The sequence below is a fragment of the Chiloscyllium punctatum genome, chromosome 30 (assembly GCF_047496795.1).
Source record: "Chiloscyllium punctatum isolate Juve2018m chromosome 30, sChiPun1.3, whole genome shotgun sequence".
In the NCBI taxonomy this organism is placed as follows: Eukaryota; Metazoa; Chordata; class Chondrichthyes; order Orectolobiformes; family Hemiscylliidae; genus Chiloscyllium; species Chiloscyllium punctatum.
Genome location: NC_092768.1, coordinates 18,836,193 through 18,980,371, shown reverse-complemented (window position 1 = coordinate 18,980,371; position 144,179 = coordinate 18,836,193). Strand labels below are relative to the sequence as shown.

The following is a 144,179-nucleotide window of genomic DNA, read 5'->3' as shown; positions in this document are numbered from 1 at the left end:
GCTAGAAATTCTCCAATGTTTCATGCAGTCTTTCCAAGAAATCTTGTAAAAATGCTTAGACTGTGTGCAACACTGTCAAGCACAGACAGGCAGGCAATTGCAATCCACATCCATGAACACCAACTCACCACAAAATGCCATGACCAACTGTCCCAAGTGCCCATATGAACAGATGACAGGGACAACCTAAACAGAACTACAGCCAAAGAATTTCTCGAAGCAAAGCACTCATCCACGGACTCCATTAACAAACACACAGACCGTGACCCAATATACCGGCCACTACAACGAACAACCGGAACCAGCAACTGGAAGCAGCAGGAACAGAACCAAATAATTTCAAGAAGACACCTCACAGGAGGATCCAAAGCGCTGGATGTTCCAGAGTCAGGAGATGAAACATCTGCAAAGCAACTTCCCAGCTCGGTGAACAGACCCACAACTGTGGTCGGAAATGAAGATATTTGTTGCGATGGATGAAGAGGGATTGAAAAGAGAGGACTTGATATATTAATATAAGAACATCAGGAATAAGAGAAATAATAGGTCTTTCAGCCCCTCAGGTCTGCACCGCCATTCAACAGGATCATGGGTAACCTGCCCGAGGGCTCAGCTCCATTTTGATGGCAGCTCATCATAGCCATCAACTCTCAGATATTACAACATCTATCAACCTCCACTTTAAACCCTTTCAGTGATGGCACCTCCACAACTCTCAGTACTACATTAGTATTTGATGTCTCTTGTTCCAAATGCATTGTGTCAAACTGATATTCAGATTATTTCACTTTTTTCGCCCTTTCACTTCTCAACCAAGTTCTCTCTTTTCCATTTCACGTCTTTTCAGTTTGATTTCATAGCTTCATAATTCCATCTCCTTTGCCTTCACTTTCTGTGCTCTTTCTTTCTCATGTTCTGCTCCACCTTATCTTTTTTCTGCCTTCTCAATTTCTTCATTCTCTCCTTATGCTCAAGCTGCCTTCACTGGAACTGCATCTGCCCTGATTTCGCTCCCTGGAGAATTGGCTTCATGTATTTCCTCGAAAGCCAGGTGCTATGCTCATACATAGAGTCATAGAGTTGTGCAGCACGGAAACAGACCCTTCGGTCCAACTCTTCCATGTTGTCCAGATCTCCCAACCCAAACTAATCCGACCTGCCAACACCTGGTCCGTATCGATCCAAAGCCTTCCTATTGATATACCCATCCAGATGCCTTTTAAATGTTGCAATTGTAGTCGCCTCCACCACTTCCTCTGGCAGCTCATTCCAGACACATACCACTTTGTGTGAAAAGGTTGCGCCTTAGGTCTCTTTTATATCTTACCCCTCTCACCCTAAACCTACACCCTCTACTCCTGGACTCCTCAACCCCAGGGAAAAGACTGTCTATTTATCCTATCCAAACCCTTCATGATTTTATAAACTTCTATTAGGTCACCCCCTCAGCCTCCAATGTTCCATGGAAAACAGCCATAGCCTATCCAACAACTCCCTACAGCAATAATCCTCCAATTCTGGCAACATCTTTGTAAATCTTTACTGAGCCCTTTCAAGTTTCACAACATCTTTCTGACAGGAAGGAGACCAGAATTGCACGCAATATTCCAACAGTGGCCTCACCAATGTCCTGTACAGCTGCAACATGACCTCCCAACTCCTGTACTCAATACTCTGACCAATAAAGGAAAGCATACCAAACGCCTTCTTCACAATCCTACCTATGTGCGACTCCACTTTCAAGGAGCTGTGAACCAGCACTCCAAGGTGTCTTTGTTCAGTAACACTCCCCAGAACCTTACCATCAAGTGTATAAGTCCTGCTAAGATTTCTTTTCCCAAAATTTAGCACCTCGCATTTATCTGAATTGAAGACCATCTGCCACTTCTGAGCCCATTGGCCCATCTGGTCAAGATCCTGTTTTAATCGGAGGTAACCCTCTTCACTGTCCACTACACCTCCAATTTTGGTGTCATCTGCAAACTTACTAATTGTACCTCTTGTGCTCGCATTCAAATCATTTATGTAAATGACAAAAAGTAGAGGACCCAGCACAGATCCTTGTGGCACTCCACTGGTCACAGGCCTCCAGTCTGAAAAACAACCCTCCACCACCACCCTCTGTCTTCTACCTTTGAGCCAGTTGTGTATCCATATGGCCATTTCTCCATGTAATCAGAGAGATCTAACCTTGCTAACCAGTCTCCCATGGGGAACCTTGTCGAACGTCTCACTGAAGTCCACATAGATCACATCTACTGCTCTGCCCTCATCAATCCTCTTTGTTACTTCTCAAAAAACTCAATCAAGTTTGAGAGACATGATTTCCCATGCACAAAGCCATGTTGACTATCCCTATTCAGTCCTTGCCTTTCCAAATACATGTACATCCTGTCCCTCAGTATTTCCACCAACAACGTGCCCACCACCGACGTCAGGCTCATTGGTCTACAGTTCCCCGGCTTGTCCTTACCACCCTTCTTAAACAGTAGCACCACATTAGCCAACCTCCAGACTTCCGGCACTATTTTAAACTAATTGATACAAATGTCTCGCTAAGAGGCACACAAATCACTTCCCTCGCTTCCCACAGAGTTCGAGGGTACACCTGATCAGGTCCTGGGGATTTATCCACCTTTATGCATTTCATGTCATCCAACACGTCCTCCTTTGCAATATGGATGATTTTCAAGATATCGCCAGTTTTTCCCTACATTCTACATCTTCCATGTCCTTTTCCACAGTAAATACAGTTGGAAAATATTCTCTTAGTGTCTCCCCCATCTCCTGCGGCTCCACACAAAAGTCGCCTTGCTGATCTTTGAGGTGTCCTATTCTCTCCCTAGTTACCCTTTTGTCCTTCATGTATTTGTAAAAACCCTTTGGATTCTCCTCAACTCTATTTGCCAAAGCTATCTCATGTCCCCTTTTTGCCCCCCTGATTTCCCCCTTAAGTGTACTCCTACTGCATCTTTTTCCTCTCAGGATTCACTCGAATTATCCTGTCTATACCTCACATTTGCTTCCTTCTTTTTCTTCACCGAACCCTCAATTTCTTTCATCATCCAGCATTCCCTATACCTACCATCCTTTCCTTTCACCCTAACAGGAATATACTTTCTCTGGACTCTCATTATCTCATTTCTGAAGACTTCCCACTTTCTAACCATCCCATTGCCTGCAAACATATGCGCTCAATCAGCTTTTGAACGTTCTTGCCCAATACCATCAAAGTGGCCTTCCTCCAATTTAGAACTTCAACTTTTAGATCTGGTCTACCCTTTTCTATCACTATTTTAAAAGTAATAGAATTATGGTCACTGGCCCCAAAGTGCTCCCCGAATGACACCTCAGTCACCTGCCCTGCCTTATTTCTCAAGAGTAGATCAAGTTTTACACATTCTCTAGTAGGTACATCGAAATACTGAATCAGAACATTTTCTTCTACACACTTAAATTCCTCTCCATCTAAACCCTTAACGCTACAGCAGCCGCAGACTACATTTGGAAAGTTAAAATCCCCTACCATATTATTCTTACAGATAACTGAGATCTCCTGACAAATTTGTTTCTCAATTTCCACCTAACTATTGGAGGGTCTATAATGCAATCCCAATAACGTGATCCCATTTTGAAATTGCGAATTGTACTCTACGTCTCTCTATATTCTTCATGCAGATCGATTTTGTGTCTGAATGCTTCTGCAGTTTCCATTTGAATCTCTTATTGATGCATCTTTTCATGGCATTTAACATCACTATAATAATATTAAACCAACATCCTGCAGATTGTGGTGATTTAAAGTACAAAACAAAGTGCTGGAGAAAGCAAGGATAGTAGAGTCAGTGGACAGAGAAACAGAATTAACATTTCAGTCCAATCTGTCTCTCGTTCAGAACTCCACATTCAGTTTCTGTTTCTCTCTGCACTGACCCTACCAGTGTTTTCCCAGCATTTTCTACTTGTATTTATACAATTGTTGTCTCATATTCCTGTTGACCATCACCATGTTTTTTCACATCACTAATCACTGTCATAGATGCATACAGCAACTTGAACATGCCAGCCATCTTTCCCAAACTGAACAAGTCCTAGGAGCCTGCATTTAATCCATAACTCTCTGACCGTTTCCTATTCATGTCCCTGTCCAAATGCCTTTTAAATGTTGTCGTTGTATCATTTTGTCTGGCAACTCGTTCCATACACGACCCTCACTCTGTGTGAAAATGTTTCACCTCAGGTCCCTCTGCAATCTTTCCCTCTCACCTTAAACCTCTCTGTCTAGTTTTGAACTCCCCCACCCTAAGGGGAAAAAACTCTTTGCTGCTTATCCTATCCATGTCGCTCATGATTTATAAACCTCGATTAAGGTCACCCTTCAGCCTCCAAAACTCCAGTGAAAAACTGTCCAGCCTCTCTGTGTAACTCAAACCCTCCAGTCTGTGTGATATCCTTGTAGATTGTTACTGAACCCTCTCCAGTTAAATAATATCCACCCTTCAGCAGGGGGACGAGAATTGAACACATTGCTCCAGAAGTGTCCTCACCAACATCCTGTACAACCTCCTGAAACAGTCATGAAGAACATTTCAATCCGTTGTCATCTGGTGATATTTTCCTCCAAAGACCCTCCATGAAGACACGGTGCCCCCTCAATCCTGGGATTGTAACCCTTCACCTTGGGCAAGCTCAGAGACCTCTCCATTTCAGACCCAGGGGTGCGGGCTCAAGCTTTTTTTTTAATTTCAAAAATATACTTTATTCATAAAATGATTTGATGATTTGGTCATGATTTGGTCATGCCATACATATGTCCACATTTACAAACACAGATTTGAATTTATCATTGTCATATACAGGTCTGTGCATTTTTCAATCTTATACATGTATTTGGCTGAGGCATCAGCAGAGCCCAAAAAACGTCCGCATGGGCCCCCTGTTCTTCTTTAGGCAGGCCGATATTACACGGTGGTCTTTCCCCACCGCGCCTTGGCGGCAGCTGCCCCGAGCTTCAGCGCGTCCCTCAACACGTAGTCTTGGACCTTGGAATGTGCCAGTCTGCAACACTCGGTCGGGGTCAACCCCTTCAGCTGGAAGATCAACAGGTTTCGGACCGCCCAGAGAGCGTCCTTCACCGAGTTGATGATCCTCCAGGCGCAGTTAAGGTTCGTCTCGGTGTGAGTCCCGGGGAACAGGCCGTAGAGCACGGAGTCCCGCATCACGGCGCTGCTCGGGACGAACCTCGACAAGCACCACTGCATTCCTCTCCAGACTTCCTCTGCATAGGCACATTCCAGAAGGAGGTGTGTGACAGTCTCGTCCCCCCCGCAGCCGCTTCGAGGGCAGCGTGCGGTGCGGCAGAGAGTCCGGGCGTGCATGAAGGATCTCACAGGCAGAGCCCTTCTCACCACCAGCCAAGCCACGTCTTGGTGCTTGTTTGAAAGTTCTGGCGATGAGGTATTCTGCCAAATGGCTTTGACAGTCTGCTCAGGGAACCGCTCGACAGGATCCGCCCTCTCCTTATCCCAAAGGGTCTGAAGGACGCTACGTGCTGACCACTTCCTGATGGACTTGTGGTCAAAGGTGTTTTTCCTCATAAATTTCTCTACGAAGGACAGGTGATACGGAACGGTCCAACTACTTGGAGCGTTCCGCAGCAGCGAGGCCAGGCCCATCCTTCGCAACACCAGGGACAGGTAGAACCTCAGTACGTAGTGACACTTGGTGTTTGCGTACCGGCAGGCAGTACATGTCCACTTTTTTTTTATTATTTCAAAATATACTTTATTCATGTAAATAAATCTCTGGTACTTGTACAATTGTCCATGTTGTTCATAGTTATATACATTGCATGTCTTAACGTTACAAAGAACAAATTGAATTAATCGAATTCACAGTTATCCTATTAACAGTTACCTTTATTAACTGTCCAGTCTCTTGGTATTTGGCTGTGGTTTCAGCGGAACTCACCTAAAGAGTGGGTCCCCTGTTATATGAAAGCAAATGAAACTTCTTTAACCCCCAGTTTATGGGGTTACCATTGTCCATTTGACTGTCCTGTCTCTGGGGTGGCTGTCTACATCCCCATGGTAAGCACGAACTGCTGGACCTTCGCTGGGCTGAGGAAGCTATCCAGCTCCTCACTGGGGTAATTTACCCGCTCTGGTGTCATTGAGCCAAGGCAAGGGTCCTCACTGTCCAGTTCTGTGTCTGACAATGGGACTGTCAGAGGATCACAGCTCTCGGTTGCCTGTAGTTGTGGGGCAGTGGGTACCCCCGGTTCTCACTGGGTGGAGGGTGGATTTCGGGGGGTCCGTTGTTTCTTGGTTGGGAGGAAATGCCCTCCTCTTTACCGATGGCGCTCTGTCTCTTCTTCTGGTGGTGATGGCCTTCTTTGCGTCCATCTTCCCCGTCCGAAGAGCTGGCCGTCCCTCCCTCATGCAGCTGTCTTTTCCCCTTTTGCTGGGAGGCTTTGGGGGCTTGGCAAGATTTCCTCTTCCTGTTTTTAACAGGTATCCATTCCTCTGCCTGCTTGATTACCTCCTCCTCCTCAATTTCTTCCATCTGCCCGGCTAGAGCTAGGATCAGCTGCTGTGTCTCTCCGCTGGCTGCTGCCTCCTCCACTCCAGCCTGCTCTTCTTTCTGGGTGTCACCAGACTCCGTTTCCCTGCTGTCTGGGTGGACCTTACTGGTCTTTGGGGGTCCACGGTTCACATTGCCACCTCCAGCCATCTGTGCGTAAGTGGGGCCCCCACGTCTTGGGCAGGTCTTATACATGTGGCATGCCTCTCCGCACAGGTTGCAGCTCTTTTCTTCCTGACAGTCCTTAGTCAAGTGACCCTCCTGTTTGCAGTTCCTGCAGATGGTCACTTTGCAATCCGCCGCCACGTGTCCCGACTTTCCACAGGTTCGGCACATTTTCGGCTGCCCTGCATATGTCAGGTAGCCTCTGCTCCCTCCAATTGCGAAGCTCGAGGGTGGGTGGAGAATGTTCCCACTGACATCGTCCCTCAGAGTCACCCTGAACTGCTGCTTACTGGTCCAGATCCCAAAGGGGTCGATCACATCAGCGGCTTCTCCCTCAACTTGGACGTACCTTCCCAGGAAAGTCAGGACATCAGCCGCTGGAACGTAGGGGTTGTACATATGGATTGTAACAACCCGATTCCTCTGTGCAGGAAGCACACACAATGGGGTCGCCGACAAGATGGAAAACAGCGGCTCCCCTTCCTTCTCCTTGAAGACCTTCAGGAGCTGTTCTCACTGCTTCACGCTTCTGAAGATCACATCAAAGTAGCCTGCCCCAGGGAAATCCTGCAGGCAGTACACATCCGCTGCGGCGAACCCACAGCATCCCAACAGGACCTTCTTGATAAACAGGGTGCAGTCGAGCGGTGTACGATCCTCAATCTCCTGACTGTGTTTCGAACCCCCTGCCCAGGACTGCGGGCAGCTGTCGAGGCCATAGCTCTGAGGTTGGCTGGTCCCTGAATTGGCGTTAGGCCGAAGCCAGCATGAAGATCCACCAAGAGCAGGTCAGCACAACCAAACGATCCTCCAACGTCCAATTATGATCCAGTGATGGTCTCCAGCAGCTCCGAAGACCCGCAACACGATCCCCGTGGGACTTCCCCCGCCAGCACACGTCTGCTGCGTCAAACCTACAACACTCGAGCAGAATCTCTTCCTCTGGTCCTCCAGCAGCTTCCTTTCAGCCTCATCGCCCGCGTCTTGTTTCCAGCAGATGCCTGTTTCCCGCTTGGTCTGAGCTCACAGCCTTTCACCCCGGTGTGTGTGAGAGTGAGTGAGTGAGTGAGAGAGAAATATCCCAGAGGCAGCTCCGGCTCCAGATGCCCCACTTCCCAAACTCACTCGACCCTCCATCATGATGCCGCTCCATCGCTCCCTTAAATAAATGGGGAAGAGGAGATAGAGAGTGCAGAAAGATCCCAGTCTTTCCCTTCGCCCGCCCAGAGCCGCCATTATTGTCATCAGAACCGTTCCCGCCATCTCAACCGTCACCGCCGCCCGCGAGCGCACATTCAAATTTGAATCTAACCGTCGCGCCTGCGCGAGAGCCCGAGCCAGAGCCTGCGCCCGCCCCAAACGGCTGAAGCCGAACCGCCCGCGAGCTCCCCCTCTCGGCCCCGCCCTGCCTGTGAGGAGGGCAGATTGCTTTCCCTAAAGGGCATCACTGACACTAATGGGGGAGTGAGGGGGCTTTACAACATTGGGCCACTTTAATCCATTCCAGATTGAGATAACACATTTTAAGTACGAACAGGCACCATGACGGTTTGGACCCCATGTCCACCTGAGAATTAAAAACCGAAAGAACTGCAGATGCTGGAAATCAGAGACAAAAACAGAAATTGCTGGAAAATCTCAGAAGGTCTGGCAGCATCTGTGGAGAGAAATCAGAGTTAATGTGTCGGCTCCGGATGAGGAAGGAAATGAACCGCCTGGGTTCCTGAGAAATACCTTCGAGCCGTGTGCACTTTTACCACCGAGATCTGTCAAATCCGGGCCTGGTGCTGGGATTCCCTGGTGAAGCCTGAGGGCCATCCGGGGAACAGGAGCCTGGCCTGGCTCGGCTTGGTTCTGGATTCCCCTGTCCTGAAGGAAGGGGACACGCCTCATCCTCTTCTCCAGCTGAAAGCAATGGGCTTGAAAACCCCAGGCCCATGTGTCCCATTCTGAGCAAGGCCCAGGGACAGGGCACTCGGGGCCCAGGATGACTTAGGGAGGTCCGGGTTTGTCCAGCTCGGCTCACACAGCGGGATCCATTTATTTGTGAAAAGAACAGACAATGAAGGGAGAAAGAGCAGAGACTGGTGACGGGGGTCACTGGGGTGGACATTGGTCTGAGCCTCGAACTCCATCCTTGGGGATGAATTCTCTCTCATGTCCTGGTTGTGAGCCTCTCTGTTGCCTGACCAAGGTCGTGGGCTCAGGGACAGGAGAGCTGGAAAGTGGCTGAAGATGTTCCTGAAGGGACTGGATAAGGTGAGTGGAGCAGATTCACAAGTGAAGTCATGTTCTTTGGGAATAACATCGAATTGAAGCTGTGAGGTTTTTTAAGTGTTGGTGTGTATCTATCATGTAATAAGGGAAGATCTGTCTTTGTTGTTTAATCTGTCTGGTATTTCTTCCTGTGTTAAAATGGAACCAGTTGTGAGGTGGAGCAACCTCCTTGAATTCCTGCCTTGTCACTTTTCTGAGTAAAAAAGAGCAAGGGAGATCATTGACAACCTGAGAGAGGCCACTTCTGAGAGGAGACACTTCAAAGCGGCTCACCCTAGGCACTGACCACCCTCCCCGGAATGGGGCTTGAACCTTCCCACTTCGAGGGGAGAGAGCTCGACCCATGGAGGCCCCATCTCTCACTGCGCCTCAGGATGGGCACTTGGAATTCTCCAGCTATTAACAGGAACAGGATATTCCCGAGGTGCTGTTGCAGTGGGTCCCTTTCCCTCAAACCCAAAGCCACCTGAACCCACCTCTGCTGGTGGCAGAAAGCACACCGTATTCCCAGGAAGTCTCACTTTCCCTGTCTTCAGGTTCCTGGAAAACACGCAGGAATCATGGGAGAGAAAAGTTGAGCCCTCACAGGAAGCGAGAGTGGGTTCAGCTGCTCCCCTGAGCTCAGTGCAATGAACCTGATCAATATCTTCCCTGATGCTGAAGAGAAACTCAGAAAGGAAATGGTCAGCTCAATCCCGCCCGTCTGTTATTTGGATCTTGCTGTGCGCAGAATGGGCAGACTGTGGCGCCACCTCAGAGTGATATCAAGCAACATCTGAACCTCCCCCACGACAGATGAACAATTCAGAGACCTGACAGAGTGATCCAGCGGGAGAGATGCTGGGCTCAGGGTTGGAGACAGTGTTCCTGTCTGTATTCCCATGTGGAGCTCTCAGGTTGCAGAGGGACTGAGCAATCTCAGACTCTGGTGAAGGGCTTTTGCCTGGCACATCAATTCTTCTGTTCCTCAGATGTTGCCTGACCAGCTGTGCTTTTCCAGGCCTACACTCTCGACTCTGATCTCCAGTATCTGCAGTTCTCACTCTCGCCCAATCTCAGACTGTGATCACCTGCCAGCAGCTTCCTCTGATTTCTGTCTGCAGTTTCTCTCTCTCTCTCTCTCTCTCTGAGCCTCCCAAGCTGGCCCACGGTCAATACAACGGGAGGCTGTGGTTTCCCAGTTTCACCCTGAGACATCACTGCCTCACCTCGGTCTGCACAGGGGTGACAGGCAACTTGAGAAACTCAGCCTGAACAGCCCCATCCCAACCCAGTCTGAGGGAGGTTGCAGGAACACAGAGGGGAGGGAGAGACCCTGCAGTTTAGATTTTTTTTTAGATTACTTACAGTGTGGAAACAGGCCCTTTGGCCCAACAAGTCCACACCGACCCGCCGAAGCGCAACCCACCCATACCCCTACATCTACCCCTTACCTAACACTACAGGCAATTTAGCATGGCCAATCCACCCTGACCTGCACATCTTTGGACTGCACATCTTTATATACACCACTGTAAAAGTAGGGTTGTAGGTCAAACGAAGCAGACAACGCTGTTTAATGTGAAATAACAAAGCAGCAGTGAGAACAACAAAAGCAACAAAAGGGAACCAGCACTTTTCAGATAGAGTCTTATTCGTACGACATGGAAACAGACCCTTCGGTCCAACTCATCCACACCAAGCAGATGTCCTAAATTAATCTAGCCCCACTTGCCAGCACTTGCCACACATCCATATTCATTCTTCCTATTCACATATCCACCCAGATGCCCGTTAAATGTTGTAATTGTACAAGTCTCATCCACTTCCTCTGGCAGCTCAGTCCATACACTCACCACCCTCTGCATGAAAAAGAAAATTCCCCATGGATCCCTTTTGAATTTTTCCCCTCTCACCTTAAACCTCTGCCGTCTAGTTTTGGACACTCCAGCCCAGGGAAAAGACTTTGACTATTCACCCTATCCATGCCCTTCATAATTTTATGAAACTCTATAAAGTCCCCCTCAGGCTTCGACACTCCAGGGAAAACAGCCCTAGCATGTTCAGCATCTCCCTGTAGGCCAAACACTCCAACCCCAGCAACATCCTTGTAAATCTTTTCTGAACATTTTAAAGTTTCACATCATCCTTCCTATAGCAGGGAGACCAGAATTGAATGCAATATTCCAGTCGTGGCTGAACAGACTGTACAGACCCAACGTGATCTCCCAACTCCTTTACTCAATGCACTGACCAATAAGGGCAAGCGAATGGCTCAAACTCCGCTTTCTCAGTGAGAGCACTGTGTTTAGTTCTGTCTGTCCCTTTGATGAACCTGGTTAACTCTGGGAGGGAAAGTGTTTAAGAGGGGCATTGCAATGGCAGCCCACAAGGAGGGGCTTCTTAAACATTCATTCATGGGGATGTGGGCATCGCTGGCTAGGATCAGCTCTCCGGGTTCTCAAGTACACCCTCTTCGGGGTCTCCCTCCCCCCGGGTCCCCCTCCTGATCCTCCCCATTTTACATTACCACCCCTTCCTCCCCCAAAGGCTGAGCTCCCACAGGTGAGTGATGGAGGACATTAAGTCCCTTAAATGGTGACTGGGATCTTCTCAAGGTCATCCCCGGCTGGGGATGGGGTCCTTGCAGCCATCCTGGTTCCCCATTCCCCTCCCCCTCCTTCCTCTCCAAGGGTACTGAGGCCAATGGGATGCTCCACATGCTGACCACTCAGGGACCAAGCTTCCCAATTGGCCTCAGTGCCATTCCCGGGATTTCCCGAGAGATTCCTTTGCCCTGACTCCGAGCGGCAGCAATTTATAACGAGGAAAGCTCTGGTGTAAACGGGGCAATGTCAAAACATCAAATGACCTTCCTCTGAACAACAAGGAAGAGCTACATTTGTGTAGCGCCTCCACCAGCGGCAGGCTCAGTGACGTGTTTCCTTCCCTTCCCCCCCCGCTCTCTCACCTGCTCTGGCTCGGCTCCACATCGGAAGTAGATGATGAGCAGGGCTGTGGTGGGCACTGACAGCCCCAGGCTCAGGAAGACGGTGCCGAGTACAGGGACCAGGCGGCCACCAGCTCCGTCCGCTCCCTTCTCCGGGTCAGGCATGGGGCTGGGGGAGCTCTCCTGGGGGTTCCCATTGTCCATTTGACTGTCCTGTCTCTGGGGTGGCTGTCTACATCCCCAAGGTAAGCACGAACTGCTGGACCTTCGCTGGGCTGAGGTAGCTATCCAGCTCCTCACTGGGGTCATTTACCCGCTCTGGTGTCATTGAGCCAAGGCAAGGGTCCTCACTGTCCAGTTCTGTGTCTGACAATGGGACTGTCAGAGGATCACAGCTCTCGGTTGCCTGTAGTTGTGGGGCAGTGGGTACCCCCTGGTTCTCACTGGGTGGAGGGTGGACTTCGGGGGGTCCGTTGTTTCCTGGTTGGGAGGAAATGCCCTCCTCTTTACCGACGGTGCTCTGTCTCTTCTTCTGGTGGTGATGGCCTTCTGTGCGTCCATCTTCCCCCTCCGAAGAGCTGGCCGTTCCTCCCTTGTGCAGCTGTCTTTTCCCACTTTGCTGGGAGGCTTTGGGGGCCTGGCAAGATTTCCTCTTCCTGTTTTTAACAGGTATCCACTCCTCTGCCTGCTTGATTACCTCCTCCTCCATTTCTTCCATCTGTCCGGCTAGAGCTAGGATCAGCTGCTGTGTCTCCCCGCTGGCTGCCGCCTCCTCCACTCCAGCCTGTTCTTCTTTCGGGGTGTCACCAGACTCCGTTTCCCTGCTGTCCGGGTGGACCTTACTGGTTTTTGGGGGTCCACAGCTCACATTGCCACCTCCAGCCATCTGTGCGTAAGTGGGGCCCCCACGTCTTGGGCAGGTCTTCTACATGTGGCCCGCCTCTCCGCACAGGTTGCAGCTCTTTTCTTCCTGGCAGTCCATAGTCAAGTGACCCTCCTGTTTGCAGTTTCTGGGGGAGCTCTCCTCGGCTGTGGGTGTGGGGTGCACTGTCTGCTCTGAGTGTCTCACTCCCTCTGGTAGGAGCAGCCGAGCAGGGCTGGGGGCTGCCCTCTCTCCGTCTGTGTGTGTGTGTGTGTGTGTGTGTGTGTGAGTGACTGTGCTGTGATCTCTCTCTCTCTCACACACACTCACACACACCCCCACACCCAGACAGACACAGAGACTGTGAACTCCTGGAGCTCTCCGGCTCTCAGTCTGTTTCCTAATTCTCAGCTTTTACATCGCCGCCCACAGCTTCTCTCACCAATCAGCCTTTTCTGACTTTTCCTCCTGGGTTTCAGTTTCAGCCTCCCTCTTCCTTTAGCCTTTCCTTTCTTTCCCTGATACCCCTCTCTCTCTCTGACACTCCCCATTTCGCCCCCCCACTCTCGCCCCTGACAATCTGTGGGGTAAATCATTTGGCCCTTTCAGACCCAGGTAAGCCAGGCAGCTTTGTGTAAAACTTGCCCCCACATTTCCTCCTGTTAAATGTGTCCCTGAAACATGACCATCTCTGGTTATATGATAGTATGGAGGCCTTCAGCCCCCCGCACATGTTTTTTTTAACAATGATCAGTTCGGACGACATTCACCAGAGTTTCAAAGATCAAATGGGGATTTCATAGAAATAGAGTCATAGAGATGTCCAGCATGGAAACAGACCCTTCGGTCCAACCCGTCCATGCTGACCAGATATCCCAACCCAACCTAGTCCCACCTGCCAGCACTGGGCCCATATCCCTCCAAACCCTTCCTATTCATATATCCATCTCAATGCCTTTTAAATGTTGTAATTGTACCAGCCTCCATTACTTCCTCTGGCAGCTCATTCCACACAGTCACCGCCCTCTACTGTACATGAAAAAGTTACCTCTTAGATCCCTTTTAAATCTTACCCCTCTCACCTTAAACCTATGCCCTCTAGTTCTGGACTCCCCCAAAATGCCCCTGATAATTTTAGAACATAGAACATAGAACATAGAAGAATACAGCGCAGTACAGGCCCTTCGGCCCTCGATGTTGCGCCGATCAAAGCCCACCTAACCTACACTAACCCACTATCCTCCATATACCTATCCAATGCCCGTTTAAATGCCCATAAAGAGGGAGAGTCCACTACTGCTACTGGCAGGGCATTCCATGAACTTACGACTCGCTGAGTGAAGAACCTACCCCTAACATCAGTCCTATATCTACCCCACCTTAATTTAAAGCTATGCCCCCTTGTAATAGCTGACTCCATACGTGGAAAAAGGTTCTCACTGTCAACCCTATCTAACCCCCTAATCATCTTGTACACCTCTATCAAGTCACCCCTAAACCTTCTTTTCTCCAATGAAAACAACCCCAAGTGCCTCAGCCTTTCCTCATAGGATCTTCCTACCATACCAGGCAACATCCTGGTAAACTTCCTCTGCACCCGTTCCAGTGCCTCCACATCCTTCCTATAGTATGGCGACCAAAACTGCACACAATATTCCAGATGCGGCCGCACCAGAGTCTTATGCAACTGCAGCATGACCTCAGGACTCCGGAACTCAATTCCTCTACCAATAAAAGCCAGTACGCCATATGCCTTCTTCACTGCACTATTTACCTGGGTGGCAACTTTCAGAGATCTGTGTACATGGACACCAAGATCCCTCTGCTCTTCCACACTACCAAGTATCCGACCATTAGCCCAGTCCCCCATCTTTTTATTACTCTTACCAAAGTGAATCACCTCACACTTAGCTACATTGAACTCCATTTGCCACCTTTCTGCCCAGCTCTGCAGCTTCTCTATATCCCGCTGTAACCTGCCATATTCTTCCTCACTGTCTACAACTCCTCCAACTTTCGTATCATCCGCAAACTTGCTCACCCAACCTTCTAACCCTTCCTCCAGGTCATTTATAAAAATGACAAACAGCAATGGTCCCAAAACAGATCCTTGCGGAACACCGCTAGTGACGGCACTCCAAGATGAACCTTTGCCATCAACTACTACCCTCTGTCTTCTTCCAGCCAGCCAATTCCTAATCCAAACCTCCAACTCCCCCTCAATGCCATATCTCTGTATTTTCTGCAGTAGCCTACCATGGGGGACCTTATCAAACGCCTTACTAAAATCCATATACTCCACATCTACCGCTTTCCCCTCATCTACCTCCTTAGTCACCTTCTCAAAGAATTCAATAAGGTTTGTGAGGCACGACCTGCCCTTCACAAAACCATGCTGACTATCCTTGATCACATCATTCTTATCCAGATGTGCATAAATCCTATCCCTTACAATTCTCTCTAAGACTTTGCCCACAACAGAAGTGAGACTCACTGGCCTATAGTTACTAGGATTATCCCTACTCCCCTTCTTGAACAAGGGAACCACGTTTGCTAGCCTCCAGTCCTCTGGTACTACTCCTGTAGACAAAGAGGACACAAAAATCAAGGCCAATGGCTCTGCAATCTCCTCCCTTGCTTCCCAGAGAATCCTAGGATAAATGCCATCAGGCCCAGGGGACTTATCTATTTTCACCCTTTCCAGAATTTCCAACACCTCTTCCCAACATATCTCAAAGCCATCCATTCTACTTATTCGTGCCTCAGTATTCATATCGACAACAATGTCCTGTTCCTGAGTGAATACTGACGAAAAGTATTCATTCAGTGCCTCCCCAATCTCTTCAGCCTCCACACGCAACTTCCCATTACTATCCTTGATTGGACCTATTCCTTCCCTAGTCATTCTTTTATTCCTAACATACCTATAGAAAGCCTTAGGGTTTTCCCTAATCCTACCAACTAAGGACCTTTCATGTCCCCTCCTTGCTGCTCTTAGCTCTCTCTTCAGGTCCTTCCGGGCTACCTTATAACTCTTATAACACTCTTTTGTAGACCTTTATGAGGTCACCCCTCAGACTAGATGTTCCCAATGACCAGGGAGTCCAGGTCAAGGGCATTACAGTTTAAGGATACAGGGTAGGTCATTTAGAGTCAGAGAGTTATACAGATGTGCAGTACAGAAACAGACCTTTGGGTTTAACTCGTCCACGCTGGACAGATATCCTGAATTAATCTAGTCCCATTTGCCAGCACTTGGCCCATATCTCTCTCAACCCGTCCTATTCATATACCCATCTAGATGCCTTTTAAATGTTGTAATTGTACCAGCCTCCATTACTTCCTCTGGCAGCTCACTCCATACAGTCACCGCCCTCTACTGTACATGAAAACGTTACCTCTTAGATCCCTTTTAAATATTACCCCTCTCACCTTAAACCTATGCCCTCTAGTTCTGGACTCCCCCAACCTAGGGAAAAGACCTTGACTATTTACTCTATCCATACCCCTCATGATTTTATAAACCGTTATAAGGTCACCCCTCAGCCTCCGACGCTCCAGGGAAAACAGCCCTAGCCTATTTCGTGTCTCCCTGTTGCTCAAATCCTCCAACCTTGGCAACGTCCTTGTAAATCTTTTTTGAACCCTTTCAAGTTTAACAACATCCTCCCAATAGGAGGGAGACCAGAACTGCATACAGTATTCCAAAAGTGACCTCACCTATGACCTGTCCAGCCTCAACATGACCTCCTAACTCCATTACTCAATGCACTATCCAATAAAGGAAAGCATACCAAATGCCTTCTTCGCTAAATATCTACCTGCAACTCCATGTTCAACAACTGTAAACCTGCACTCCAAGGTCCCTTCCCCCAAGTGTATAACTCCTTCCCTGATTTGCCTTTCCAAAATGCAGCTCCTCACATTTGTCTAAATTAAACTCCATCTGCCACTCCACAGTCAATTGAACCATCTGATCAAGATCCCATTGTACTCTGAGGCAACATTTGTCACTGTCCATTACACCTCCCATTTTGGGGTCATCTGCAAACTTACTAACATTCCTCCTATGTTCACATCCAAATCATTTACATAAATGATGAAAACCAGTGGACCCAGCACTGATCCTTGTGGCACAGCACTGGTCACATGCCTCGAGTCTGAAAAACAACCGTCTCCAATCACCCTCTGTTTTCTACCTTTTAGCCAGGTCAAAATCCATATAGCTAGTTCTCCCTGTATGCCATGTGATCTCACCTTGCTAACCAGTCAACCATGAGAAATCTTGATGAACGCCTTCCTGAAGTCCATCTCGATCATGTCCACTGCTCTGCCCTCATCAATCCTCTTCGTTACTTCTTCAAAAACTCAAACAAGTTAATGAGACATGATTTCCGATGCTCAAAGCAATGTTGACTATCCCTAATCAATCCTTGTCTTTCCAAATACAAATGAATCCTGTCATAGAGATGTATAGCATGGAAACAGACCCTTCGGTCCAACCTGTCCATGCCGACCAGATATCCCAACCCAATCTAGTCTCACCTGCCAGCACCCGGCCCATATCCTTCCAGAACCTTCCTATTCACACACCCATCCAGATGCCTTTTAAATGCTGTAATTGTACCAGCCTCCACCACATCCTCTGGCAGCTCATTCCACACACATATCATCCTCTGTGTGAAAAAGTTGCCCATTACATCCCTTTTATATTTTTCCCCTCTCACCCTAAACCTATGCTGTCTAATTCTGGACTCTCCCACCCCAGTGAAAAGACTTTGTCTATTTATCCTATCCATTGCCCCTCATGATTTAGTAAACCTCTATAAGGTCACCCCTCAGCCTCCAACGATCCAGAGAAAAGAGCCCTAGCCTGTTCACCTCTCCCTCTTGCCCAAAACTCCAATCCTGGCAACATCCTTGTAAATCTCTTCTGAACCCTTTCAAGTTTCACAACATCTTTCTGACAGGAAGGAGACTCGAATTGCACACAATATTCCAACAATGGCCAAATCAATGTCCTGTACAGCCGCAACATGACCTCCGAACTTCTGTACTCAATGTTCTGACCAATAAAGGCCCTCAGGAATTCCCCCAATAACTTGCTCAGCACTGACATCGGGTTCATTGGTCTGTATTTCCCTGGCTTTTCCTTAACACCATTCTTAAACAGTGACACCATGTTCGCCAACCTCCAGTCCTCCGGCGCCTCACTTGTGGCTATTGCTGATCCAAATATCTCAGCAAGAGGCCCAGCAATCACTTGCCTAGCTTCCCACAGAGTTCTCAGTTACACCTGATTAGGTCCCAGGGATTTATCCACCTTCATGCATTTTAAGACATCCCACACTTCCTCCTCCGTAATATGGACATTTTTCAAGATGTCACCATCTATTTCACCATATTCTATATCTTCCATGTTCTTCTCCGCAGTAAACACTGATGCAAACTTTTCATTTATTATAACCCCCAACTCCAGAGGTTCCATACATAGGCTGCCTGACTGATCTTTTAGGGCCTTATTCTCCTGAGTTACCCTTTTGTCCTTATTGTATTTGTAAAATCCCTTTGGATTCTCCTTAACCCTAGTTACAAAGTTATCTCATGTCCTGCTTTTGGCCTCCTGATTTCCTTCTTAAGTATACTCCGACCGACTTATAATCGACTAAGAATTCACTCAATCTCTGCTGTCTTTACCTGACATATGTTTCCTTCTTATTCTTAACCAAAACCTCAATTTCTCGAGTCATCCAGCATTCCCTACCAGCCTGTCTGGAACATACTTTCTCTGGATTCTCATATCTCATTTTTGAAGGCTTCCCATTTTCCAGCCGTCCCTTTATCGTGAACATCTGCTCCCAATCAACTTTTGAAAGGTCTTGCCTAATACCATCAAAATTGGCCTTCCTGCAATTTAGAACTTTAACTTTTAGATCGAGTCTACTCTTTTCCATCACTATTTTAAAACAAATAGAATTATGGTCGCTGGCCCCAAAGTGCTCCACCACTGACACCTCAGTCACTTGCCCTGCCTTATTTCCCAGGAGTGGGTCAAGTTTTGCACCTTCTCTGGTAGGTACATCCACATACTGAATCAGAACATTTTCTCGTATACACTGAGGACTGAGGAGAGGGGAAATGCCTTCACACAGAGAATGGGGAGGCTGTGGAATTCACTACCATTGGAAGTGGCTGAGGCCAAAACATTGCAGGAGAATTAGCCATTTGGATACAAAATGGATTGAAGGTAGAAGACAAGGAGAGGCAGTGTGATGGAGTTTAATTTATATAAATGCGAGGTGCTGCAATTTGGGAGAGAAATCAGAGCAGGATTGATATACTTCATGGTAAGGTCCTGAGAAGTGTTGCTGAACAAAGAGACCTTAGAGTGTAGGCTCATAGCTCCTTGAAAGTAGAGTCGCAGGTGTATAGGATAGTGAAGAAGGCAGTTAGTTTGCTTTCATTTGTTGGTCAGAGCATTGAGTATAGGAGTTGGGAGGTCATGTTGCTGCTGTTAAGGACGTTGGTTCAGCCATTTTGGAATATTGCATGCAATTCTGGTCTCCTTCCTATTGAAGGATGTTTTGAAACTTGAAAGGGTTCAGAAAAGATTTGTAAGGATATTGCCATGGTTGGGAGGTTTGAGCTCTAGGGAGAGGCTGAATAAACTGGGGCTGTTTTTCCTGGAGCGTCGGAGTCTGAGGGGTGATGTTACAGAGGTTTACAAAATCATGAGGGGCATGGATAGGATAAATAGACAGACTGTTTTCTCTTTATTGGGGGAGTCCAGAACTAGAGGGAGGAGGTTTAGAGGGAGTGGGGAAAGATATAAAAGGGACATAAGGGGCAATATTTTTACACAGAGGGTTTTTTTTTAGATTAGATTAGATTACTTACTGTGTGGAAACAGGCCCTTCAGCCCAACAAGTCCACACCACCCCGCCGAAGCGCAACCCACCCATACCCCTACATCTACCCCATACCTAACACTATGGGCAATTTAGCATGGCCAATTCACCTAACCTGCACATCTTTGGACTGTTGGAGGAAACCGGAGCACCCGGAGGAAACCCACGCAGACACGGGGAGAACGTGCAAACTCCACACAGTCAGTCACCTGTGGCGGGAATTGAACCCAGGTCTCTGGCGCTGTGAGACAGCAATGCTAACCACTGTGCCACCGTGCCGCCCACGTGATATGTGTATAGAATGAGCTGCCAGAGGAAGCAGTGGAGGCTAGTGCAATTCGAACATTTAAAAGGCATCTGGATGGATATATGAATAGGAAGGGTTTAGAGGGATAAGGGCCAAGTGCTGGCAAATGGGTCAGATTAGGTTCGGATATCCGGTTGAGTTGGACTGAAGGGTCTGTTTCTGTGCTGTACATCTCTCTGACTCTGTGATTCTAAGGAGTTAGATATAATTCTTAGGGCTCATGGGATAATAAGACCTTAAGGTATAGGAGCAGAATTAGGCCATTCAACCCATTGTCTCTGCTCCACCATTCGATCACAGCTGATACATTTCTGAGCTGGAAAAAGTGTTGCTGGAAAAGCGCAGCAGGTCAGGCAGCATCCAAGGAGCAGGAGAATCGACGTTTCGGGCATAAGCCCTTCAGGAAGCAATCCCTTCCTGAAGAAGGGCTTATGCCTGAAACGTCGATTCTCCTGCTCCTTGGATGCTGTCTGACCTGCTGCGCTTTTCCAGCAACACTTTTTTCAGCTCTGATCTCCAGCATCTGCAGTCCTCACTTTCTCCTGATACATTTCTGAACCTCATTCTCCTGCTTTCTCCCGTAACCTTTGATCCCCATTACTAATCAAGAATTTATCTCCCTCAATGACTTGGTCCCCACAGCCTTCTGAGGCAATGAGTTCCCCAGAGGCACCACTCTGTGGTTGAAGAAATTCCCCCTAATCAGTGCTAAAGGGTCATCTCTTGGTGCTGTGCCCTTGAGTCCTAGTCTCTCCTGCTCAGAGATACATCTTCACTGAGATCAGTTCAGAATCTTAAACTGCATGTGGATCAAAGGGTATGGGGAGGATCTGGGAACAGGAGACTGAGTTGGATGAGCAGCCATGATCATATTGAATGGTGGAGCAGGCTGAAAGGGCCAAATGGCCTACTCCTATTTTGTTTCTGTTTCTCTTAAGATCATGACTGTTCTGATTCTATCCTCTCATCCATCCTGTCTACCCACGATAACCTTCCACTCCCTCGCTGAACAAGAATCAATCAGCCTTTGCCTTCACACGATTGAAGGGCTCTGCTTCCAGCTGTTTTTTCAAGGAGAGATTTCCAAAGGTTCACATCCCTCTGAGAGGAAACATTTCATCTCAACTCTGATTCAAATGGATGACTCTGATTTTTATTGAGTGACTCCTAGTTCTAGATTCTCCCACAAGTGGAAACATCAATCCCACACCCAACCTTTGAAGGTGCTTCAGGATCTTTCAATCAACTCATCTCTTTTCTTCTACCCTCCCGTGGATACAAACCTAGTCTGCTCAATGTTTCTTCAGACGATAATCCACTCATTCCAGCTATTAGTCTGGTAGACCTTCTGTGAACCATTCCAATGCATTTACATCCTTCAGCACAGGGATCAATACTGTAGACGATACTCCAGATGTAGCCTCATAAACACGCTCTACAAGGTAGCCCTACTCTTAAACCCCAAAACTGACCCTAACAACAAAGGCTAAAATTCTGCTCCTTGCTGAAGCTGGATGCTAACTCTCTCCAATTCATGCACATGTCCTCTCAGACTCCTCAATGCTGTACTTTATTGGAGCCTCGGCCTATTTAAACAACAGTCTGCTTTCTGATTCTGCCCCAGCCAGGCCCTGAGTTGTCCTGCACTCACTGGTCCCTGTCATTCCAGCATTTCGATCAAACTCATTCCCTCTCACTGCTGTAGTTGAGCAAAGACTTGATCACCTGTTCATATCCAATGGATCAATACATTCATTGATCAAGTAGCAGATAGGACCATTCAGCCCATCAAGTCTGACCTCCACTTTCATATCAAATCATAGACTATTTCGGTCCAGAAAGAGGCTATTTGACCCATCATGTCTGTCCTGGCCCCTGAAAGAGTGACCCAGCTTGTCCCATTCTTGATCTTGTCTCTAAATCCATCCCTTTAAGCTCGATTTCCAGATTTCATGAAACCTCCTATTGATTCTGCCTTCACCACTCCCTGAAGCAGCACATTCCAAATCCGAACAACTCTCTGGGGAAAGAAGTTTCCCCCATCTCACTCCAAACTTTCTTGATGACAATCTTGAAATTGTGGGGCTCTACTTACTGACACACCAACGAGTGAAAACAGATTATCTGTCTTCCCCCTGTCAAAATTGCTGATAATTTTGAACATCTGAATGAGGTCCTCTCTTAATCTTCACTGTTCCAAAAAGAAGGAGCCCAATCTCTCTTATCTTTCCTCATGTCTAAAATCCCTCATGCCTGGTATCATTCTCATAAATCTCCTTTGCACTCCCTCCAAGGTTTTAACAGCCTTCCCGAAGTAAGGTGTCCAGAAGTGAATTGAACACAATACCCCAACGTGGTTTGACCAATGTTTTGTAGAGGTGTAGCATCACATCCTTGCTTCAATACTCCATGCCTGTGTCTATAAACCCAAGAATCCCATAATAATAATATGGGTTCTTAAGAACTGTTTCGACTTGCCTGGCCACCTTCAGAGAACCATGTACGTAAACCCCTCAGTCCCCTGCTCCTGTACTCCCCTCAGAGTTGTACCATTAAGCCTGTATTGTCTCTCCATGTTTCTTCGACCAAAATACATGACCTCACATTTCCCTGCATTGGAATTCACCGCCCGCGAGCGCCCCCTCTCGGCCCCGCCCTGCCTGTGAGGGGGGCAGATTGCTTTCCCTAAAGGGCAGCACTGACACTAATTGGGGGGGCGGGGGATAGTGAGGGGGCTTTCCAACATTGGGCCACTTTAATGGGAATCACTTTCCATTCCAGACTGAGACATTGCATTGAGGTTCTAACAGGGACCGTGATGGATTGGGACCCGTGTCCATCCGGGAATTCTTGGTCTAGTGAGGTTCCCACTGCACCGCCATCTCCCCATGACAGGGGCACAGGAACAGGAATAGGCCATTCGGCCCCTTGGGTCTGTTCTACCATTCAATGAGATCATGGCTGAGCTTGTCCCAGGTCCATGTTCCTGACTTTAGCCCGAATCCTGTAACATCTTTGACCCAAAAACTGCATCTCTTTCAGATTTAAAATGAACAATTTATCCAACAGGAGGAGATCACGTGGCTTTAGGTGTTGGGGCGGGGCGAGATAATACATTGTGATAGACAGGATGGAGCAGTTGGGAAGGACAAACTTTACGGACCAGCAGCTGTTTCCTGTCCTGTTCCAGACTCAGATGGACTTTCATAAAAACCGAAAGAACTGGGAATGGTGGAAATCGGAACTAAAACAGAAAGTGTTGGAAAATGCTCAGTAGGTCTGACAGCATCCGGGAAATTCTCCAGTCTCCTCCCACAATCCAAAGAGATGCCGCCAGATCTGCTGCGCTTTTCCAGCAATTTCTGTTCTCATCGAGTTTGTCTGATGTCCTTTTGGGGTAACAGTGCAGATACTAAACTTCTCTGCCACGATGCAGGGTCAATGTGCCAAAAGGTTCGACCTCAAGAGGACAGCAAGAGGGAAACCTGCAGGAAAAAACTCAGGAGAAAGACAACTACTTTCAGATGGTCCATTGTTTGGGAATATCGCTCGGATTCGCGGGAGGAGCCTGCACACTGCAGTGGGAATGGTGCGAGAGACCAACAGTTGGGTTAATCCCACAATCCAATGGGGGAGGCTGCACTGGAACGGATCCTTCCACCACATCACAAATCCTCCCCTTTCTGGTTGTTACTTTTCTCACCTTTCCCCGTCTGTGTCATATTTCAAATCAGATCTATTTTTCACCTTTTCACAATTTGGCAAAAGGCCACAGATCTGCAAAGTTATCTCTGTTCAAAGATGCTACTTGATCTGCTGAGCAATTGTAAACCTTTTCTGATTTTATTTCGATGTTGAGTATCTGCAATATTTTACTTTTGGGCTATGATCACTCATGAATGATACTTGCCTGCAGTACCGGTGACTGCCAGCTGATGGCAATCCTACACCACCAATGTCATCGCGTTTCGAAATTACAGTGATGTCTGTGACCTGCACCTTCGTCCTTGAGGATTTCCTGCACTGTGTCTGTGATGTCTTTAACCCTGGCACCAGGAAGGCAACACACCATCCTTAAGTCCTGCCTGCTGCCACAAAAACCCCAGTCAGTTCCTCTCACTATGGAGTCCCCTCTGACCACGGATCTGTGCGATATCTGACTCTTCCACTCTGCCTCCACGCCAACTTTTGATTGACAGATCTTTTCCCTCGGGTGGGTGAGTCCAGAACTAGAGGGCACACGTTCAGGGTGAGAAGTGAAAGATCTGAAAGGGAACTAAGGGACAACTTTTTCACGCAGAGTGTGGTACGTGTATGGAATGAGCTGCCAGAGGAAGTGGTGGAGGCTGGTACAATTACAGCATTGAAAAGGAACCTGGATGGGTATATGAATAGTAAAGGTTTGGAGGGATATGGCCAAGTGCTGGCTAATGGGCGAGATTAGGTTAGGATATCTGGTCGGCATGGATGGGTTTGACTGAAGGGTCTGTTTCCATGCTGTATATCTCCATGACTCTATGACCAGAGCTTTATAGAGCCTCAGAAGTACATCTCTGCTTTTATATTCAAGTCCTAGTTGATTAATGAGGGAAGGGACATAGATGTCATGTACATGTACTTTGGTAAGGCATTTGATAGGGTCCCCTATGGTAAACTGATGGAGAAGGTGAAGTCGCAAGGGGTCCAGGCTGTTCTAGCTAGATGGATAGAGAACAGGTTGGGCAACAGCAGACAGAGAGTATTAGTGGAGGGGAGCTTCTCAAAACGGAGACCGGTGACCAATGGTGTCCCACAGGGGTCCGTGCTGGGATCACTGTTACTTGTGATGTACATAAATCATTTGCAGGAACGTGTGGGTTGCGTCATGGGAAAGTTTGCAGATGAAACTAAGATTGGTGGAGTAGCAGATAGTGAAGGGGTCTGTCAGAGAATACCGCAGAATACAGATAGATTGGTGAGTTGGGCAGAGAAATGGCAGATGGTGTTCACTCCGGACAAATGCGAGGTGATGGATCTTGGAAGATCAAATTCCAGAGTGAACTATGGAATAAATGGAAAAGTCCTGGGGAAAATTGATGGACAGAGAGATCTTGGTGTTCAGGTGCATTGTTCCCTGAAGGTGGCAACGTACATCAGTAGAGTGGTCAAAAAGGCATACGGCATGCTTTCCTTCATCAGACGGGGTATTGAGTACAAGAGTTGGCAGGTCATGTTACAGTTGTTTCAGACTTTGGTTCAGCCACATGAGGAATTCTACATTCTGGTCCCAACATTCCCGAAAGAATGTGGACCATGGCTAACTATGAAGAGAGGTTTAAATGGATTAGGATTATTTTCATTGAAAAGATGGAGGTTGAGGAGGGTCCTGATTGAGGCCTAAAAAACATGAGAAGTAGACACAGGATGGACAGCAAGAAGCTTTTCCCCAGAGCGGAGGATTCAATCACTAGGGGTCACATGTTCAAAGTGAGAGGGGCAACGTTTAGGGGAGATATGTGGAAAGTTCATCAGGCAGAAGGTTGGGGGTTCCTGGAACACATTATTAGTGGAGGTGGTAGGGGCTAGAAAAACAACGTCATTGAAGATGTATCCAGGTCGATACATGTATGGGGAGGGAACACAACAACACAGAGCTTTTGAAAATAGGTGGCAGGTTTAGACAGAGAAGCTGAATCGACAGAGGCTTAGAGAGCTGAAGGTCCTGTTCGTGTAAATTTCTTTGTTATTTGTTTGTCTCAAAGTAAATGCCGACATTGCATTTGCCTTCAAAACTACTGACTCAACCTACAAGTTTGACCTTGAGAGAATGCTGGACTAGAACTCCCAAGTCTCTTTGCACTTCAGGTTTTCAAATGTTCTCCCCATTTAGAAATAGTCTATGCTTAAACTCTTCTTTGGGAGCAGGAAGAACAGCCTGAACTTCAGTTTGACCCGCTATGATCGGTGTAATAGAGACCTCTTTATCATATTCTGTAAATGCAATCTTGTGGGTGGCACGGTGGTGCAGTAGTTAGCACTGCTGCCTCACAGCGCCAGAGACCCCGGTTCAGTTCCTGCCTCATGTGACTGTCTGTGTGGAGTTTGCACATTCTCCCCGTGTCTGCGTGGGTTTCCTCCGGGTGCTCCAGTTTCCTCCCACAGTCCAAAGATGTGCAGGTTAGGTGAATTGGCCATGCTAGATTGCCCCCAGTATTAGGTGAAGGGGTAAATGTAGGGGAATGGGTCTGGGTGGGTTGCTCTTCAGAGGGTCAGTGTGGACTTGTTGGGCCGAAGGGCCTGTGTTAATACTGTAAATAATTTAATCTAAGAGATGCCTTTTGTTTGTTGATTAGAGTAAAACTCCAATATGTAATAGTTTCTTTGATCTGCTCCTGTACCCTGCACTTGTGAGAAAACACATCTCTGGAAAGACATTTCTATGAATAAAGTATAAATTTTAAAACTAAAAGAAATCTTGTGCTCTCAAAGCAGATTGCGAACCTCCCACAACCCCGAGGGCAGTCCCATAACACAGCAATACCAAAGCCCCACAAAGATCAGGTCAGATGGAGAGACACCACCAAGGACATTGCTCCCAGGACAGGAACAATGGAAGCCCCTTACTGTTTCAGAAGAGACATTCTCACCAACCTGCAAAGAGCTGGAATCTCCTGATCCCATTGATACTGTCAGGATGTTGCATTGTATCGAGATTCAGGACATTCATCCGATAACTGTTTTTCAATTATCATCATTGTAACTAGATTACTCCATTTCCAGATGCATTGTATCTTTCCCCATTTTCATTCATCTTTTTGTACAAGATTCCTATAAAACCTGGCTTCATCCTCAGCTCGAGAAAGGGAACCCTTGATCTCCCTGTACAGACTGTCAGTTCTGTGTCAGACTCGTCAGTTTCTCTTCCAACGATATCGCTTGTAATAAACAGCTTGTCAGTTTCACCCGATCTGGTTTGTGTGCTCTCTGCCTTATTGGGCTAATTTCTCCCACAGGGTCGGTATGGCCTTGTTGGGGCCGAAAGGCCTGTTTCCACACTCTAGGGAATCTAATCTAATCAGATATCTATCTTGTGTTTCAACGATCATAAGCACATCTCATTGATAAAACACGTTCTGTTATTAGTGTAAGTAAGCAAGTCCCGTAAATCAAAGCCATGTGGAAATGTTTACATTGGAATCACAGGCGACTGTTTTTCAAAGCAACAAAGGGTGTCGAAAACGTGGAATGTTCAGCCAGAGAAGATGGTGCTCTCAGTTTAAGCTCACATCCAAACAATGTTGAGAAATCTTTGCTTGTACCTGGCACCTTTAATCTTAATCACTTGGACTAAATAGCTTGTCAGTTTCACCCGATCTGGTTGTGTGCTATCTGCTTTATTGGGTAATTTCTCTGCAGTTCCGTGCTCAGCAGCCTGAAGGAAGAAGATGGCTCGATAACGTCATCTCAGGCTGACGTCATGAGGATCAGTAAATCCTTCTATGCCAGTCTGTATGACGCGAAGCCGACCGACAGCGCGGCCTCCCAGTCGTTCCTGCCCTCTATCACAGAGGTCTTAGACGACAGAAGACAGGACAGGCTGGACCAGCCACTATCTCGGGACGAGCTGACCAAAGCCCTTGAGTCCTTCGAAAAGATTAAAACTCCCGGAACTGACGGCTTACAGATCGAGCTCTATCCCGCTCTGTGAGACTTGATCGGCCAGGACCTGCTGGAGGTGTATGTCAGTATGCTTCAGGCAGGTACCATGAGTGAATCCATGAGGAAAGGCATCATCACCCTCATCTACAAGCGGAAGGGAGAGAGGGAGGAACTCAAAAATTGGAGACCTATTTCACTATTGAATGTGGATTACAAAGTTCTGTCAAAGGTCATCGCCAACCGGGTCAGGTCTGCCCTAGGGTCGGTGATTCACTCTGACCAAACCTGTGATGTACTGGGTAGGAAGATCGCTGAGGGTCTCGCACTCCTCAGGGATACGATCGCCTACGTGCAGGACAGAGGGTTAGACATCTGCCTGATCAGCCTGGACCAGGAGAAAGCCTTTTACAGGATATCACACAGGTATATGAGAGATGTTCTCTCAAAAATGGGCTTTGGGGAGGGAATCTGCAATTGGATCAGACTGCTCTACACCAACATTGTCAGCGCAGTCTCAATCAATGGGTGGGAATCAGATAGCTTCCCAGTCAGATCTGGAGTCAGGCAGTGCTGCCCTCTCTCTCCTGCCTTGTTTGTGTGCTGCATAGAGCCATTTGCCGAGTCCATCAGGAAGGATGCGAGCCTGAGAGGGGTGAGTATTCCTGGCAACGGGGGCCTGCAGGTTAAGGCCTCCCTGTACATGGAAGAAGTCGCCGTTTTCTGCTCGGATCCGCTGTCCGTGCGCAGGCTCATGTGCATATGTGACCAGTTTGACCGGGCCTCGGGGGCCAAGGTAAACTGAGGCAAGAGCGAGGCCATGCTCTTTGGGAACTGGACCGACCAATCCTCGATCCCCTTCATCATCAGGGCCGACCGCCTGAAGGTGCTGGGTATTTGGTTCGGAGTGGCTGGGGCGTGCGCCAAGTCTTGGGAGGAGCGTATCAGCAAAGTGAGGCAGAAACTGGGCAGATGGAAGCTACGATCGATCTCCATCACGGGAACAAAACCAGGTTATCAGGTGGGAGGCACTGTCATTGCTGTTATACGTGGCACAGGTCTGGTCTATTCCCAGAACCTGTGCCACTGCAGTCACCCGGGCCATCTTCCAGTTTATATGGAGATCAAAGATGGACTGGGTCTGAAGGGACTCGCTGTATAAAGATCTGGGCAACGGGGAAAAAAATACACCCAATTCCATCCTGACCCTGATGACCACCTTTGTGTGTGGCTGCATCAAGCTGTGCATGGATCCCCAGTACGCAAACACCAAGTGTCACTAAGTACTGAAGTTCTACCTGTCCCCGGTGTTGTGTAGGATGGGCCTGGCCTCGCTGCCGCGGAACGCTCCGAGTAGTTGGACCGTTCCGTATCACCTGTCCATCGTGGAGAAATTTATGAAGAAAAACACCTTTGACCACAAGTCCATCAGGAAGTGGTCAGCACGTAGTGTCCTTGATACCCTTCGGGAAAAGGAGAGGGCGGATCCTGTCGAGCGGTTCCCTGAGCAGACTGTCAAAGCCATTTGGCAGAATGCCTCATCGCCAGAACTTTCCAACAAGCACCAAGACGTGGCTTGGCTGGTGGTGAGATCCTTTATGCATGCCCGGACTCTCTGCCGCACCGCACGCTGCCCTCAAAGTGGCTGCGGGGGGGACGAGACTGTCACACACCTCCTTCTGGAATGTGCCTATGCAGAGGAAGTCTGGAGAGGAATGCAGTGGTGCTTGTCGAGGTTCGTCCCGAGCAGCGCCGTGACGCGGGACTCCGTGCTCTACGGCCTGTTCCCCGGGACTCACACCGAGACGAACATTAACTGTGCCTGGAGGATCATCAACTTGGTGAAGGACGCTCTCTGGGCGGTCTGAAACCTGTTGATCTTCCAGCTGAAGGAGTTGACCCCGACCGAGTGTTGCAGACTGGCACATTCCAAGGTCCAGGACTACGTGTTGAGGGACACGCTGAAGTTTGGGGCAGCTGCAGCCAAGGCGCGGTGGGGAAAGACCACCATGTACCATCTGCCTGCCTAAAGAAGAACAGGGGGCCCATGCAGTCATTGGGCTCTGCTGGTGCCTCAGCTAAATATGTAATGGCACAGAGCTGTATATATGAATGATTACTCTGTCTCTGTCTACCAAGAAATGGAATATTTAAGGATGTATGGCAGGACTAATTGTACAGATTATCAAAATATTTTATGAATACAGTATATTTTTGAAATTAAAAAAAAGTTTGTCGATATTAGTCGACAGCTCCTTTGTCTCTGAACAGGGGAAGCGAACCTGACATTTTAAATATAGCCCAATTCGAAGCTGGCGGCCAGCCCTGTCCCAGCCAGTCAGACCAGAGAAAGGCTGGATTGGAAAGCCCTGCTAGATTATGTTCAGGCTCTTAGCAGGAGCATTAGTGTTCCACACACCCAGGTCAGAGGTTGGAGCAAAACCTTGCCAGGGTGGGATGGATCTTTGAGAATGCTGGCGGCCTTTCCTTGACAGCGGGTCTGGTAGATGGATTCTACAGATGGGAGGTTGGCCTTTGTGATTGTCCGGCGGAGTTCACCACACTCTGTAACTGTCTCCGATCTTGAATGGTACATGCCATACCAGGTGGTGATACATTCAGACAGAATGCTCTCGATGGTGCACCAATAAAAGATGGCAAGGGTATTTTCCGTCATGCCCAATTCCCTCAGCTGCCTGAGAAAGAAGAGACATTGTTGGGCCTTTGTAACCAGTGCATTCATATGAAGTGTCCAAGAAAACTTGTTGTGGATGACCACTCCCAGGAGCTTGACACTCTCCACTCGTACCACCTCTGTGCTGATAATGTGTAGGGGGGGGAGGCATGAGTAACATCCCACCGAAAGTCAATAATGAGTTCCTTGGTTTTGCCGGCATTGAGAGCTAGGTTGTTCTCAGGGCACCATTTTTCAAGGTCTTCCACCTCCCCATCTGTGACCAATTTTGTCGCCAACTGAGATTCAATCGACTGTGGTGATGTGATCAGCAAATATGTAAATGGCATTACTCTGGTATTTGGCGATGCAGCCATGGGTATACAGTGAGTACAGTAGGGGACTGAGTACGCACCCCTGGGGGGATCCAGTGTTGAATGTTGGTGAAGATGAAATATTGTCCCCAGTCTTCACTGATTGTGGCCTGTGGATCAGGAAACTGAGGATCCAGTTGCAGAGAGTGGGGCTCAGTCTGAGATCACTAAGTTTAGTAATCAGTCTCGAGGGAATAATAGTGTTGAAGGCTGAACTGTAGTCAATGAGCAGGACTCTTACATAGCTGTTCTTGGTGTCAAGATGTTCTAGGGAGGAGTGAAGGGCAAGTGATGTGGCACCTGACGTGGATCTGTTGGTCCAATAGGCAAATCAGAATGGGTCAAAGAGTGGTGGGGAGGCTGGTGTTGACTAATGCAATGACCAGCCTTTCAAAGCATTTCCTGACCACCAATGTTCGGGCCACAGGGCAGTAGTCATTGAGACATGCTGCACGAGCCTTCTTAGGCACAGGGATGATGTTGGCCCTCTTGAAGCAGGCAGTGAGAGCGGCTGGCTGCAGGGAGAGCTGGAAGATGTCGGCCTGGTACTCCATCTGGTCCCATCGCTCTCTTTGGATTCACATGAAGGAAAACTGATCTGACCTCTGATGCGGTGAATATTGGGATAGGTTCATTAGGACTGGTCGGAATAGGTGTTACCTCTCCACCAAAATTCTGCTCAAAGCGAGCATAGATGGTGTTGAGACGATCTGGGAGGGATATGTCATCGTCTGCTATCTTGTCCCTTTTTAAAGAAAATACAGCTCTTTTGGGATTCTGAAAACAGCATTGGCCAATTGAATGGCCTGCTGGGAAAACTGGATAACTGAGGTTGGATCAGGCCAGACCAACAGGTATGCACACCTGTTACCATGATTGATGACATGGAATAGGTTTTAATAGGACAGTGGGAACTGTGGTATGAAGGCAGGAAGCTTGCAGCATTCACTTGGATCAAGTCAGACAGATATACAGGCCATTCAACTTGATTGATTGTATCGGTGTTGACAGGACAATGCTGCAAGGTTTCGGGTGGAACAGTAGATCTGAGTTTCAGTCGAACTGCTATTGGGACAGTTCGACTCCTCGGGTCCGCTCAGTCAATAGGGAAATTACAATATCCAATGCTGTCTTTTGTAACAGTCTTCCCGAGATAGAATGTCAATTAACATCAAGTAACTAATTCATGCTAATTACATTCTTACACCAAACAGCACTTGGAGGTGACCCAGATAACTAGTTCAAAGCCCAGTCTTGATGAAGGGTTAGACCCAAAACATTGTCTTCTCCACCTCCTGATGCTGCCTGGCTTGCTGTGTTCTTCCAGCCTCCTGTCAACTAAAGCAACTCCGATCAGACGGGTTCCCTCACACACTCCAGAGAGAACATTAGCACCAAGAATCAGAAACCTTGGGAGCAGGAAGAACAGCCTGATCTTCAGTTTGTCCCACTATAATCGGGGTAGTATAAACCTCTTTATCACCCTCTGAAAATGCAATCTTTCACAAATAAGAGATGCCTTGTCCGATGCTGGATTTGAACCTGGGTCTCTGGTGCTGTGAGGCAGCTGTGCTAACCACTGAGCCACCATATATATGTAAAGACATTTTAATGAACAAAGGATAATTTTAAAAATTAAAAATTATCTTGCGTTCTCAAAGACAGAGGGCACAGGCATTAAAGAACTGTAAAGTTGCTCTGGAAATGAGAAGGACAGGTGGGTTTTATAGAGGCCCTACATGGGAGTAGCACGGCGGCTCAGTGGTTAGCACCGCTGCCTCACAGCACCACGGCCACAGGTTTGATTCCAGCCTCGGGCGACTGTGTGTGGTTTGCACATTCTCCCCCCGTGAGTGTGGGTTTCCTCCCACAGTCCAAAGGTGTGCAGGTTAAGTGAGTTAGCCGTGCTAAAATCGCCTGAAGTATTGGGTGCATCAGAGGGGAAATGGTTCTGGGTTGATTACTCTTCCAAGGGTTTGTGTGGACTTGTTGGGCTGAAGGGCCTGTTTCCACACTGTCGGGAATCTACTCTTGTACTTCAACCATAATAACCACGTGTCATTATTAGTATCAGTAAGCAAGCAAATCAAAGACACATATGAAAATAATATTTACATTTGAATCACAGGAGACTGTTTTTCGAAACAACAGAGGGTGTTGAAAACGTGGAATGTACATCCAGAAAAGGTGGTGCTCTCAGTTTAATGTCACATCCAAAGAGCGTTGAGAAATATTTACTTGTTCCTGTCACCTTTAATTTTAACGGTGACGTCTCCTGAAGGAATTGATTTGCATGGTGGAACACAGAGGGGGGAAGATTGCAAAGCTGCAGTTTCACAAAAGAAGATTTGTTCAATTTGTAGGGATTAGGAAAAAGCGATTTCAAAATATCCTTTAAGTTTCACCAGCAAAGCTTAAAAATTGCTTTTATTCGCGTTCACCTCACATTGTAAACAGTGTTTGGTAACAGAGAGCTTCAAGAACATGAGCGATTTCTGGCGATTTGTTTTGGTGAAAGAAGAGTCAGTCTGAAGTGGGCGGGGAAGGGGCGGAGCGTCTTTGTTTCAGGACGAAATGCAAATTAGCGCAGCTTCTCAGGGCGCCCCGTGAGTGTCATATTCAGTGAAACATGAGCCTTTCCGGATGTTCCGTGATCCAGGTCAGAAATTGCGCTGTTTCACAGACAGGGAACCAAAGAGAGGTGTATTTCCGATTTTCGAACACGCAGTTAGTATGAGTGTGAGAGGTATGGGCTGTTGTTGGGTTTGAGCGAGTGAGAATATTGAGCATACTTACCTGGCAGGGGAGATACCATGATCACCAAGGTGGTTCTCCCAGGACTCACACCGAGACGAACATTAACTGCGCCTGGAGGATCATCAACTCGGTGAAGGACGCTCTCTGGGCGGTCCGAAACCTGTTGATCTTCCAGCTGAAGGAGTTGACCCCGACCGAGTGTTGCAGACTGGCACATTCCAAGGTCCAAGACTACGTGTTGAGGGACGCGCTGAAGCTTGGGGCAGCTGCCGCCAAGGCGCGGTGGGGAAAGACCACCGTGTAAGATCGGCCTGCCGAAAGAAGAACAGGGGGCCCATACAGACGTTTTTTTTTGGGCTCTGCTGATGCCTCAGCCAAATATATGTATATATACAAGATTGAAAAAATGCACAGGATTGTAAAGGACAAGAATAAAGTCGAATCTGTGTTTGTAAATATGGACATATGTATGGCATGATCCAATGTACAGACCATCAAATCATTTATGAATAAAGTATATTTTTGAAATAAAAAAAAAAGGTTCTCCCAGGACGAGGCTATCCCATTGCACTTCGGGTGTGCTGACGCCTGCGATGTCCCCAAATGCGGGATACTCGACTGCAAAATTTGTGGTAGTGGGGGACTGCGTTCGCGCTCTCCCCTGATTTACAAACAAAAAGCAGATCTATCAGTAGATGAGGCTCACTTGTGCTTCATACGGCTCCCTATATCCCGCGTGTTGCGGCCTTGCAGCAGCGGACGTGTACTGCCTGCAGGATTTCCCTGAGGCAGGCTACTTCGATGTGACCTTCAGAAGCGTGAAGCAGTGCGAACAGCTCCTGAAGGTCTTCAAGGAGAAGGAAGGGGAGCCGCTGTTTTCCATCTTGTCAGCGACCCCATTGTGTGTGCTTCCTGCACAGAGGAATCGGGTTGTTACAATCCATATGTACAACCCCTACGTTCCAGCAGCTGATGTCCTGACCTTCCTGGGAAGGTACGTCCAAGTTGAGGGAGAAGCCAAGCGGCAGGTCAGGGTAACTCTGAGGGCCGATGACAGTGGGAACATCCTCCACCCACCCTCGAGCTTCGCAATCGGAGGGAGCAGAGGCTACCTGACATATGCAGGGCAGCCCAAAGTGTGCCGAACCTGCGGGAAGTCGGGACACGTGGCGGTGGATTGCAAAGTGACCATCTGCAGGAACTGCAAACAGGAGGGTCGCTTGACTAAGGACTGTCGGGAAGAAAAGAGCTGCAACCTGTGCGGAGAGGCGGGCCACATGTACAAGGCCTTCACAAGACGAGGAGCCGCCACCTACGCACAGATGGCCGGAGGTGGCAACACGAGCCGCGGACCGACAAAGTCCAACGAGGTACCGCGAATCAGCAAAGGAACGGTGTCTGGAGGAACCCAGAAGGAAGGGAAGGTTGTAGAGGAGCAGGCGGCAGACAGCGGGGAGATGCAGCAGCTGACCCAAGCTCCTGCAAGACAGACGGAGGAAATGGAAGAGGAGGGATCAAAGGAGGCAGAGCAGTGGATTATCGTCAAAAACAGGAAGAGGAAACCTCTCAAGGGCCCCAAAGCCACCAAGCGAAAGGGGAAGAGACACCTAAAAGATGAGGATACAGGCAGCTCCTCTGAGGGTGAGGACGGGCGCAAGAAGGGTCGCCACCAGAGGAAGAGGCAGAGCGCCGTGGGGAGAAAGGAGGGCAGCACCGCCCAAGAAGGAAAAGACGATCCCTCTGAGGGGATGGGTGAAGGCCTCCCCCTACCCGGTGAGAACCAACGGGTACCCACCGGCCCACAGCTCCAGGTAACTGGGAGCAGCGTCCCAGTGACAGCCCTGCTGTCAGATGGAGAACGGGGCGATGAGGACCCTGGGTCCGACACGATGACACCAGGGCGGGGAAATGACTCCAGCGTGGAGCCGGACAACTACCTCAGCCCTGGGAAGGTCCAGCAGTTTGCTGTCACCACGGGGATGCACGCAGCTACCCCACTGGAGCAAGACCAGAAGAAAATGGACACTGGTAACCCCGTAAACGGTTAAAATGGGGTTTAAAATTGCCAGCATAAATGTGCGTAGCATTAAAGCGGCTACGCGATGTGTTTCAATGCTGGCCTTCCTGGCCGACGTCAAAGCCGATGTCCTGTTTCTGCAGGAGTGTGGGATACCGCACCTCAGCAGTTACAGGAGATGGTCGAGCTTGTGGGCCCACGGGCCGTCATTGTGGTCGGGGGGCAACGATAGCCGCGCCTCCGGCCTGGGTATCCTGTTGCGGGGAGGCAACTTCACCATCTCCGAGGTTAAGGAGGTGGTGGGCGGGCGCCTCCTCGTCGCGGATGTTAAATACAGAAACGCTCCCGTGAGACTAATCAACGTGTACGCCCCAGTGGGTAAGAGTGAACGGTTGGCCGTCCTGCAACAGCTTCCACTGCTGCTGGCTACGTCCAGGCCGGTCATTCTGGCCGGAGACTTCAACTGCATCATTGATGCAGATGGACGATCCGGCGGGGGGGACAGTAAACCGGACGCTACGTCTAGGGCCCTGATGGAAACGGTCAAAGACGCCAAGCTGCACGACGTCTTCAGCACCCCTGTAGATGGAGCGCAGCGTAGATACACCTGGTCACGGGCAGACGGGTCTATCCGCTCAAGGATAGATTACCTGTTTGTGTCCCGAACGCTCTCGGTCAGATCCACCGACGTCAAGCCGGTGTTCTTCTCTGACCACTGCCTCCTGCTGGCCGACTGTCACCTACAGGACGAACAGCGGGCGGGCAAGGGAACGTGGAAACTGAACACTAAGCTGTTGACCCCGGGAAACATCGAAGAGCTCAAGAGGGATTACGCAGGTTGGAGAACCGTGAAGCCCCTCTTTGAGTCTCCAGCGGACTGGTGGGAAACGGTAAAAGGGAACATCAAGAGGTTCTTTATCCTCAAAGGTGTCCAGGAGGCGAGAGAGAGGCGGGGAAAACTGTCCCAGCTCCAGGAAAGTATGCAGAACCTGCTCCTGCTGCAGACGATGGGGGTCGATGTCACGGAGGACCTCAAGGAGGTGAAGGGCCAGCAAGCCTCGCTCTTCGCCTCGGAGACCTCCAGGATAATCTTCCGGTCCAGGGTCCGCTCGGTGGAGCAGGACGAGACGTGCTCACGTTTCTTCTTCCAGAAGGTGCACAAAGAGAGCTCCGTGCTCAGCAGCCTGAAGAAAGAAGATGGCTCGGTAACGTCATCTCAGGCTGACGTCATGAGGATCAGCAAATCCTTCTACGCCAGCCTGTATGACTCGAAGCCAACCGACAGCGCGGCCTCCCAGTCGTTCCTGTCCTCTATCACGGAGGTCCTAGATGATGTAACACGAGAGAGGCTGGACCAGGCGTTATCTCTGGATGAACTGACCAAGGCCCTCGAGTCCTTCGAAAAGAATAAAACTCCCGGAAGCGACGGCTTACCGGTCGAGGTTTATTCCGCTCTTTGGGACTTGATCGGCCAGGACCTGCTGGAGGTGTATGTCAGTATGCTCCGGGCAGGTACCATGAGTGAATCCATGAGGAAAGGCATCATCACCCTCGTCTACAAGCAGAAGGGGGGGAGGGAGGAAATCAGAAATTGGAGACCGATCTCACTGTTAAATGCAGACTACAAAATCTTGTCAAAAGTCATCGCCAACCGGGTCAGGTCTGCTCTGGGATCGGTGATCCACCCGGACCAAACCTGTGCTGTACCGGGCAGGAAGATCTCTGAGAGTCTCGCGCTCCTCAGGGATACGATCGCCTACGTGCAGGACAGGGGGGTGGACACCTGCCTCATCAGCCTGGACCAGGAGAAAGCCTTTGACAGGATATCGCATACATATATGAGGGATGTCCTCTCCAAAATGGGCTTTGGGGAGGGAATCGGAAATTGGATCAGACTGCTCTACACCAACATTGTCAGTGCAGTCTCAATCAATGGGTGGGAATCAGATAGCTTCCCTGTAAGATCTGGAGTCAGGCAGGGATGCCCCCTCTCACCCGCCTTGTTTGTGTGTTGCATAGAGCCATTTGCCGAATCCATCAGGAAGGATGCGAGCCTGAGAGGGGTGACTATTCCTGGCAGCGGGGGCCTGCAGGTTAAGGCCTCCCTGTACATGGATGACGTCGCTGTTTTCTGCTCGGATCCGCTGTCCGTGCACAGACTCGTGTGCATCTGCGACCAGTTCGAACGGGCCTCGGGGGCCAAAGTAAACCGATGCAAGAGCGAGGCCATGCTCTTCGGGAACTGGGCCGACCAATCCTCTATCCCCTTCACCGTCAGGACTGACCACCTGAAGGTGCTGGGTATTTGGTTCGGGGGGGCTGGGGCATGCGTCAAGACCTGGGAGGAGCGGATCAGGAAGATGAGACAGAAACTAGGCAGATGGGGGCAACGGTCGCTCTCCATCGCGGGAAAAAACCTGGTCATCAGGTGTGAGGTACTCTCAATATTGCTATATGTGGCACAGGTCTGGCCTATCCCCAGGACCTGTGCCGCCGCAGTCACCCGGGCCATCTTCCAATTCATTTGGAGATCAAAGATGGACCGGGTCCGAAGAGACTCTATGTACAAAGACCGGTGCAATGGGGGAAAAAACACGCCCAATGCCACCCTCACCCTGATGGCCACCTTTGTGTGTGGCTGCATCAAGCTGTGCGTGGATCCCCGGTACGCAAACACCAAGTGTCACTACGTACTGAGGTTCTACCTGTCCCCGGTGTTGCGAAGGATGGGCCTGGCCTCGCTGCCGCGGAATGCTCCGAGTAGTTGGACCGTTCCGTATCACCTGTCCTTCGTGGAGAAATTTATGAGGAAAAACACCTTTGACCACAAGTCCATCAGGAAGTGGTCAGCACGTAGCGTCCTTGAGACCCTTCGGGAAAAGGAGAGGGCGGATCCTGTCGAGTGGTTCCCTGAGCAGACTGTCAAAGCCATTTGGCAGAATGCCTCATCGCCAGAACTTTCCAACAAGCACCAAGACATGGCTTGGCTGGTGGTGAGAAGGGCTCTGCCTGTGAGATCCTTTATGCATGCCCGGACTCTCAGCCGCACCGCACGCTGCCCTCGAAGTGGCTGCGGGGGGGACGAGACTGTCACACACCTCCTTCTGGAATGTGCCTATGCAGAGGAAGTCTGGAGAGGAATGCAGTGGTGCTTGTCGAGGTTCGTCCCGAGCAGTGCCGTGACGCGGGACTCCGTGCTCTACTGCCTGTTCCCCGGGACTCACACCGAGACGAACATTAACTGCGCCTGGAGGATCATCAACTCGGTGAAGGACGCTCTCTGGGCGGTCCGAAACCTGTTGATCTTCCAGCTGAAGGAGTTGACCCCGACCGAGTGTTGCAGACTGGCACATTCCAAGGTCCAAGACTACGTGTTGAGGGACGCGCTGAAGCTTGGGGCAGCTGCCGCCAAGGCGCGATGGGGAAAGACCACCGTGTAAGATCGGCCTGCCTAAAGAAGAACAGGGGGCCCATGCGGACGTTTTTTTGGGCTCTGCTGATGCCTCAGCCAAATATATGTATATGTACAAGATTGAAAAATGCACAGGAGTGTAAAGGACAAGGATAAAGTCGAATCTGTGTTTGTAAATGTGGACATATGTATGGCATGATCAAATGTACAGACCATCAAATCATTTTCTGAATAAAGTATATTTTTGAAATTAAAAAAAAGTTCTCCCAGGACGAGGCTATCCCATTGCACTTCGGATGTGCTGACGCCTGCGATGTCCCCAAATGCGGGATACTCGACTGCAAAATTTGTGGTAGTGGGGGACTGCGTTCACGCTCTCCCCTGATTTACAAACAAAAAACAGATCTATCAGTAGATGAGGCTCACTTGTGCTTCATACAGCTCCCTATGTCCCCCGCACCGATGTTCAATTCAGTTTCACCCAAATCGACAGATAATGCCGTACGTCTTATTTTATCCGCTGTGTTCAAAGTTTTTCATAAGAGCACCAACCCTTCACATAACCAAATCTGCGTCCGCATTTGCTCCATTTCCCTCTATTTACTGCCTATTCCAGTATTGCTCAAAGTGCCTCTTTCAACAATTTATTCGACAGATTATATTCAGCTCTGTCCACTGATTCTTCACCACCTGCTCCAGGTAAAAGGAGACGGTGGATGCTGTCATCTAATCATACAACTTTACAGTATGGTGGCAGCCTGTTCGGCCCAAATTGGCCATGCTGCACACGCTTATTCAGTCATACAGATGTACAGCATGGAAACAGACCTTTGGGTCCAACTCGTCCATGCCAACCTGATACTCCATCCTAATCTAGTCCTACTTGCCAGCACCCGGCCCATATCTCTCAATCCTTCCTATTCAAATACACATCCAAATGCCTTTTAAGTGTTGCAATTGTACCAGCCTCCACCACTTCCCCTGGCAGCTCATTCCATACACGTACCATCCTCTAAGTCAAAACTTTACCCCTTAGGTCGCTTTTATATTTTTGACCCTCTCACCCTAAACTATGTCCCCAGGTCTATTTATCCTATCCACTCCCCTCATGATTTTATAAACCTCTTTAAAGTCACCCCTCAGCCTCCGAGGCTTCAGGGAAAACAGCCCCAACCTGTTCAGTCTCTCCCTATAGCTCAAATCCTCCAACACTGGCAACATCCTTGTAAATCTTTTCTGAAACCTTGTAAATCTTTTCTGAACCCTTTCAGGTTTCACAACATCTTTCCGATAGGAAGGAGACCAGAATTGCACGCAATATTCCAACAGTGACCTAACCAATGTCCTGTACAGCCGCAGCATGACCTCCCAACTCCTGTACTCAATACTCTGACCAATAAAAGAAAGCATACCAAATGCCTTCTTCACTATCCTATCTGCCTGCGACTCCTCTTTGAAGGAGCTATGAACCTGCACCCCAAGGTCTCTTTGTTCAGCAACACTCCCTAGGACCTTACCATTAAGTGTATAAGTCCTGCTAGGATTTGCTTTCAAAATGCAGCACCTCGCATTTATCTGAGTTAAACTCCATCTGCCACTTCAGCCCATTGACCCATCTGATCAAGATCCTGTTGTAATCTGAGGTAACCTTCTTTGCTGTCCACTACATCTCCAATTTTGGTGTCATAAGCAAACTTACTAACTATATCTCTCATGCTCACATTCAAATCATTTATGTAAATGAAAAAAAGTAGAGGACCTAGCACTGATCCTTGTAGCAGTCCGCTGGTCACAGGCCTCCAGTCTGAAAAACAACTTCCCACCACCACCCTCTTCTTCTACTTTAGAACCAGTTCTGTCCCAAATTCCTAGTTCTCCCTTTATTCTGTGACCCTTGACCTTGCTAATCAGTCTCCCTTGGGGAACCTTGTCAAACGCCTCACTGAAGTCCATATAGATCACATCTACCACTATGCCCTCATCAATCCTCTTTGTTACTTCTTCAAAAAACTCAATCATGTTTGTGAGACATGATTTCCCACACACAAATCCATGTTGACTATCCCTAATCAGTCCTTGCCTTTCGAAATATATGTCCATCCTGTCCCTCAGAATTCCCTCCAACAACATGCCCACCACCGATGTCAGGCTCACTGGTCTATCGTTCCCTGGCTTGTCCTTACTACCCTTCTAAAAGAGTGACACTACGTTAGCCAACCTCCAGTCTTCCAGCATCTCACCTGTGACTATCAATGATACAAATATCTCAGTAAGAGGCCCAGCAATCACTTCCCTAGCTTCCTGCAGAGTTGTAGGGTACACCCTTGGTTGAAGATGTATCCAGGTAGATACATGAATGGGAAGGGAACAAAACGATACAGTGCTTTTGAAAATAGGTGGCAGGTTTAGACAGAGAAGCTGAATTGGGTATTGGGTAATTTCTCTGACAGTTTCTCGATATTAGTCGACGGCTGCTTTTTCTCTGAATAGGGCAATCAAACCTGACATTTTAAATATAACCCAATTCGAACCTGGTGGCCAGCCCTGCCCCAGCCAGTCAGACCAGAGAAAGGCTGGATTGGGAGATGCCAGTGTTGGACTGGGGTGTGCAAAGTTAAAAACCACACAACACCAGGTTAGAGTCTAACAGGTGTTTGCAAAGTTTGTGAAGGTTTGTAGCTCAGCTTGAGGTTTAGGATGTAGGTTTGCTCACTGAGCTGTAGTGTTGATATCCAGACGTTTCATTACCTGGCTAGGTAACATCATCAGTGGCGACCTCCAAGTGAAGCGAAGCTGTTGTCTCCTGCTTTCTATATATATCTTTCTCCTGGATGGGGTTCCTGGGGTTTGTGGTGATGTCATTTCCTGTTCGTTTTCTGAGGGGTTGATAGATGGTATCTAGATCTGTGTGCTTGTTTATGGCGTTGTGGTTGGAATGCCAGGCCTCTAGGAATTCTCTGGCATGTCTTTGCTTAGTCTGTCCCAGGATAGATGTGTTGTCCCAGTCAAAATGGTGTTTTTTTTCATCCGTGTGTAGAGCTACGAGGGAGAGAGGGTCGTGTCTTTTTGTGGCTAGCTGGTGTTCGTGTATCCTGGTGGCGAACTTTCTTCCTGTTTGTCCTACGTAGTGTTTGTGGCAGTCCTTGCATGGAATTTTGTAGATGACGTTGGTTTTGTCCATGGGATGTACTGGGTCTTTTAAAATTCTGATTTCTGTATGTAAATCTTTACGTATGTATGGCATGACCAACTGTACAAACCATCAAATTATTTTATGAATAAATTATATTTTTGAAATTAAAAAAATCCTTTCTGACATAAATGTCTCAATAGAATTTTACACTTGATCAATTGGCATTTCAAAGTAGTGATTGTGGGGTGTTGGCTAAACTGAAGACAGCATCTGAAGGGACAGGATTTGTCTGGGAACTGGGGTGAGATGGCGATGTTGCTCAGCTTGAGAGAAGTATTACATTGGTTTGTGTCACTGGAAAGTAAGTGACAGAGTGAGAAGCGGCTGAGTGGGAACTGCCCAGATTGCCACATTCAGATCAAACAATGTTGAGAAAAAGGGCTTTGAGGTTTGTATCTTGACCAAACTTTACTCCACCCCAGCTGGGACTTGAACCCACAATCCTGGTTTTGGGAGGCCAATGACTTTTCCATTGGAACACTGGGGCTGTCCAAAATTTGGGGGTGTGTGGTGATTGTAACTTGACCTTTTACCTCTAGGTAATTACTGCCAAATTTGATGCTATTTTGTGGGACGGCCCTTTCATTTCAAATACAATCTGATGAAGAGTCATCTAGACTTGAAACATTTGCTCGCTGTCTCTCCATAGATGCTGCCTGACCTGCTGTGATCTCCTAATTATATCAATTCGAGGAATGAAAAGACAGATTGAAGTTTGCTTTTTTGTGTATCAGTAATTAATATTGCAAAGTATTGATTATATGTGAGGAATAATCATCTTTCTAGAAGTTTCCTTGGTTGTCCTGACAGTCAGTTTCAGTCATTTCTCCAACCATGATTCCTGGCCACCACCTTGGTCTTGCTGTCTCACCCGACCTTAGTCCTCTCATCCTCATCCTTCCATCACAAAGAAGGCCAGCTCTTATCACTAACCCTAATCTACATCCCACATTCACATTCCAGGTCTGTGGCCTTCTGTATTCCTCCATGGGGAAAAAGAACTATTCCCCAATTCACTGATAACCACACACTCAAAACAAAAAACGTTATCCAGGCCTTTGACCCTCCATTCACCACAACATTTCTGCAGTGACTGATTTACTCAACCCCACCATCACCTCCACTTGTGATCCCCAACAGACCCACTCCCCTCTCGAGCTGCTCAAGCCGATTTCAATGTCCTCCAATGAGAAGGAAAAAATACAGTTTGGTTTATTATACAAAACCTTCATTTCTTCTGGTTAAAACCGACATCATTCTATGCTTCTGTCTGAGTTACAGACCACCTCATTAAAACCAAAATAAGACAAAAGATGTTTTATCAAGCCAGGTTACTCGGAAAGATGGTTTTGCAGTTAATGTCGTTTGTATACATTTCAGCAAGGCCTTTGACACGGTCCCCTGTTGGAAACTGATAAAGTTGGTGAAAGCTCATAGGATCCAGAATTACTTGACAAGCTGGATCCAAAATTGGCTTAATGGCAGGTGGTAGAGGGTGGTTGTGGAAGGCTATTTGTGTGACTGTTCAGTGGCATACGACAGGGATCACTATGGGTCTCTTATTGTTTGTGTTTATTTATAAATAACATAAATAAGAAGGTGGGGGGATGATAAGTAAGGTTTTGGATGACACGTAGATTGGCTAGGTGGTTCATGGTGAAGAGGATATTGTTGATATATACTTCCAGGCAGATCTGTGACCGATGGAATTTGACCCTGATAAGTGTGAGGAAATACACTTTGGAAGAAGTAAGGAGACAAGGAAGGACTCAATGAATGGCAGGACATTAAGAAGCTCAGAAGAACAGAGGGATAGTGGGTGCTTGCCTACAGATTCCAGAAGGTGGTTAAACAGGTTAATAGGTAGTTAGGAAAGCATACAGGACACTGACCTTTATCAGTTGAGAATGTTGTGCAGGCCAGGCAGCATCCAAGGTGCAGGAAAATCAATGTTTCGGACAAAAGCCCTTCATCAGGAATGAGGCTGGGAGCCTACGGGGTGGAGAGATAAATGGGAGGGACGTGGGGCTGGGGCAAAGGTAGCTCAGAATACAATAGGTAGATGGAGGTGGGGGGTAAAGGTAACAGGTGGGAAGGAAGATGGACAGGTAGGACAGGTCATGAGGGCAGTGCTGAGCTGGAAAGTTGGAACTGGGATAAGGTTGGGGAATGGGGGGGAAATGAGGAAACTGGTGAAATCCACATTGGAGTGTCTCGAGGCAGAAGATGAGGTGTTCTTCCTCCAGACACTGGGTGGTAAAGGAATGGAAATGGAGGAGGCCCTGCATGTCCTCGGCGGAGTGGCAGTTGAAGTGTTTGGCCATAGGCTGATGGGGTTGGTTGGTGGGGGTGTCCCGGAGAAGTTCCCTGAAGCACTCAGCAAGTGGGCATCTCGTCTCCCCAATTTAGAGGAGACCCACTTCAACCTCTCATCCTCACAACACGCAGCCCTCCACTCCCTCTGCTCCGACCCTAACCTCACCATCAAACCAGCCGACAAGGAGGGTACAGTGGTAGTTTGGCGCACTGACTTATACACCAATGAGTCCATGAAAAGATGAGCCATGATCTTATTGAATGGTGGAGCAGGCTCCAAGGGCCGGACGACCTACTCCTGCTCCTGGTTCTCATGTTCTTATGTTCCCAGATCATTAGCCTGTCCCTCTGGATTATGAGGCTATCAGTCACAGATAGAGGTGTTTGGACAGATGAGCCAAACATTTGGTCAAAGAGACAGGATTGTCTTAAAGGAGGAAAGCTGGATGAGATGATGAAATGTGCCGGCCGGGAATTGGGCCCAGGCAGCTGAAGGTGTTTTCACTATTTTCATCCCCAAAAAGAACAAACATTCTAAGGAGAGCACAAGCCAACCGTGGCTGACAAGGGGAGTCAGGAACAGCATAAAAGCAAAAGTAAAATCAGACAATGTGATGAGGGTGTGTGGGACGCCAGAGATTTGGGAACACTTTAATAATCAATCGAGGATAATTCAAAAGAAATAAAGGGTGAGGAGATGAAATATGAGTGCAAGCAAACTCATATATAAAAAGGAGACCTTGTAGGGGTTTATAAAATCATGAGGGGCATGGATAGGGTAAATAGGCAAGGTCTTTTCCCTGGGGTCAGGGAGTCCAGAACTCGAGGGACATAGGTCTGTTTCCTTTCTGTACATCTCTCAGACTCTATGGATGTCAGTTAACACAAACTTCCTGAATTCAGGTGGCAACTTGATAAGTTTGAATTTAAAAATAAAATTGTCATTGTCAGTAGATACGGGGGTCCACCAGCCATGTTTCCCTTCAAGTGACTCACCATCCTGACTTGGAAATATATCACTGTTCCTTCACTGTTGCTGGATCAAAATCCTGGGAAATCCCTCTCTGATGGACTGCAGTGGTTCAAGAAAGCAGCTCAGTACCACCTTCTGGAGGGGCACCTAGGGACAGGCAATAAATACTGGCTCAGCCAACGATGCACCTGTCTGATGAATGGATACACAAAAAAGCTGCAACAAATATCTAATTCAAATGGTTTAAAGTTAAACTTGTGTAAAGCATAGACATTTTATTTGAATCTCCTGCCTCCGCTTAAGCTGCAATGAACATGTTGTTAACAAATACATTCACATCCTCATAATAAATCCAGGTGATTTCATCTCACACACAGTCATTCAAGAAATAAAACCAGAGAATACTAGAAATACTGGGGGAATGTGTTTGGCCATGAGTCACAGATTGTAGTTGGATACAATTCTTCTGCTGCTGGTGACCCACACCACCTCACGGATTCCAAGCTCTTGAGTTGTTTGATCTTTTGGAAATCTGTCCCATGCAGCATGGTGTCTGTGCTATCCAACACAAAACTGGGTATTGTCTTGAAGACAAGATTTTCTCCCAAAAGAGCTGTGTTCTGGTCCCTTCTTCAGAAACTACCGTGGTCAGGTGTATTTCTAACAGGTAGATCAGTGGCGGTGAGATTAACAATGATTTTGCTCTTGTTGGTTCCTTCACCAACTGTGACAGACCCAGTCAGGATTTTGAGATTCAGTTGGTAATGGTGCTACCAGCCAACTCTTGGTGATGGGCCATGAAGTCCCAAACCCAGAATACCTGCACTGGCTTTTCCACCCTCAGTTGTTTCTTTGCCCATATTGAACCATTTCATGTGAAACATCATGGGATCCCAATGCAATGGTGAGATCTCCAGGGCAACTCATTCCTGACTGCGTACCACTGCACTGCCATCTCTGATGGTCTGTCTTTTTGAATGGTGAGCAGTTTTGTGCCCCAATTCTGAAGAAGCATGTACTGGCTTTGGGGAGGTTACACAGGAGGTTAACAAGAATGGTCTTGGGAATGAAGAACTCACCATTTGAGGAATAGTTTGTGTCTCTGGGTCTGTCCTTGATGAAGTATAACAGAAGAACTATGAAGTGCTTCAAGAGGTTAGTCATAGCACACACTAACACCAGCCTCCCAGGTTAGATCGACGATAGTCCATCTACCCTTACAACAGGTCCACAACAGACACCATCTCACTTGCGTACTCTCATTCCCTGGAACACCTGGGGAACAAAGATGTCAATGTCAGACTCCTACTTATTGGTCACAGCTCTGCCTTTGACACCATAATTCCAACCAAACTCATCACCAAAGTCTGAGGCCTAGCACTCTGCTTCCCCCTCTGGATCCACTCTGTGACTGGATCCTCAACTTCCTGACCCACAGACTGCAGTAGTGATAGGCTATAACACCTCCTGCACTATAATCCTCAACACTGGGGCCCTGCTAGGCTGCTCACTCAGCCCTTGCTGTACGCCTTATACACTCACGGCTCTGTGCCCAAATTCCACTCCACCTCCATTTACAAACTTGCTGATGACCCCATTATAGCGGGTGAGATCTCAAACAACGAAAATTTAGAGTGTTGGAAAGAGATGGAGTGCTTAGTGGGATGGTCTCGAGACAACAATCTCTTCATCAATGCCCACAAAACGAAGGAGTTCGTGATCGACTTCAGGAAGTGGAGTGGAGGACACGCCCCTGTCTGGATCAATGATGCGGAGGTGGGGATGGTGGAGAGCATCCAGTTCCTCAGAGTAACAATCACCACCAATCTGTCCTGGTCCATCCATGTTGATGCGACAGTCAGGAAATCACCACAATGTTACTATTCCCTTAGAAGACTGAGGAAAATCAGCATGTCCAAATGACTCTTACCAATTTTACAGATGTACCATAGACAGCATACTAGCTGGATGTATCACAGTACGGCATAGTAACTGCTCTGTCCAAGACCACAAGAAACTATAGAGAATCATGGACACAGCCCAGTCCATCACACAGTTCCATTCATTGACTCCATCTACACTTCCCGCTGTCTTGGGAAAGCAGCCAATATAATCAAAGACTCTTCCCAACCCGAATGTACTCTCTTCCAGCCTCTTCCATCAGGCAGAAGATATAAAACCTTGTAAACACAGACCAACAGATTCAAGAACAGCTTCTTCACTGATGTTATCATACTTCCGGATGGACATCTCAAGTGTTTCAGTTTATCTCTCTCTGCACCTCCAAAACTGTTCAATTCCCCTGATCATAGAATTCCCTACAGTGTGGTGACAGACTGTTTGGTCCGACAAATCCACACCGAGCTTCTGAAGAGTAACCCACCCAGACCCAATTCCCTACCCTGTTACTCGACATTTACTCCTGACTAATGCACATGGTCAACACATCCCTGAACGCTATGGGCCATTTAGCAAGACCAGTTCACCAGGCGTGTACATCTGTGGACTGTGGGAGGAAGCCACAAAGACACGGGAGAATGTACACACTCCACACAGACAGATGCCCGAGGCTAGAATCAAACATGGGTCCCTGGCACTGTGAGGCAGTAGTGCTAACCCCTGAGCCACCGTGCCACCTGTAATATTGTACAGTATGGTCGGCCTGACTAGCAAAGAAAACAACACTTTTCACTTTATCTCAGGACACGTGATAATAATAAATCAAATCAAAAAGAAAAGAGGGGGATCTCAGAATATTGAGAGTCCTGGACAGATTGGACATGGAGAAGATGCTTCCACCAGTCAGAGAGACTAGGCCCCAAAAGCATAACCTCAGAGGGAAAGAGATCATCCTTTCGAACTGATATGAGGAGGAATTTCTTCAGATAGAGTGTGGTTAATCTGTGGAACACCTTGCACAGCAGGGTCCACAGCAGTGGAGGCCAAGTCATTGAGTGTGTTTTAAACAGAGATAGGTCGGTTCATAATTAATCAAAGGTTAGTGGGTGAAGGCAGTCGCACGGGGCTGATAGACATAACAGTCATGATCGAGTGATGGAGCAAACTCGATGGGCTGAGTGGCCTAATTCTGCTCCTATCTTACAGTCCTATGGTCTCTAACATACTTGAATTGTTCAGTTTGCCTTTTTCCACTGAGCCTGATCACTTTGAGAAGTGGACTTTCTGTTCCATTGCTGAACCTGTTCACATTTTGTTCATCACCTCACCCACAAACTATCATTATCTGTCATCTCGAATTCCCCAACTTGTAAAAACGTGCTCCACAAGAACAGTCACAGGACTGAGCATGACTGACATTACTTAGAGCTGATACTTTCAAACAAAACCAGTCTGCCATGTCTTTACATTGAAGGATGCAGGAAGCAGAAGGAGCAAGTTACTTGTGGGAAAACTCTCAGGGTGGGGGAGTGGTCCTCCTGCACAATCACAGTTTTACATCTGTAGTTAAACCTACAAAGAAATTGTTATGAGAAAATTCAAGGTTATAATTATAATTCAATACTTTGTAGGCTCATTTTGGGGGAAAAATGAACGTTTTAACATTAAAATACTACAAAATCCCAATAAACAAAAATATCTAACTCAAAATCTATAAACTCAAACTTTTGCAGAGCACAGACATTTCATTTGAATCTCCTGCCTCCACTAAAGCTGCAATGAACATGTTGTTAACAAATACATTCAGCAAGGAGCAAGTTACTTGTGGAAAACTCTCAGGGCGGGGGAGTGGTCCTCCTGCACAATCGCTGTTTTACATCTGTTTTTAAATCAACAAATCTTTGCAAGAAAATTCAAGTTTATTGTTATACTTAGATACTTTGTAGGTTCAGCTTGGGGTAAAATGTGCATTTGAACATTAAAACACTACAAAACTTCAATAAACAAAAACATCTAACTCAACATGTACAAAGTCAAACTTTTGCAGAGTACAGACATTTGATTTGAATCTCCTGCCTCCTCTTAAGCTGCAATGAACATGTTGTTAACAAATACATTCACATCCTTATAACAAATCCAGGTGATTTCATCACTCACAGTCATTCAAGAAATAAAACCAGAAAATTCGGGAAATATGAGGGGATTGTGTTTGGCCATGAGGTCACAGATTGGAGCTGGATATAATTCTGCTGCTGCTGATGGCCCACAGCACCTCAGGGATTCCCTGTTCTGAGTTCTTTGATCTTTTGGAAAGCGATCCCATTCAGCACGGTGATAGTGCTGCGCAAAACAACAGGGGGGATTGTCAATGTGATGACTGGCTTTTCTCTCCAAAAGAGCTGTGTTCTGGTTCCTTCTTCTGATACTACCATGGTCAGATGTATTTCTGACGGCTGGGTCAGTGGCGATGAGGTTCACTATCTGTTTTGCTCTTGCTGGTTCCTTCACCATCTGTCACTGACCAAGTCAAACTGTTTGATCCTTTAGGACTGAGCCAGTTCAATGGATAATGGTGCTCCCAGCCAGCTCTTGGTGATGGACATTGAAGTCCAGACTTAGAATACCTTCTGTACATTTTCTACCCTCAGTGATTGTTCCAGTTAACTCTTTGGCCAGATTGAACCTGTACCTATGAGACATGGGTAACTCATTCCTGCCTCTATACCACTGCACTGTAACCTCTGGTGATGTGTCCTGTTGAATGAGGAGGTTGCTGTCTTGGACAGAGGATTAACAGGCTGTTGGTTGATGACTCCATGGAATAGCTCTCCCAATTCTGGCACAAGCCCCGAGTCATTAGTAAGGAATGTTTCGCTTGTGTGTGCCAGCGTCATTTCCAGAGGCTGGATTAATGCCAGTGGTCCATCTGATCTAATTCTTTGTTGGTCTTTTCTGCAGTGGGAGGGTTGAGGGATGTCTGACACATTCGCCAGAATAAGATGTGCAGCTCAGGTGCACTGGCCTTGCTAAATTGCCTGTGGTGTTAGGTGCATGAGTCAGGGATAAACATAGGGTAGGGGAATGGGTCTGGGTGGGTCAGTGTTAACCTGTCGGGCTGAAAGGCCCATTTCCATGCTGTTGGGAATCTGTAATCTAATCTAATCTAATCTGATCCTTGGCCTGGGCTCACAGATTACACTTTCAGTGGCATCAACACTAACTTCCCCTTTGATAACTGGTTACTTTTCAAACTGCTGGGAGGTAGACATTGGTGTTTATTAATGATCGATGCTCAAATGTGTGTGTTTTTGATTTGTATAATTGGTTTTGGATCATGGAATGGGAATGTGGCGGGAGTGGTTCTTATGGAGCAGTGAGCCTGGAGTCGGTGGTGGGCAAGTTGTTGGAGGGAATCCTGAGGGACAGGGTGTGCATGTATTTGGAAAGGCAAGGACTGATTAGGGATAGTCAACATAGCTTTGTGCATGGGAAATCATGTCTCACAAACTTGATTGAGTTTTTTGAAGCAGTTTTAAAGAGGATTGATGAGGGCAGAGCAGTAGATGTGATCTATATGGACTTCAGTTAGGCATTCGACAAGGTTCCCCATTGGAGACTGATGAGCAAGGTTAGATCTCACGGAATACAGGGAGAACTAGCCAGTTGGATACAGAACTGGCGCAAAGGCAGAAGACACAAGCTGCTGGTGGAGGGTTGTTTTTGAGCCTGGAGGCCTGTGGCCAGTGGAGTGCCACAAGGATCGGTGCTGGGTCCACTACTTTTCAACATTTATATAAATGGATGTGAGCACAAGAGATACAGTTGGTAAGTTTGCAGATGACACCAAAATTAAAGGTGTAGTGGACAGTGTCGAATGTTACCTCAGAGTACCACGGGAACTTGATCAGATCAAACAATGGACTGAGGAGTGGCAGGTGGAGTTCAATTCAGATAAATGTGAGGTGCTGGACTTTGGGGAAGCAGATCTTCTCAGGACTTATGCACTTTATGGTAAGGTCCTAGGGAGTGTTGCTGAACAAAGAGACCTTGGTGTGCAGGTTCATAGCTCCTTGAAAGAGGAGTCACAGGTAGATAGGATAGTGAAGAAGGCATTTGGTATCCTTTCTTTTATTGGTCAGAGTATTGAGTACAGGAGTTGGGAGGTCATGTTGTGGCTGTACGGGACATTGGTTAGGCCATTGTTGGAATATTGTATGCAATTCTGATCTCCTTCCTATCGGAAAGACGTTGTGAAACTTGAAAGGGTTCAGAAAAGATTTACAAGGATGTTGCCAGGGTTGGAGGGTTTGAGCTATAGGGAGAGGCTCAACAGACTGGGGCTGTTTTCCCTGGAGCATCAGAGGTAAAGAGGTGAAACTAATAAAATTTTAACAGGACTGGACAGGATAAATACAGGAAGGATGATGATCAAGAATGCAGCACCTGAGTCACAGTCAGAATACAGAGAAGGTTTACCAGGATGTTGCCTGGTGTGCAGGATTGTAGATCGTGAATGGCACAGATGGAATGGAAAATATGAGTTTTTTTCCATAGTGGAGGGGTCCTTTACAAGAAGCAAAATCACTTTGATTGTTTATAATAAATGTTAAGTCCTGCTACCTGATGAAGGAATAGCGCTCTGAAAGCTTGTACTTCCAAATAAACCTGTTGGACTATCACAAACAAGACAACAGCAAAACAGACAGAATTTCGGTAATTCTCACACTCAAAGACTTCAGCTTCCGGTCTGGTCACCCTGTCCCTTCTTGTCTGTGTTTATGCTTGATGGTACATTTTTATTATTTTCTCAGGGTTTGGGGAACAAAATTCCTCTTTTTTTTCACTCAAGGAAACCTTATCATTTGGCTCCATCAGTTTGATCTCATTCATTACATTTGAATTGAAGTGTGTAGTGTGAACCAAAAGAGGAAATGAAGATCTAGGTTTGTGTGAAGATTTGTAGCTCGGATGCCAGTTCCCGTAGTTGTGGGTATGTTCACCGAGCTGGGAAGTTGGTTTACAGACGTTACCTCCCCCGTCCAGGGGACATCTTCAGGGTTTGGGATTCTCCAGTGAGACGCTGTGGTACTGTCTCTTCTGGAATGTATTTGGTTCCGTTCCTGCTGCTTCCAGTTGCTGGTTCCGGATGTTCATTGTGGTGGCCGGTGTATTGGGTCAGGGTCAGTGTGTTTGTTAATGGAGTCCGTGGATGAGTGCCATGCTTCTAGAGATTCTCTGGCTGTCCTCTGTTTAGCTTGTCCTCTGATTGTTGTAATGTCCCAATCAAAGGTGGTTGAGGGTAAAGTATTAAATGTTTTCATGAAGGCTTTAGACATCGGTCTTGGGCTAAAGGGATCAAGGGGGATGTGGGAGAAAGTGAGAACAAGGGACTGCATTGAATGATCACCATGGTTCAGTTGAATGGTGGAGAAATTTCAAAAGATCAAATGGCCTACTATAGTTCCTATTTTCCATGTCTATGAGATAGCGTAATGCTTTGATATGTTTTAGGGAAAGATTAACATTCCATTACACAAAACTGAAAGATGGTATGGTGTTCAGAACATGCAGCCTGTGTAGATTGACTGCCATTGCAGGTGTAGGTACATGAAGCAATCAGAAATAAATGTATTGCTGTTATACCTCATCTTATGAATGGGAGTTTCCAATGAAGGGTCACCTGTGGGCCCCCAGAAGCATTTCTTTCATTGCCATGTCACGACGTGCACTGTGAAGTGACAATAGTCAGAGTAAGGCATCTTGGAGTCACGGTTCATATTCAATGAGGTGAGCTATGCAGAACTGTGAGAAAACTCACTGAATGATCCCATCCATGGAACTTCCCAAAATTGACACTTGTCTGATATTTGATAACATTCACTTGATGGATCTTCACATTGCAACACACGCTGAACTATATTTCAACACCAATGTTTTTTGCTAAAAAAAAATCACAACACCAGATTCATTTGGAAGTTCAACAGGTTTATTTGGAAGTACAAGCTTTCAGAACACTGCTTCTTCGTCAGGTTGCTCGGGGTGGCGGGTCGGGGGCGGGGCGGGGGGGCGTAGGATCGCAGAATTTATAGCTAAAGATTTTTTTTGCAGTACAGCAGAGAGAAGGAAGCTGGAATTATCAGAAAGATCATAAGAACTAGGAACAGGAATAGGCCATTCAGGCCCTTGAGCCTGTTCCACCATTTGATGAGGTCAGTTATGGTCCGATCTCAGCCTCAACTGCACTTCCTGCCTGCTCCTTCTAACCCTTTCACCGATCAATTAGAAACCTATCTCCACCTTAAGTTTACTCAATGTCCCAGCATGCACTATACTCTGGGATAGTGAATTACACATATTCACGACCCTTTGAAAGAAATAATCTTTCCTCTTTTCTATTTAAAAACTACAATACCTTTTCCTAACAACTATGATCTCATTCCGGGAAGTATCCTCTAGACATTTAATTTCACAATCCCCTGCATCATCTTATATACTCACTGAGATCTCCCCTCACTTAACTCCAGTGCCACTGTATTCATCCTCAAGGATATGGGAACTAAAATTGTACACAATCCTCAGGGTGTGGTCTTATTAATGCCTTGTACAATTGTAGCAACACTCACCTCCTTTCATACCCTATTCGTTTAGTAATAAATGTCAGGATTCCATTTGCTTTCCTGGTTACCTGCTGCAGCTACATTTGACTTTTCTGCGATTCACACCCAAGGATATCCAGATCCCTCTGCACTGAAGCACTCAGATGTTTCTCTCCATTTCAATAAAATGTTGCTTTTCTTTTCCTCTGTGCAAAATGGATAACCTCACACATATTCACCTTTCATCTATCAAATCCTGCCCATTCACCTCATCTATCCATATGCATTTTTATATTTCTTATTTATTCATTGCAATATATTTTATCACCTCTTTTAACATCATCTGTAAATTTGTCCATAATTCCTTCTATCCTTCCATCCAAGTCATTCATAACGATTGGAAATATTTGGGGTTTGTGACATGTTATCAGTTACATTTTGACAAACAGAAAATGGCCCAATTTGCCCAACTCTTGGTTTTCTGTTTGTCAGCCAATCCTCGATCCAAGCTCAAATTCCCACCAACACAATGTGCTATTACCTTGTGAAGTGAAAGAGCGGTGGAGTGTATTATTTCCCCCTCCAAATCTATTTTGATCTAATCCCTGCCCTTCACTTCATATTTGATCACGCAGCATTGCCCTGAGGAAGGGCATCGCTCGTCACTGGCCACTCAGGTGCTTCCTTTCTTCCTGGTGGTGGAATATAAATAAAGATTTACACACATTTTTCTGTGAAAAACAACAAGAAGTGAAAGAGCTAAAGGATTCTCTCTGTCAAAGTCAATGTCAGTGCCCAGTGAAAAAGCACCTTGGAAAAAAACAACCAAGAACTCCGGGATATCTTCAAACCTCTCTACTGCTAAACAAACAAGACAACAGCAAAACAGACAGGATTTAGATAATTCTCACAACTCAAGGAATTTAAACTTCAGCTTCCCCTGTGGATCAGACACCCTGTCCCTTCTGGTCTGTATTTATACTTGTTGGTACTTTTTTTATTTTCTCAGGGTTATTGGGAACAAAACTCCTCTTTTTTCAAAGTGTGGGAGAAGATTTGTAGCTCGGGTGCTCGTTGTTATGGTTCTGTTCGCCGAGCTGGGAATTTGTCTTGCAAACGTTTCGTCCCCTGTCTAGGTAACATCCTCAGTGCTTGGGAGCCTCCTGTGAAGCGCTTTTGTGCTGTTTCTTCCGGCATTTATAGTGGCCTGTCTCTGCCGCTTCCGGTTGTCAGTTCGATCTGTCCGCTATAGTGGCCGGTATATTGGGTCCAGGTCGATGTGTTTGTTGATCGAGTTTGTGGAAGAATGGCACTCTTCCACAGACTCTATCAACAAACACAACGACCTGGACCCAATATACCGGCCACGACAGCGGACAGCTCGAACTGACAACCGGAAGCGGCAGAGACAGGCCACTATAAATGCTGGAAGAAACAGCACAGAAGCGCTTCACAGGAGGCTCCCAGGCACTGAGTATGTCACCTAGACAGGGGACGAAACATTTGCAAGACAAATTCCCAGCTCGGCGAACAGATCCTCTTTTTTCACTCAAGAAATCCTTATCATTTGGCTCCATCAGTTTGATCTCATTCATTACATTTGAATTGAAGTGTGAACCAGAACAGGAAATGAAGATCAAGGTTTGTGTGAAGATTTGTAGCTTGGGTGCCAGTTTCCATGGTTGTGGGTATGTTCACCAAGCTGGGAAGTTGATTTGCAGACATTTTGTCTTCTGTCCAGGTGAAGTCTTCAGTGCTTTGGATTCCCCTGTGAAGTGCTGCTATACTGTTTTCTGGAATTTATTTGGTTCGACTCCTGTTGCTGGTTCCTGTTGTTCATTGTAGTGCCCAGTATATTGGTTGGTGGTCGATGTGCTTGTTGATGGGAGTCCATGAATGAGGGCCATGCTGCTAAAAATTCTCCAATGTTTCATGCAATCTTTCCAAGAAATCTTGTAAAAATGCTAAGACTGTATGTAACACTGTCGAGCACAAACAGACAGACAATTGCAATCCACATCCATGAACACCAACTCACCACAAAACGCCATGACCAACTGTCCCAAGTGCCCATATGAACAGGTGACAGGGACAACCTAAACAGGGGTACAGCCAAAGAATTTCTCGAAGCAAAGCACTCATCCACGGACTTCATTAACAAACACACAGACCGTGACCCAATATACCGGCCACTACAACGAACAACCGGAACCAGCGACTGGAAGCAGCAGGAACAGAACCAAATAATTTCCAGAAGACACCTCACAGGAGGATCCAAAGCGCTGGATGTCCCAGAGTCAGGAGATGAAACATCTGCAAAACAACTTCCCAGCTCGGTGAACACACCCACAACTGTGGTAGGAAATGAAGATATTTGTTGCGATGGATGAAGAGGGATTGAAAAGAGAGGACTTGATATATTAATATAAGAACATAAGGAATAAGAGAAATAATAGGTCTTTCAGCCCCTCAGGTCTGCACTGCCATTCAACAGGATCATGGGAAACCTGCCCCAGGGCTCAGCTCCATTTTGATGGCAGCTCATCATAGCCATCAACTCTCAGATATTACAACATCTATCAACCTCCACTTTAAACCCTTTCAGTGATGGCACCTCCACAACTCTCAGTACTACATTAGTACTTGATGTCTCTTGTTCCAAATGCATTGTGTTAAACTGATATTCAGATTATTTCACTTTTTTCTCCCTTTCACTTCTCAACCAAGTTCTCTCTTTTCCATTTCATGTCTTTTCAGTTTGATTTAATAGCTTCATAATTCCATCTCCTTTGGCTTCATGTATTTCCTCGAAAGCCAGATGCTATGCTCATACATAGAGTCATAGTGTTGTGCAGCACGGAAACAGACCCTTCGGTCCAACTCTTCCATGTTGTCCAGATCTCCCAACCCAAACTAATCCGACCTGCCAACACCTGGTCCGTATCGATCCAAACCCTTCCTATTGATATACCCATCCAGATGCCCTTTAAATGTTGCAATTGTAGTCGCCTCCACCACTTCCTCTGACAGCTCATTCCAGACACATACCACTTTGTGTGAAAAAGTTGCGCCTTAGGTCTCTTTTATATCTTACCCCTCTCACCCTAAACCGACACCCTCGACTCCTGGACTCCTCAACCCCAGGGAAAAGACTGTCTATTTATCCTATCCAAACCCTTCATGATTTTATAAACTTCTATAAGGTCACCCCTCAGCCTCCAATGTTCCAGGGAAAACAGCCATAGCCTATCCAACAACTCCCTACAGCTAAAATCCTCCAACTCTGGCAACATCTTTGTAAATCTTTACTGAGCCCTTTCAAGTTTCACAACATGTTTCTGACAGGAAGGAGACCAGAATTGCACGCAATATTCCAACAGTGGCCTCACCAATGTCCTGTACAGCTGTAACATGACCTCCCAACTCCTGTACTCAATACTCTGACCAATAAAGGAAAGCATACCAAACGCCTTTTTCACAATCCTACCGATGTGCGACTCCACTTTCAAGGAGCTGTGAACCAGCACTCCAAGATGTCTTTGTTCAGTAACACTCCCCAGAACTTTACCATTAAGTGTATAAGTCCTGCTAAGATTTGTTTTCCCAAACTTTAGCACCTGGCATTTATCTGAATGAAAGACCATCTGCCACTTCTGAGCCCATTGGCCCATCTGGTCAAGATCCTGTTTTAATCGGAGGTAACCCTCTTCACTGTCCACTACACCTCCAATTTTGGTGTCATCTGCAAACTTCCTAACTGTTCCTCTTGTGCTCGAATTCAAATCATTTATGTAAATGACAAAAAGTAGAGGACCCAGCACAGATCCTTGTGGCACTCCACTGGTCACAGGCCTCCAGTCTGAAAAATAACCCTCCACCACCACCCTCTGTCTTCTACCTTTGAGTCAGTTCTGTAACCAAATGGCCATTTCTCCATGTAATCCGAGAGACCTAACCTTGCTAACAGTCTCCCATGGGGAACCTTGTCGAACGTCTCACTGAAGTCCACATAGATCACATCTACTGCTCTGCCCTCATCAATCCTCTTTGTGACTTCTCAAAAAACTCAATCAAGTTTGAGAGACATGATTTCCCATGCACAAAGCCATGTTGACTATCCCTATTCAGTCCTTGCCTTTCCAAATACATGTACATCCTGTCCCTCAGTATTTCCTCCAACAACGTGCCCACCACCGACGTCAGGCTCACTGGTCTACAGTTCCCCGGCTTTTCCTTACCACCCTTCTTAAACAGTAGCACCACATTAGCCAACCTCCAGACTTCCGGCACTATTTTAAACTAATTGATACAAATGTCTCGCAAAGAGGCACACAAATCACTTCCCTCACTTCCCACAGAGTTCAAGGGTACACCTGATCAGGTCCTGGGGATTTATCCACCTTTATGCGTTTCATGTCATCCAACATGTCTTCCTTTGCAATATGGATGATTTTCAAGATATCGCCAGTTTTTCCCTCCATTCTATATCTTCCATGTCCTTTTCCACAGTAAATACAGTTGGAAAATATTCTTAGTGTCTCCCCCATCTCCTGCGGCTCCACACAAAAGTCGCCTTGCTGATCTTTGAGGTGTCCTATTCTCTCCCTAGTTACCCTTTTGTCCTTCATGTATTTGTAAAAACCCTTTGGATTCTCCTCAACTCTATTTGCCAAAGCTATCTCATGTCCCCTTTTTGCCCCCCTGATTTCCCCCTTAAGTGTACGCCTACTGCATTTTTTTCCTCTCAGGATTCACTCGAATTATCCTGTCTATACCTGACATTTGCTTCCTTCTTTTTCTGCACCGAACCCTCAATTTCTTTAATCATCCAGCATTCCCTATACCTAACATCCTTTCCTTTCACCCTAACAGGAATATACTTTCTCTGGACTCTCATTATCTCATTTCTGAAGACTTCCCACTTTCTAACTATCCCATTGCCTGCAAACATATGCGCCCAATCAGCTTTTGAATGTTCTTGCCCAATACCATCAAAATGGCCTTCCTCCAATTTCGAACTTCAACTTTTAGATCTGGTCTACCCTTTTCTATCACTATTTTAAAACTAATAGAATTATGGTCACTGGCCCCAAAGTGCTCCCCGAATGACACCTCAGTCACCTGCCCTGCCTTATTTCTCAAGAGTAGATCAAGTTTTACACCTTCTCTAGTAGGTACATCGATATACTGAATCAGAACATTTTCTTGTACACACTTAAATTCCTCTCCATCTAAACCCTTAACGCTATAGCAGCCCCAGACTACGTTTGGAAAGTTAAAATCCCCTACCATAACCACCCTATTATTCTTACAGATAACTGAGATCTCCTGACAAATTTGTTTCTCAATTTCCACCTAACTATTAGAGGTTCTATAATGCAATCCCAATAACGTGATCCCATTTTGAAATTGCGAATTGTACTCTACGTCCCTCTATATTCTTCATGCAGATCGATTTTGTGTCTGAATGCTTCTGCAGTTTCCATTTGAATCTCTTATTGATGCATCTTTTCATTGCATTTAACATTACTATAATAATATTAAACCAACATCGTGCAGATTGTGGTGATTTAAAGTACAAAACAAAGCGCTGGAGAAAGCAAGTATAGTAGAGTCAGTGGACAGAGAAACAGAATTAACATTTCAGTCCAATCTGTCTCTCGTTCAGAACTCCACATTCAGTTTCTGTTTCTCTCTGCACTGACCCTACCAGTGTTTTCCCATCATTCTCTACTTGTATTTATACAATTGTTGTCTCATATTCCTGTTTACCATCACCATGTTTTTTCACATCACTAATCACTGTCATAGACGCATACAGCAACTTGAACATGCCAGCCATCTTTCCCAAACTGAACAAGTCCTAGGAGCCTGCATTTACTCCATAACCCTCTGACTGTTTCCTATTCATGCCCCTGTCAAATGCCCTTTAAATGTTGTCGTTGTATCATTTTGTCTGGCAGCTCGTTCCATACACGACCCTCACTCTGTGTGAAAATGTTTCACCTCAGGTCCCTCTCCAATCTTTCCCTCTCTCCTTAAACCTCTCTGTCTAGTTTTGAACTCCCCCACCCTAAGGGGAAAAAAAATCTTTGCTGCTCATCCTATCCATGTCCCTCATGATCTATAAACCTCGATAAAGGTCACCCTTCAGCCTCCAAAACTCCAGTGAAAAACCTGTCCAGCCTCTCTGTGTAACTCAAACCCTCCAGTCTGTGTGATATCCTTGTAGATTGTTTCTGAACCCTCTCCAGTTTAATAATATCCATCCTACAGCAGGGGGACGAGAATTGAACACATTGCTCCAGAAGTGTCCTCACCAACATCCTGTACAACCTCCTGAAACAGTCATGAAGAACATTTCAATCCGTTGTCATCTGGTGATATTTTCCTCCCAAGACCCTCCATGAAGACACGGTGCCCCCTCAATCCTGGGATTGTAACCCTTCACCTTGGGCAAGCTCAGAGACCTCTCCATTTCAGACCCAGGGGCTCGGGCTCCAGCAGCTTCCTTTCAGCCTCATCGCCCACGTCTTGTTTCCAGCAGATGCCTGTTTCCCGCTTGGTCTGAGCTCACAGCCTTTCACCCCGGTGTGTGAGAGTGAGAGTGAGTGAGAGAGAAATATCCCAGAGGCAGCTCCGGCTCCAGATGCCCCACTTCCCAAACTCACTCGACCCTCCATCATGATGCCGCTCCGTCCCTCCCTTAAATAAATGGGGAAGAGGAGATAGAGAGTGCAGAAAGATCCCAGGCTTTCCCTTCGCCCGCCCAGAGCCGCCATTATTGTCATCAGAACCGTTCCCGCCATCTCAACCGTCACCGCCGCCCGCGAGCGCACATTCAAATTTGAATCTAACCGTCGCGCCTGCGCGAGAGCCCGAGCCAGAGCCTGCGCCCGCCCCAAACGGCTGGAGCAAACCCGGGCCTGGTGCTGGGATTCCCTGGTGAAGTCTGAGGGCCATCCGGGGAACAGGAGCCTGGCCTGGCTCGGCTTGGTTCTGGATTCCCCTGTCCTGAAGGAAGGGGACACGCCTCATCCTCTTCTCCAGCTGAAAGCATTGGGCTTGAAAACCCCAGGCCCATGTGTCCCATTCTGAGCAAGGCCCAGGGACAGGGCACTCAGGGCCCAGGATGACTTAGGGAGGTCCGGGTTTGTCCAGCTCGACTCACACAGCGGGATCCATTTATTTGTGAAAAGAACAGACATTGAAGGGAGAAAGAGCAGAGACTGGTGACGGGGGGTCACTGGGGTGGACATTGGTCTGAGCCTCGAACTCCATCCTTGGGGATGAATTCTCTCTCATGTCCTGGTTGTGAGCCTGTCTGTTGTCTGACCAAGGTCGTGGGCTCAAGGACAGGAGAGCTGGAAAGTGGCTGAAGATGTTCCTGAAGGGACTGGATAAGGTGAGTGGAGCAGATTCACAAGTGGAGTCATGTTCTTTGGGAATAACATCGAATTGAAGCTGTGAGGTTTTTTAAGTGTTGGTGTGTATCTATCATGTAATAAGGGAAGATCTGTCTTTGTTGTTTAATCTGTCTGGTATTTCTTCCTGTGTTAAAATGGAACCAGTTGTGAGGTGGAGCAATCTCCTTGAATTCCTGCCTTGTCACTTTTCTGAGTAAAAAAGAGCAAGGGAGATCATTGACAACCTGAGAGAGGCCACTTCTGAGAGAAGACACTTCAAAGCGGCTCACCCTGGGCACTGACCACCCTCCCCGGAATGGGGCTTGAACCCACCACCTTCCCACTTCGAGGGGAGAGAGCACGACCCATGGAGGCCCCATCTCTCACTGCACCTCAGGATGGGCACTTGGAATTCTCCAGCTATTAACAGAATATTCCCGAGGTGCTGTTGCAGTGGGACCCTTTCCCTCAAACCCAAAGCCACCTGAATCCACCTCTGCTGGTGACAGAAAGCACAGCGTATTCCCAGGAAGTCTCACTTTCCCTGTCTGCAGGTTCCTGGAAAACACGCAGGAATCATGGGAGAGAAAAGCTGAGTCCTCACAGTAAGCGAGAGTGGGTTCAGCTGCTCCCCTGAGCTCAGTGCAATGAACCTGATCAATATCTTCCCCGATGCTAAAGAGAAACTCAGAAAGGAAATGGTCAGCTCACTCCCGCCCTCCTGTTATTTGGATCTTGCTGTGCGCAGAATGGGCAGACTGTGGCGCCACCTCAGAGTGATATCAAGCAACATCTGAACCTCCCCCACGACAGATGAACAATTCAGAGAACTGACAGAGTGATCCAGCGGGAGAGATGCTGGGCTCAGGGTTGGAGACAGTGTTCCTGTCTGTATTCCCATGTGGAGCTCTCAGATTGCAGAGGGACTGAGCAATCTCAGACTCTGGTGAAGGGCTTTTGCCTGGCACATCAATTCTTCTGTTCCTCAGATGTTGCCTGACCAGCTGTGCTTTTCCAGGCCTACACTCTCGACTCTGATCTCCAGCATCTGCAGTTCTCACTCTCGCCCAATCTCAGACTGTGATCACCTGCCAGCAGCTTCCTCTGATTTCTGTCTGCAGTCTCTCTCTCTCTCTGAGCCTCCCAAGCTGGCCCACGGTCAATACAACGGGAGGCTGTGGTTTCCCAGTTTCACCCTGAGACATCACTGCCTCACCTCGGTCTGCACAGAGGTGACAGGCAGCTTGAGAAACTCAGCCTGAACAGCCCATCCCAACCCAGTCTGAGGGAGGTTGCAGGAACACAGAGGGGAGGGAGAGACCCTGCAGTTTATATACACCACTGTAAAAGTAGGGTTGTAGGTCAAACGAAGCAGACAACGCTGTTTAATGTGAAATAACAAAGCAGCAGTGAGAACAACAAAAGCAACAAAAGGGAACCAGCACTTTTCAGATAGAGTCTTATTCGTACGACATGGAAACAGACCCTTCGGTCCAACTCATCCACACCAAGCAGATGTCCTAAATTAATCTAGCCCCACTTGCCAGCACTTGCCACACATCCATATTCATTCTTCCTATTCACATATCCACCCAGATGCCTGTTAAATGTTGTAATTGTTCAAGTCTCATCCACTTCCTCTGGCAGCTCAGTCCATACACTCACCACCCTCTGCATGAAAAAGGAAATTCCCCATGGATCCCTTTTGAATTTTTCCCCTCTCACCTTAAATCTCTGCCATCTAGTTTTGGACACTCCAGCCCAGGGAAAAGACTTTGACTATTCACCCTATCCATGCCCTTCATAATTTTATGAAACTCTATAAAGTCCCCCTCAGGCTTCGACACTCCAGGGAAAACAGCCCTAGCATGTTCAGCATCTCCCTGTAGGCCAAACACTCCAACCCCAGCAACATCCTTGTAAATCTTTTCTGAACATTTTAAAGTTTCACATCATCCTTCCTATAGCAGGGAGACCAGAATTGAATGCAATATTCCAGTCGTGGCTGAACAGACTGTACAGACCCAACGTGATCTCCCAACTCCTTTACTCAATGCACTGACCAATAAAGGCAAGCGAATGGCTCAAACTCCGCTTTCTCAGTGAGAGCACTGTGTTTAGTTCTGTCTGTCCCTTTGATGAACCTGGTTAACTCTGGGAGGGAAAGTGTTTAAGAGGGGCATTGCAATGGCAGCCCACAAGGAGGGGCTTCTTAAACATTCATTCATGGGGATGTGGGCATCGCTGGCTAGGATCAGCTCTCCGGGTTCTCAAGTACACCCTCTTCGGGGTCTCCCTCCCCCCGGGTCCCCCTCCTGATCCTCCCCATTTTACATTACCACCCCCTCCTCCCCCAAAGGCTGAGCTCCCACAGGTGAGCGATGGAGGACATTAAGTCCCTTAAGTGGTGACTGGGATCTTCTCAAGGTCATCCCCGGCTGGTGATGGGGTCCTTGCAGCCATCCTGGTACCCCATCCCCCTCCCCCTCCTTCCTCTCCAAGGGTACTGAGGCCAATGGGATGCTCCACATGCTGACCACTCAGGGACCAAGCTTCCCAATTGGCCTCAGTGCCATTCCCGGGATTTCCCGAGAGATTCCTTTGCCCTGACTCCGAGCGGCAGCAATTTATAACGAGGAAAGCTCTGGTGTAAACGGGGCAATGTCAAACATCAAATGACCTTCCTCTAAACAACAAGGAAGAGCTACATTTGTGTAGCGCCTCCACCAGCGCCAGGCTCGGTGACGTGTTTCCCTCCCTTCCCTTCCCGCTCTCTCACCTGCTCGGGCTGCTCTGGCTCGGCTCCACATCGGATGTAGATGATGAGCAGGGCTGTGGTGGGCACTGACAGCCCCAGGCTCAGGTAGACGGTGCCGAGCACAGGGACCAGGCGGCCGCCAGCTCTGTCTGCTCCCTTCTCCGAGTCAGGCATGGGGCTGAGGGAGCTCTCCTTGGGGTTCCCATTGTCCACTTGACTGTCCTGTCTCTGGGGTGGCTGTCTACTTTGGTTCAGCCACATGAGGAATTCTACATTCTGGTCCCAACATTCCCGAAAGAATGTGGACCATGGCTAACTATGAAGAGAGGTTTAAATAGATTAGGATTATTTTCATTGAAAAGATGGAGGTTGAGGAGGGCCCTGATTGAGGCCTAAAAAACATGAGAAGTAGACACAGGATGGACAGCAAGAAGCTTTTCCCCAGAGCGGAGGATTCAATCACTAGGGGTCACATGTTCAAAGTGAGAGGGGCAACGTTTAGGGGAGATATGTGGAAAGTTCATCAGGCAGAAGATTGTGGGTGCCTGGAACACATTGTTAGTGGAGGTGGTAGGGGCTAGAAAAACAACGTCATTGAAGATGCATCCAGGTCGATACATGTATGGGGAGGGAACAAAACAACACAGAGCTTTTGAAAATAGGTGGCAGGTTTAGACAGAGAAGCTGAATCGACAGAGGCTTAGAGAGCTGAAGGGCCTGTTCGTGTAAATTTCTTTGTTATTTGTTTGTCTCAAAGTAAATGCCGACATTGCATTTGCCTTCAAAACTACTGACTCAACCTACAAGTTTGACCTTGAGAGAATGCTGGACTAGAACTCCCAAGTCTCTTTGCACTTCAGGTTTTCAAATGTTCTCCCCATTTAGAAATAGTCTATGCTTCAACTCTTCTTTGGGAGCAGGAAGAACAGCCTGAACTTCAGTTTGACCCGCTATGATCGGTGTAATAGAGACCTCTTTATCATATTCTGTAAATGCAATCTTGTGGGTGACACGGTGGTGCAGTAGTTAGCACTGCTGCCTCACAGCGCCAGAGATCCCGGTTCAGTTCCTGCCTCATGTGACTGTCTGTGTGGAGTTTTCACATTCTCCCCGTGTCTGCGTGGGTTTCCTCCGGGTGCTCCGGTTTCCTCCCACAGTCCAAAGATGTGCAGGTTAGGTGAATTGGCCATGCTAGATTGCCCCCAGTGTTAGGTGAAGGGGTAAATGTAGGGGAATGGGTCTGGGTGGGTTGCTCTTCAGAGGGTCGGTGTGGACTTGTTGGGCCGAAGGGCCTGTGTTAATACTGTAAATAATTTAATCTAAGAGATGCCTTTTGTTTGTTGATTAGAGTAAAACTCCAATATGTAATAGTTTCTTTGATCTGCTCCTGTACCCTGCACTTGTGAGAAAACACATCTCTGGAAAGACATTTTTATGAATAAAGTATAAATTTTAAAACTAAAAGAAATCTTGTGCTCTCAAAGCAGATTGCGAACCTCCCACAACCCCGAGGGCAGTCTCATAACACAGCAATACCAAAGCCCCACAAAGATCAGGTCAGATGGAGAGACACCACCAAGGACATTGCTCCCAGGACAGGAACAATGGAAGCCCCTTACTGTTTCAGAAGAGACATTCTCACCAACCTGCAAAGAGCTGGAATCTCCTGATCCCATTGATACTGTCAGGATGTTGCATTGTATCGAGATTCAGGACATTCATCCGATAACTGTTTTTCAATTATCATCATTGTAACTAGATTACTCCATTTCCAGATGCATTGTATCTTTCCCCATTTTCATTCATCTTTTTGTACAAGATTCCTATAAAACCTGGCTTCATCCTCAGCTCGAGAAAGGGAACCCTTGATCTCCCTGTACAGACTGTCAGTTCTGTGTCAGACTCGTCAGTTTCTCTTCCAACGATATCGCTTGTAATAAACAGCTTGTCAGTTTCACCCGATCTGGTTTGTGTGCTCTCTGCCTTATTGGGCTAATTTCTCCCACAGGGTCAGTATGGCCATGTTGGGGCCGAAAGGCCTGTTTCCACACTCTAGGGAATCTAATCTAATCAGATATCTATCTTGTGTTTCAACGATCATAAGCACATCTCATTGATAAAACACGTTCTGTTATTAGTGTAAGTAAGCAAGTCCCGTAAATCAAAGCCATGTGGAAATGTTTACATTGGAATCACAGGCGACTGTTTTTCAAAGCAACAAAGGGTGTCGAAAACGTGGAATGTTCAGCCAGAGAAGATGGTGCTCTCAGTTTAAGCTCACATCCAAACAATGTTGAGAAATCTTTGCTTGTACCTGGCACCTTTAATCTTAATCACTTGGACTAAATAGCTTGTCAGTTTCACCCGATCTGGTTGTGTGCTGTCTGCTTTATTGGGTAATTTCTCTGCAGTGCTCAGCAGCCTGAAGGAAGAAGATGGCTCGATAACGTCATCTCAGGCTGACGTCATGAGGATCAGTAAATCCTTCTATGCCAGTCTGTATGACGCGAAGCCGACCGACAGCGCGGCCTCCCAGTCGTTCCTGCCCTCTATCACAGAGGTCTTAGACGACAGAAGACAGGACAGGCTGGACCAGCCACTATCTCTGGACGAGCTGACCAAAGCCCTTGAGTCCTTCGAAAAGATTAAAACTCCCGGAACTGACGGCTTACAGATCGAGCTCTATCCCGCTCTGTGAGACTTGATCGGCCAGGACCTGCTGGAGGTGTATGTCAGTATGCTTCAGGCAGGTACCATGAGTGAATCCATGAGGAAAGGCATCATCACCCTCGTCTACAAGCGGAAGGGAGAGAGGGAGGAACTCAAAAATTGGAGACCTATTTCACTGTTGAATGTGGGTTACAAAGTTCTGTCAAAGGTCATCGCCAACCGGGTCAGGTCTGCCCTAGGGTCGGTGATTCACTCTGACCAAACCTGTGATGTACTGGGTAGGAAGATCGCTGAGGGTCTCGCACTCCTCAGGGATACGATCGCGTACGTGCAGGACAGAGGGTTAGACATCTGCCTGATCAGCCTGGACCAGGAGAAAGCCTTTTACAGGATATCACACAGGTATATGAGAGATGTTCTCTCAAAAATGGGCTTTGGGGAGGGAATCTGCAATTGGATCAGACTGCTCTACACCAACATTGTCAGCGCAGTATCAATCAATGGGTGGGAATCAGATAGCTTCCCAGTCAGATCTGGAGTCAGGCAGGGCTGCCCTCTCTCTCCTGCCTTGTTTGTGTGCTGCATAGAGCCATTTGCCGAGTCCATCAGGAAGGATGCGAGCCTGAGAGGGGTGACTATTCCTGGCAACGGGGGCCTGCAGGTTAAGGCCTCCCTGTACATGGAAGAAGTCGCCGTTTTCTGCTCGGATCCGCTGTCCGTGCGCAGGCTCATGTGCATATGTGACCAGTTTGACCGGGCCTCGGGGGCCAAGGTAAACTGAGGCAAGAGCGAGGCCATGCTCTTTGGGAACTGGACCGACCAATCCTCGATCCCCTTCATCATCAGGGCCGACCGCCTGAAGGTGCTGGGTATTTGGTTCGGAGTGGCTGGGGCGTGCGCCAAGTCTTGGGAGGAGCGTATCAGCAAAGTGAGGCAGAAACTGGGCAGATGGAAGCTACGATCGCTCTCCATCACGGGAACAAAACCAGGTTATCAGGTGGGAGGCACTGTCATTGCTGTTATACGTGGCACAGGTCTGGTCTATTCCCAGAACCTGTGCCACTGCAGTCACCCGGGCCATCTTCCAGTTTATATGGAGATCAAAGATGGACTGGGTCTGAAGGGACTCGCTGTATAAAGATCTGGGCAACGGGGAAAAAAATACACCCAATTCCATCCTGACCCTGATGACCACCTTTGTGTGTGGCTGCATCAAGCTGTGCGTGGATCCCCGGTACGCAAACACCAAGTGTCACTATGTACTGAAGTTCTACCTGTCCCCGGTGTTGTGTAGGATGGGCCTGGCCTCGCTGCCGCGGAACGCTCCGAGTAGTTGGACCGTTCCGTATCACCTGTCCATCGCGGAGAAATTTATGAAGAAAAACACCTTTGACCACAAGTCCATCAGGAAGTGGTCAGCACGTAGTGTCCTTGAGACCCTTCGGGAAAAGGAGAGGGCGGATCCCGTCGAGCGGTTCCCTGAGCAGACTGTCAAAGCCATTTGGCAGAATGCCTCATCGCCAGAACTTTCCAACAAGCACCAAGACGTGGCTTGGCTGGTGGTGAGAAGGGCTCTGCCTGTGAGATCCTTTATGCACGCCCGGACTCTCTGCCGCACCGCACGCTGGCCTCGAAGCGGCTGCGGGGGGGACGAGACTGTCACACACCTCCTTCTGGAATGTGCCTATGCAGAGGAAGTCTGGAGAGGAATGCAGTGGTGCTTGTCGAGGTTCGTCCCGAGCAGCGCCGTGACGCGGGACTCCGTGCTCTACGGCCTGTTCCCCGGGACTCACACCGAGACGAACATTAACTGTGCCTGGAGGATCATCAACTTGGTGAAGGACGCTCTCTGGGCGGTCTGAAACCTGTTGATCTTCCAGCTGAAGGAGTTGACCCCGACTGAGTGTTGCAGACTGGCACATTCCAAGGTCCAGGACTACGTGTTGAGGGACACGCTGAAGTTTGGGGCAGCTGCAGCCAAGGCGCGGTGGGGAAAGACCACCATGTACCATCTGCCTGCCTAAAGAAGAACAGGGGGCCCATGCAGTCATTGGGCTCTGCTGGTGCCTCAGCTAAATATGTAATGGCACAGAGCTGTATATATGAATGATTACTCTGTCTCTGTCTACCAAGAAATGGAATATTTAAGGATGTATGGCAGGACTAATTGTACAGATTATCAAAATATTTTATGAATACAGTATATTTTTGAAATTAAAAAAAAGTTTGTCGATATTAGTCGACAGCTCCTTTGTCTCTGAACAGGGGAAGCGAACCTGACATTTTAAATATAGCCCAATTCGAAGCTGGCGGCCAGCCCTGTCCCAGCCAGTCAGACCAGAGAAAGGCTGGATTGGAAAGCCCTGCTAGATTATGTTCAGGCTCTTAGCAGGAGCATTAGTGTTCCACACACCCAGGTCAGAGGTTGGAGCAAAACCTTGCCAGGGTGGGATGGATCTTTGAGAATGCTGGCGGCCTTTCCTTGACAGCGGGTCTGGTAGATGGATTCTACAGATGGGAGGTTGGCCTTTGTGATTGTCCGGCGGAGTTCACCACACTCTGTAACTGTCTCCGATCTTGAATGGTACATGCCATACCAGGTGGTGATACATTCAGACAGAATGCTCTCGATGGTGCACCAATAAAAGATGGCAAGAGTATTTTCCGTCATGCCCAATTCCCTCAGCTGCCTGAGAAAGAAGAGACATTGTTGGGCCTTTGTAACCAGTGCATTCATATGAAGTGTCCAAGAAAACTTGTTGTGGATGACCACTCCCAGGAGCTTGACACTCTCCACTCGTACCACCTCTGTGCTGATAATGTGTAGGGGGGGGAGGCATGAGTAACATCCCACCGAAAGTCAATAATGAGTTCCTTGGTTTTGCCGGCATTGAGAGCTAGGTTGTTCTCAGGGCACCATTTTTCAAGGTCTTCCACCTCCCCATCTGTGACCAATTTTGTCGCCAACTGAGATTCAATCGACTGTGGTGATGTGATCAGCAAATATGTAAATGGCATTACTCTGGTATTTGGCGATGCAGCCATGGGTATACAGTGAGTACAGTAGGGGACTGAGTACGCACCCCTGGGGGGATCCAGTGTTGAATGTTGGTGAAGATGAAATATTGTCCCCAGTCTTCACTGATTGTGGCCTGTGGATCAGGAAACTGAGGATCCAGTTGCAGAGAGTGGGGCTCAGTCTGAGATCACTAAGTTTAGTAATCAGTCTCGAGGGAATAATATTGTTGAAGGCTGAACTGTAGTCAATGAGCAGGACTCTTACATAGCTGTTCTTGGTGTCAAGATGTTCTAGGGAGGAGTGAAGGGCAAGTGATGTGGCATCTGACATGGATCTGTTGGTCCAATAGGCAAATCAGAGTGGGTCAAAGAGTAGTGGGGAGGCTGGTGTTGACTAATGCAATGACCAGCCTTTCAAAGCATTTCCTGACCGCCAATGTTCGGGCCACAGGGCAGTAGTCATTGAGACATGCTGCACGAGCCTTCTTAGGCACAGGGATGATGTTGGCCCTCTTGAAGCAGGCAGTGAGAGTGGCTGGCTGCAGGGAGAGCTGGAAGATGTCGGCCTGGTACTCCATCTGGTCCCATCGCTCTCTTTGGATTCACACGAAGGAAAACTGATCTGACCTCTGATGCGGTGACTGTTGGGATAGGTTCATTAGGACTGGTCGGAATAGGTGTTACCTCTCCACCGAAATTCTGCTCAAAGCGAGCATAGATGGTGTTGAGACGATCTGGGAGGGATATGTCATCGTCTGCTATCTTGTCCCTTTTTAAAGAAAATACAGCTCTTTTGGGATTCTGAAAACAGCATTGGCCAGTTGAATGGCCTGCTGGGAAAACTGGATAACTGAGGTTGGATCAGGCCAGACCAACAGGTATGCACACCTGTTACCATGATTGATGATATGGAATAGGTTTTAATAGGACAGTGGGAACTGTGGTATGAAGGCAGGAAGCTTGCAGCATTCACTTGGATCAAGTCAGACAGATACACAGGCCATTCAACTTGATTGATTGGATCGGTGTTGACAGGACAATGCTGCAAGGTTTCGGGTGGAACAGTAGATCTGAGTTTCAGTCGAACTGCTATTGAGACAGTTCGGCTCCTCGGGTCCGCTCAGTCAGGAGGGAAATTACAATATCCAATGCTGTCTTTTGTAACAGTCTTCCCGAGATAGAATGTCAATTAACATCAAGTAACTAATTTATGCTAATTACATTCTTACACCAAACAGATAACTAGTTCAAAGCCCAGTCTTGATGAAGGGTTAGACCCAAAACATTGTCTTCTCCACCTCCTGATGCTGCGTGGCTTGCTGTGTTCTTCCAGCCTCCTGTGAAATAAAACAACTCCGATCAGAGGGGTTCCCTCACACACTCCAGAGAGAACATTAGCACCAAGAATCAGAAACCTTGGGAGCAGGAAGAACAGCCTGATCTTCAGTTTGTCCCACTATAATCAGGGTAGTATAAACCTCTTTATCACCCTCTGAAAATGCAATCTTTCACAAATAAGAGATGCCTTGTCCGATGCTGGATTTGAACCAGGGTCTCTGGTGCTGTGAGGCAGCCGTGCTAACCACTGAGCCACCATATATATGTAAAGACATTTTAATGAACAAAGGATAATTTTAAAAATTAAAAATTATCTTGCGTTCTCAAAGACAGAGGGCACAGGCATTAAAGAACTGTAAAGTTGCTCTGGAAATGAGAAGGACAGGTGGGTTTTATAGAGGCCCTACATGGGAGTAGCACGGCGGCTCAGTGGTTAGCACCGCTGCCTCACAGCACCAGGGCCACAGGTTTGATTCCAGCCTCGGGCGACTGTGCGTAGTTTGCACATTCTCCCCATGTCTGTGTGGGTTTCCTCCCACAGTCCAAAGGTGTGCAGGTTAAGTGAGTTAGCCGTGCTAAAATCGCCTGAAGTGTTGGGTGCATCAGAGGGGAAATGGTTCTGGGTTGATTACTGTTCCAAGGGTTTGTGTGGACTTGTTGGGCTGAAGGGCCTGTTTCCACACTGTAGGGAATCTAATCTTGTACTTCAACCATAATAACCATGTGTCATTATTAGTATCAGTAAGCAAGCAAATCAAAGACAGATATGAAAATAATATTTACATTTGAATCACAGGAGACTGTTTTTCGAAACAACAGAGGGTGTTGAAAACGTGGAATGTACATCCAGAAAAGGTGGTGCTCTCAGTTTAATGTCACATCCAAAGAGCGTTGAGAAATATTTACTTGTTCCTGTCACCTTTAATTTTAACGGTGACGTCTCCTGAAGGAATTGATTTGCATGGTGGAACACAGAGGGGGGAAGATTGCAAAGCTGCAGTTTCACAAAAGAAGATTTGTTCAATTTGTAGGGATTAGGAAAAAGCGATTTCAAAATATCCTTTAAGTTTCACCAGCAAAGCTTAAAAATTGCTTTTATTCGCGTTCACCTCACATTGTAAACAGTGTTTGGTAACAGAGAGCTTCAAGTACATGAGCGATTTCTGGCGACTTGTTTTGGTGAAAGAGGCGTCAGTCTGAAGTGGGCGGGGAAGGGGCGGAGCGTCTTTGTTTCAGGACGAAATGCAAATTAGCGCAGCTTCTCAGGGCGCCCCGTGAGTGTCATATTCAGTGAAACATGAGCCTTTCCGGATGTTCCGTGATCCAGGTCAGAAATTGCGCTGTTTCACAGACAGGGAACCAAAGAGAGGTGTATTTCCGATTTTCGAACACGCAGTTAGTATGAGTGTGAGAGGTATGGGCTGTTGTTGGGTTTGAGCGAGTGAGAATATTGAGCATACTTACCTGGCAGGGGAGATACCATGATCACCAAGGTGGTTCTCCCAGGACGAGGCTATCCCATTGCACTTCGGGTGTGGTGACGCCTGCGATGTCCCCAAATGCGGGATACTCGACTGCAAAATTTGTGGTAGTGGGGGACTGCGTTCGCGCTCTCCCCTGATTTACAAACAAAAAGCAGATCTATCAGTAGATGAGGCTCACTTGTGCTTCATACGGCTCCCTGTATCCCGCGTGTTGCGGCCTTGCAGCAGCGGACGTGTACTGCCTGCAGGATTTCCCTGAGGCAGGCTACTTCGATGTGACCTTCAGAAGCGTGAAGCAGTGAGAACAGCTCCTGAAGGTCTTCAAGGAGAAGGAAGGGGAGCCGCTGTTTTCCAACTTGTCGGCGACCCCATTGTGTGTGCTTCCTGCACAGAGGAATCGGGTTGTTATAATCCATATGTACAACCCCTACGTTCCAGCAGCTGATGTCCTGACCTTCCTGGGAAGGTACGTCCAAGTTGAGGGAGAAGCCAAGCGGCAGGTCAGGGTAACTCTGAGGGCCGATGACAGTGGGAACATCCTCCACCCACCCTCGAGCTTCGCAATCGGAGGGAGCAGAGGCTACCTGACATATGCAGGGCAGCCCAAAGTGTGCCGAACCTGCGGGAAGTCGGGACACGTGGCGGTGGATTGCAAAGTGACCATCTGCAGGAACTGCAAACAGGAGGGTCACTTGACAAAGGACTGTCGGGAGGAAAAGAGCTGCAACCTGTGCGGAGAGGCGGGCCACATGTACAAGGCCTGCCCAAGACGAGGAGCCGCCACCTACGCACAGATGGCCGGAGGTGGCAACACGAGCCGCGGACCAACAAAGTCTAACGAGGTACCGCGAATCAGCAAAGGAACGGTACCTGGAGGCACCCAGAAGGAAGGGAAAGTTGTAGAGGAGCAGGCAGCAGACAGCGGGGAGATGCAGCAGCCGACCCAAGCTCCTGCAAGACAGACGGAGGAAATGGAAGAGGAGGGATCAAAGGAGGCAGAGCAGTGGATTATCGTTAAAAACAGGAAAAGGAAACCTCTTGAGGGCCCCAAAGCCACCAAGCGAAGGGGGAAGAGACACCTCCAAGAGGAGGATACAGGCAGCTCCTCCGAGGGTGAGGACGGGCGCAAGAAGGGTCGCCTCCGGAGGAAGAGGCAGAGCGCCGTGGGGAGAAAGGAGGGCAACACCGCCCAAGAAGGAAAAGACGATCCCTCTGAGGGGATGGGTGAAGGCCTCCCCCTACCCGGTGAGAACCAAGGGGTACCCACCGGCCCACAGCTCCAGGGAACTGGGAGCAGCGTCCCAGTGACAGCCCTGCTGTCAGATAGAGAACGGGGCGATGAGGACCCTGGGTCCGACACGATGACACCAGAGCGGGGAAATGACTCCAGCGTGGAGCCGGACAACTACCTCAGCCCTGGGAAGGTCCAGCAGTTTGCTGTCACCACGGGGATGCACGCAGCTACCCCACTGGAGCAAGACCAGAAGAAAATGGACACTGGTAACCCCGCAAACTGTTAAAATGGGGTTTAAAATTGCCAGCGTAAATGTACGTAGCATTAAAGCGGCTACGCGATGTGTTTCAACGCTGGCCTTCCTGGCCAACGTCAAAGCCGATATCCTGTTTCTGCAGGAGTGTGGGATACCGCACCTCAGCAGTTACAGGAGATGGTCGAGCTTGTGGGCCCACGGGCCGTCAGTGTGGTCGGGGGGCAACGATAGCCGCGCCTCCGGCCTGGGTATCCTGTTGCGGGGAGGCAACTTCACCATCTCCGAGGTTAAGGAGGTGGTGGGCGGGCGCCTCCTCGTCGTGGATGTTAAATACAGAAACGCTCCCGTGAGACTAATCAACGTGTACGCCCCAGTGGGTAAGAGTGAACGGTTGGCCGTCCTGCAACAGCTTCCACTGCTGCTGGCTACGTCCAGGCCGGTCATTCTGGCCGGAGACTTCAACTGCATCATTGATGCAGATGGACGATCCGGCGGGGGGGACAGTAAACCGGACGCTACGTCCAGGGCCCTGATGGAAACGGTCAAAGACGCCAAGCTACACGACGTCTTCAGCGCCCCTGCAGACGGAGCGCAGCGTAGATACACCTGGTCACGGGCAGACGGGTCTATCCGCTCAAGGATAGATTACCTGTTTGTGTCCCGAACGCTCTCGGTCAGATCCACCGACGTCAAGCCGGTGTTCTTCTCTGACCACTGCCTCCTGCTGGCCGACTGTCACCTACAGGACGAACAGCGGGCGGGCAAGGGAACGTGGAAACTGAACACTAAGCTGTTGACCCCGGGAAACATCGAAGAGCTCAAGAGGGATTACGCAGGTTGGAGAACCGTGAAGCCCCTCTTTGAGTCTCCAGCGGACTGGTGGGAAACGGTAAAAGGGAACATCAAGAGGTTCTTTATCCTCAAAGGTGTCCAGGAGGCGAGAGAGAGGCGGGGAAAACTGTCCCAGCTCCAGGAAAGTATGCAGAACCTGCTCCTTCTGCAGACGATGGGGGTGGATGTCACGGAGGACCTCAAGGAGGTGAAGGGCCAGCAAGCCTCGCTCTTTGCCTCGGAGGCCTCCAGGATAATCTTCCGGTCCAGGGTCCGCTCGGTGGAGCAGGACGAGACGTGCTCACGTTTCTTCTTCCAGAAGGTGCACAAAGAGAGCTCCGTGCTCAGCAGCCTGAAGAAAGAAGATGGCTCGGTAACGTCATCTCAGGCTGACGTCATGAGGATCAGCAAATCCTTCTACGCCAGCCTGTATGACTCGAAGCCGACCGACAGCGCGGCCTCCCAGTCGTTCCTGTCCTCTATCACGGAGGTCCTAGATGACGGAACACGAGAGAGGCTGGACCAGCCGCTATCTCTGGATGAACTGACCAAGGCCCTCGAGTCCTTCGAAAAGAATAAAACTCCCGGAAGCGACGGCTTACCGGTCGAGGTTTATTCCGCTCTTTGGGACTTGATCGGCCAGGACCTGCTGGAGGTGTATGTCAGTATGCTCCGGGCAGGTACCATGAGTGAATCCATGAGGAAAGGCATCATCACCCTCGTCTACAAGCGGAAGGGGGAGAGGGAGGAAATTAGAAATTGGAGACCGATCTCACTGTTAAATGCAGACTACAAAATCCTGTCAAAGGTCATCGCCAACCGGGTCAGGTCTGCTCTGGGATCGGTGATCCACCCGGACCAAACCTGTGCTGTACCGGGCAGGAAGATCTCTGAGAGTCTCGCACTCCTCAGGGATACGATCGCCTACGTGCAGGACAGGGGGGTGGACACCTGCCTCATCAGCCTGGACCAGGAGAAAGCCTTTGACAGGATATCGCATACATATGAGGGATGTCCTCTCCAAAATGGGCTTTGGGGAGGGAATCGGAAATTGGATCAGACTGCTCTACACCAACATTGTCAGTGCAGTCTCAATCAATGGGTGGGAATCAGATAGCTTCCCTGTAAGATCTGGAGTCAGGCAGGGATGCCCCCTCTCACCCGCCTTGTTTGTGTGTTGCATAGAGCCATTTGCCGAATCCATCAGGAAGGATGCGAGCCTGAGAGGGGTGACTATTCCTGGCAGCGGGGGGCTGCAGGTTAAGGCCTCCCTGTACATGGATGACGTCGCTGTTTTCTGCTCGGATCCGCTGTCCGTGCACAGACTCGTGTGCATCTGCGACCAGTTCGAACGGGCCTCGGGGGCCAAGGTAAACCGAGGCAAGAGCGAGGCCATGCTCTTCGGGAACTGGGCCGACCAATCCTCTATCCCCTTCACCGTCAGGACTGACCACCTGAAGGTGCTGGGTATTTGGTTCGGGGGGGCTGGGGCGTGCGCCAAGACCTGGGAGGAGCGGATCAGAAAGATGAGACAGAAACTAGGCAGATGGGGGCAACGGTCGCTCTCCATCGCGGGAAAAAACCTGGTCATCAGGTGTGAGGTCCTCTCAGTATTGCTATATGTGGCACAGGTCTGGCCTATCCCCAGGACCTGTGCCGCCGCAGTCACCCGGGCCATCTTCCAATTCATTTGGAGATCAAAGATGGACCGGGTCCGAAGAGACTCAATGTACAAAGACCGGTGCAATGGGGGAAAAAACACGCCCAATGCCACCCTCACCCTGATGGCCACCTTTGTGTGTGGCTGCATCAAGCTGTGCGTGGATCCCCGGTACGCAAACACCAAGTGTCACTACGTACTGAGGTTCTACCTGTCCCCGGTGTTGCGAAGGATGGGCCTGGCCTCGCTGCCGCGGAACGCTCCGAGTAGTTGGACCGTTCCGTATCACCTGTCCTTCGTGGAGAAATTTATGAGGAAAAACACCTTTGACCACAAGTCCATCAGGAAGTGGTCAGCACGTGGCGTCCTTGAGACCCTTCGGGAACAGGAGAGGGCGGATCCTGTCGAGCGGTTCCCTGAGCAGACTGTCAAAGCCATTTGGCAGAATGCCTCATCGCCAGAACTTTCCAACAAGCACCAAGACGTGGCTTGGCTGGTGGTGAGAAGGGCTCTGCCTGTGAGATCCTTTATGCACGCCCGGACTCTCTGCCGCACCGCACGCTGCCCTCGAAGTGGCTGCGGGGGGGACGAGACTGTCACACACCTCCTTCTGGAATGTGCCTATGCAGAGGAAGTCTGGAGAGGAATGCAGTGGTGCTTGTTGAGGTTCGTCCCGAGCAGCGCCGTGACGCGGGACTCCGTGCTCTACGGCCTGTTCCCCGGGACTCACACCGAGACGAACATTAACTGCGCCTGGAGGATCATCAACTCGGTGAAGGACGCTCTCTGGGCGGTCCGAAACCTGTTGATCTTCCAGCTGAAGGAGTTGACCCCGACCGAGTGTTGCAGACTGGCACATTCCAAGGTCCAAGACTATGTGCTGAGGGACGCGCTGAAGCTTGGGGCAGCTGCCGCCAAGGCGCGGTGGGGAAAGACCACCGTGTAAGATCGGCCTGCCTAAAGAAGAACAGGGGGCCCATACAGACGTTTTTTTGGGCTCTGCTGATGCCTCAGCCAAATATATGTATATATACAAGATCGAAAAAATGCACAGGATTGTAAAGGACAAGGATAAAGTCGAATCTGTGTTTGTAAATATGGACATATGTATGGCATGATCCAATGTACAGACCATCAAATCATTTATGAATAAAGTATATTTTTGAAATAAAAAAAAGGTTCTCCCAGGACGAGGCTATCCCATTGCACTTCGGATGTGCTGACGCCTGCGATGTCCCCAAATGCGGGATACTCGACTGCAAAATTTGTGTTAGTGGGGGACTGCGTTCGCGCTCTCCCCTGATTTACAAACAAAAAGCAGATCTATCAGTAGATGAGGCTCGCTTGCGCTTCATACGTCTCCCTATGTCCCCCGCACCGATGTTCAATTCAGTTTCACCCAAATTGACAGATAATGCCGTACGTCTTATTTTATCCGCTGTGTTCAAAGTTTTTCATAAGAGGACCAAGCCCTTCACATAACCAAATCTGCGTCCGCATTTGCTCCATTTCCCTCTATTTACTGCCTATTCCAGTATTGCTCAAAGTGCCTCTTTCAACAATTTATTCAACAGATTATATTCAGCTCTGTCCACTGATTCTTCACCACCTGCTCCAGGCCAAAGGAGACGGTGGATGCTGTCATCTAATCATACAACTTTACAGAATGGTGGCAGCCTGTTCGGCCCAAATTGGCCATGCTGCACACGCTTATTCAGTCATACAGATGGACAGCATGGAAACAGACCTTTGGGTCCAACTCGTCCATGCCAACCTGATACTCCATCCTAATCGAGTCCTACTTGCCAGCACCCGGCCCATATCTCTCAATCCTTCCTATTCATATACACATCCAAATGCCTTTTAAGTGTTGCAATTGTACCAGCCTCCACCACTTCCCCTGGCAGCTCATTCCATTTACGTACCATCCTCTAAGTCAAAACTTTGCCCCTGAGGTTGCTTTTATATCTTTGACCTTCTCACCCTAAACTATGTCCCCAGGGAAAGGAGTTGGCCTATTTATCCTATCGACTCCCCTCATGATTTTATAAACCTCTTTAAATTCACCCCCTCAGCCTCCGACGCTTCAGGGAAAACAGCCCCAACCTGTTCAGTCTCTCCCTATAGTTCAAATCCTCCAACACTGGCAACATCCTTGTAAATCTTTTCTGAATCCTTGTAAATCTTTTCTGAACCCTTTCAGGTTTCACAACATCTTTCCGATAGGAAGGAGACCAGAATTGCACGCAATATTCCAACAGTGACCTAACCAATGTCCTGTACAGCCGCATCATGACCTCCCAACTCCTGTATTCAATACTCTGACCAATAAAGGGAAGCATACCAAATGCCTTCTTCACTATCCTATCTGCCTGCGACTCCTCTTTGAAGGAGCTATGAACCTGCACCCCAAGGTCTCTTTGTTCAGCAACACTCCCTAGGACCTTACCATTAAGTGTATAAGTCCTGCTAAGATTTGCTTTCAAAATGCAGCACCTCGCATTTATCTGAGTTAAACTCCATCTGCCGCTTCAGCCCATTGACCCATCTGATCAAGATCCTGTTGTAGTCTGAGGTAACCTTCTTTGCTGTCCACTACACCTCCAATTTTGGTGTCATAAGCAAACTTACTAACTATATCTCTCATGCTCACATTCAAATCATTTATGTAAATGAAAAAAAGTAGAGGACCCAGCACTGATCCTTGTAGCAGTCGACTGGTCACAGGCCTCCAGTCTGAAAAACAACTTCCCACCACCACCCTCTATCTTCGACTTTAGAACCAGTTCTGTCCCAAATTCCTAGTTCTCCCTTTATTCTGTGACCCTTGACCTTGCTAATCAGTCTCCCTTGGGGAACCTTGTCAAACGCCTCACTGAAGTCCATATAGATCACATCTACCACTATGCCCTCATCAATCCTCTTTGTTACTTCTTCAAAAAACTCAATCATGTTTGTGAGACATGATTTCCCACACGCAAATCCATGTTGACTATCCCTAATCAGTCCTTGCCTTTCCAAATATATGTACATCCTGTCCCTCAGAATTCCCTCCAACAACATGCCCACTACCGACATCAGGCTCACTGGTCTATCGTTCCCTAGCTTGTCCTTACTACCCTTCTTAAAGAGTGACACTACGTTAGCCAACCTCCAGTCTTCCAGCATCTCACCTGTGACTATCAATGATACAAATATCTCAGTAAGAGGCCCAGCAATCACTTCCCTAGCTTCCTGCAGAGTTGTAGGGTACACCCTAGGTTGAAGATGTATCCAGGTAGATACATGAATGGGAAGGGAACAAAATGACACAGTGCTTTTGAAAATAGGTGGCAGGTTTAGACAGAGAAGCTGAATTGGGTATTGGGTAATTTCTCTGACAGTTTCTCGATATTAGTCGACGGTTCCTTTTTCTCTGAATAGGGTAATCGAACCTGACATTTTAAATATTACCCAATTCGAACCTGGCGGCCAGCCCTGCCCCAGCCAGTCAGACCAGAGAAAGGCTGGATTGGGAGATGCCAGTGTTGGACTGGGGTGTGCAATGTTAGAAACCACACAACAGCAGGTTAGAGTCTAACAGGTGTTTGCAAAGTTTGTGAAGGTTTGTAGCTCAGGTTGAGGTTTAGGGTGTAGGTTTGCTCACTGAGCTGTAGGTTTGATATCCAGACGTTTCATTACCTGGCTCAGTAACATCATCAGTAGCGACCTCCAAGTGAAGCGAAGCTGTTGTCTCCTACTTTCTATTTATATCTTTCTCCTGGATGGGGTTCCTGGGGTTTGTGGTGATGTCATTTGCTGTTCGTTTTCTGAGGGGTTGATAGATGGTATCTAGATCTATGTGCTTGTTTATGGCGTTGTGGTTGGAATGCCAGGCCTCTAGGAATTCTCTGGCATGTCTTTGCTTAGTCTGTCCCAGGATTGATGTGTTGTCCCAGTTGAAATGGTGTTTTTTTTCATCCGTGTGTACAGCTACGAGGGAGAGAGGGTCGTGTCTTTTTGTGGCTAGCTGGTGTTCGTGTATCCTGGTGGTTAACTTTCTTCCTGTTTGTCCGACGTAGTGTTTGTGGCAGTCCTTGCATGGAATTTTGTCGATGACGTTGGTTTTGTCCATGGGATATACTGGGTCTTTCAAAATTCTGATTTCTGTATGTAAATCTTTACATATGTATGGCATGACCAACTGTACAAACCATCAAATTATTTTATGAATGAATTATATTTTTGAAATTAAAAAAATCCTTTCTGACATAAATCTCTCAATAGAATTTTACACTTGATCAATTGGCATTTCAAAGTAGTGATTGTGGGGTGTTGGCTAAACTGAAGACAGCATCTGAAGGGACAGGATTTGTCTGGGAACTGGGGTGAGATGGCGATGTTGCTCAGCTTGAGAGAAGTATTACATTGGTTTGTGTCACTGGAAAGTAAGTGACAGAGTGAGAAGCGGCTGAGTGGGAACTGCCCAGATTGCCACATTCAGATCAAACAATGTTGAGAGAAAGGGCTTTGAGGTTTGTATCTTGACCAAACTTTGTTCCACCCCAGCTGGGACTTGAACCCACAATCCTGGTTTTGGGAGGCCAGTGACTTATCCATTGGGACACTGGGGCTGTCCAAAATTTGGGGGTGTGTGGTGATTGTAACTTGACCTTTTACCTCGAGGTAATTACTGCCAAATTTGATGCTTTTTTGTGGGCCGGCCCTTTCTTTTCAAATACAATCTGATGAAGAGTCATCTAGACTTGAAACATTTGCTCGCTGTCTCTCCATAGATGCTGCCTGACCTGCTGTGATCTCCTCATTATATCAATTTGAGGAATGAAAAGACAGATTGAAGTTTGCTTTATTGTGTATCAGTAATTAATATTGCAAAGTATTGATTATATGTGAGGAATAATCATCTTTCTAGAAGTTTCCTTGGTTGTCCTGACTGTCAGTTTCAGTCATTTCTCCAACCATGATTCCTGGCCACCACCTTGGTCTTGCTGTCTCACCCGACCTTAGTCCTCTCATCCTCATCCTTCCATCACAAAGAAGGCCAGCTCTTATCACTAACCCTAATCTACATCCCACATTCACATTCCAGGTCTGCGGCCTTCTGTATCCCTCCTTGGGGAAAAAGAACTATTCCCCAATTCACTGATAACCACACACTCAAAACAAAAAACGTTATCCAGGCCTTTGACCCTCCATTCACCACAACATTTCTGCAGTGACTGATTTACTCAACCCCACCATCACCTCCACTTGTGATCCCCAACAGACCCACTCCCCTCTCGAGCTGCTCAAGCCTATTTCAATGTCCTCCAATGAGAAGGAAAAAATACAGTAAGGTTTATTATACAAAACCTTCATTTCTTCTGGTTAAAACCGACATCATTCTATGCTTCTGTCTGAGTTACAGACCACCTCATTAAAACCAAAATAAGACAAAAGATGTTTTATCAAGCCAGGTTACTCGTATAGATGGTTTTGCAGTTAATGTCGTTTGTATACATTTCAGCAAGGCCTTTGACACGGTCCCCTGTTGGAAACTGATAAAGTTGGTGAAAGCTCATAGGATCCAGAATTACTTGACAAGCTGGATCCAAAATTGGCTTAATGGCAGGCGGCAGAGAGTGGTTGTGGAAGGCTATTTGTGTGACTGTTCAGTGGCATACGACAGGGATCACTATGGGTCTCTTATTGTTTGTGTTTATTTATAAATAACATAAATAAAAAGGTGGGGGGATGGTAAGTAAGGTTTTGGATGACACGTAGATTGGCTAGGTGGTTCATGGTGAAGAGGATATTGTTGATATATACTTCCAGGCAGATCTGTGACCGATGGAATTTGACCCTGATAAGTGTGAGGTAATACACTTTGGAAGAAGGAAGGAGACAAGGGAGGACTCAATGAATGGCAGGACATTAAGAAGCTCAGAAGAACAGAGGGATAGTGGGTGCTTGCCTACAGATTCCAGAGGGTGGTTAAACAGGTTAATAGGTAGTTAGGAAAGCATACAGGACACTGACCTTTATCAGTTGAGAGTGTGGTGCAGGCCAGGCAGCATCCAAGGAGCAGGAAAATCAATGTTTCGGGCAAAAGCCCTTCATCAGGAATGAGGCTGGGAGCCTACGGGGTGGAGAGATAAATGGGAGGGAGGTGGGGCTGGGGCAAAGGTAGCTGAGAATACAATAGGTAGATGGAGGTGGGGTGTAAAGGAAACAGGTGGGAAGGAAGGTGGACAGGTAGGACAGGTCATGAGGGCAGTGCTGAGCTGGAAAGTTGGAACTGGGATAAGGTTGGGGAGTGGGGGGGAAATGAGGAAACTGGTGAAATCCACATTGGAGTGTCTCGAGGCAGAAGATGAGGTGTTCTTCCTCCAGACACCGGGTGGTAAAGGAATGGCAATGGAGGAGGCCCTGCATGTCCTCGGCGGAGTGGGAGTTGAAGTGTTTGGCCATAGTCTGATGTGGTTGGTTGGTGCGGGGGTCCCCGGAGAAGTTCCCTGAAGCACTCAGCAAGTGGGCATCCCGTCTCCCCAATTTAGAGGAGACCCACTTCAACCTCTCATTCTCACAACACGCAGCCCTCCACTCCCTCTGCTCCGACCCTAACCTCACCATCAAACCAGCCGACAAGGAGGGTACAGTGATAGTTTGGCACACTGACTTATACACCAATGAGTCCATGAAAAGATGAGCCATGATCTTATTGAATGGTGGAGCAGGCTCCAAGGGCCGGACGACCTACTCCTGCTCCTGGTTCTCATGTTCTCATGTTCCCAGATCATTAGCCTGTCCCTCTGGATTATGAGGCTATCAGTCACAGATAGAGGTGTTTGGACAGATGAGCCAAACATTTGGTCAAAGAGACAGGATTGTCTTAAAGGAGGAAAGCTGGATGAGATGATGAAATGTGCCGGCCGGGAATTGGGCCCAGGCAGCTGAAGGTGTTTTCACTATTTTCATCCCCAAGAAGAACAAACATTCTAAGGAGAGCACTAGCCAACCGTGGCTGACAAGGGGAGTCAGGAACAGCATAAAAGCAAAAGTAAAATCAGACAATGTGATGAGGGTGTGTGGGACGCCAGAGATTTGGGAACACTTTAATAATCAATCGAGGATAATTCAAAAGAAATAAAGGGTGAGGAGATGAAATATGAGTGCAAGCAAACTCATATATAAAAAGGAGACCTTGTAGGGGTTTATAAAATCATGAGGGGCATGGATAGGGTAAATAGGCAAGGTCTTTTCCCTGGGGTCAGGGAGTCCAGAACTCGAGGGACATAGGTCTGTTTCCTTTCTGTACATCTCTCAGACTCTATGGATGTCAGTTAACACAAACTTCCTGAATTCAGGTGGCAACTTGATAAGTTTGAATTTAAAAATAAAATTGTCATTGTCAGTAGATACGGGGGTCCACCAGCCTTGTTTCCCTTCAAGTGACTCACCATCCCGACTTGGAAATATATCACTGTTCCTTCACTGTTGCTGGATCAAAATCCTGGGAAATCCCTCTCTGATGGACTGCAGTGGTTCAAGAAAGCAGCTCAGTACCACCTTCTGGAGGGGCACCGAGGGACGGGCAATAAATACTGGCTCAGCCAACGATGCACCTGTCTGATGAATGGATACACAAAAAAGCTGCAACAAATATCTAATTCAAATTGTTTAAAGTTAAACTTGTGTAAAGCATAGACATTTTAATTGAATCTCCTGCCTCCGCTTAAGCTGCAATGAACATGTTGTTCAAAGCTCTGAGTTGTTTGATCTTTTGGACATCTATCCCATGCAGCATGGTGTATGTGCTATCCAACACAAAACTGGGTATTGTCTTGAAGACAAGATTTTCTCTCCAAAAGAGCTGTGTTCTGGTCCCTTCTTCAGAAACTACCGTGGTCAGGTGTATTTCTAACAGGTAGATCAGTGGCGGTGAGGTTAACAATGATTTTGCTCTTGTTGGTTCCTTCACCAACTGTGACAGACCCAGTCAGGATTTTGATCATAGCCATTAACTCCCAGATAGTTCAACATCTATCAACCTCCGCTTTAAATCCTGTCAGTTTTGGCACCCCCACAACTCTCAATACTACAGGATGCCTCTAGTTCCAAATGGATTATGTTAAACTAATGTTCACATTATTTCACTTCTTTCTTACTTTCACTTCTAAATCTATTTTTCTCTTTTCCATATCCTGTTGCTTCAGTTCTATTTCAAAGCTTCCTATATCCATCTCCTTTATCTTAACTTTCTCTGCTCTTTCTTTCTCATTTTCTGCTCCACTTGATCTTTTTCTGCCTTCTCTAGTTTCTTCATTCTCTCTTTATGCTCCAGCTGCCTTCACTGGAGCTGCATCTGCCCTGATTTCACTGTTTCACTCCCTGGAGAATCGGCTTCTTGCATTTCCTCTAAACCTAAGGCTTGTGCCTTCTTAGCTCTGCCAGCGAACCCTGCCTCTGGATTGCCCACAAAATCAAACAACATCGTCTTTGAAATAAATCGCGGAGTAAATATCGATCAACGATTTTTGAACAAGTTGACGAAGGCCATCTGTTACAAATAATGTTTTCCATGGACCATCATCGCCACCTGGTGGTTATTATTGAGATACCACTTTTATGTTTATTTCCCGGCACTGCCTATTTCCGCCACCTGGTGGTAGTATTGCTCCACTTACCATTCCCCTCCAAATCCTCTCGTTCCGATGAAACTGTCAGGTGAAGAGATGGTCCTTTAACATTGGTGTAGGAATATTGCAGCCTTCCAGATTCAACATCTCATTTAGAATTTTGAAATCGTACTCTATGTCCCTCTATATTTTCGAGCAGAGCTTTTTTTTGTCTAATTGCTTCTGCGGTTTCCATTTGAACCGCTTTGTCGATGCATCTTTTCATGACAATGAATGTACTATAATAAAGCAAAATACTGCAGATGCTGGTGATTTAAAGTACAAACAAAGTGCTGGAGAAACACAGCAGGTACAGCAGAGTCAGTGGACAGAGAAACAGAATTAACATTTCAGTCCAATCTCTCTCTTGTTCAGAACTCCACATTCAGTTTCTGTTTCTCTCTGCACTGACCTACCAGACCTGCTGTGTTTCCCCAGCATTCTCTACTTGTATTTATACAATTGTTGTCTCATATTCCTGTTTACCATCACCATGTTTTTTCACATCACTAATCACTGTCATAGAGGCATACAGCAACTTGAACATGCCAGCCATCTTTCCCAAACGAAACAAGTCCTAGGAGCCTGCATTTACTCCATAACCCTCTGACCGTTTCCTATTCATGTCCCTGTCAAATGCCCTTTAAATGTTGTCGTTGTATCATTTTGTCTGGCAACTCGTTCCATACACGACCCTCACTCTGTGTGAAAATGTTTCACCTCAGGTCCCTCTGCAATCTTTCCCTCTCACCTTAAACCTCTCTGTCTAGTTTTGAACTCCCCAACCCTAAGGGGAAAAAAAATCTTTGCTGCTCATCCTATCCACGTCCCTCATGATTTATAAACCTCGATAAAGGTCACTCTTCAGCCTCCAAAACTCCAGTGAAAAACCTGTCCAGCCTCTCTGTGTAACTCAAACCCTCCAGTCTGTGTGATATCCTTGTAGATTGTTTCTGAACCCTCTCCAGTTTAATAATATCCATCCTACAGCAGGGGGACGAGAATTGAACACATTGCTCCAGAAGTGTCCTCACCAACATCCTGTACAACCTCCTGAAACAGTCATGAAGAACATTTCAATCCGTTGTCATCTGGTGATATTTTCCTCCCAAGACCCTCCATGAAGACACGGTGCCCCCTCAATCCTGGGATTGTAACCCTTCACCTTGGGCAAGCTCAGAGACCTCTCCATTTCAGACTCAGGGGCGCGGGCTCCAGCAGCTTCCTTTCAGCCTCATCGCCCACGTCTTGTTTCCAGCAGATGCCTGTTTCCCACTTGGTCTGAGCTCACAGCCTTTCTCCCCTGTGTGTGTGTGTGTGTGTGTGTCTGTGTGTGTGTGAGTGTCTGTGTGCGTGTGTGTGTGTCTGTCTGTGTGTGTCTGTCTGTATGTGTGTGCGTGTCTGTTTAAGTGTGTTTGTATCTCTGTGTGTGTGTCTGTGTGTATGTGTGTGTGTGTGAGTGAGAGAGAGAGAGAAATAGCCCAGAGGCAGCTCCGGCTCCAGATGCCCCACTTCCCAAACTCACTCGACCCTCCATCATGATGTTGCCCCCGCGGGGGGATCGGTTCACACAATCCTCACCCGCCCCCTCCCTCTCTCCCTTAAATAAATGGGGAAGAGGGGGATCAGAGTGCAGGAAGATCCCAGTTTCTTTCAATCCGTCCCCGGTGAAAGGGGGAGGTGGGGGTGGGGGGAGAGAGAGAGAGAGAGAGAGAGCGACAATCTGCCTGAACCGGTTTAATGAAGGATGAACGGTGACCGGTGCTGTCCAATTCCTGTCCCTCCCTCTCTCCCCCCGCATTACCCCCCCGGTTACCGACCGCCCGCGAGCGCCCCCTCTCGGCCCCGCCCTGCCTGTGAGGAGGGCAGATTGCTTTCCCTAAAGGGCAGCACTGACACTAATGGGGGGTGGGGGGGGGGGGGGGGGGGAGTGAGGGGGCTTTCCAACATTGGGCCACTTTAATGGGAATCACTTTCCATTCCAGACTGAGACATTGCATTGAAGTTCTAACAGGCACCGTGATGGATTGGGACCCGTGTCCATCCGGGAATTCTTGGTCGAGTGAGGTTCCCACTGCACCACCATCTCCCCATTACAGGGGCACAGGAACAGGAATAGGCCATTCGGCCCCTTGAGTCTGTTCTACCATTCAATGAGATCATGACTGAGCTTGTCCCAGGTCCATGTTCCTTACAGCAAATCCGGTAAAACCTTTGAACAAAAAGAAATGCATCTCTTTCAGATTTAAAATGAACAATTTATCCAACAGGAGGAGATCACGTGGCTTTAGGTGTGGGGGCGGGGAGAGATAATACATTGTGATAGACAGGATGGAGCAGTTGGGAAGGATAAACTTTACGGACCAGCAGCTGTTTCCTGTCCTGTTCCAGACTCAGATGGACTTTCATAAAAACCGAAAGAACTGGGAATGGTGGAAATCGGAACCAAAACAGAAAGTGTTGGAAAATGCTCAGCAGGTCTGACAGCATCCGGGAAATTCTCCAGTCTCCTCCCACAATCCAAAGATGCCGCCAGATCTGCTGAGCTTTTCCAGCAATTTCTGTTCTCCTCGAGTTTGTCTGATGTCCTTTTGGGGTAACAGTGCAGATACTAAACTTCTCTGCCATGATGCAGGCTCAATGTGCCAAAAGGTTCGACCTCAAGAGGACAGCAAGAGGGAAACCTGCAGGAAAAAACTCAGGAGAAAGACAAATACTTTCAGATGGTCCTTTTCTTGGGAATATAACTCGGTTCAGCGGGAGGAGCCTGCACACTGCAGTGGGAATAGAAAGGGTGGGCGCTAGGAAATTGTTTCCGTTCGGTGAGGTGACGAGGACCCGTGGAATTAGAGGGGGTAAATTCAGAACAGAACTGCAGAGGCATTTCTTCAGCCAGAAAGTGGTGGATCTGTGGAATTCATTGCCGCAGAGTGCAGTGGAGGCCGGGACGCTAAATGTCTTCAAGGCAGAAATTGATAGATTCTTGATGTCTCGAGGAATTAAGGGCTACGGGGAGAATGGGGGTCAGTGGAGTTGAAATGCCCATCAGCCATGATTGAATGGCGGAGTGGAATCGATGGGCCGAATGGCCTTACTTCCACTCCTATGTCTTATGGTTTTATGGAATGGTGCGAGAGACCAACAGTTGGGTTAATCCCACAATCCAATGGGGTGGGCTGCACTGGACGGATCCTTCCACCACATCACAAATCCTCCCCTTTCTGGTTGTTACTTTTCTCACCTTTCCCCGTCTGTGTCATATTTCAAATCAGATCTATTTTTCACCTTTTGGCAAAAGGCTACAGATCTGCAACGTTATCTCTGTTCAAAGATGCTCCTTGATCTGCTGAGCAATTGTAAACCTTTTCTGATTTTATTTCGATGTTGAGTATCTGCAGTATTTTACTTTTAGGCTATGATCACTCATGAATGATATGTGGCTGCAGTACCGGTGACTGCCAGCTGGTGGCGATCATACACCACGAATGTCATCGCCGTTTCGCATTTACAGTGACGTCTGTGACCTTCAGTCCCCCTCGCCGCCAGAGGATGGTAATATTGCAACAGTTAAAAATCACACAACACCAGTTTATAATCCAACAGGTTTAATTGGAAAAAGGTGATAGTGGAGGGCTCAATCCGAACACAGAAGTTATAGCAAAAATTTACAGTGTGATGTAACTGAAATTATACATTGAAAAATTGATTGTCTGTTAAGCCTTTCATTTGTTAGAATATAGTGATAGTTTCACTTCTTTCATGTGTAAATCACAAAACCCTTCTTTTTAAAGTTACATTCTCGGGTTAGCTGTTAACAACGGTGATACCTACACAATATGCTGAAGGTGTTGGCCCCCTGTGTTCTCTGTCGCTGTCATGATTCTAATCTAAAAAGTGAGATAACGGAGTTTTACATAAATTCATGCAGTTTTTGAGCTCAGAGTTCTACATGAATGCATGCAGTTTTTGAGCAAAGTACAATGTAACCCTGAAAGTACAAATTCACCCCACAAAATATATGTGTGCATGTGGCTCTTTGTCTGTTTGTGTGTCTGTCTGTCTGTCTAGGGTGGGGGTTGTGAGTCTGAGAAAGTGTATATGTGTGTGCAGTGAGTGCAGAGTGTCTTAATTCTGTGAGGGGGGTGCATGTGTGAGTGTGGGAGTGTGTGTGTCTGTAAGGGTGTGTGTGGGTGTCTGTGTGCGTGTCTGTGTGTATGTGTGTCCTTGTGTATGTGTGTATAGGAGTGCCTGCATGTATGTGAGAGTGTGTGTGTGTAGGGGTATCTGTGTGTGTGTGTATAGTGGTCACCTGTAATGTGACATGAACCCTAGGTCCCAGTTGAGGTCCTCCCTATGGGTACCAAACTTAGCTATCAGCCTCTGCTCGGCCACTTTTCTCTGCTGCCTGTCCCAAAGTCCCCGTTGGAGGATGGTCACCCGAAGGTCCGAGGCTGAATGTCCTGGACCACTGAAGTGTTCCCCAACTGGGAGGGAACCCTCCTGTCTGTTGGTTGTTGTGCGGTGCCCATTTATCCGTTGTCGTAGCCTTTGCTCAGTTTCCCCAATGTACCATGCCTCCGGGCATTCTTGCCTGCAACGTATAAGATAGACAACGGTGGCTGTGTCACGTGAGTACCTGCCATATACAAGGTGAGAGGTGTCCCCACACGTAATGGTGGTATCTATGTCCACACTCTGACACGTCTTGCAGCACCTACCATGACAGGGTTGTATGGAGTTGTCCTGAGAGCCGGGCAGCTTGCTACGAACATCGATCTGTTTGAGGTTTGGCAGTCGTTTAAAGGCAAGTAGTGGAGCTGTGGTGAAGGTCTTGGTGAGGTGCTCATCCTCATTGATAATGTGTTGCAGGTCACAAAGAACATGGCATAATATTTCAGCCCCTGGGAAGTATTGAACAACGAAGGGTACCCTGTCAGTTGCAGCACGTGTCTGTCTCCTGAGCAGGTCATTATGGTTCCTTGCTGTGGCATGTCGGAACTGGTGGTCGATTAGTTGAGTATCGTACCCCGTTCTTGTGAGGACATCCCTGAGTACTTCCAGGCGTCCGTCACGTTCCTCCTTATCTGAGCAGAACCGGTGTATGTGTAGGGCTTGTCCATAGGGGATGACTATTTTAATATGTTTTGGGTGGAAGCTGGAGAAGTGTAGCATTGTGAGGTTGTCTGTGGGTTTGCGGTAGAGTGTGATGCTGAGGTGTCCATCCTTGATGGAGACGCATATGTCCAAGAATGAGACAGATAGTCGAGAGTAGTCCATGGTGAGTTTGATGGTGGGATGAAACTTGTTGATGTCTCTGTGTAGTTTTATCAGTGACTCCTCGCCATGGGTCCAGAGGAAGAAAATGTTGTCAATGTACCTGGTTTACAATGTTGGTCGGAGAATCTACATAGAGAAGGAGTCTTGTTCGAACCTGCGCATAAAAATGTTGGCAAATTGGGGTGCAAAATTGGTCCCCATGGCTGTTCCATGCGTCTGGATGAAGAACTGGTCGTCAAAGGTGAAGACGTTGTGATCAAGGATAAAGCGGGTGAGTTGTAGGATGGTGTTTGGAGATTGGTAGTTGTTGGTGTTGAGTACTGAGATTGTTGCCGCGATGCCGTCATTATGGGGGATGCTGGTGTAGAGTGCGGAAATGATGAGTGCAGAGTGCGGAATGGCTGATAGCTAAGTCCGGTACCCATAGACAGGGCCTCAACCGGGACCTTGGGTTCATGTCACATTACAGGTGACCACCATAGCACTATACACACACACAGATATTCCTACACACACACACACACACACACTCACACACAGGCACTCCTATACGCACGGACACACATATGCGCACACAGACACCCACACACACCCTTACAGACACACACACTCCCACACTCACACATGCACCCCCTCACAGACTTAAGACACTCTGCACTCGCTACATACACACACACACACTTTCTCACACTCACAACCCCCAACCCAGACAGACACACACACACATAGACAGACAAAGACTCACATGCACACATATATTTTGTGGGATGAATTTGTACTTGCAGGATTACATTGTACTTCGCTCAAAAACTGCATGCATTCATGTAGAAATCTGAGCTCAAAAACTGCATGAATTTATGTAAAACTCCGTTATCTCACTTTTTAGATTAGAATCAATCTAAACATCATGGCATAGACAGAGAACACAGGGGACCAACACCTTCAACATATTGTCTAGCTATCACCATTGTTAACAGCTAACCCGAGAATGTAACCTTTTTAAAAAAAGGCTTTGTGATTTACACATGAAAGAAGTGAAACCATCACTATATTCTGACAGATGAAAGGCTTAACAGACAATCAATTTTTCAATGTATAATTTCAGTTACATCACACTGTAAATATTTGCTATAAATTCTGTGTTAGGATTGAGCGCTCCACTATCATTTGATGAAGGAGTGTCGCTCTGAAAGCTAGTGTGCTTCCAATTAAACCTGTTGGATTATAACCTGGTGTTGTGTGATTTTTAACTTTGTACACCCTAGTCCAACACAGACATCTCCAAATGAATATTGCACAGATTATTCTTCAAATGGAATCAGACAGGAAACGGGATTCCTCACTGAAACAGTGGAAGTGGAGATCTTGTGGACCGTTGGTGGTTCCCTGAAAATGCTGGAGATTGCAACAGATTGAATGCAGCAGGACGGGCAGCAGGTATGGAGACAGAAGCAGAGCTAATGGGTCGAGTCCAGAAAAACTTTTCTTCAGAACTGAAAGGGGCTGGAAAATCATGTTAGCTTGTGTTGATGACAGAAGATGAGGAGCAGAGAGGAACGGATTGTGAGGGTTACAGAGCAAAAGACAAAGGGAGTGACGATGGTGTAAACTCAATACGGAGATATAACATTGATGTAAATGTTCGATGTGAAATGAGAAAAATGTATCTGTGCAGAAAGATCAGAGATCTCCTCCCTCGAGAGCTGAAGTGGGATCAGACCCTCCCACTGATATTCATTGGGCTCCGAGAGACAAGAATCCAGGGATACCAGCTGTTCTCCTCACAAACTGGTCACTGGGCACCAGATGAGAATGCCAGTGTGGATACTGGTGGCCACTCTGACCAATTCACAGATGAGGGCAATGACCAAAGATAAATTTACAGCTTAATTGTGACAGACATTGTGTTTCCTTTATTGCTATGGATCAGACCAAACCCCCTCAAAATAGGTCAAGGAGATAGCCGAGACCTTAATTCTTTATTTTATTTAAAGGGAAGTGTAAGGAGCTGCGTTCCAGATGTGATTTGATTGGTCCAGTGCCAGGCTTTAAGCAAAACACATTTTATTTAGAAATGGCTGTGGGAGATCAGGAGATGGTGGAAAATGACACAGGAATGGGAATGTTTGACCCACTCAACAGGGACGCAGAGTCTATCATGGACAAAGCCAGCCCCAGGACAGAGAATTACAACAGCAGCCCCAAGAGAGGGGAACAGGGACAGGAGACCCACATGGATCCTCAGCTCATGCAGCATTCCATACAGTTGGAGATGGGAATAATGCTCCTGGAATGTTGCTACTCCTTTAACAAAATTAGCTTGTCCTTTTTTCTCAGAGGAGTCACAAATGCAGATTCTGATGTGTCCGTTTGGGATGGATTTTAGGGCCAACTTGTAACCTTTTTAAACAACAAATAATGCCTCAGGCAAAAGGCTTTCAAGGTGTTATTTTTTGAAAAAGAATGTGTAAACTGAAAGGAAAGTGCCCAGTTCTCCCAGCTCATCTTCACTCTGGTTTGGTTTGGTTTTAGCAAGATGGCAGCTTTTTGAGGCTGCTGGTCAAGGAAGCAGCTCCACGCTGATTCTCTCTCTCTCTCTCTGACACCCCTCCTGTGAGATCCTGTGTTTGATTTTAGATTTTTTGCCAAGGGGGTGTTTATGGGGTCTGTTGGAAGTATTTGGAACAGCATCATTGAGTTGCAATAAAGTCACGTGTTTTTAAATAGTTATGTTATTTAATATTCTGTTCTCGTTTTGATCTTGCAAATGCATTCTGTTTGGTTTACACTAAGTGGTTGGGCCAGCTGCATCACTCCTGGAATATCCACGACACACCTGCTTAAAACAACCAGAAAGGTTAGGCTCTGGGCTACCTTCTTAAACTGCTTTGAGGGGGGTCTGGCCTGATCCATAACATGCTCCTGGGACCAATCCTGCTCCCAGAGTAGGGGGTTTGGGGATTTTTATGGAACCATGAAGACGGTAATGATCCTGGGATTCCCGACTGGGAACCTTGTCCAGAGAGAATCAGGAAGAGAATAATAATGCAGGGTCAGTGATTAATACACCGATCCCAATGAAACCCTGAGGGTCAGGCTGGGTGGGGAGGGGGGATACATTGGGTAACTGAGGAGGGTGATGGAGTGGGGTAAATTGGTGAGGTTTGAGAGGGGAGGTTACACTGGGGAGCTGACTAGAAATTGTCAAGTAAAGTGTGTTTAGCAGCACACAGTTAGGAAAGAATAAGTAAAGAAAGAGTGTTTATCATTTGTAACACATCCATAAAGACAGTGATGGAGAATAACCCTGTCTGGTTTCTGAGGAGAGTTAAAATAGAGATGTCTCCTCCTCAGTCAGAATCCGAGTGCATTGACGTCGGTACTGGAGGGAACAATGTGAGGGAGACATGATGTGAGGCCTGGGGCAGGCCCCAGCTTCAGTCAGGATGGGATAGGAATGGCGGCTGTGAAAGGCAGATCTTCATCGCTGTTGGGATGGAAGAGGTGGACCTATTAGGCATTGCATGGCACCACCCTGGAAAAGAGGTGGGCCCTTGGGGCTGTGTGCTGGAAAAAGGGGGGAAATGTTCCATTGGAAAAACATTAATCTCACCCAGAAGCTCCCTCCGTTTGCTTTGAAGAAAAAGAGGAACCCAAGTCTACCAGATGCTCTCCCCAGTCACTGGGACCAGAGATCGGGCTGTTTGTTACTCCCACCCCCATGAGCATCTCTCCCCATGGGCCCCACCAGGTAATGCTGGCAATGAGGAATTTAGGGGATATGGGAACACCCCCACAGTGTCAATATAAAACATGAACATTGCAGAATTGATGCTGCACCAAGTGTTGAGGTGGAGCAGCTCCGTGAGAGATGTGGGTATTGGGTGAATATTGTGTCCCATCTGAGAATACAGGGACAGGGATCTGATCAGTTCTATTCTCAATGGGATGTTTAGTTTAACCCCAGCTGAAGGTGTTCAACTGGGTGTGGAGGGAATACTGAATGTCTATTCTCATGGACAGGGGAATATTACTGTAAAGGGGGACTTGAGTGGACAGCTCCATGAGTATGTTGTCCATTTCGGATCTCATTGACCCCCCCAATGTCCGAACATTCTGTCGAGCTGTTCCACAGGATGAACACTTCCAATCACTGGCTATAAATTTGTTGATGATTGAAAGGCAAGTGGTCTATCTTCCCAGAAGAAATACTGCTTCTTTTTCCATGTTTTATCTGTATTTTTGTTGCTGTTGAAAATTGGTTAACTTTATAAATGTTGAAATGTTTTCTACCATGTGAAGCTCCCACATTGAACAGAGAACTTGGGTGGGAGGGTGAACTGTGAGGAGGATACAGAGATGTTTCAGTGTGATTTGGACACGTTGAGTGAGTGGGAAAAGGTACAGCAAATGAGATATGATATGTGTAAATGTGAGGTTATCCACTTTGTAGCAAGAACAGAAAGGCAATAGATAGGGAAAAGGGGATGTGCAATGAGACTTGGATGTCCTTGTACACGTATCACTGAAAGTAAGTATGCAGGTGCAGCAGGAGGTGAAGGGGGCAAATGATAAGTTAGCGTTCATAGTGAGAGGATAGTGTACAGGGACAGGGATGAGTTGCTGCAGCTGTACAGGGCCTTAGTGGGACCACATCTGGAGTATTCTGTATGGTTTTGGTTTCTTTATCTGAGGAAAGAAGTACTGACTATGAGTACATTGAAATATGGTTTGCCGGACTGAATCCAGCAGGACGGACATGTGAAAGGAAACTGGAGCTGTCAGAGCGATATTCCCTGGACTTCAGACAAGGAAGCATCTTATAGAAATCTATAAAATTCTAACAGGACTGGACAGGATAAATACAGGAAGGGTGATAATCAAGAATGCAGCACCTGAGTCACAGTCAGAGTACAGAGAAGGTTTACCAGGATATTGCCTGGTGTGGGGGATTGTAGCTATGAAGAAAGTCTGGATAGAATTGGTTTGTTTTCACAGGGAACACAGGAGGTTGAGGGCTGACCTGATGGAAGTTTATGAGATTGTGAATGGCAGAGAGAATGGAAAATATGAGGGGTTTTCTCAGAGTGGAGGGGTCAATTACTGGAAGGCACAGATTCAAGGTGCGGGGAGGGGGTGGGTTTGTGAAATGTTTAGGAGAGATATGCAAGTCACATTTTGCACATCAAGAACAGTGAATGCCTGGAATATGCTGCCAGAGGTGGTAGTGGAAGCAGACACAACAGCAGCATTTGAGAAGGACCTGAATGAATACATAAATAGGAAGTGAATAGAGGGATATGGATCCTGTAAGTGAAGGCAGTTTTAGTATGGAAGGGCAAAATGTGTTGGCGCAGGCTCGGCGGGCTGAAGGGCCTGTTCCTGTGCTGTTTTGCTTTTTTGGTCTAAAATGAAGAGAAATTTCATCTTCCAGAGGATGCTAAGCCTGGGGCATTCTCTGCCTCACAAAGTGGTTGAGGGTAAAGTATTAAATGTTTTCATGAAGGCTTTAGACATAGGTCTTGAGCTAAAGGGATCAAGGTGGATGTGGGAGAAAGTGAGAACAAGGGACTGCATTGAATGATCACCATGGTTCAGTTGAATGGTGGAGAAATTTCAAAAGACCAAATGGCCTACTTCAGTTCCTATTTTCTATGTCTATGAGATAGTGTAATGCTATGATATGTTTTAGGGAAAGATTAACATTCCATTACACAAAACTGAAAGATGGTATGGTGTTCAGGACATGCAGCCTGTGTAGATTGACTGCCATTGCAGGTGTAGGTACATGAATCAATCAGAAATAAGATGATGTATAACAGAAATACATTTTCGAATGGGAGTTTCCAATGAAGGGTCACCTGTGGGCCCCCAGAAGGATTTCTTTCATTGCCATGTCACTACGTGCACTGTGAAGTAACAATAGTCAGAGTAAGGCATCTTGGAGTCACGGTTCATGTTCAATGAGGTGAGCTATGCAGAACTGTGAGAAAACTCACTGAATGATCCCATCCATGGAACTTCCCAAAATTGACACTTGTCTGATATTTGATAACATTCGCTTGATGGATCTTCACTCTGCAACACACGCTGAACTATATTTCAACACCAATGTTTTTTGCTAAAAAAAAATCACAACACCAGGTTCATTTGGAAGTTCAACAGGTTTATTTGGAAGTACAAGCTTTCAGAACACTGCTTCTTCGTCAGGTTGCGCGGGGGGGGGGGGGGGGCGGGGGAGCAGGATCACAGGATTGAGAGCTTAAGATTTTTTTTGCAGTAGAGCAGAGAGAAGGAAGCTGGAATTATCAGAAAGATCATAAGAACTGGGAACAGGAATAGGCCATTCAGGCCCTTGAGCCTGTTCCACCATTTGATGAGGTCAGTTATAGTCCGATCTCAGCCTCAACTGCACTTCCTGCCTGCTCCTTCTAACCCTTTCACCGATCAATCAGAAACCTATCTCCACCTTAAGTTTACTCAATGTCCCAGCATGCACTGTATTCTGGGATAGTGAATTACATATATTCACGACCCTTTGAAAGAAATAATCTTTCCTCTTTTCTATTTAAAAACTACAATACCTTTTCCTAACAACTATGATCTCATTCCAGGAAGTATCCTCTAGACATTTAATTTCACAATCCCCTACATCATCTTATATACTCACTGAGATCTCCTCTCACTTAACTCCAGTGCCACTATATTCATCCTCAAGGATATGGGAACTAAAACACAATCCTCAGGGTGTGGTCTTATTAATGCCTTGTACAATTGTAGCAACACTCACCGACTTTCATACCCTATTCGTTTAATAATAAATGTCAGGATTCCATTTGCTTTCCTGGTTACCTGCTGTAGCTACATTTGACTTTTCTGCGATTCACACCCAAGGATATCCAGATCCCTCTGCACTGAAGCACTCAGATGTTTCTCTCCATTTCAATAAAATGTTGCTTTTCTTTTCCTCTGTCCAAAATGGATAACCTCACACATATTCACCTTTCATCTATCAAATTCTGCCCATTCACCTCATCTATCCATATGCATTTTTATATTTCTTATTTATTCATTGCAATATATTTTCTCACCTCTTTTAGCATCAGCTGTAAATTTGTCTATAATTCCTTCTATCCTTCCATCCAAGTCATTCATAACGATTGGAAATATTTGGGGTTTGTGACATGTTATCAGTTACATTTTGACAAACAGAAAATGGCCGAATTTGCCCAACTCTTGGCTTTCTGTTTGTCAGCCAATCCTCGATCCAAGCTCAAATTCCCACCAACACAATGTGCTATTACCTTGTGAAGTGAAAGAGCGGTGGAGTGTATTATTTCCCCCTCCAAACCTATTTTGATCTAATCCCTGCCCTTCACTTCATATTTGATCATGCAGCATTGCCCTGAGGAAGGGCATCGCTCGTCACTGGCCACTCAGGTGTTTCCTTTCTTCCTGATGGTGGAATATAAATAAAGATTTACAGACGTTTTTCTGTGAAAAACAACAAGTGAAAGAGCTAAAGGATTCTCTCTGTCAAAGTCAATGTCAGTGCCCAGTGAAAAAGCAACTTGGAAAAAAACAACCAAGAACTCCGGGATATCTTCAAACCTTTCTTCTGCTAAACAAACAAGACAACAGCAAAACAGACAGGATTCAGATAATTCTCACAACTCAAGGAATTTAAACTTCATCTTCCCCTGTGGATCAGACACCGTCCCTTCTGGTCTGTGTTTATACATGTCGGTACTTTTTTTTATTTTCTCAGGGTTATTGGGAACAAAACTCCTCTTTTTTCACTCACGAAATCCTTATCATTTGGCTCCATCAGTTTGATCTCATTCATTACATTTGAATTGAAGTGTGAATCAAAACAGGAAATGAAGATCAAGGTTTGTGTGAAGATTCGTATCTCGGGTGCCAGTTTCCATGGTTGTGGGTATGTTCACCAAGCTGGGAAGTTGATTTGCAGACATTTTGTCTTCTGTCCAGGTGAAGTCTTCAGTGCTTTGGAGTCTCCTGTGAAGTGCTGCTATACTGTTTTCTGGAATTTATTTGGTTCGACTCCTGTTGCTGGTTCCTGTTGTTCATTGTAGTGCCCAGTATATTGGTTGGCGGTCTATGTGCTTGTTGATGGGAGTCCATGGATGAGGGCCATGCTGCTAGAAATTCTCCAATGTTTTATGCAGTCTTTCCAAGAAATCTTGTAAAAATGCTTAGACTGTATGCAACACTGTCGAGCACAAACAGACAGGCAATTGCAATCCACATCCATGAACACGAACTCGCCACAAAATGCCATGACCAACTGTCCCAAGTGGCCATATGAACAGATGACAGGGACAACTTAAACAGAGCTACAGCCAAAGAACTTCTCGAAGCAAAGCACTCACCCACGGACTTAACAAACACACAGACCGTGACCCAATATACCGGCCACTACAACGAACAACCGGAACCAGCAACTGGAAGCAGCAGGAACAGAACCAAATAATTTCCAGAAGACACCTCACAGGAGGATCCAAAGCGCTGAATGTCCCGGATTTAGGAGATGAAACTTCTGCAAAACAACATCCCAGCTCGGTGAAGAGACCCACAACTGTGGTCGGAAATGAAGATATTTGTTGCGATGGATGAAGAGGGATTGAAAAGAGAGGACCTGATATATTAATATAAGAACATAAGGAATAAGAGAAATAATAGGTCTTTCAGCCCCTCAGGTCTGCCCTGCCCTTCAACAGGATCATGGGTAACCTGCCCCAGGGCTCAGCTCCATTTTGATGGCAGCTCATCATAGCCATCAACTCTCAGATATTACATCTATCAACCTCCACTTTAAACCCTTTCAGTGATGGCACCTCCACAACTCTCAGTACTACATTAGTATTTGATGTCTCTTGTTCCAAATGCATTGTGTTAAACTGATATTCAGATTATTTCACTTTTTTCTCCCTTTCACTTCTCAACCAAGTTCTCTCTTTTCCATTTCATGTCTTTTCAGTTTGATTTCATAGCTTCATAATTCCATCTCCTTTGCCTTCACTTTCTGTGCTCTTTCTTTCTCATGTTCTGCTCCACCTTATCTTTTTTCTGCCTTCTCAATTTCTTCATTCTCTCCTTATGCTCAAGCTGCCTTCACTGGAACTGCATCTGCCCTGATTTCACTCCCTGGAGAATTGGCTTCATGTATTTCCTCGAAAGCCAGGTGCTATGCTAATACATAGAGTCATAGAGTTGTGTAGCACGGAAACAGACCCTTCGGTCCAACTCTTCCATGTTGTCCAGATCTCCCAACCCAAACTAATCCGACCTGCCAACACCTGGTCCATATCGTTCCAAACCCTTCCTACTGATATAGCCATCCAGATGCCTTTTAAATGTTGCAATTGTAGTCGCCTCCACCACTTCCTCTGCCAGCTCATTTCAGACACATACCACTTTGTGTGAAAAAGTTGCGCCTTAGGTCTCTTTTATATCTTACCCCTCTCACCCTAAACCTACACCCTCTACTCCTGGACTCCTCAACCCCAGGGAAAAGACTTTGTCTATTTATCCTATCCAAACCCCTCATGATTTTATAAACTTCTATAAGGTCACCCCTCAGCCTCCAATGTTCCAGGGAAAACAGCCATAGCCTATCCAACAACTCTGGCAACATCTTTGTAAATCTTTACTGAGCCCTTTCAAGTTTCACAACATCTTTCTGACAGGAAGGAGACCAGAATTGCACGCAATATTCCAGCAGTGGCCTCACCAATGTCCTGTACAGCTGCAACATGACCTCCCAACTCCTGTACTCAATACTCTGACCAATAAAGGAAAGCATACCAAACGCCTTCTTCACAATCCTACCTATGTGCGACTCCACTTTCAAGGAGCTGTGAACCAGCACTCCCAGGTGTCTTTGTTCAGTAACACTCCCCAAAACCTTACCATTAAGTGTATAAGTCCTGCTAAGATTCGTTTTCCCAAAATTTAGCACCTCGCATTTATCTGAATTAAAGACCATCTGCCACTTCTGAGCCCATTGGCCCATCTGGTCAAGATCCTGTTTTAATCGGAGGTAAACCTCTTCACTGTCCACTACACCTCCAATTTTGGTGTCATCTGCAAACTTACTAATTGTACCTCTTATGCTCGCATTCAAATCATTTATGTAAATGACAAAAAGTAGAGGACCCAGCACAGATCCTTGTGGCACTCCACTGGTCACAGGCCTCCAATCTGAAAAACAACTCTCCACCACCACCCTCTGTTTTTCTACCTTTGAGCCAGTTCTGTATCCAAATGGCCATTTCTCCATGTAATCAGAGAGATCTAACCTTGCTAACCAGTCTCCCATGGGGAACCTTGTCAAACGTCTCACTGAAGTCCACATAGATCACATCTACTGCTCTGCCTTCATCAATCCTCTTTGTTACTTCTCAAAAAACTCAATCAAGTTTGAGAGACATGATTTCCCATGCACAAAGCCATGTTGACTATCCCTATTCAGTCCTTGCCTTTCCAAATAAATGTACATCCTGTCCCTCAGTATTTCCACCAACAACGTGCCCACCACCGACGTCAGGCTCACTGGTCTACAGTTCCCTGGTTTGTCCTTACCACCCTTCTTAAACAGTAGCACCACATTAGCCAACCTCCAGACTTCCGGCACTATTTGAAACGAATTGATACAAATGTCTTGCTAAGAGGCACACAAATCACTTCCCTCGCTTCCCACAGAGTTCGAGGGTACACCTGATCAGGTCCTGGGGATTTATCCACCTTTATGCGTTTCATGTCATCCAACACGTCCTCCTTTGCAATATGGATGATTTTCAAGATATCTCCAGTTTTTCCCTACATTCTATATCTTCCATGTCCTTTTCTACAGTAAATACAGTTGGAATATATTCTCTTAGTGTCTCCCCCATCTCCTGCGGCTCCACACAAAAGTAGCCTTGCTGATCTTTGAGGTGTCCTATTCTCTCCCTAGTTACCCTTTTGTCCCTAATGTATTTGTAAAAACCCTTTGGATTCTCCTCAACTCTATTTGCCAAAGCTATCTCATGTCCCCTTTTTGCCCCCCTGATTTCCCCCTTAAGTGTACTCCTACTGCATCTTTTTCCTCTCAGGATTCACTCGAATTATCCTGTATATACCTGACATTTGCTTCCTTCTTTTTCTTCACCGAACCCTCAATTTCTTTAATCATCCAGCATTCCCTATACCTACCATCCTTTCCTTTCACCCTAACAGGAATATACTTTCTCTGGACTCTCATTATCTCATTTCTGAAGACTTCCCACTTTCTAACCATCCCATTGGGCGCATATGTTTGCAGGCAATCAACTTTTGAAAGTTCTTGCCCAATACCATCAAAATGGCCTTCCTCCAACGTAGAACTTCAACTTTTAGATCTGTTCTACCCTTTTCTATCACTATTTTAAAACTAATAGAATTATGGTCACTGGCCCAAAGTGCTCCCCGAATGACACCTCAGTCACCTGCCCTGCCTTATTTCTCAAGAGTAGGTCAAGTTTTACACCTTCTCAAGTAGGTACATCGAAATACTGAATCAGAACATTTGCTTCTACACACTTAAATTCCTCTCCATCTAAACCCTTAACGCTACAGCATCCCCAGACTACGTTTGGAAAGTTAAAATTCCCTACAATAACCACCCTGTTATTCTTACAGATAACTGAGATCTCCTGACAAATTTGTTTCTCAATTTCCACCTAACTATTAGAGGGTCTATAATGCAACCCCAATAACGTGATCCCATTTTGAAATTGCGAATTGTACTCTATGTCCCTCTATATTCTTCATGCAGATCGATTTTGTGTCTGAATGCTTCTGCAGTTTCCATTTGAATCTCGTATTGATGCATCTTTTCACTGCATTTAACATTACTATAATAATATTAAACCAACATACTGCAGATTGTGGTGATTTAAAGTACAAAACAAAGTGCTGGAGAAAGCAAGGATAGTAGAGTCAGTGGACAGAGAAACAGAATTAACATTTCAGTCCAATCTGTCTCTCGTTCAGAACTCCACATTCAGTTTCTGTTTCTCTCTGCACTGACCTACCAGACCTGCTGTGTTTCCCCAGCATTCTCTACTTGTATTTATACAATTGTTGTCTCATATTCCTGTTTACCATCACCATGTTTTTTCACATCATTAATCACTGTCATAGAGGCATACAGCAACTTGAACATGCCAGCCATCTTTCCCAAACTGAACAAGTCCTAGGAGCCTGCATTTACTCCATAACCCTCTGACTGTTTCCTATTCATGTCCCTGTCCAAATGCCCTTTAAATGTTGTCGTTGTATCATTTTGTCTGGCAGCTCGTTCCATACACGACCCTCACTCTGTGTGAAAATGTTTCACCTCAGGTCCCTCTGCAATCTTTCCCTCTCACCTTAAACCTCTCTGTCTAGTTTTGAACTCCCCAACCCTAAGGGGAAAAAAAATCTTTGCTGCTCATCCTATCCATGTCCCTCATGATTTATAAACCTCGATAAAGGTCACCCTTCAGCCTCCAAAACTCCAGTGAAAAACCTGTCCAGCCTCTCTGTGTAACTCAAACCCTCCAGTCTGTGTGATATCCTTGTAGATTGTTTCTGAACCCTCTCCAGTTTAATAATATCCATCCTACAGCAGGGGGACGAGAATTGAACACATTGCTCCAGAAGTGTCCTCACCAACATCCTGTACAACCTCCTGAAACAGTCATGAAGAACATTTCAATCCGTTGTCATCTGGTGATATTTTCCTCCCAAGACCCTCCATGAAGACACGGTGTCCCCTCAATCCTGGGATTGTAACCCTTCACCTTGGGCAAGCTCAGAGACCTCTCCATTTCAGACCCAGGGGCTCGGGCTCCAGCAGCTTCCTTTCAGCCTCATCGCCCACGTCTTGTTTCCAGCAGATGCCTGTTTCCCGCTTGGTCTGAGCTCACAGCCTTTCTCCCCGGTGTGTGAGAGTGAGTGAGAGAGAAATATCCCAGAGGCAGCTCCGGCTCCAGATGCCCCACTTCCCAAACTCACTCGACCCTCCATCATGATGCCGCTCCGTCCCTCCCTTAAATAAATGGGGAAGAGGAGATAGAGAGTGCAGAAAGATCCCAGTCTTTCCCTTCGCCCGCCCAGAGCCGCCATTATTGTCATCAGAACCGTTATCGCCATCTCAACCGTCACCGCCGCCCGCGAGCGCACATTCAAATTTGAATCTAACCGTCGCGCCTGCGCGAGAGCCCGAGCCAGAGCCTGCGCCCGCCCCAAACGGCTGGAGCAAATCCGGGCCTGGTGCTGGGATCCCCTGGTGAAGTCTGAGGGCCATCCAGGGAACAGGAGCCTGGCCTGGCTCGGCTTGGTTCTGGATTCCCCTGTCCTGAAGGAAGGGGACACGCCTCATCCTCTTCTCCAGCTGAAAGCATTGGGCTTGAAAACCCCAGGCCCATGTGTCCCATTCTGAGCAAGGCCCAGGGACAGGGCACTCAGGGCCCAGGATGACTTAGGGAGGTCCGGGTTTGTCCAGCTCGACTCACACAGCGGGATCCATTTATTTGTGAAAAGAACAGACAATGAAGGGAGAAAGAACAGAGACTAGTGACGGGGGTCACTTGGGTTAACATTGGTCTGAGCCTCAAACTCCATCCTTGGGGATGGATTCTCTCTCATGTCCTGGTTGTGAGCCTGTCTGTTGTCTGACCAAGGTCGTGGGCTCAGGGACAGGAGAGCTGGAAAGTGGCTGAAGATGTTACTGAAGGGACTGGATAAGGTGAGTGGAGCAGATTCACAAGTGGAGTCATGTTCTTTGGGAATAACATCGAATTGAAGCTGTGAGGTTTTTTAAGTGTTGGTGTGTATCTATCATGTAATAAGGGAAGATCTGTCTTTGTTGTTTAATCTGTCTGGTATTTCTTCCTGTGTTAAAATGGAACCAGTTGTGAGGTGGAGCAACCTCCTTGAATTCCTGCCTTGTCACTTTTCTGAGAAAAAAGAGCAAGGGAGATCATTGACAACCTGAGAGAGGCCACTTCTGAGAGGAGACACTTCAAAGTGGCTCACCCTCGGCACTGACCACCCTCCCCGGAATGGGGCTTGAACCCACCACCTTCCCACTTCGAGGGGAGAGAGCTCGACCCATGGATGCCCCATCTCTCACTGCGCCTCAGGATGGGCACTTGGAATTCTCCAGCTATTAACAGGAACAGGATATTCCCGAGGTGCTGTTGCAGTGGGACCCTTTCCCTCAAACCCAAAGCCACCTGAACCCACCTCTGCTGGTGGCAGAAAGCACAGCGTATTCCCAGGAAGTCTCACTTTCCCTGGCTGCAGGTTCCTGGAAAACACGCAGGAATCATGGGAGAGAAAAGCTGAGTCCTCACAGTAAGTGAGAGTGGGTTCAGCTGCTCCCCTGGGCTCAGTGCAATGAACCTGATCAATATCTTCCCCGATGCTAAAGAGAAACTCAGAAAGGAAATGGTCAGCTCACTCCCGCCCTCCTGTTATTTGGATCTTGCTGTGCGCAGAATGGGCAGACTGTGGCGCCACCTCAGAGTGATATCAAGCAACATCTGAACCTCCCCCACGACAGATGAACAATTCAGAGAACTGACAGAGTGATCCAGCGGGAGAGATGCTGGGCTCAGGGTTGGAGACAGTGTTCCTGTCTGTATTCCCATGTGGAGCTCTCAGATTGCAGAGGGACTGAGCAATCTCAGACTCTGGTGAAGGGCTTTTGCCTGGCACATCAATTCTTCTGTTCCTCAGATGTTGCCTGACCAGCTGTGCTTTTCCAGGCCTACACTCTCGACTCTGATCTCCAGCATCTGCAGTTCTCACTCTCGCCCAATCTCAGACTGTGATCACCTGCCAGCAGCTTCCTCTGATTTCTGTCTGCAGTCTCTCTCTCTCTCTCTCTCTCTGAGCCTCCCAAGCTGGCCCACGGTCAATACAACGGGAGGCTGTGGTTTCCCAGTTTCACCCTGAGACATCACTGCCTCACCTCGGTCTGCACAGGGGTGACAGGCAACTTGAGAAACTCAGCCTGAATAGCCCCATCCCAGCCCAGTCTGAGGGAGGTTGCAGGAACACAGAGGGGAGGGAGAGACCCTGCAGTTTATATACACCACTGTAAAAGTAGGGTTGTAGGTCAAACGAAGCAGACAATGCTGTTTAATGTGAAATAACAAAGCAGCAGTGAGAACAACAAAAGCAACAAAAGGGAACCAGCACTTTTCAGATAGAGTCTTATTCGTACGACATGGAAACAGACCCTTCGGTCCAACTCATCCACACCAAGCAGATGTCCTAAATTAATCTAGCCCCACTTGCCAGCACTTGCCACACATCCATATTCATTCTTCCTATTCACATATCCACCCAGATGCCCGTTAAATGTTGTAATTGTACAAGTCTCATCCACTTCCTCTGGCAGCTCAGTCCATACACTCACCACCCTCTGCATGAAAAAGAAAATTCCCCATGGATCCCTTTTAAATTTTTCCCCTCTCACCTTAAACCTCTGCCATCTAGTTTTGGACACTCCAGCCCAGGGAAAAGACTTTGACTATTCACCCTATCCATGCCCTTCATAATTTTATGAAACTCTATAAAGTCCCCCTCAGGCTTCGACACTCCAGGGAAAACAGCCACAGCCTGTTCAGCATCTCCCTGTATTCCCGGGATTTCCCGAGAGATTCCTTTGCCCTGACTCCGAGCGGCAGCAATTTATAACGAGGAAAGCTCTGTTGTAAACGGGGCAATGTCAAAACATCAAATGACCTTCCTCTGAACAACAAGGAAGAGCTACATTTGTGTAGCGCCTCCACCAGCGGCAGGCTCGGTGACGTGTTTCCCTCCCTTCCCCCCCCGCTCTCTCACCTGCTCGGGCTGCTCTGGCTCGGCTCCACATCGGAAGTAGATGACGAGCAGGGCTGTGGTGGGCACTGACAGCCCCAGGCTCAGGAAGGTGCCGAGTACAGGGATCAGGTGGCCGCCAGCTCCGTCCACTCCCTTCTCCGAGTCAGGCATGGGGCTGGGGGAGCTCTCCTGGGGGTTCCCATTGTCAATTTGACTGTCCTGTCTCTGGGGTGGCTGTCTACATCCCCAAGGTAAGCACGAACTGCTGGACCTTCGCTGGGCTGAGGTAGCTATCCAGCTCCTCACTGGGGTCATTTACCCGCTCTGGTGTCATTGAGCCAAGGCAAGGGTCCTCACTGTCCAGTTCTGTGTCTGACAATGGGACTGTCAGAGGATCACAGCTCTCGGTTGCCTGTAGTTGTGGGGCAGTGGGTACCCCCTGGTTCTCACTGGGTGGAGGGTGGACTTCGGGGGGTCCGTTGTTTCCTGGTTGGGAGGAAATGCCCTCCTCTTTACCGACGGTGCTCTGTCTCTTCTTCTGGAGGTGATGGCCTTCTGTGCGTCCATCTTCCCCCTCCGAAGAGCTGGCCGTTCCTCCCTCGTGCAGCTGTCTTTTCCCCCTTTGCTGGGAGGCTTTGGGGGCCTGGCAAGATTTCCTCTTCCTGTTTTTAAAAGGTATCCACTCCTCCGCCTGCTTGATCACCTCCTCCTCCATTTCTTCCATCTGTCTGGCTAGAGCTAGGATCAGCTGCTGTGTCTCCCCGCTGGCTGCCGCCTCCTCCACTCCAGCCTGTTCTTCTTTCTGGGTGTCACCAGACTCCGTTTCCCTGCTGTCCGGGTGGACCTTACTGGTCTTTGGGGGTCCACGGCTCACATTGCCACCTCCAGCCATCTGTGCGTAAGTGGGGCCCCCACGTTTTGGGCAGGTCTTATACATGTGGCCCGCCTCTCCGCACAGGTTGCAGCTCTTTTCTTCCTGGCAGTCCATAGTCAAGTGACCCTCCTGTTTGCAGTTCCTGGGGGAGCTCTCCTCGACTGTGGGTGTGGGGAGGACTGTCTGCTCTGAGTGTCTCACTCCCTCTGGTAGGAGCAGCCGAGCAGGGCTGGGGGCTGCCCTCTCTCCCTCTGTGTGTGAGACTGTGCTGTGATCTCTCTCTCTCACACACACACTCACACACACCCCCACACCCAGACAGACACAGAGACTGTGAACTCCTGGAGCTCTCCGGCTGTCAGTCTGTTTCCTAATTCTCAGCTTTTACATCTCCGCCCACAGCTACTCTCGCCAATCAGCCTTTTCTGACTTTTCTTCCTGGGTTTCAGTTTCAGCCTCCCTCTTCCTTGAGCCTTTCCTTTCTTTCCCTGATACCCCTCTCTCTCTCTGACACTCCCCATTTCGCCCCCCCCACTCTCGCCCCTGACAATCTGTGGGGTAAATCATTTGGCCCTTTCAGACCCAGGTAAGCCAGGCAGCTTTGTGTAAAACTTGCCCCCACATTTCCTCCTGTTAAATGTGTCCCTGAAACATGACCATCTCTGGTTATATGATAGTATGGAGGCCATTCAGCCCCCCGCACATGTTTTTTTAACAATGATCAGTTCGGACTACATTCACCAGAGTTTCAAAGATCAAATGGGGATTTCGTAGAGATAGAGTCATAGAGATGTCCAGCATGGAAACAGACCCTTCGGTCCAACCCGTCCATGCTGACCAGATATCCCAACCCAATCTAGGTCCACCTGCCAGCACTGGGCCCATATCCCTCCAAACCCTTCCTATTCATATATCCATCTCAATGCCTTTTAAATGTTGTAATTGTACCAGCCTCCATTACTTCCTCTGGCAGCTCACTCCATACAGTCACCGCCCTCTACTGTACATGAAAAAGTTACCTCTTAGATCCCTTTTAAATCTTACCCCTCTCACCTTAAACCTATGCCCTCTAGTTCTGGACTCCCCCAAAATGCCCCTCATAATTTTGTAGACCTTTATGAGGTCACCCCTCAGACTAGATGTTCCCAATGACCAGGGAGTCCAGGTCAAGGGCATTACAGTTTAAAGATACAGGGTAGGTCATTTAGAGTCAGAGAGTTATACAGATGTGCAGTACAGAAACAGACCTTTGGGTTTAACTCATCCACGCTGGACAGATATCCTGAATTAATCTAGTCCCATTTGCCAGCACTTGGCCCATATCTCTCTAAACCCTTCCTATTCATATACCCATCTAGATGCCTTTTAAATGTTGTAATTGTACCAGCCTCCATTACTTCCTCTGGCAGCTCACTCCATACAGTCACCGCCCTCTACTGTACATGAAAACGTTACCTCTTAGATCCCTTTTAAATATTACCCCTCTCACCTTAAACCTATGCCCTCTAGTTCTGGACTCCCCCAACCTAGGGAAAAGACCTTGACTATTTACTCTATCCATACCCCTCATGATTTTATAAACCGTTATAAGGTCACCCTTCAGCCTCCGACGCTCCAGGGAAAACAGCCCTAGCCTATTTAGTGTCTCCCTATAGCTCAAATCCTCCAACCTTGGCAACGTCCTTGTAAATCTTTTTTGAACCCTTTCAAGTTTAACAACATCCTCCCAATAGGAGGGAGACCAGAACTGCATACAGTATTCCAAAAGTGACCTCACCTATGACCTGTACAGCCTCACCATGACCTCCTAACTCCATTACTCAATGCACTATCCAATAAAGGAAAGCATACCAAATGCCTTCTTCGCTAAATATCTACCTGCAACTCCATGTTCAAGGAACAGTAAACCTGCACTCCAAGGTCCCTTCCCCCAAGTGTATAACTCCTTCCCTGATTTGCCTTTCCAAAATGCAGCTCCTCACAGTTGTCTAAATTAAACTCCATCTGCCACTCCACAGTCAATTGAACCATCTGATCAAGATCCCATTGTACTCTGAGGCAACATTTGTCACTGTCCATTACACCTCCCATTTTGGGGTCATCTGCAAACTTACTAACATTCCTCCTATGTTCACATCCAAATCATTTACATAAATGATGAAAACCAGTGGACCCAGCACTGATCCTTGTGGCACAGCACTGGTCACATGCCTCGAGTCTGAAAAACAACCGTCTCCAATCACCCTCTGTTTTCTACCTTTTAGCCAGGTCAAAATCCAAATAGCTAGTTCTCTCTGTATGCCATGTGATCTCACCTTGCTAACCAGTCAACCATGAGAAACCTTGATGAACGCCTTCCTGAAGTCCATTGAGATCATGTCCACTGCTCTGCCCTCATCAATCCTCTTCGTTACTTCTTCAAAAACTCAAACAAGTTAATGAGACATGATTTCCGATGCTCAAAGCAATGTTGACTATCCCTAATCAATCCTTGTCTTTCCAAATACAAATGAATCCTGTCATAGAGATGTATAGCATGGAAACAGACCCTTCAGTCCAACCTGTCCATGCCGACCAGATATCCCAACCCAATCTAGTCTCACCTGCCAGCACCCGGCCCATATCCCTCCAGAACCTTCCTATTCACACACCCATCCAGATGCCTTTTAAATGCTGTAATTGTACCAGCCTCCACCACATCCTCTGGCAGCTCATTCCACACACGTATCATCCTCTGTGTGAAAAAGTTGCCCATTACGTCCCTTTTATATTTTTCCCCTCTCACCCTTAACCTATGGTCTCTAATTCTGGACTCTCCCACCCCAGGGAAAAGACTTTGTCTATTTATCCAATCCATTGCCCCTCATGATTTAGTAAACCTCTATAAGGTCACCCCTCAGCCTCCGACGATCCAGAGAAAAGAGCCCTAGCCTGTTCAACCTCTCCCTCTTGCCCAAAACTCCAATCCTGGCAACATCCTTGTAAATCTTTTCTGAACCCTTTCAAGTTTCACAACATCTTTCTGACAGGAAGGAGACTCGAATTGCACACAATATTCTAACAATGGCCAAATCAATGTCCTGTACAGCTGCAACATGACCTCCGAACTTCTGTACTCAATGTTCTGACCAATAAAGGCCCTCAGGAATTCCCCCAATAACTTGCTCAGCACTGACATCGGGTTCATTGGTCTATATTTCCCTGGCTTTTCCTTAACACCATTCTTAAACAGTGACACCATGTTCGCCAACCTCCAGTCCTCCGGCACCTCACTTGTGGCTATTGCTGATCCAAATATCTCAGCAAGGGGCCCAGCAATCACTTGCCTAGCTTCCCACAGAGTTCTCAGTTACACCTGATTAGGTCCCAGGGATTTATCCACCTTCATGCATTTTAAGACATCCCACACTTCCTCCTCCGTAATATGGACATTTTTCAAGATGTCACCATCTATTTCACCATATTCTATATCTTCCATGTTCTTCTCCGCAGTAAACACTGATGCAAACTTTTCATTTATTATAACCCCCAACTCCAGCGGTTCCATACATCGGCTGCCTGACTGATCTTTTAGGGCCTTATTCTCCTGAGTTACCCTTTTGTCCTTATTGTATTTGTAAAATCCCTTTGGATTCTCCTTAACCCTCGTTACAAAGTTATCTCATGTCCCCTTTTTGCCCTCCTGATTTCCTTCTTAATTATACTCCGACTGACTTATAATCGACTAAGAATTCACTCAATCTCTGCTGTCTTTACCTGACATATGCTTCCTTCTTATTCTTGACCAAAACCTCAATTTCTCGAGTCATCCAGCATTCCCTACCAGCCTGGCTGGAACATACTTTCTCTGGATTCTCATATCTCATTTTTGAAGGCTTCCCATTTTCCAGCCGTCCCTTTATCGTGAACATCTGCTCCCAATCAACTTTTGAAAGGTCTTGCCTAATACCATCAAAATTGGCCTTCCTGCAATTTAGAACTTTAACTTTTAGATCCAGTCTACTCTTTTCCATCACTATTTTAAAACAAATAGAATTATGGTCGCTGGCCCCAAAGTGCTCCACCACTGACACCTCAGTCACTTGCCCTGCCTTATTTCCCAGGAGTGGGTCAAGTTTTGCACCTTCTCTGGTAGGTACATCCACATACTGAATCAGAACATTTTCTCGTATACACTGAGGACTGAGGAGAGGGGAAATGCCTTCACACAGAGAATGGGGAGGCTGTGGAATTCACTACCACTGGAAGTGGCTGAGGCCAAAACATTGCAGGAGAACTAGCCATTTGGATACAGAACTGGCTCGAAGGTAGAAGACAAGGAGAGGCAGTGTGATGGAGTTTAATTTAGATAAATGCGAGGTGCTGCAATTTGGGAGAGAAATCAGAGCAGGATTGATATACTTCATGGTAAGGTCCTGAGAAGTGTTGCTGAACAAAGAGACCTTAGAGTGTAGGCTCATAGCTCCTTGAAAGTAGAGTCGCAGGTGTATAGGATAGTGAAGAAGGCAGTTAGTTTGCTTTCATTTGTTGGTCAGAGCATTGAGTATAGGAGTTGGGAGGTCATGTTGCTGCTGTACAGGACATTGGTTCAGCCATTTTGGAATATTTCATGCAATTCTGGTCTCCTTCCTATTGAAGGATGTCGTGAAACTTGAAAGGGTTCAGAAAAGATTTGTAAGGATATTGCCATGGTTGGGAGGTTTGAGCTCCAGGGAGAGGCTGAATAAACTGGGGCTGTTTTTCCTGGAGCGTCGGAGTCTGAGGGGTGATGTTATAGAGGTTTACAAAATCATGAGGGGCATGGATAGGATAAATAGACAGACGGTTTTCTCTTTAATAGGGGAGTCCAGAACTAGAGGGAGGAGGTTTAGGGGGAGTGGGGAAAGATATAAAAGGGACATAAGGGGCAATCTTTTTACACAGAGGGTTATTTTTTAGATTAGATTAGATTACTTACAGTGTGGAAACAGGCCCTTCGGCCCAACAAGTCCACACCCACCCGCCGAAGCGCAACCCACCCATACCCCTACATCTACCCCTTACCTAACACTACAGGCAATTTAGCATGGCCAATTCACCTGTCCTGCACATCTTTGGACTGTGGGAGGAAACCGGAGCAAACCCACGCAGACACGGGGAGAATGTGCAAGCTCCACACAGTCGCCTGAGGCGGGAATTGAACCCAGGTCTCTGGCGCTGTGAGGCAGCAGTACTAACTACTGTGCCACTGTGCCGCCCACATGATATGTGTATGGAATGAGCTGCCAGAGGAAGCAGTGGAGGCTAGTGCAATTCGAACATTTAAAAGGCATCTGGATGGATATATGAATAGGAAGGGTTTAGAGGGATAAGGGCCAAGTGCTGGCAAATGGGTCAGATTAGGTTCGGATATCCGGTTGAGTTGGACTGAAGGGTCTGTTTCTGTGCTGGTACATCTCTCTGACTCTGTGATTCTAAGGAGTTAGATATAATTCTTAGGGCTCATGGGATAATAAGACCTTAAGGTATAGGAGCAGAATTAGGCCATTCAACCCATTGTGTCTGCTCCATCATTCGATCACAGCTGATACATTTCTGAGCTGGAGAAAGTGTTGCTGGAAAAGCGCAGCAGGTCAGGCAACATCCAAGGAGCAGGAGAATCGACGTTTCGGGCATAAGCCCTTCAGGAAGTAATCCCTTCCTGAAGAAGGGCTCATGCCTGAAACGTCGATTCTCCTGCTCCTTGGATGCTGCCTGACCTGCTGCACTTTTCCAGCAACACATTTTTCAGTTCTGATCTCCAGCATCTGCAGTCCTCACTTTCTCCTGATACATTTCTGAACCTCATTCTCCTGCTTTCTCCCGTAACCTTTGATCCCCATTACTAATCAAGAATTTATCTCCCTCAATGACTTGGTCCCCACAGCCTTCTGAGGCAATGAGTTCCCCAGAGTCACCACTCTGTGGTTGAAGAAATTCCCCCTAATCAGTGCTAAAGGGTCATCCCTTAGTGCTGTGCCCTTGGGTCCTCGTCTCTCCTGCTCAGAGATACATCTTCACTGAGATCAGTTCAGAATGTTAAACTGCATGTGGATCAAAGGGTATGGGGAGGATCTGGGAACAGGAGACTGAGTTGGATGAGCAGCCATGATCATATTGAATGGTGGAGCAGGCTGAAAGGGCCAAATGGCCTTCTCCTATTTTGTTTCTGTTTCTCTTAAGATCATGACTGTTCTGATTCTATCCTCTCATCCATGTCCCTGTCTACCCACGATAACCTTCCACTCCCTTGCTGAACAAGAATCGATCAGCCTTTGCCTTCACACTATTGAAGGGCTCTGCTTCCAGCTGTTTTTTCAAGGAGAGATTTCCAAAGGTTCACATCCCTCTGAGAGGAAACATTTCATCTCAACTCTGATTCAAATGGATGACTCTGATTTTTATTGAGTGACTCCTAGTTCTAGATTCTCCCACAAGTGGAAACATCAATCCCACACCCAACCTTTGAAGGTGCTTTAGGATCTTTCAATCAACTCATCTCTTTTCTTCTACCCTCCCGTGGATACAAACCTAGTCTGCTCAATGTTTCTTCAGACGATAATCCACTCATTCCAGCTATTAGTCTGGTAGACCTTCTGTGAACCATTCCAATGCATTTACATCCTTCAGCACAGGGATCAATACTGTAGATGATACTCCAGATGTAGCCTCATAAACAAGCTCTACAAGGTCGCCCTACTGTTAAACCCCAAAACTGACCCTAACAACAAAGGCTAAAATTCTGCTCCTTGCTGAAGCTGGATGCTAACTCTCTCCATTTTATGCACATGTCCTCTCAGACTCCTCGATGCTGTACTTTATTGGAGCCTTGGCCTATTTAAACAACAGTCTGCTTTCTGATTCTGCCCCAGCCAGGCCCTGAGTTGTCCTGAACTCACTGGTCCCTGTCATTCCAGCATTTCGATCAAACTCATTCCCTCTCACTGCTGTAGTTGAGCAAAGACTTGATCACCCGTTCATATCCAACGGATCAATAGATTCATTGATCAAGTAGCAGATAGGACCATTCAGCCCATCAAGTCTGACCCCCACTTTCATATCAAATCATAGACTATTTCGGTCCAGAAAGAGGCTATTTGACCCATCATGTCTGTCCTGGCCCCTGAAAGAGTGACCCAGCTTGTCCCATTCTTGACCTTGTCTCTAAATTCATCCCTTTCAGCTCGATTTCCAGATTTCATGAAACCTCCTATTGATTCTGCCTTCACCACTCCCTGAAGCAGCACATTCCAAATCCTAACAACTCTCTGGGGAAAGAAGTTTCCCCCATCTCACTCCAAACTTTCTTGATGATAATCTTGAAATTGTGGGGCTCTACTTACTGACACACCAACGAGTGAAAACAGATTATCTGTCTTCCCCCTGTCAAAATTGCTGATAATTTTGAACATCTGAATGAGGTCCTCTCTTCATCTTCACTGTTCCAAAGAGAAGGAGCCCAATCTCTCTAATCTTTCCTCATGTCTAAAATCCCTCATTCCTGGTATCATTCTCATAAATCTCCTTTGCACTCCCTCCAAGGTTTTAACAGCCTTCCCGAAGTAAGGTGTCCAGAATTGAATTGAACACAATACCCCAACGTGTTTGACCAATGTTTTGTAGAGGTGTAGCATCACATCCTTGCTTCAATACTCCATGCCTGTGTCTATAAACCCAAGAATCCCATAATAATAATATGGGTTCTGAATAACTGTTTCGACTTGCCTGGCCACCTTCAGAGAACCATGTACGTAAACCCCTCAGTCCCCTGCTCCTGTACTCCCCTCAGAGTTGTACCATTAAGCCTGTATTGTCTCTCCATGTTTCTTCGACCAAACTACATGACCTCACATTTCCCTGCATTGGAATTCACCCGTCAGTCTCTCTGTCCATTTGGCTAAATTGTCAATGTCACTTTGAAACACCTCAGAATCATCCTCACAATTGACTGTTCTCCCCAGCTTAATATCAGAAGCAAATTTAGAAATATTGCCTTTAACACCCATATCGAAAAATCAGAAAAAGCAAAGGATCTAAAACCGAACCCTGGGAACATCCCCATCTCCCCCCGCATTACCCCCCGGTTACCGACCGCCCGCGAGCGCCCCCTCTCGGCCCCGCCCTGCCTGTGAGGAGGGCAGATTGCTTTCCCTAAAGGGCAGCACTGACACTAATTGGGGGGGCGGGGGATAGTGAGGGGGCTTTCCAACATTGGGCCACTTTAATGGGAATCACTTTCCATTCCAGACTGAGACATTGCATTAAAGTTCTAACAGGCACCGTGATGGATTGGGACCCGTGTCCATCCGGGAATTCTTGGTCTCGTGAGGTTCCCACTGCACCTCCATCTCCCCATTACAGGGGCACAGGAACAGGAATAGGCCATTCGGCCCCTTGGGTCTGTTCTACCATTCAATGAGATCATGGCTGAGCTTGTCCCAGGTCCATGTTCCTGACTTAAGCCCGAATCCCGTAACATCTTTGACCCAAAAACTGCATCTCTTTCAGATTTAAAATGAACAATTTATCCAACAGGAGGAGATCACGTGGCTTTAGGTGTGGGGGCGGGGAGAGATAATACATTGTGATAGACAGGATGGAGCAGTTGGGAAGGACAAACTTTACGGACCAGCAGCTGTTTCCTGTCCTGTTCCAGACTCAGATGGACTTTCATAAAAACCGAAAGAACTGGGAATGGTGGAAATCGGAACTAAAACAGAAAGTGTTGGAAAATGCTCAGCAGGTCTGACAGCATCCGGGAAATTCTCCAGTCTCCTCCCACAATCCAAAGAGATGCCGCCAGATCTGCTGAGCTTTTCTAGAATTTCTGTTCTCCTCGAGTTTGTCTGATGTCCTTTTGGGGTAACAGTGCAGATACTAAACTTCTCTGCCATGATGCAGGGTCAATGTGCCAAAAGGTTCGACCTCAAGAGGACAGCAAGAGGGAAACCTGTAGGAAAAAACTCAGGAGAAAGACAACTACTTTCAGATGGTCCATTGTTTGGGAATATCGCTCGGATTAGCGGGAGGAGCCTGCACACTGCAGTGGGAATGGTGCGAGAGACCAACAGTTGGGTTAATCCCACAATCCAATGGGGGAGGCTGCACTGGAACGGATCCTTCCACCACATCACAAATCCTCCCCTTTCTGGTTGTTACTTTTCTCACCTTTCCCCGTCTGTGTCATATTTCAAATCAGATTTATTTTTCACCTTTTCACAATTTGGCAAAAGGCCACAGATCTGCAAAGTTATCTCTGTTCAAAGATGCTACTTGATTTGCTGAGCAATTGTAAACCTTTTCTGATTTTATTTCGATGTTGAGTATCTGCAATATTTTACTTTTGGGCTATGATCGCGCATGAATGATATGTGCCTGCAGTACCGGTGACTGCCAGCTGGTGGCAATCCTACACCACGAATGTCATCGCGTTTAGAAATTACAGTGACGTCTGTGACCTGCACCTTCGTCCTTGAGGATTTCCTGCACTCTGTCTGTGATGTCTTTAACCCTGGCACCAGGAAGGCAACACACCATCCTTAAATCCTGCCTGCTGCCACAAAACACCCCGGTCAGTTCCTCTCACTATGGAGTCCCCTCTGACCACGGCTCTGTGCGATATCTGACTCTTCCACTCTACCTCCACGCCAACTTTTGATTGACAGATCTTTTCCCTCGGGTGGGTGAGTCCAGAACTAGAGGGCATACGTTCAGGGTGAGAAGTGAAAGATCTGAAAGGGAACTAAGGGACAACATTTTCACGCAGAGTGTGGTACGTGTATGGAATGAGCTGCCAGAGGAAGTGGTGGAGGCTGGTACAATTACAGCATTGAAAAGGAACCTGGATGGGTATATGAATAGGAAAGGTTTGGAGGGATATGGGCCAAGTGGTTGCTAATGAGCCGACATTAGGTTAGGATATCTGGTCGGCATGGATGGGTTTGACTGAAGGGTCTATTTCCATGCTGTATATCTCTATGATTCTATGACCAGAGCTTTATAGAGCCTCAGAAGTACATCTCTGCTTTTATATTCAAGTCCTAGTTGATTAATAAGGGAAGAGACATAGATGTCATGTACATGTACTTTGGTAAGGCATTTGATAGGGTTCCCTATGGTAAACTGATGGAGAAGGTGAAGTCGCACGGGGTCCAGGCTGTTCTAGCTAGATGGATAGAGAACAGGTTGGGCAACAGCAGACAGAGAGTATTAGTGGAGGGGAGCTTCTCAAAACGGAGACCTGTGACCAATGGTGTCCCACAGGGATCCGTGCTGGGATCACTGTTACTTGTGATGTACATAAATCATTTGCAGGAACGTGTGGGTTGCTTCATGAGCAAGTTTGCAGATGAAACTGAGATTGGTGGAGTAGCAGATAGTGAAGGGGTCTGTCAGAGAATACCGCAGAATACAGACAGATTGGTGAGTTGGGCAGAGAAATGGCAGATGGTGTTCACTCCGGACAAATGCGAGGTGATGGATCTTGGAAGATCAAATTCCAGAGAGAACTATGGAATAAATGGAAAAGTCCTGGGGAAAATTGATGGACAGAGAGATCTTGGTGTTCAGGTGCATTGTTCCCTGAAGGTGGCAACGTACATCAGGAGAGTGGTCAAAAAGGCATACGGCATGCTTTCCTTCATCAGACGGGGTATTGAGTACAAGAGTTGGCAGGTCATGTTACAGTTGTTTCAGACTTTGGTTCAGCCACATTAGGAATTCTACGTTCTGGTCCCAACATTCCCGAAAGAATGTGGACCATGGCTAACTATGAAGAGAGGTTTAAATAGATTAGGATTATTTTCATTGAAAAGATAGAGGTTGAGGAGGGCCCTGATTGAGGCCTAAAAAATCATGAGAAGTAGACACAGGATGGACAGCAAGAAGCTTTTCCCCAGAGCGGAGGATTCAATCACTAGGGGTCACATGTTCAAAGTGAGAGGGGCAACGTTTAGGGGAGATATGTGGAAAGTTCATCAGGCAGATGGTTGGGGGTTCCTGGAACACATTGTTAGTGGAGGTGGTAGGGGCTAGAAAAACAACGTCATTGAAGATGTATCCAGGTCGATACATGAATGGGGAGGGAACACAACAACACAGAGCTTTTGAAATTAGGTGGCAGGTTTAGACAGAGAAGCTGAATCGACAGAGGCTTAGAGAGCTGAAGGGCCTGTTCGTGTAAATTTCTTTGTTATTTGTTTGTCTCAAAGTAAATGCCGACATTGCATTTGCCTTCAAAACTACTGACTCAACCTACAAGTTTGACCTTGAGAGAATGCTGGACTAGAACTCCCAAGTCTCTTTGCACTTCAGGTTTTCAAATGTTCTCCCCATTTAGAAATAGTCTATGCTTCAATTCTTCTTTGGGAACAGGAAGAACAGCCTGAACTTCAGTTTGACCCGCTATGATCGGTGTAATATAGACCTCTTTATCATATTCTGTAAATGCAATCTTGTGGGTGGCACGGTGGCGCAGTAGTTAGCACTGCTGCCTCACAGCGCCAGAGAGCCCGGTTCAGTTCCTGCCTCATGTGACTGTCTGTGTGGAGTTTGCACATTCTCCCGTGTCTGCGTGGGTTTCCTCCGGGTGCTCCGGTTTCCTCCCACAGTCCAAAGATGTGCAGGTTAGGTGAATTGGCCATGCAAGATTGCCCCCAGTATTAGGTGAAGGGGTAAATGTAGGGGAATGGGTCTGGGTGGGTTGCTCTTCAGAGGGTCGGTGTGGACTTGTTGGGCTGAAGGGCCTGTGTTAATACTGTAAATAATTTAATCTAAGAGATGCCTTTTGTTTGTTGATTAGAGTAAAACTCCAATATGTAATAGTTTCTTTGATCTGCTCCTGTTCCCTGCACTTGTGAGAAAACACATCTATGGAAAGACATTTCTATGAATAAAGTATAAATTTTAAAATTAAAAGAAATCTTGTGCTCTCAAAGCAGATTGCGAACCTCCCACAACCCCGAGGGCAGTCTCATAACACAGCAATACCAAAGCCCCACAAAGATCAGGTCAGATGGAGAGACACCACCAAGGACATCGCTCCCAGGACAGGAACAATGGAAGCCCCTTACTGTTTCAGAAGAGACATTCTCACCAACATGCAAAGAGCTGGAATCTCCTGATCCCATTGATACTGTCAGGATGTTGCATTGTATCGAGATTCAGGACATTCATCCGATAACTGTTTTTCAATTATCATCATTGTAACGAGATTACTCCATTTCCAGATACATTGTATCTTTCCCCATTTTCATTAATCTTTTTGTACAAGATTCCTATAAAACCTGGCTTCATCCTCAGCTCGAGAAAGGGAACCCTTGATCTCCCTGTACAGACTGTCAGTTCTGTGTCAGACTAGTCAGTTTCTCTTCCAACGATATCGCTTGGAATAAACAGCTTGTAATAATTCACCCGATCTGGTTTGTGTGCTCTCTGCCTTATTGGGCTAATTTCTCCCACAGGTTCGGTATGGCCTTGTTGGGGCCGAAAGGCCTGTTTCCACACTCTAGGGAATCTAATCTAATCAGATATCTATCTTGTGTTTCAACGATCATAAGCACATCTCATTGGTAAAACACGTTCCGTTATTAGTGTAAGTAAGCAAGTCCCGTAAATCAAAGCCATGTGGAAATGTTTACATTGGAATCACAGGCGACTGTTTTTCAAAGCAACAAAGGGTGTTGAAAACGTGGAACGTGCAGCCAGAGAAGATGGTGCTCTCAGTTTAAGCTCACATCCAAACAATGTTGAGAAATCTTTACTTGTACCTGGCACCTTTAATCTTAATCACTTGGACTAAATAGCTTGTCGATTTCACCCGATCTGGTTGTGTGCTATCTGCTTTATTGGGTAATTTCTCTGCAGTTCCGTGCTCAGCAGCCTGAAGGAAGAAGATGGCTCGATAACGTCATCTTAGGCTGACGTCATGAGGATCAGTAAATCCTTCTATGCCAGTCTGTATGACGCGAAGCCGACCGACAGCGTGGCCTCCCAGTCGTTCCTGCCCTCTATCACAGAGGTCTTAGACGACAGAAAACAGGACAGGCTGGACCAGCCGCTATCTCTGGACGAGCTGACCAAAGCCCTTGAGTCCTTCGAAAAGATTAAAACTCCCGGAACTGACGGCTTACAGATCGAGCTCTATCCCGCTCTGTGAGACTTGATTGGCCAGGACCTGCTGGAGGTGTATGTCAGTATGCTTCAGGCAGGTACCATGAGTGAATCCATGAGGAAAGGCATCATCACCCTCATCTACAAGCGGAAGGGAGAGAGGGAGGAACTCAAAAATTGGAGACCAATCTCACTGTTGAATGCAGATTACAAAGTTCTGTCAAAGGTCATCGCCAACCGGGTCAGGTCTGTCCTAGGGTCGGTGATTCACCCTGACCAAACCTGTGATGTACTGGGGAGGAAGATCGCTGAGGGTCTCGCACTCCTCAGGGATACGATCGCCTACGTGCAGGGCAGAGGGTTGGATACCTGCCTGATCAGCCTGGACCAGGAGAAAGCCTTTGACAGGATATCACACAGGTATATGAGAGATGTTCTCTCAAAAATGGGCTTTGGGGAGGGAATCTGCAATTGGATCAGACTGCTCTACACCAACATTGTTAGCGCAGTCTCAATCAATGGGTGGGAATCAGATAGCGTCCCAGTCAGATCTGGAGTCAGGCAGGGCTGCCCTCTCTCTCCTGCCTTGTTTGTGTGTTGCATAGAGCCATTTGCCGAGTCCATCAGGAAGGATGCGAGCCTGAGAGGGGTGACTATTCCTGGCAACGGAGGCCTGCAGGTTAAGGCCTCCCTGTACATGGATGAAGTCGCCGTTTTCTGCTCGGATCCGCTGTTCGTGCGCAGGCTCATGTGCATATGTGACCAGTTCGACCGGGCCTCGGGGGCCAAGGTAAACCGAGGCAAGAGCGAGGCCGTGCTCTTTGGGAACTGGGCCGACCAATCCTCGATCACCTTCATCATCAGGGCCGACCGCCTGAAGGTGCTGGGTATTTGGTTCGGAGTGGCTGGGGCGTGCGCCAAGTCTTGGGAGGAGCGTATCAGCAAAGTGAGGCAGAAACTGGGCAGATGGAAGCTACGATCGATCTCCATCACGGGAACAAAACCAGGTTATCAGGTGGGAGGCACTCTCATTGCTGTTATACGTGGCACAGGTCTGGTCTATTCCCAGAACCTGTGCCACTGCAGTCACCCGGGCCATCTTCCAGTTTATATGGAGATCAAAGATGGACTGGGTCTGAAGTGACTCGCTGTATAAAGATCTGGGCAACGGGGAAAAAAATACACCCAATTCCATCCTGACCCTGATGGCCACCTTTGTGTGTGGCTGCATCAAGCTGTGCATGGATCCCCGGTACGCAAACACCAAGTGTCACTATGTACTGAGGCTCGGAATATGTGTTGTTCCTGAGGACCAGAGGAAGAGATTCTGCTCGAGTGTTGGAGGTTCGACGCAGCAGAAGCGTGCTGGCGGGGGAAAAATTGCGGGGGTCGTGTTGCGAGTCGTTGGAGCTGCTGGAGACCATCGCTGGATCGTGATTGGACGTTGGAGGATCGTTTGGTTGTGCTGACCTGCTCTTGGTGGATCTTCATGCTGGCTTCGGCCTAACGCCAATTCAGGGACCAGCCAACCTCTGAGCTATGGCCTCAGCAGCCACTCGCCGCCCGGGCCAGGGCATTCGGAACACAGTCAGGGTGACTGTGAAGAAGGTGGAGGAGCACACACCGGTGGATCGGACGGTGTTTGTGAAGAAAGTTCTGCTGGAGTGTTGCGGCCTTGCAGCCGCAGACGTGTACTGCCTGCAGGATTTCCCTGGGGCAGGCTACTTCGATGTGACCTTCAGGAGCGTGAAGCAGTGCGAACAGCTCCTGAAGGTCTTCAAGGAGAAGGAAGGGGAGCCGCTGTTCTCCATCTTGTCGGCGACCCCATTGTGTGTGCTTCCTGCACAGAGGAACCGGGTTGTTACAATCCATATGTACAACCCCTACGTTCCAGCGGCTGATGTCCTGACCTTCCTGGGAAGGTACGTCCAAGTCGAGGGAGAAGCCACCGATGTGATCGACCCCTTTGGGATCTGGACCAGTAAGAGGCAGGTCAAGGTAACTCTGAGGGCCGATGACAGTGGGAACATCCTCCACCCACCCTCGAGCTTCGCAATCGGAGGGAGCAGAGGCTACCTGACATATGCAGGGCAGCCCAAAGTGTGCCGAACCTGCGGGAAGTCGGGACACGTGGCGGTGGATTGCAAAGTGACCATCTGCAGGAACTGCAAACAGGAGGGTCACTTGACAAAGGACTGTCGGGAGGAAAAGAGCTGCAACCTGTGCGGGGAGGCGGGCCACATGTACAAGGCCTGCCCAAGACGAGGAGCCGCCACCTACGCACAGATGGCCGGAGGTGGCAACACGAGCCGCGGACCGACAAAGTCTAACGAGGTACCGCGAATCAGCAAAGGAACGGTACCTGGAGGCACCCAGAAGGAAGGGAAAGTTGTAGAGGAGCAGGCAGCAGACGGCGGGGAGATGCAGCAGCCGACCCAAGCTCCTGCAAGACAGACGGAGGAAATGGAAGAGGAGGGATCAAAGGAGGCAGAGCAGTGGATTATCGTTAAAAACAGGAAAAGGAAACCTCTCGAGGGCCCCAAAGCCACCAAGCGAAGGGGGAAGAGACACCTCCAAGAGGAGGATACAGGCAGCTCCTCCGAGGGTGAGGACGGGCGCAAGAAGGGTCGCCTCCGGAGGAAGAGGCAGAGCGCCGTGGGGAGAAAGGAGGGCAACACCGCCCAAGGAGGAAAAGACGATCCCTCTGAGGGGATGGGTGAAGGCCTCCCCCTACCCGGTGAGAACCAAGGGGTACCCACCGGCCCACAGCTCCAGGGAACTGGGAGCAGCGTCCCAGTGACAGCCCTGCTGTCAGATGGAGAACGGGGCGATGAGGACCCTGGGTCCGACACGATGACACCAGAGCGGGGAAATGACTCCAGCGTGGAGCCGGACAACTACCTCAGCCCTGGGAAGGTCCAGCAGTTTGCTGTCACCACGGGGATGCACGCAGCTACCCCACTGGAGCAAGACCAGAAGAAAATGGACACTGGTAACCCCGCAAACTGTTAAAATGGGGTTTAAAATTGCCAGCGTAAATGTACGTAGCATTAAAGCGGCTACGCGATGTGTTTCAACGCTGGCCTTCCTGGCCAACGTCAAAGCCGATGTCCTGTTTCTGCAGGAGTGTGGGATACCGCACCTCAGCAGTTACAGGAGATGGTCGAGCTTGTGGGCCCACGGGCCGTCAGTGTGGTCGGGGGGCAACGATAGCCGCGCCTCCGGCCTGGGTATCCTGTTGCGGGGAGGCAACTTCACCATCTCCGAGGTTAAGGAGGTGGTGGGCGGGCGCCTCCTCGTCGCGGATGTTAAATACAGAAACGCTCCCGTGAGACTAATCAACGTGTACGCCCCAGTGGGTAAGAGTGAACGGTTGGCCGTCCTGCAACAGCTTCCACTGCTGCTGGCTACGTCCAGGCCGGTCATTCTGGCCGGAGACTTCAACTGCATCATTGATGCTGATGGACGATCCGGCGGGGGGGACAGTAAACCGGACGCTACGTCCAGGGCCCTGATGGAAACGGTCAAAGACGCCAAGCTACACGACGTCTTCAGCGCCCCTGCAGACGGAGCGCAGCGTAGATACACCTGGTCACGGGCAGACGGGTCTATCCGCTCAAGGATAGATTACCTGTTTGTGTCCCGAACGCTCTCGGTCAGATCCACCGACGTCAAGCCGGTGTTCTTCTCTGACCACTGCCTCCTGCTGGCCGACTGTCACCTACAGGACGAACAGCGGGCGGGCAAGGGAACGTGGAAACTGAACACTAAGCTGTTGACCCCGGGAAACATCGAAGAGCTCAAGAGGGATTACGCAGGTTGGAGAACCGTGAAGCCCCTCTTTGAGTCTCCAGCGGACTGGTGGGAAACGGTAAAAGGGAACATCAAGAGGTTCTTTATCCTCAAAGGTGTCCAGGAGGCGAGAGAGAGGCGGGGAAAACTGTCCCAGCTCCAGGAAAGTATGCAGAACCTGCTCCTGCTGCAGACGATGGGTGTGGATGTCACGGAGGACCTCAAGGAGGTGAAGGGCCAGCAAGCCTCGCTCTTTGCCTCGGAGGCCTCCAGGATAATCTTCCGGTCCAGGGTCCGCTCGGTGGAGCAGGACGAGACGTGCTCACGTTTCTTCTTCCAGAAGGTGCACAAAGAGAGCTCCGTGCTCAGCAGCCTGAAGAAAGAAGATGGCTCGGTAACGTCATCTCAGGCTGACGTCATGAGGATCAGCAAATCCTTCTACGCCAGCCTGTATGACTCGAAGCCGACCGACAGCGCGGCCTCCCAGTCGTTCCTGTCCTCTATCACGGAGGTCCTAGATGACGGAACACGAGAGAGGCTGGACCAGCCGCTATCTCTGGATGAACTGACCAAGGCCCTCGAGTCCTTCGAAAAGAATAAAACTCCCGGAAGCGACAGCTTACCGGTCGAGGTTTATTCCGCTCTTTGGGACTTGATCGGCCAGGACCTGCTGGAGGTGTATGTCAGTATGCTCCGGGCAGGTACCATGAGTGAATCCATGAGGAAAGGCATCATCACCCTCGTCTACAAGCGGAAGGGGGAGAGGGAGGAAATTAGAAATTGGAGACCGATCTCACTGTTAAATGCAGACTACAAAATCCTGTCAAAGGTCATCGCCAACCGGGTCAGGTCTGCTCTGGGATCGGTGATCCACCCGGACCAAACCTGTGCTGTACCGGGCAGGAAGATCTCTGAGAGTCTCGCACTCCTCAGGGATACGATCGCCTACGTGCAGGACAGGGGGGTGGACACCTGCCTCATCAGCCTGGACCAGGAGAAAGCCTTTGACAGGATATCGCATACATATATGAGGGATGTCCTCTCCAAAATGGGCTTTGGGGAGGGAATCGGAAATTGGATCAGACTGCTCTACACCAACATTGTCAGTGCAGTCTCAATCAATGGGTGGGAATCAGATAGCTTCCCTGTAAGATCTGGAGTCAGGCAGGGATGCCCCCTCTCACCCGCCTTGTTTGTGTGTTGCATAGAGCCATTTGCCGAATCCATCAGGAAGGATGCGAGCCTGAGAGGGGTGACTATTCCTGGCAGCGGGGGCCTGCAGGTTAAGGCCTCCCTGTACATGGATGACGTCGCTGTTTTCTGCTCGGATCCGCTGTCCGTGCACAGACTCGTGTGCATCTGCGACCAGTTCGAACGGGCCTCGGGGGCCAAGGTAAACCGAGGCAAGAGCGAGGCCATGCTCTTCGGGAACTGGGCCGACCAATCCTCTATCCCCTTCACCGTCAGGACTGACCACCTGAAGGTGCTGGGTATTTGGTTCGGGGGGGCTGGGGCGTGCGCCAAGACCTGGGAGGAGCGGATCAGAAAGATGAGACAGAAACTAGGCAGATGGGGGCAACGGTCGCTCTCCATCGCGGGAAAAAACCTGGTCATCAGGTGTGAGGTCCTCTCAGTATTGCTATATGTGGCACAGGTCTGGCCTATCCCCAGGACCTGTGCCGCCGCAGTCACCCGGGCCATCTTCCAATTCATTTGGAGATCAAAGATGGACCGGGTCCGAAGAGACTCAATGTACAAAGACCGGTGCAATGGGGGAAAAAACACGCCCAATGCCACCCTCACCCTGATGGCCACCTTTGTGTGTGGCTGCATCAAGCTGTGCGTGGATCCCCGGTACGCAAACACCAAGTGTCACTACGTACTGAGGTTCTACCTGTCCCCGGTGTTGCGAAGGATGGGCCTGGCCTCGCTGCCGCGGAACGCTCCGAGTAGTTGGACCGTTCCGTATCACCTGTCCTTCGTGGAGAAATTTATGAGGAAAAACACCTTTGACCACAAGTCCATCAGGAAGTGGTCAGCACGTAGCGTCCTTGAGACCCTTCGGGAAAAGGAGAGGGCGGATCCTGTCGAGCGGTTCCCTGAGCAGACTGTCAAAGCCATTTGGCAGAATGCCTCATCGCCAGAACTTTCCAACAAGCACCAAGACGTGGCTTGGCTGGTGGTGAGAAGGGCTCTGCCTGTGAGATCCTTTATGCACGCCCGGACTCTCTGCCGCACCGCACGCTGCCCTCGAAGTGGCTGCGGGGGGGACGAGACTGTCACACACCTCCTTCTGGAATGTGCCTATGCAGAGGAAGTCTGGAGAGGAATGCAGTGGTGCTTGTCGAGGTTCGTCCCGAGCAGCGCCGTGACGCGGGACTCCGTGCTCTACGGCCTGTTCCCCGGGACTCACACCGAGACGAACATTAACTGCGCCTGGAGGATCATCAACTCGGTGAAGGACGCTCTCTGGGCGGTCCGAAACCTGTTGATCTTCCAGCTGAAGGAGTTGACCCCGACCGAGTGTTGCAGACTGGCACATTCCAAGGTCCAAGACTACGTGTTGAGGGACGCGCTGAAGCTTGGGGCAGCTGCCGCCAAGGCGCGGTGGGGAAAGACCACCGTGTAAGATCGGCCTGCCGAAAGAAGAACAGGGGGCCCATACAGACGTTTTTTTTTGGGCTCTGCTGATGCCTCAGCCAAATATATGTATATATACAAGATTGAAAAAATGCACAGGATTGTAAAGGACAAGAATAAAGTCGAATCTGTGTTTGTAAATATGGACATATGTATGGCATGATCCAATGTACAGACCATCAAATCATTTATGAATAAAGTATATTTTTGAAATAAAAAAAAAAAAAAAAAAAAGGTTCTCCCAGGACGAGGCTATCCTATTGCACTTCGGGTGTGCTGACGCCTGCGATGTCCCCAAATGCGGGATACTCGACTGCAAAATTTGTGGTAGTGGGGGACTGCGTTCGCGCTCTCCCCTGATTTACAAACAAAAAGCAGATCTATCAGTAGATGAGGCTCACTTGTGCTTCATACGGCTCCCTATATCCCGCGTGTTGCGGCCTTGCAGCAGCGGACGTGTACTGCCTGCAGGATTTCCCTGGGGCAGGCTACTTCGATGTGACCTTCAGAAGTGTGACCTTCAGAAGCGTGAAGCAGTGCGAACAGCTCCTGAAGGTCTTCAAGGAGAAGGAAGGGGAGCCGCTGTTTTCCAACTTGTCGGCGACCCCATTGTGTGTGCTTCCTGCACAGAGGAATCGGGTTGTTACAATCCATATGTACAACCCCTACGTTCCAGCAGCTGATGTCCTGACCTTCCTGGGAAGGTACGTCCAAGTTGAGGGAGAAGCCAAGCGGCAGGTCAGGGTAACTCTGAGGGCCGATGACAGTGGGAACATCCTCCACCCACCCTCGAGCTTCGCAATCGGAGGGAGCAGAGGCTACCTGACATATGCAGGGCAGCCCAAAGTGTGCCGAACCTGCGGGAAGTCGGGACACGTGGCGGTGGATTGCAAAGTGACCATCTGCAGGAACTGCAAACAGGAGGGTCGCTTGACTAAGGACTGTCGGGAAGAAAAGAGCTGCAACCTGTGCGGAGAGGCGGGCCACATGTACAAGGCCTTCACAAGACGAGGAGCCGCCACCTACGCACAGATGGCCGGAGGTGGCAACACGAGCCGCGGACCGACAAAGTCCAACGAGGTACCGCGAATCAGCAAAGGAACGGTGTCTGGAGGAACCCAGAAGGAAGGGAAGGTTGTAGAGGAGCAGGCGGCAGACAGCGGGGAGATGCAGCAGCCGACCCAAGCTCCTGCAAGACAGACGGAGGAAATGGAAGAGGAGGGATCAAAGGAGGCAGAGCAGTGGATTATCGTCAAAAACAGGAAGAGGAAACCTCTCAAGGGCCCCAAAGCCACCAAGCGAAAGGGGAAGAGACACCTAAAAGATGAGGATACAGGCAGCTCCTCTGAGGGTGAGGACGGGCGCAAGAAGGGTCGCCACCAGAGGAAGAGGCAGAGCGCCGTGGGGAGAAAGGAGGGCAGCACCGCCCAAGAAGGAAAAGACGATCCCTCTGAGGGGATGGGTGAAGGCCTCCCCCTACCCGGTGAGAACCAACGGGTACCCACCGGCCCACAGCTCCAGGTAACTGGGAGCAGCGTCCCAGTGACAGCCCTGCTGTCAGATGGAGAACGGGGCGATGAGGACCCTGGGTCCGACACGATGACACCAGGGCGGGGAAATGACTCCAGCGTGGAGCCGGACAACTACCTCAGCCCTGGGAAGGTCCAGCAGTTTGCTGTCACCACGGGGATGCACGCAGCTACCCCACTGGAGCAAGACCAGAAGAAAATGGACACTGGTAACCCCGTAAACGGTTAAAATGGGGTTTAAAATTGCCAGCATAAATGTGCGTAGCATTAAAGCGGCTACGCGATGTGTTTCAATGCTGGCCTTCCTGGCCGACGTCAAAGCCGATATCCTGTTTCTGCAGGAGTGTGGGATACCGCACCTCAGCAGTTACAGGAGATGGTCGAGCTTGTGGGCCCACGGGCCGTCAGTGTGGTCGGGGGGCAACGATAGCCGCGCCTCCGGCCTGGGTATCCTGTTGCGGGGAGGCAACTTCACCATCTCCGAGGTTAAGGAGGTGGTGGGCGGGCGCCTCCTCGTCGCGGATGTTAAATACAGAAACGCTCCCGTGAGACTAATCAACGTGTACGCCCCAGTGGGTAAGAGTGAACGGTTGGCCGTCCTGCAACAGCTTCCACTGCTGCTGGCTACATCCAGGCCGGTCATTCTGGCCGGAGACTTCAACTGCATCATTGATGCAGATGGATGATCCGGCGGGGGGGACAGTAAACCGGACGCTACGTCCAGGGCCCTGATGCAAACGGTCAAAGACGCCAAGCTGCACGACGTCTTCAGCGCCCCTGCAGATGGAGCGCAGCGTAGATACACCTGGTCACGGGCAGACGGGTCTATCCGCTCAAGGATAGATTACCTGTTTGTGTCCCGAACGCTCTCGGTCAGATCCACCGACGTCAAGCCGGTGTTCTTCTCTGACCACTGCCTCCTGCTGGCCGACTGTCACCTACAGGACGAACAGCGGGCGGGCAAGGGAACGTGGAAACTGAACACTAAGCTGTTGACCCCGGGAAACATCGAAGAGCTCAAGAGGGATTACGCAGGTTGGAGAACCGTGAAGCCCCTCTTTGAGTCTCCAGCGGACTAGTGGGAAACGGTAAAAGGGAACATCAAGAGGTTCTTTATCCTCAAAGGTGTCCGGGAGGCGAGAGAGAGGCGGGGAAAACTGTCCCAGCTCCAGGAAAGTATGCAGAACCTGCTCCTGCTGCAGACGATGGGGGTCGATGTCACGGAGGACCTCAAGGAGGTGAAGGGCCAGCAAGCCTCGCTCTTTGCCTCGGAGGCCTCCAGGATAATCTTCCGGTCCAGGGTCCGCTCGGTGGAGCAGGACGAGACGTGCTCACGTTTCTTCTTCCAGAAGGTGCACAAAGAGAGCTCCGTGCTCAGCAGCCTGAAGAAAGAAGATGGCTCGGTAACGTCATCTCAGGCTGACGTCATGAGGATCAGCAAATCCTTCTACGCCAGCCTGTATGACTCGAAGCCAACCGACAGTGCGGCCTCCCAGTCGTTCCTGTCCTCTATCACGGAGGTCCTAGATGACGGAACACGAGAGAGGCTGGACCAGCCGCTATCTCTGGATGAACTGACCAAGGCCCTCGAGTCCTTCGAAAAGAATAAAACTCCCGGAAGCGACGGCTTACCGGTCGAGGTTTATTCCGCTCTTTGGGACTTGATCGGCCAGGACCTGCTGGAGGTGTATGTCAGTATGCTTCGGGCAGGTACCATGAGTGAATCCATGAGGAAAGGCATCATCACCCTCGTCTACAAGCGGAAGGGGGAGAGGGAGGAAATTAGAAATTGGAGACCGATCTCACTGTTAAATGCAGACTACAAAATCTTGTCAAAGGTCATCGCCAACCGGGTCAGGTCTGCTCTGGGATCGGTGATCCACCCGGACCAAACCTGTGCTGTACCGGGCAGGAAGATCTCTGAGAGTCTCGCACTCCTCAGGGATACGATCGCCTACGTGCAGGACAGGGGGGTGGACACCTGCCTCATCAGCCTGGACCAGGAGAAAGCCTTTGACAGGATATCGCATACATATATGAGGGATGTCCTCTCCAAAATGGGCTTTGGGGAGGGAATCGGAAATTGGATCAGACTGCTCTACACCAACATTGTCAGTGCAGTCTCAATCAATGGGTGGGAATCAGATAGCTTCCCTGTAAGATCTGGAGTCAGGCAGGGATGCCCCCTCTCACCCGCCTTGTTTGTGTGTTGCATAGAGCCATTTGCCGAATCCATCAGGAAGGATGCGAGCCTGAGAGGGGGACTATTCCTGGCAGCGGGGGCCTGCAGGTTAAGGCCTCCCTGTACATGGATGACGTCGCTGTTTTCTGCTCGGATCCGCTGTCCGTGCACAGACTCGTGTGCATCTGCGACCAGTTCGAGCGGGCCTCGGGGGCCAAGGTAAACCGAGGCAAGAGCGAGGCCATGCTCTTCGGGAACTGGGCCGACCAATCCTCTATCCCCTTCACCGTCAGGACTGACCACCTGAAGGTGCTGGGTATTTGGTTCGGTGGGGCTGGGGTGTGCGCCAAGACCTGGGAGGAGCGGATCAGGAAGATGAGACAGAAACTAGGCAGATGGGGGCAACGGTCGCTCTCCATCGCGGGAAAAAACCTGGTCATCAGGTGTGAGGTCCTCTCAGAATTGCTATATGTGGCACAGTTCTGGCCTATCCCCAGGACCTGTGCCGCCGCAGTCACCCGGGCCATCTTCCAATTCATTCGGAGATCAAAGATGGACCGGGTCCGAAAAGACTCTATGTACAAAGACCGGTGCAATGGGGGAAAAAACATGCCCAATGCCACCCTCACCCTGATGGCCACCTTTGTGTGTGGCTGCATCAAGCTGTGCGTGGATCCCCGGTACACAAACACCAAGTGTCACTACGTACTGAGGTTCTACCTGTCCCCGGTGTTGCGAAGGATGGGCCTGGCCTCGCTGCCGCGGAACGCTCCGAGTAGTTGGACCGTTCCGTATCACCTGTCCTTCGTGGAGACATTTATGAGAAAAAACACCTTTGACCACAAGTTCATCAGGAAGTGGTCAGCACGTAGCGTCCTTGAGACCCTTCGGGAAAAGGAGAGGGCGGATCCTGTTGAGCGGTTCCCTGAGCAGACTGTCAAAGCCATTTGGCAGAATGCCTCATCGCCAGAACTTTCCAACAAGCACCAAGACGTGGCTTGGCTGGTGGTGAGAAGGGCTCTGCCTGTGAGATCCTTTATGCACGCCCGGACTCTCTGCCGCACCGCACGCTGCCCTCGAAGTGGCTGCGGGGGGGACGAGACTGTCACACACCTCCTTCTGGAATGTGCCTATGCAGAGGAAGTCTGGAGAGGAATGCAGTGGTGCTTGTCGAGGTTCGTCCCGAGCGTCGCCGTGACGCGGGACTCCGTGCTCTACGGCCTGTTCCCCGGGACTCACACCGAGACGAACATTAACTGCGCCTGGAGGATCATCAACTCGGTGAAGGACGCTCTCTGGGCGGTCCGAAACCTGTTGATCTTCCAGCTGAAGGAGTTGACCCCGACCGAGTGTTTCAGACTGGCACATTCCAAGGTCCAAGACTACGTGTTGAGGGACGCGCTGAAGCTTGGGGCAGCTGCCGCCAAGGCGCGGTGGGGAAAGACCACCGTGTAAGATCGGCCTGCCTAAAGAAGAACAGGGGGCCCATGCGGACGTTTTTTTTGGGCTCTGCTGATGCCTCAGCCAAATATATGTATATGTACAAGATTGAAAAATGCACAGGATTGTAAATGACAAGGATAAAGTCGAATCTGTGTTTGTAAATGTGGACATATGTATGGCATGATCAAATGTACAGACCATCAATTCATTTTATGGAAAAAGTATATATTTGAAATAAAAAAAAAGGTTCTCCCAGGACGAGGCTATCCCACTGCACTTCGGGTGTGCTGACGCCTGAGATGTCCCCAAATGCGGGATACTCGACTGCAAAATTTGTGTTCGTGGGGGACTGCGTTCGCGCTCTCCCCTGATTTACAAACAAAAAACAGATCTATCAGTAGATGAGGCTCGCTTGCGCTTCATACGTCTCCCTATGTCCCCCGCACCAATGTTCAATTCAGTTTCACCCAAATCGACAGATAATGCCGTCCGTCTTATTTTATCCGCTGTGTTCAAAGTTTTTCATAAGAGCACCAAGCCCTTCACATAACCAAATCTGCGTCCGCATTTGCTCCATTTCCCTCTATTTACTGCCTATTCCAGTATTGCTCAAAGTGCCTCTTTCAATAATTTATTCGACAGATTATATTCAGCTCTGTCCACTGATTCTTCACCACCTGCTCCAGGCCAAAGGAGACGGTGGATGCTGTCATCTAATCATACAACTTTACAGAATGGTGGCAGGCTGTTCGGCCCAAATTGGCCATGCTGCACACGCTTATACAATCATACAGATGTACAGCATGGAAACAGACCTTTGGGTCCAACTCGTCCATGCCAACCTGATACTCCATCCTAATCTAGTCCTACTTGCCAGCACCCGGCCCATATCTCTCAATCCTTCCTATTCATATACACATCCAAATGCCTTTTAAGTGTTGCAATTGTACCAGCCTCCACCACTTCCCCTGGCAGCTCATTCCATACACGTACCATCCTCTAAGTCAAAACTTTGCCCCTTAGGTCGCTTTTATATTTTTGACCCTCTCACCCTAAACTATGTCCCCAGGTCTATTTATCCTATCCACTCCCCTCATGATTTTATAAACCTCTTTAAATTCACCCCCTCAGCCTCCCACGCTTCAGGGAAAACAGCCCCAACCTGTTCAGTCTCTCCCTATAGCTCAAATCCTCCAACACTGGCAACATCCTTGTAAATCTTTTCTGAATCCTTGTAAATCTTTTCTGAACCCTTTCAGGTTTCACAACATCTTTCCGATAGGAAGGAGACCAGAATTGCACGCAATATTCCAACAGTGACCTAACCAATGTCCTGTACAGCTGCATCATGACCTCCCAACTCCTGTATTCGGTACTCTGACCAATAAAAGAAAGCATACCAAATGCCTTCTTCACTATCCTATCTGCCTGCGACTCCTCTTTGAAGGAGCTATGAACCTGCACCCCAAGGTCTCTTTGTTCAGCAACACTCCCTAGGACCTTACCATTAAGTGTATAAGTCCTGCTAAGATTTGCTTTCAAAATGCAGCACCTCGCATTTATCTGAGTTAAACTCCATCTGCCGCTTCAGCCCATTGACCCATCTGATCAAGATCCTGTTGTAATCTGAGGTAACCTTCTTTGCTGTCCACTACACCTCCAATTTTGGTGTCATAAGCAAACTTACGAACTATATCTCTCATGCTCACATTCAAATCATTTATGTAAATGAAAAAAAGTAGAGGACCGAGCACTGATCCTTGTAGCAGTCCACTGGTCACAGGCCTCCAGTCTGAAAAACAATTTCCCACCACCACCCTCTATCTTCTACTTTAGAACCAGTTCTGTCCCAAATTCCTAGTTCTCCCTTTATTCTGTGACCCTTGACCTTGCTAATCAGTCTCCCTTGGGGAACCTTGTCAAACGCCTCACTGAAGTCCATATAGATCACATCTACCACTATGCCCTCATCAATCCTCTTTGTTACTTCTTCAAAAAACTCAATCATGTTTGTGAGACATGATTTCCGACACGCAAATCCATGTTGACTATCCCTAATCAGTCCTTGCCTTTCCAAATATATGTACATCCTGTCCCTCAGAATTCCCTCCAACAACATGCCCACCACCGACATCAGGCTCACTGGTCTATCGTTCCCTGGCTTGTCCTTACTACCCTTCTTAAAGAGTGACACTACGTGAGCCAACCTCCAGTCTTCCAGCATCTCACCTGTGACTATCAATGATACAAATATCTCAGTAAGAGGCCCAGCAATCACTTCCCTAGCTTCCTGCAGAGTTCTAGGGTACACCCTTGGTTGAAGATGTATCCAGGTAGATACATGAATGGGAAGGGAACAAAACGATACAGTGCTTTTGAAAATAGGTGGCAGGTTTAGACAGAGAAGCTGAATCGGGTATTGGGTAATTTCTCTGACAGTTTCTCGATATTAGTCGACGGTTCCTTTTTCTCTGAATAGGGTAATCGAACCTGACATTTTAAATATTATCCAATTCGAACCTGGCGGCCAGCCCTGCCCCAGCCAGTCAGACCAGAGAAAGGCTGGATTGGGAGATGCCAGTGTTGGACTGGGGTGTGCAATGTTAGAAACCACACAACACCAGGTTAGAGTCTAACAGGTGTTTGCAAAGTTTGTGAAGGTTTGTAGCTCAGCTTGAGGTTTAGGGTGGAGGTTTGCTCACTGAGCTGTAGGTTTGGTATCCAGACATTTCATTACCTGGCTCGGTAACATCATCAGTGGCGACCTCCAATTGAAGCGAAGCTGTTGTCTCCTGCTTTCTATTTATATCTTTCTCCTGGATGGGGTTCCTGGGGTTTGTGGTGATGTCATTTCCTGTTTGTTTTCTGAGGGGGTGATAGATGGTATCTAGATCTATGTGCTTGTTTATGGCATTGTGGTTGGAGTGCCAGGCCTCTAGGAATTCTCTGGCATGTCTTTGCTTAGTCTGTCCCAGGATTGATGTGTTGTCCCAGTTGAAATGGTGTTTTTTTTCATCCGTGTGTAGAGCCACGAGGGAGAGAGGGTCGTGTCTTTTTGTGGCTAGCTGGTGTTCGTGTATCCTGGTGGTTAACTTTCTTCCTGTTTGTCCTACGTAGTGTTTGTGGCAGTCCTTGCATGGAATTTTGTCGATGACGTTGGTTTTGTCCATGGGTTGTACTGGGTCTTTCAAAATTCTGATTTCTGTATGTAAATCTTTACGTATGTATGGCATGACCAACTGTACAAACCATCAAATTATTTTATGAATAAATTATATTTTTGAAATTAAAAAAATCCTTTCTGACATAAATCTCTCAATAGAATTTTACACTTGATCAATTGGCATTTCAAAGTAGTGATTGTGGGGTGTTGGCTCAACTGAAGACAGCATCTGAAGGGACAGGATTTGTCTGGGAACTGGGGTGAGATGGCGATGGTGTTCAGCTTGAGAGAAGTATTACATTGGTTTGTGTCACTGGAAAGTAAGTGACAGAGTGAGAAGGGGCTGAGTGGGAACTGCCCAGATTGCCACATTCAGATCAAACAATGTTGAGAGAAAGGGCTTTGAGGTTTGTATCTTGACCAAACTTTGCTCCACCCCAGCTGGGACTTGAACCCACAATCCTGGTTTTGGGAGGCCAGTGACTTATTCATTGGGACACTGGGGCTGTCCAAAGTTTGGGGGTGTGTGGTGATTGTAACTTGACCTTTTACCTCTAGGTAATTACTGCCAAATTTGATGCTATTTTGTGGGCCGGCCCTTTCATTTCAAATACAATCTGATGAAGAGTCATCTAGACTTGAAACATTTGCTCGCTGTCTCTCCATAGATACTGCCTGACCTGCTGTGATCTCCTCATTATATCAATTCGAGGAATGAAAAGACAGATTGAAGTTTGCTTTATTGTGTATCAGTAATTAATATTGCAAAGTATTGATTATATGTGAGGAATAATCATCTTTCTAGAAGTTTCCTTGGTTGTCCTGACTGTCAGTTTCAGTCATTTCTCCAACCATGATTCCTGGCCACCACCTTGGTCTTGCTGTCTCACCCGACCTTAGTCCTCTCATCCTCATCCTTCCATCACAAAGAAGGCCAGCTCTTATCACTAACCCTAATCTACATCCCACATTCACATTCCAGGTCTGCGGCCTTCTGTATTCCTCCTTGGGGAAAAAGAACTATTCCCCAATTCACTGATAACCACACACTCAAAACAAAAAACGTTATCCAGGCCTTTGACCCTCCATTCACCACAACATTTCTGCAGTGACTGATTTACTCAACCCCACCATCACCTCCACTTGTGATCCCCAACAGACCCACTCCCCTCTCGAGCTGCTCAAGCCTATTTCAATGTCCTCCAATGAGAAGGAAAAAATACAGTAAGGTTTATTATACAAAACCTTCATTTCTTCTGGTTAAAACCGACATCATTCTATGCTTCTGTCTGAGTTACAGACCACCTCATTAAAACCAAAATAAGACAAAAGATGTTTTATCAAGCCAGGTTACTCGTATAGATGGTTTTGCAGTTAATGTCGTTTGTATACATTTCAGCAAGGCCTTTGACACGGTCCCCTGTTGGAAACTGATAAAGTTGGTGAAAGCTCATAGGATCCAGAATTACTTGACAAGCTGGATCCAAAATTGGCTTAATGGCAGGCGGCAGAGAGTGGTTGTGGAAGGCTATTTGTGTGACTGTTCAGTGGCATACGACAGGGATCACTATGGGTCTCTTATTGTTTGTGTTTATTTATAAATAACATAAATAAAAAGGTGGGGGGATGGTAAGTAAGGTTTTGGATGACACGTAGATTGGCTAGGTGGTTCATGGTGAAGAGGATATTGTTGATATATACTTCCAGGCAGATCTGTGACCGATGGAATTTGACCCTGATAAGTGTGAGGTAATACACTTTGGAAGAAGGAAGGAGACAAGGGAGGACTCAATGAATGGCAGGACATTAAGAAGCTCAGAAGAACAGAGGGATAGTGGGTGCTTGCCTACAGATTCCAGAGGGTGGTTAAACAGGTTAATAGGTAGTTAGGAAAGCATACAGGACACTGACCTTTATCAGTTGAGAGTGTGGTGCAGGCCAGGCAGCATCCAAGGAGCAGGAAAATCAATGTTTCGGGCAAAAGCCCTTCATCAGGAATGAGGCTGGGAGCCTACGGGGTGGAGAGATAAATGGGAGGGAGGTGGGGCTGGGGCAAAGGTAGCTGAGAATACAATAGGTAGATGGAGGTGGGGTGTAAAGGAAACAGGTGGGAAGGAAGGTGGACAGGTAGGACAGGTCATGAGGGCAGTGCTGAGCTGGAAAGTTGGAACTGGGATAAGGTTGGGGAGTGGGGGGGAAATGAGGAAACTGGTGAAATCCACATTGGAGTGTCTCGAGGCAGAAGATGAGGTGTTCTTCCTCCAGACACCGGGTGGTAAAGGAATGGCAATGGAGGAGGCCCTGCATGTCCTCGGCGGAGTGGGAGTTGAAGTGTTTGGCCATAGTCTGATGTGGTTGGTTGGTGCGGGGGTCCCCGGAGAAGTTCCCTGAAGCACTCAGCAAGTGGGCATCCCGTCTCCCCAATTTAGAGGAGACCCACTTCAACCTCTCATCCTCACAACACGCAGCCCTCCACTCCCTCTGCTCCGACCCTAACCTCACCATCAAACCAGCCGACAAGGAGGGTACAGTGATAGTTTGGCACACTGACTTATACACCAATGAGTCCATGAAAAGATGAGCCATGATCTTATTGAATGGTGGAGCAGGCTCGAAGGGCCGGACGACCTACTCCTGCTCCTGGTTCTCATGTTCTCATGTTCCCAGATCATTAGCCTGTCCCTCTGGATTATGAGGCTATCAGTCACAGATAGAGGTGTTTGGACAGATGAGCCAAACATTTGGTCAAAGAGACAGGATTGTCTTAAAGGAGGAAAGCTGGATGAGATGATGAAATGTGCCGGCCGGGAATTGGGCCCAGGCAGCTGAAGGTGTTTTCACTATTTTCATCCCCAAGAAGAACAAACATTCTAAGGAGAGCACTAGCCAACCGTGGCTGACAAGGGGAGTCAGGAACAGCATAAAAGCAAAAGTAAAATCAGACAATGTGATGAGGGTGTGTGGGACGCCAGAGATTTGGGAACACTTTAATAATCAATCGAGGATAATTCAAAAGAAATAAAGGGTGAGGAGATGAAATATGAGTGCAAGCAAACTCATATATAAAAAGGAGACCTTGTAGGGGTTTATAAAATCATGAGGGGCATGGATAGGGTAAATAGGCAAGGTCTTTTCCCTGGGGTCAGGGAGTCCAGAACTCGAGGGACATAGGTCTGTTTCCTTTCTGTACATCTCTCAGACTCTATGGATGTCAGTTAACACAAACTTCCTGAATTCAGGTGGCAACTTGATAAGTTTGAATTTAAAAATAAAATTGTCATTGTCAGTAGATACGGGGGTCCACCAGCCTTGTTTCCCTTCAAGTGACTCACCATCCCGACTTGGAAATATATCACTGTTCCTTCACTGTTGCTGGATCAAAATCCTGGGAAATCCCTCTCTGATGGACTGCAGTGGTTCAAGAAAGCAGCTCAGTACCACCTTCTGGACGGGCACCGAGGGACGGGCAATAAATACTGGCTCAGCCAACGATGCACCTGTCTGATGAATGGATACACAAAAAAGCTGCAACAAATATCTAATTCAAATTGTTTAAAGTTAAACTTGTGTAAAGCATAGACATTTTAATTGAATCTCCTGCCTCCGCTTAAGCTGCAATGAACATGTTGTTCAAAGCTCTGAGTTGTTTGATCTTTTGGACATCTATCCCATGCAGCATGGTGTATGTGCTATCCAACACAAAACTGGGTATTGTCTTGAAGACAAGATTTTCTCTCCAAAAGAGCTGTGTTCTGGTCCCTTCTTCAGAAACTACCGTGGTCAGGTGTATTTCTAACAGGTAGATCAGTGGCGGTGAGGTTAACAATGATTTTGCTCTTGTTGGTTCCTTCACCAACTGTGACAGACCCAGTCAGGATTTTGATCATAGCCATTAACTCCCAGATAGTTCAACATCTATCAACCTCCGCTTTAAATCCTGTCAGTTTTGGCACCCCCACAACTCTCAATACTACAGGATGCCTCTAGTTCCAAATGGATTATGTTAAACTAATGTTCACATTATTTCACTTCTTTCTTACTTTCACTTCTAAATCTATTTTTCTCTTTTCCATATCCTGTTGCTTCAGTTCTATTTCAAAGCTTCCTATATCCATCTCCTTTATCTTAACTTTCTCTGCTCTTTCTTTCTCATTTTCTGCTCCACTTGATCTTTTTCTGCCTTCTCTAGTTTCTTCATTCTCTCTTTATGCTCCAGCTGCCTTCACTGGAGCTGCATCTGCCCTGATTTCACTGTTTCACTCCCTGGAGAATCGGCTTCTTGCATTTCCTCTAAACCTAAGGCTTGTGCCTTCTTAGCTCTGCCAGCGAACCCTGCCTCTGGATTGCCCACAAAATCAAACAACATCGTCTTTGAAATAAATCGCGAAGTAAATATCGATCAACGATTTTTGAACAAGTTGACGAAGGCCATCTGTTACAAATAATGTTTTCCATGGACCATCATCGCCACCTGGTGGTTATTATTGAGATACACTTTTATATTTATTTCCCGGCACTGCCTATTTCCGCCACCTGGTGGTAGTATTGCTCCACTTACCATTCCCCTCCAAATCCTCTCGTTCCGATGAAACTGTCAGGTGAAGAGATGGTCCTTTAACATTGGTGTAGGAATATTGCAGCCTTCCAGATTCAACATCTCATTTAGAATTTTGAAATCGTACTCTATGTCCCTCTATATTTTCGAGCAGAGCTTTTTTTTGTCTAATTGCTTCTGCGGTTTCCATTTGAACCGCTTTGTCGATGCATCTTTTCATGACAATGAATGTACTATAATAAAGCAAAATACTGCAGATGCTGGTGATTTAAAGTACAAACAAAGTGCTGGAGAAACACAGCAGGTACAGCAGAGTCAGTGGACAGAGAAACAGAATTAACATTTCAGTCCAATCTCTCTCTTGTTCAGAACTCCACATTCAGTTTCTGTTTCTCTCTGCACTGACCTACCAGACCTGCTGTGTTTCCCCAGCATTCTCTACTTGTATTTATACAATTGTTGTCTCATATTCCTGTTTACCATCACCATGTTTTTTCACATCACTAATCACTGTCATAGAGGCATACAGCAACTTGAACATGCCAGCCATCTTTCCCAAACGAAACAAGTCCTAGGAGCCTGCATTTACTCCATAACCCTCTGACCGTTTCCTATTCATGTCCCTGTCAAATGCCCTTTAAATGTTGTCGTTGTATCATTTTGTCTGGCAACTCGTTCCATACACGACCCTCACTCTGTGTGAAAATGTTTCACCTCAGGTCCCTCTGCAATCTTTCCCTCTCACCTTAAACCTCTCTGTCTAGTTTTGAACTCCCCAACCCTAAGGGGAAAAAAATCTTTGCTGCTCATCCTATCCACGTCCCTCATGATTTATAAACCTCGATAAAGGTCACTCTTCAGCCTCCAAAACTCCAGTGAAAAACCTGTCCAGCCTCTCTGTGTAACTCAAACCCTCCAGTCTGTGTGATATCCTTGTAGATTGTTTCTGAACCCTCTCCAGTTTAATAATATCCATCCTACAGCAGGGGGACGAGAATTGAACACATTGCTCCAGAAGTGTCCTCACCAACATCCTGTACAACCTCCTGAAACAGTCATGAAGAACATTTCAATCCGTTGTCATCTGGTGATATTTTCCTCCCAAGACCCTCCATGAAGACACGGTGCCCCCTCAATCCTGGGATTGTAACCCTTCACCTTGGGCAAGCTCAGAGACCTCTCCATTTCAGACTCAGGGGCGCGGGCTCCAGCAGCTTCCTTTCAGCCTCATCGCCCACGTCTTGTTTCCAGCAGATGCCTGTTTCCCACTTGGTCTGAGCTCACAGCCTTTCTCCCCTGTGTGTGTGTGTGTGTGTGTGTCTGTGTGTGTGTGAGTGTCTGTGTGCGTGTGTGTGTGTCTGTCTGTGTGTGTCTGTCTGTATGTGTGTGCGTGTCTGTTTAAGTGTGTTTGTATCTCTGTGTGTGTGTCTGTGTGTATGTGTGTGTGTGTGAGTGAGAGAGAGAGAGAAATAGCCCAGAGGCAGCTCCGGCTCCAGATGCCCCACTTCCCAAACTCACTCGACCCTCCATCATGATGTTGCCCCCGCGGGGGGATCGGTTCACACAATCCCCACCCGCCCCCTCCCTCTCTCCCTTAAATAAATGGGGAAGAGGGGGATCAGAGTGCAGGAAGATCCCAGTTTCTTTCAATCCGTCCCCGGTGAAAGGGGGAGGTGGGGGTGGGGAGAGAGAGAGAGAGAGCGACAATCTGCCTGAACCGGTTTAATGAAGGATGAACGGTGACCGGTGCTGTCCAATTCCTGTCCCTCCCTCTCTCCTCGAGTTTGTCTGATGTCCTTTTGGGGTAACAGTGCAGATACTAAACTTCTCTGCCATGATGCAGGCTCAATGTGCCAAAAGGTTCGACCTCAAGAGGACAGCAAGAGGGAAACCTGCAGGAAAAAACTCAGGAGAAAGACAAATACTTTCAGATGGTCCTTTTCTTGGGAATATAACTCGGTTCAGCGGGAGGAGCCTGCACACTGCAGTGGGAATAGAAAGGGTGGGCGCTAGGAAATTGTTTCCGTTCGGTGAGGTGACGAGGACCCGTGGAATTAGAGGGGGTAAATTCAGAACAGAACTGCAGAGGCATTTCTTCAGCCAGAAAGTGGTGGATCTGTGGAATTCATTGCCGCAGAGTGCAGTGGAGGCCGGGACGCTAAATGTCTTCAAGGCAGAAATTGATAGATTCTTGATGTCTCGAGGAATTAAGGGCTACGGGGAGAATGGGGGTCAGTGGAGTTGAAATGCCCATCAGCCATGATTGAATGGCGGAGTGGAATCGATGGGCCGAATGGCCTTACTTCCACTCCTATGTCTTATGGTTTTATGGAATGGTGCGAGAGACCAACAGTTGGGTTAATCCCACAATCCAATGGGGTGGGCTGCACTGGACGGATCCTTCCTCCACATCTCAAATCCTCCCCTTTCTGGTTGTTACTTTTCTCACCTTTCCCCGTCTGTGTCATATTTCAAATCAGATCTATTTTTCACCTTTTGGCAAAAGGCTACAGATCTGCAACGTTATCTCTGTTCAAAGATGCTCCTTGATCTGCTGAGCAATTGTAAACCTTTTCTGATTTTATTTCGATGTTGAGTATCTGCAGTATTTTACTTTTAGGCTATGATCACTCATGAATGATATGTGGCTGCAGTACCGGTGACTGCCAGCTGGTGGCGATCATACACCACGAATGTCATCGCCGTTTCGCATTTACAGTGACGTCTGTGACCTTCAGTCCCCCTCGCCGCCAGAGGATGGTAATATTGCAACAGTTAAAAATCACACAACACCAGTTTATAATCCAACAGGTTTAATTGGAAAAAGGTGATAGTGGAGGGCTCAATCCGAACACAGAAGTTATAGCAAAAATTTACAGTGTGATGTAACTGAAATTATACATTGAAAAATTGATTGTCTGTTAAGCCTTTCATTTGTTAGAATATAGTGATAGTTTCACTTCTTTCATGTGTAAATCACAAAACCCTTCTTTTTAAAGTTACATTCTCGGGTTAGCTGTTAACAACGGTGATACCTACACAATATGCTGAAGGTGTTGGCCCCCTGTGTTCTCTGTCGCTGTCATGATTCTAATCTAAAAAGTGAGATAACGGAGTTTTACATAAATTCATGCAGTTTTTGAGCTCAGAGTTCTACATGAATGCATGCAGTTTTTGAGCAAAGTACAATGTAACCCTGAAAGTACAAATTCACCCCACAAAATATATGTGTGCATGTGGCTCTTTGTCTGTTTGTGTGTCTGTCTGTCTGTCTAGGGTGGGGGTTGTGAGTCTGAGAAAGTGTATATGTGTGTGCAGTGAGTGCAGAGTGTCTTAATTCTGTGAGGGGGGTGCATGTGTGAGTGTGGGAGTGTGTGTGTCTGTAAGGGTGTGTGTGGGTGTCTGTGTGCGTGTCTGTGTGTATGTGTGTCCTTGTGTATGTGTGTATAGGAGTGCCTGCATGTATGTGAGAGTGTGTGTGTGTAGGGGTATCTGTGTGTGTGTGTATAGTGGTCACCTGTAATGTGACATGAACCCTAGGTCCCAGTTGAGGTCCTCCCTATGGGTACCAAACTTAGCTATCAGCCTCTGCTCGGCCACTTTTCTCTGCTGCCTGTCCCAAAGTCCCCGTTGGAGGATGGTCACCCGAAGGTCCGAGGCTGAATGTCCTGGACCACTGAAGTGTTCCCCAACTGGGAGGGAACCCTCCTGTCTGTTGGTTGTTGTGCGGTGCCCATTTATCCGTTGTCGTAGCCTTTGCTCAGTTTCCCCAATGTACCATGCCTCCGGGCATTCTTGCCTGCAACGTATAAGATAGACAACGGTGGCTGTGTCACGTGAGTACCTGCCATATACAAGGTGAGAGGTGTCCCCACACGTAATGGTGGTATCTATGTCCACACTCTGACACGTCTTGCAGCACCTACCATGACAGGGTTGTATGGAGTTGTCCTGAGAGCCGGGCAGCTTGCTACGAACATCGATCTGTTTGAGGTTTGGCAGTCGTTTAAAGGCAAGTAGTGGAGCTGTGGTGAAGGTCTTGGTGAGGTGCTCATCCTCATTGATAATGTGTTGCAGGTCACAAAGAACATGGCATAATATTTCAGCCCCTGGGAAGTATTGAACAACGAAGGGTACCCTGTCAGTTGCAGCACGTGTCTGTCTCCTGAGCAGGTCATTATGGTTCCTTGCTGTGGCATGTCGGAACTGGTGGTCGATTAGTTGAGTATCGTACCCCGTTCTTGTGAGGACATCCCTGAGTACTTCCAGGCGTCCGTCACGTTCCTCCTTATCTGAGCAGAACCGGTGTATGTGTAGGGCTTGTCCATAGGGGATGACTATTTTAATATGTTTTGGGTGGAAGCTGGAGAAGTGTAGCATTGTGAGGTTGTCTGTGGGTTTGCGGTAGAGTGTGATGCTGAGGTGTCCATCCTTGATGGAGACGCATATGTCCAAGAATGAGACAGATAGTCGAGAGTAGTCCATGGTGAGTTTGATGGTGGGATGAAACTTGTTGATGTCTCTGTGTAGTTTTATCAGTGACTCCT

At 47.8% G+C, this 144,179-nt stretch overlaps 2 protein-coding genes, 2 long non-coding RNA genes and 6 other non-coding genes across 16 annotated transcripts; all 10 read left to right on the top strand.

Moving 5' to 3' along the window:
• The first annotated feature begins 8,969 nt into the window (after positions 1 to 8,969).
• LOC140455228 (uncharacterized) lies at positions 8,970 to 26,971 on the top strand. The gene is made up of 2 exons (XR_011952799.1): positions 8,970 to 9,006; positions 26,502 to 26,971. It is a non-coding gene; the product is annotated as an uncharacterized lncRNA (long non-coding RNA).
• Positions 26,972 to 33,323: 6,352 nt separating this feature from the next.
• Positions 33,324 to 35,934, top strand: LOC140454992 (uncharacterized). Its single transcript, XM_072549667.1, has 2 exons — positions 33,324 to 33,541; positions 34,011 to 35,934. The coding sequence occupies exon 2, from the start codon at positions 34,166 to 34,168 to the stop codon at positions 35,516 to 35,518; it is 1,353 nt and encodes a 450-aa protein (XP_072405768.1). The 5' UTR covers positions 33,324 to 33,541; positions 34,011 to 34,165; the 3' UTR covers positions 35,519 to 35,934.
• On the top strand, positions 33,970 to 34,134 carry LOC140455783 (U1 spliceosomal RNA). Its single transcript, XR_011953034.1, has one exon. It is a non-coding gene; the product is annotated as a U1 spliceosomal RNA (small nuclear RNA).
• Positions 35,935 to 39,118: 3,184 nt separating the features above from the next.
• LOC140455801 (U1 spliceosomal RNA) lies at positions 39,119 to 39,283 on the top strand. The gene has a single exon (XR_011953050.1). It is a non-coding gene; the product is annotated as a U1 spliceosomal RNA (small nuclear RNA).
• A 20,612-nt stretch (positions 39,284 to 59,895) lies between these two features.
• Positions 59,896 to 65,997, top strand: LOC140455227 (uncharacterized). The gene is made up of 2 exons (XR_011952798.1): positions 59,896 to 61,281; positions 65,528 to 65,997. It is a non-coding gene; the product is annotated as an uncharacterized lncRNA (long non-coding RNA).
• A 6,525-nt stretch (positions 65,998 to 72,522) lies between these two features.
• LOC140455871 (U1 spliceosomal RNA) lies at positions 72,523 to 72,686 on the top strand. Its single transcript, XR_011953089.1, has one exon. It is a non-coding gene; the product is annotated as a U1 spliceosomal RNA (small nuclear RNA).
• A 4,984-nt stretch (positions 72,687 to 77,670) lies between these two features.
• Positions 77,671 to 77,833, top strand: LOC140455813 (U1 spliceosomal RNA). Its single transcript, XR_011953059.1, has one exon. It is a non-coding gene; the product is annotated as a U1 spliceosomal RNA (small nuclear RNA).
• A 24,638-nt stretch (positions 77,834 to 102,471) lies between these two features.
• LOC140455226 (uncharacterized) lies at positions 102,472 to 123,340 on the top strand. Of its 7 annotated transcripts, none has more exons than XM_072549946.1 (2): positions 102,472 to 104,239; positions 119,158 to 123,340. In XM_072549946.1, the coding sequence occupies exon 2, from the start codon at positions 121,868 to 121,870 to the stop codon at positions 123,338 to 123,340; it is 1,473 nt and encodes a 490-aa protein (XP_072406047.1). In that variant the 5' UTR covers positions 102,472 to 104,239; positions 119,158 to 121,867. The 7 variants fall into 7 exon arrangements, with proteins under 7 accessions (XP_072406047.1, XP_072406048.1, XP_072406051.1 ...); XM_072549947.1 differs by having other exon boundaries at positions 119,155 to 123,340; XM_072549950.1 differs by lacking the exon at positions 102,472 to 104,239 and adding an exon at positions 112,960 to 116,789.
• A 3,621-nt stretch (positions 123,341 to 126,961) lies between these two features.
• LOC140455846 (U1 spliceosomal RNA) lies at positions 126,962 to 127,119 on the top strand. Its single transcript, XR_011953076.1, has one exon. It is a non-coding gene; the product is annotated as a U1 spliceosomal RNA (small nuclear RNA).
• A 4,999-nt stretch (positions 127,120 to 132,118) lies between these two features.
• LOC140455856 (U1 spliceosomal RNA) lies at positions 132,119 to 132,284 on the top strand. Its single transcript, XR_011953083.1, has one exon. It is a non-coding gene; the product is annotated as a U1 spliceosomal RNA (small nuclear RNA).
• The last annotated feature ends 11,895 nt before the right edge of the window (positions 132,285 to 144,179 follow it).

Bases quoted from the DNA above. Each gene is read 5' to 3' on its own strand.
- LOC140454992 (XM_072549667.1), top strand. From the start codon at position 34,166: ATGAGGCTCACTTGTGCTTCATACGGCTCCCTATATCCCGCGTGTTGC.
- LOC140455226 (XM_072549946.1), top strand. From the start codon at position 121,868: ATGGCCTCAGCAGCCACTCGCCGCCCGGGCCAGGGCATTCGGAACACA.